Genomic DNA, 126090 nt, shown 5'->3' with positions numbered 1-126090 from the left:
GGCTGGAAAATGGCTGTATGGTTTTCTGTGACTAGGTGCTGACCTAACATAATCGTTTGGTGTGCTTTCGCCGTAAAGCGTATTTGAAATCGGACACTGTGGCTAGATTCACAAGAAGTTTATTTTTTTAAATGGTGTAAAATACTTGTATGTTTGAGGAATTTTAATTATGGGATTTCTGTTTTGAATTTGGCGCCATGCAATTTCACTTATGATCTTAGTGAATATTCATCATTGCCTAAATAGTTCTCCCCTGACGTGGGCATTTTTTTCAATATTCCTTTTGTCATACTGCATTCCATATAAGGCATCAATACCTTATGAAACTTGTACAGTATAACCTTAGTCTTGTAATAAATCAAATCTAGTGATACATAACTTGACATTCCTTCCATTCATTGTGGGAGGATAACCAACCTTCCAATTAATGGCAATACATTTCTTAGCCACTATAAATGCTAGGTTACACATTTTCTTCTGATAACAGTCTCCAGTATCAACATTTCCAAGCAAACAAAAACCGGGAGAAGGGAAATCTGTAGACATGCTGACAGAAGAACATACTCTGTGGCAGAATTCAGCCAGCCTTCACAAGACCATATAATATGCAAATATGTCGCCTTTTGTGTTTTACACCTCCGGCAGAATAATTACATTTCCGTGTGTTTGATATTCAGTTTCACTGGCATATAGTACGTTCTAGTCATTTTTGTCTGAGAATATATGAACATGACTGGGCATTCTACCGTACCTGTATCCATTCATTACCATCAATAGCGTCTCTTGCTTGTCTAGTGTTTGCTGCACAGAAAATAGTGTTGTATCTGCAAAAATTCATCTCAGCTCCATCACAGAGTGATCTTCCCTGGCTGCCTGACCCTGATGAGACCCCTGTCACCATCCGATTCTGCTCAGATGAGGCATGACAAAGAATTACATTGGTGTACACTTATACATTATATCATCCAAGAATAGAATCAATCGTTCAACAATTGAATTTACCATTATTCCCAGATCCCAGAATGTAGCCTACCCATAAATTCAAGATTGGAACTTTGTATCCAATCACTGATGGTTATAATATACTGCAAAATTCACCTGAGCTCCGTAGACTGGTCTTCCCTGGCTGTCTGACCCTGCAGGGACACCTTTCACCATCTGATCCTGCTAAGACACGATGAGCATAGTGTTGTGTACTGACTGTGCACCATGACAGTGAAGCCTGTAGAGCTGTTTATACAGTGTCGGTGTGAAAAGTAGGGAATTAGCGAGTGAAACTGAAAGATCAATAATGTTACATTGCTATACTGACTAATAAAAACATACAATGTGCTAAAATAAAACGTCAGAATATCGGCCTTCAATCGTTTGGCCGCTGGTTTCGTAATTTGATTCAGGTCTAGTGTGATGGAGGTAAAAATAATAGCTAAAGTTCGTGAGCTAGCTAGCTAATGTTAGCCAACTTTTGGCAAGCTCTGCTAGCTAATGGTACATCATCAAATGTACTTCTGTTGACAAGAAAAAGGCTACAAAACATTTTCATACACACAACAGCTGTTAGATACTGCTACCTGACAGATACAATGCCTTCGGAAAGTATTCAGACATTTGACATTTTCCACATTTTGTTACGTTACAGCCATATTCTAAAATTGATTACCTTTGTTTTTTTCCCTGTTTTTTCCCTCATCAATCTACACACAATGTTAACTCAAAATGACACAATGAGAAGGTTCCAGTTTAACAGTGTTTACTCAACCGTATTAGCACAATACATGGTTGCCATTCCACTCAGGCCAGGTTCATCAACAATGAGACTCCTGTGCAGGCGCACTAATAACAGAGTGATAGCACCGTAATAACAGAAATATAGGGATACTTAAAACATGAACTTAACACACAATACTCCATAATGACAAACTAAAAACATTGTATTTTTTTTGCAAATGCATTAAATATAAAAAACTGAAATAACACATTTACATAAGAATTCAGACCCTTTACTCAGTTGTTGAAGCACCGTTGGCAGCGACTATAGCCTTGAGTCTTCTTGGGTATGATGCTACAAGCTTGGCACACCTGTAATTGGGGAGTTTCTCCCATTCTTCTGGAACGTAGCAAAATGTGGAAAAGGTCAAGGGGTCTGAATACTTTCCAAATGCACTTTAGCTAGAGCTGAACTGGCTGTGGTAACTGCTATCTAACTGCTAGTAGTTCATTCATTTCAGTCAAGAGGGTTGAAAAATTTGCTAACGTAAATGTCAGTTACACTACTAGCTCAGCACTGGGAATAAATAGTAGTTTGCCAGCCTAGATTAGTCAACTAAAGAGTAGCCAGTTTCTGCTCTCCTTGCTTTTACAACTTGTTAAAAAAAGTGCAACACAGACAGCAGCTGCCTCTGATCTGTCCTGTGCTGGTCCTATACGCCAGCCTTTCAGAAGCCTTGCCTTCACACAGCCTGTCCAGCACGCTCTGTGGTGTCTGTGTGGTCCTAAAGCACACCGGAGCCGAGTTTTGTATCACAGCGCAATGATAAAACTAGGGGGGGACAAAAATGTTTCAGAATGTGGGGGGGTCATGTCCCCCAGTCCCCAATGAAAGTTGCTCTCCTGTATTAATCCCCCAAAATGTATTCCATGGATCCCTTGGCCAAATCAAATCTATTAGAAATATTGATAAAATACATTTATTTTTTATAAAAAATGATGAGACATGCCTTGCAATAAGAAAAATAAATATATTAGGCGAAATGCTGCAACCTTCTTACCAATGGAAAATGCTTCTCTTATCATTAGGCATATGTTTAAATGTTTTTATTAGCTTACCATTATTAGAATTCCTGTGCATCAAGCACTTCCATTTCTGCCACTTCCATTTCCGCCAAAATAACAATATTCACTTTCCTGTCAAGTTCAACATTGTAAAATACCAACCTTTGCAGAATACTGACACACGCAAGATTTAGAGTCTTTTTTGTGCCCACACACCTTTGATAAATGAGGCCCCTGGTCAAAAGTCATCCAGTATACTGTATAGGGAATAGGGTGCAATTTGGGATGCAGCCCACGCCTCAGTGGCCACCAACATAAGATTTTCAACACAAGGAATAACAGCCTACTTATCTATTAACTATATAAATTCACTGTAGGCCAAATAAATGAAATATTTAACACAGGAAGCAGTCACACTTTATTTGGATACTATATGTTAATAAGCAACTGCTTGCTAAGGTTACGGTAAGGTTTTGAGTAAGGGCTAGGGTAAGGGTTAAGTTTAGGGTTACGGTTACAGCTAGGGTTAGGGTTAGTAAATAGTTTAAATGTTACTGACAGCCTGTAGAGCATGCACAGATGGACTATCCAAATAAAGTGCTGCCCAGAAAGCCTAGTTGATACTGTAGTTAAGTTAGACTATTTCTTTCCTCAGTGAGCAGTTTAGTTAAAAAAAAAAAACAGAAATAAAACATTGACTATCGCTGTGGGGTTCGTTAATGCAATATCCCAGCAAATATTTCCCAGTCTTAAAACAGCAGTTAGGATTCAAACCACAGTATGAAATTACATCCTATTTTAGTCCTATTTTCCAACAACAACATCATGATAAATGAATAAATAACTAGGCCTGCATTCAGTGTCATCTGTGGAACTCTTTCTTAAAGCCAACAGCTGTCACCTTTCTTCACCATCAGTGGGAATAAAGAATGAAGCATTTCCCATCCTTCCCCCTGTATACTGCAATTCAGCATTTAGCTGTGCGTGTGTACAGTACAAGACAGTCTAACTAATAATACAACCTTGATATGATGACCAGCCAATAGATAAAAGGATGGAAGAACACAGCGTCTTGAACTAATTTAACTACTCATCAAACTGTGTGTGTGTCTGTCTGTCATTATGCCATTTTACGGTCACAGCAATTGGGCATTTCCAGAAAGAGTTGGACACTGTGATGAATAATTCAGCTGTTAATCAGTATCACAATAGTTTAAAATGTCTGGCATGGCGATTGTGATGTGATGACACGATTGTGATGACACAATGAGGTGAAACTAGACTCCCAGGCAGGGTCATGCACCAGAGACCTGCCCAGGCATGCTATTATTACAAAGACCTTTCACTGCACATTGGGCAATTGCAGAGAACGAACACCGCGTTCCACTCCTATCAGCTAAAAGCAAGAAGAGCGGCACCAATAGGCACGTGATCACCAACACAGGATTGTGGAGTGCAGAAATGTTGCCTGGTCCAATGAATCCCGGTTCCTGTTGCATCATGCTGATGGCAGAGTCAGGATTTGGCGTAAGCAGCATGAGTCCATGGCCCCATCCAGCCTGGTGTTGATGTGACTTCGGGACATTTTGTTCTGTACCATCTCCTGTTTTTGCTTTCTCATTATGGGGTATTGTGTGTAGATTGATGAGGGAAAACAACCATTTAATCCATTTTAGAATAACATGAAAAGTGTGGAATAAGTCCAGGGGTCTGAATACTTTCCAAATGCACTGTCAATTATTAATGGCTAACGGCATTTCTTCAGCATACAAATGTAATGGTATCTATCAAAGAGTGCAAAGTGCATACATAATATTTTATTGTTTTTTCATCTAAGTTCCACAAATGTTACACCTGCCCTGTCTAATAATTTCCGATCGAGAATGTCTGGGGCAGAGGCTAAGGGTTGATTTGGAATTTACCAGGAGATTGTGGCATTTAGCTCTTACCACAGTTCCACATCTCAACCTCCAGCACCTGAAACAGCGCCTCCTTTAGAGTACTGACACACATCTTCTCAGCTCCCGGGCCTCTTCTGCAGCATTCTTTCTCTCCTCATCCAGTCTTCTCTCTTTCCCTCCATCATTCCTCCTCTGTTCCTTCTGCTGCTGTCCTAGGAAGGGTCTGTGTTTCTGGTAGTCATGGGTCTGGGACAGTGTTACTGCACTGATATTAAATATTATTGCACTGTTGGAGCTTGGAACACAAGCATTTCGCTACACCCGCAATAACATCTGCTAAATATGTGTATGCAGCCAATAACATTTGATTTGATCTGATTTGTGTGAGGATGGGGTTCTGTGTCCCTGTGTTTATAGAGGTCTGTGTGTGTATTTGTGCATGGAGGGGAGTCAGATTGTGGACACCAATAGTTTTGAGCCTGTCCACCTCCTCCACAAGGTTTTTTTCTTATTTTTTACATTTTTATTTCACCTTTATTTAACCAGGTAGGCAAGTTGAGAACAAGTTCTCATTTACAACTGCGACCTGGCCAAGATAAAGCAATGCAGTTCGACACATATAACAACACAGAGTTACACATGAAGTAAAATGAGGTGAGATAAGGGAGGTAAAGGCAATAAATAGCTCATGATGGCAAAGTAAATACAATATAGCAATTAAAACACTGGAATGGTAGATAGTAGATGAGTGTGCAAAGTATAAATACTGGGGTGCAAAGGAGCAAAATAAATAAATACAGTAGGAAGAGGTAGTTGTTTGGGGTATTTATAAATGGGCTATGTACAGGTGCAGTGTTCTGTGAGCTGCTCTGACAGCTGGTGCTTAAAGCTAGTGAGGGAGATATGTGTTTCCAGTTTCAGAGATTTTTGTAGTTCGTTCCAGTCATTGGCAGCAGAGAACTGGAAGGAGAGGCGGCCAAAGGAGGAATTGGCTTTGGGGGTGACAAGTGAGATATACCCGCGTGCTACCGGTGGGTGCAGCTATGGTGACCAGCGAGCAGAGATAAGGTGGGAATTTACCTAGCAAGGTCTTGTAGATGACCTGGAGCCAGTGGGTTTGGCGACGAGTATGAAGCAAGGGCCAGCCAACGAGAGCATACAGGTCGCAGTGGTGGGTAGTATATGGGGCTTTGGTGACAAAACGGATGGCACTGTTGAGTAGGGTGTTGGAGGCTATTTTGTGAATGACATCGCCAAAGTCGAGGATCGGTAAGATGGTCAGTTTTACGAGGGGATGTTTGGCAGCATGAGTGAAGGATGCTTTGTTGCGAAATAGGAAGCCAATTCTAGATTTAACTTTGGATTGGAGATGTTTTATGTGAGTCTGGAAGGAGAGTTTACAGTCTAACCAGACACGTAGGTATTTGTAGTTGTCCACATATTCAGAACCGTCCAGAGTAGTGATGCTGGACGGGCGGGCAGGTGCAGGCAGCGATCGGTTGAAGAGCATGCATTTAGTTTTACTTGTATTTAAGAGCAGTTGGAGGCCACGGAAGGAGAGTTGTATGGCATTGAAGCTCGTCTGGAGGGTTGTTAAAACCTCTTACAGCTACCCCCCCTACTTTTTTCAATTTCCGCCTGAAGACCCAAATCTAACTGCCTGTAGCTCAGGCCCAGGCCCAGGACCAAGGATATGCATATTATTTGAAAGAAAACACTCTGAAGTTTGTGTAAATGTGAATTGCTATGTAGGAGAATATAACACAATAGATCTGGTTTAGATAAAACAATGAAAAAAACATAAGTTTTTTCATTTTTATTGTTGTATCATCATCTTTGAAATGAACAAGACAAAACAAACATTCAGATAGGATGATGGGGGCAATTTCAGTGAAAAACATAAGAGGGCAACAGTACACGCCCCAATTTTTTTTTTTTTTTTTTTTAGAAAAAACATGAAAAAAAATACATTTACAAAATAACACTTTCAATATTTGGAAGACCCTCAGTCCTCTACACCATATTGTGCTGCTGATTCCAGGTGCCATAGCAGTCTCTTTCTGCTGTAAAGCAGAGGGTCACCAAGCATGTGGTGCAGGCGATGGAGGACTTCATTTTGCAAATAACACAGCGACGCCTCCATGCTGTGCCCTTTTGGCCCTGAGGCACATCCATGCATGCAGAAATAAATTTGGGCAGATGAATACCACTTGTGACAGGAGCTGGATGAACCAGCTTCAGTGGGGGATGGACACCTTGGCACTGGGGGCTCCCATTTGGAGTCAGTGTCACTGTGAAAGAAAATGTTCAGTTAGAATAGTTTCACATATGAGCATAGTATCAACAGGTATAATAAACAGATATATATAGAGTACAGGGAACATAAGGTTGAATATATTATTATAGACCAGCTAGATCTACTGTCTCATTTATATTATGACAGACCAGCAATATCTACTGTCTTTATTATATTACAACAGACCAGCTGTATCTACTGTCTCCATTTCACTTTGGCCATTGTTGTGGATCTGCCCTCCCCTCAACAGCCTCAAATAGACTATTTCATTTCACAAATAACATTTTATATTATTAATTTCAAACAACGGCATTAGCATGAGAAGAACTTACCAATCCAAAACGATGTCCTCTCCGTTCAAAAAATATTTCTCCATTTGGGAATCGCTAAATGAATCGTCCTCCAACAATCTCTGTCTCACTTTCCCGATCAATTTCTTCTAAAATTGTGTACATCTGTATATCTAGACTTAGATTTAGCTTTCCCTGACTTAGTCGCCATACTGATTGATATATATACAGCTGAAGATGCGCTTTACCAAAACAATGCTGTGCGTAACAAGCGTGGCTCCTTCCAGTATGAATCTTCAGTGGCGAATTAACCTCTTTACGCCGGAGTTTACTACATGGGTTGGTCTTCCAACACATAAACATTACATATTGTCGTTTACCTCAGCTCATTGGCTATCTACCCAGCTAGATTTCAAGATGATCAGTGGTCATTGGGTTAAAATACAGTCAATCAACGAAACAGCGGTCATATCATTGGTGCACAATGATGTCATTACTTGTTGTCTTCAAATCGGTTTCTTTCAGTCAAATCGTCCCGCGAAAGGACCCATCACGTTTGGTTTCATTGCGAAAAGTCACGTTTAGTGTGTGTATTTACATCGAATGTGTCGTCGAAAATGGAATGAGACGGAATTCACGACACAGGCGGTTCACAAAATGTTTTGTCTTAGGCTATAAAAATGGATTTTATCAAACAAAAGACCATTCATTGTGTAACAATGAGCATTGGGATTGCAAACAGAGGAAGATCGTCAAAGGTAAACAATTTATTTTATTGCAGTTTGTGATTTTGTTGCTCCTATGCTGGTTGAAATAGTTGTTTTTTATGGGGCTCTATCCTCAGATAATTGCATCGTATTCTTTCGCAGTAAATCCTTTTTTAAATCTGACAACGCAGTTGGATTAGCAAGATTCTAGGCTTTCGAAACATGTGAGACACTTGTATTTTCATGAATGTTTAATATTTATGTAGCGATCACGTGCGTAGCGATCACGTGCGATCATTCGGTGCGCAGAGAGGTTAACACAATGTCCAAAGAAGGGCCAGAAGTATACAGAATGGTGTAATCTGTGTAGAGGTGGATCGGAGACTCACCAGCAGCAAGAGCAACATCATTTATATTTACAGAGAAAAGAGTTGGCCCAAGAATTGAACTCTGTGGCACCCCCATAGAGACTGCCAGAGGCCCGGATAACAGGCCCTCAGATTTGACACACTGAACTTTGTCAGAGAAGTAGTTGGTGAACCAGGCGAGGCAATCATTTGAGAAACCAAGGCTGTTATGTCTGCCGATGAGGATGTGGTGATTGACAGTCGAAAGCCTTGGCCAGGTCAATGAATACGGCTGCACAGTATTGTTTCTTATCGATGGCGGTTAAGATATCGTTTAGAACCTTGAGCGTGGCTGAGGTGCACCCATGACCAGCTCTGAAACCAGATTGCATAGCGAAGAAGGTACGGTTGGATTCGAAATGGTCGGTGATCTGTTTGTTAACTTGGCTTTCGAAGACCTTAGAAAGGCAGGGTAGGATAGATATAGGTCTGTAGCAGTTTGGGTAAAGAGTGTCCCCCCCCTTTGAAGAGGGGGATGACCACAGCTGCTTTCCAGTCTTTGGGAATCTCAGACGACACAAAAGAGAGGTTGAACAGGCTAGTAATAGGGGTTGCAACAATTTCGGCAGATAATTTTAGAAAGAAAGGGTCCAGATTGTCTAGCCCGGCTGATTTGTGGTTAACCCTACTGAGGGCCTTCACCCCACTCAGCCTGGCCTTAATGCACAGGTTCTTATCATTACTGTGAACAGACACACAATCACATTAAATCAACATCAAGCAAAGTACTCTCTACAAATGCATTTGACACACAGTGAGACAGAGAGAGTGTGTGTGTGTGTGTGTGTGTGTGCGCCTGACCAGACAGTGTGAGAAGACAGCATGAGAGTCAGCTTGCATAGAGAGAGACAGCCCTTTGCCATTGTGAAATTAAGAAGTGAGTACTACTGATGAACAAGCAGTCTCTCTCTCAAACCCACAAACACCACCATATCATATGAAGAGCTATCTGCAGACACACATGCGCACACACACACACTTGTCCAGCATACATGTATCTGCAGAGGAGAATCAAACAGAGACTGCAGCAATGAGCAGCAGTGAAGGTTATACTGGAGGTGGAGGGAGGAGGGAGGGTGGGACTCACATGCAGAGGATGAGCACTCCCTCTAGGTAGAGACTATGGTACAGCAGGCAGTACAGAAGCACTCTGTCATCATTATTCTCAGTATTTAGTCCATCTGTCAAAGAGCGAGAGAGGACAGGAAACGTGAGTCATGACCTGACCATCACCTCAGCACTGAAGACACAGAAAGGCTTTATTGTCGGCTAAAGTGAACCTGCTAAGTTACTGCTGATATGTAAAATGGAGTTTGGAAGAGCCGCAGAAAGGGTGAGCTTTTACTAGTGTGACTGCTTGTCCTTGAAACAAGTAATTTTGTGACACGGCATGCATTGGGTGGAATATCACTATGCTGCTATTGCCACCTGGTGGCAGTACAGAGGAATTATCATTCAGTTGGTGCCAATGGAGGGAATACATGGGGGTGGGGAGGGGATGTGGGGGCATCAGCAGACAGAGCTGACATAGGGCTGTCATAAGGGACTCATGGCTGCTTTGTAAGGCCTGCTTCATGAACTGGCCCCAGAGGCGAGGTGACTGGGTCTTCAGACAGGTGTAGATGTATTGAACGACAGGTGTGGCCAGGTGGGCTACAGAAGGGTGGAGGGGGAACAGGTCGTTATCCCTTTCAGTCTTGAATTTCAGTCTTGGACCGTTTCCTGACCGATTCCACATTTGGTTAATTATGTTTGTCCCCCATTCACCTATTCAGCCTATTTTACTTCCTCAAAATCCCCAGAAGGAATCTAAGATAATTCATGGAATCTGTAATTAATTTTGACGTTTTTGCCAAGGATGTTTTAGCAGTGGTGTAACTTACTTAAGTAAAAATACTTTAAAGTAATAATTAAGTCGTTTTTTGGGGTGTCTGTACTTTACTTTACTATTTATATTTTTGACAACTTTTACCTCACTACATTCCTAAAGAAAATAATGTACATTTAACTCCATGCATTTTCCACTCATACCCAAAAGTACTTGTTACATTTTGAATGCTTAGCAGAACAGGAAAACAGTCAAATTCATGCACTTATCAAGAGAAAATATCTGGTCATCCCTACTGCCTCTGACCTGGAGGACTCACTAAACACAAATGCTTCATTTGTAAATTATGTCTGAGTGTTGGATTGAGCCCCTGGCTATCCGTAAGAAAATAAATAAGAAAATGGTGCCATCTGGTTGCCTAATAAGGAATTTAAAACTCTTTATACTTTTACTTTTAACACTCATTTATTTTAGCAAATACATTTACTTTTGATACTTAAGTATATTTAAAACCAAATACTTTTAGAATTTTACCCAAGTAGTATTTTACTGGGTGACTTTCACTTTTACTTGAATCATTTTCTATGAAGGTATCTTTACTCAAGTTTGACAATTGGGTACTTTTTCCACCACTGTGTTGAAGTTGCTCAATTTTATATCTAACTAATGTGTTTGGTGCAGTATTTCTCAAGTTAAAAAATGCACAAGGTGTTTAATGTAAACAAAGTCAGAGCTGCTGGGCAGGTCTGTCTCATTGTCTATGCCAGAGTAACTCTTTTTTTGTAAGGGGGCCACTTTGGGTAGAGACAATCATTCAGATCTTTCCTTTTTCTTCCCTTTTCTTTTTCTTTCCTTTTTCATCCAAAATATAATTCCATTATCCTCAAAATAGCTTGACATTAACCATGTTTCCATCCAAATGTCACATCAAGGGAAAGGATGCAGTTTATTAGGCTACCGATTAAATAAATTATGAAGAACTTCACAAGGTGGTGTAAGTGCACAGTGATAAGGTTGTTGCTCCTTTCAATAAATATGGAGGGTCTTATTCTTGTGACTTAATGATAAATTATTTGTCAAATAAAAATTATTTTGCATTTTTGTCATGTACTAGGCTAAACCCGCACTGTATCTGCAAGCTGTTGGCTAGGGCGCACATACCAATACCAGTGTGCACATTCACTATTGGCTACCTAGCAACATTTGTTGTGACTAAACCATCAGTAGGCACAGAGTTGAAAATGCGATAGAAACTCATTTAACTTGTATTTTTTATTCGGCACATGGGAATTTAACCTCAAACTTGATTTTTATATGCACTACATATTTACACACATAACAAGTCAATTGGATGGAAACACAACTCTGCTGCTTAGGAGAGAGCTAGTGACCCTTGGCATAGGCCACTGTTGATTGTGATGATGGATGCGTTTTCATTGAAGTAAAACAAAAGTTAGAGGAAAAAGAATATGCCTATAGTGAAAAGCCTACAAGGGGAAAATATGTTTTAATGTTGTATTGGAAGATGAGAAGAATGTTGGCACTGCCAAATGCAGGCTACTGTGCAACTCCACATTCAGGTGGGATGCAATTTTTTTACTTACATTTATTTATAATATATATTTTTTGTATTATTATTGCTGTATGTCATTGTTATTATTGTAAGCCTATTTATTAATCGAAACCAGATTTTTTTAAATATGCAAAACCTGTTTTGTTTAATTCTGTTGACATTTTCATTGGTTAAGTTAAATTTGATCTGTCTTTTTATTTGTGTGCTCCATATTTAGTTAGGTTATAAGTAGGTCTGTTGTAAAATAAATAACATTAGCCTATTTCTGTCATTTGTTGAGTACGATAGCCACTTGCTTTTGTTGGTAATTGCGGCAATATAGCCTGTTCAGAGCTTTGTAAAGGTTTAAACCATATTCCATTTTGTTGAGTCATTTTCTTTTGCCTAATTAAGTTCAAACCGTAATGTTGTGTTCGCCGTAATATAATAGCCTACTCCTATATTCCCTATAAACAATGGCTTGACTTACTTTTTGATATTACCCTAATAAAGTTTAGAAACATTTGTGAAGGTTTGCTGTGGTGTGGCTATTATTAAGCTTTAGCTACTTTAAGCCTATGATATGAAGGCAGTGCACACCAGCGCTCCGACAGTTGAACTTGATGTGAGGAAGAACGTTTCAGGCCTATCAGATTTATACCTTTAATCTAACAATATAATGCTTATAGATAATGCTTATCTTCATACAAAATATTTTGATAAAAAATGTGCAATTAACCTCTTTCTGTAAGTATATCTGTATAGCAGATGCAGTAGCCATCTGCCATAAAGAAGTGCATGTCGGTGGTATTGCAAGCTGCTGGCATATCTCTCTCGCTCTCTCTCGCTCTATCACTCTAGGGATAGGCCTAAGTTTCTCTTCCTTTATATAGGCTATATTAAAAAATATATACAGTACCAGTCAAAAGTTTGGACACGCCTACTCATTCAAGGGTTTTTTATTTATTTTTACTATTTTCTACATTGTAGAATAATAGTGAAGACATCAGAACTATGAAATAACTTATGGAAACATGTAGTAACTAAAAAAAAGTGTTGAACAAATCAAAATAGATTTTAGATTTTAGATTCTTCAAAGTAGCCACCCTTTTCCTTGATGATAGCTTTGCACACTCTTGGCATTCTTTTACAACAGAAGGAATTCACAAATTCACTCTGTGGTCCAACTCATCCCAAAACATCTCAATTCGGTTGAGGTCGGGTGATTCTGGAGGCCAGGACATCTGATGCAGCACTCTATCACTCTCCTTGGTCAAATAGCCCTTACACAACCTGGAGGTGTGTTGTGTCATTGTCCTGTTGAAAAACAAATGATAGTGACAGTAGGTGCAAACCAGATGGGATGGCGTATCGCTGCAGAATGCTGTGGTAGCCAAGCTGGTTAAAAGTGTGCCTTGAATTCTAAATAAATCACAGACAGTTTCACCAGTAAAGCACCATCACACCTCCTCCTCCATGCTTCATGGTGGGAACCACACATGCAGAGATAATCCGTTCACCTACACTACGTCTTACAAAGACAAGGCAGTTGGAACCAAAAATCAAAAGTTTGGACTCATCAGACCAAATTACAGATTTCCACCTGTCTAATGTCCATTGCTCGTGTTTCTTGGACCAAGCAAGTCTCTTCTTCTCATTGGTGTCCTTTAGTAGTGGTTTCTTTGCAGCAATTCGACCATGAAGGCCTGATTCATGGGTTATCCTCTGAACAGTTGATGTTGATATGTGTCTGTCACTTGAACTCTGAAGAATTTACTTGGGCTGCAATTTCTGAGGTTGGTAACTCTAATTAATTTATCCTCTGCAGCAGAGGTAACTCTGGGTCTTCCTTTCCTGTGGCGGTCCTCATGAGAGAGTCAGTTTCATCATAGCACTTGATAGTTTTTGCGACTGCACTTGAAGCAACTTTCAAAGTTCTTGAAATTTTCCGGATTGACTGTCCTTCATGTCTTAAAGTAATGGACTGTCATTTCTCTTTGCTTATTTGGGTTGTTTTGCAATAATATGGACTTGGTCTTTTACCAAATAGGGCTATCTTCTGTATACCACCCCTATTTAACCTTTATTTAACTAGGCAAGTCAGTTAAGAACAAATTCTTATTTTACAATGGCAGCCTACCCTGGCCAAACCCTCCCCTAAACCGGACTGCGCTGGGCCAATTGTGTGCCGCCCTATGGGACTCCCGATCAGAGCCTGTTATGACACCACCTGGGATCGAACCAGGGTCTGTAGTGATGCCTCTAGCACTGAGATGAGGTGCTCGGGAGCCCGACCCTACCGTGTCACAACACAACTGATTGGCTCAAACGCAATAAGTAAAGAAATTTCACAAATTAACTTTTTACAGGGCACATCTGTTAATTGAAATGCATTCCAGGTGACTACCTCATGAAGCTGGTTGAGAGAATGCCAAGTGTGTGCAAAGTTGTCATCGAGGCAAAGGGTGGCTACTTTAAATCATTTTTTTGACTGGTACTGTATATTTTGACTGGTACTGAATTTTTTTGACTGGTACTGTATATTAATATCACAGGCTGACTACACCGCTTGCGTCACATGCCCGAGTGTTGCAAAATAAATTTAGATATCTATATTATTCAAATATTGCACCCACTGCTTGTGCGTGTCAACGAGCGTCTGCATTGCCAAGGGCTAAAATAGAAGTCAGTTCTATTTGTGATGCACTCGCACTGCAAGTCCTGCCTCTCCCATCTCCTCGTTGGTTTCTAGAAGCAGGTATCCACAGACTATCTCCTCATTGGTTATACCCATGTCGGTGACTGAAAGACGAACAAGGTCAGTGGCGGTAATGCACCTAATTTATGAAAGTTGCAAATCGCAATATAAAGTCAAGAGAAGAAAAATCCTGGAAGGAGATGACTAGAAGCGATTCGGTTGAATGTTTACTAAACAGGTTCTTTCGTCCGACAAAATAACTCCAGTACAGGGTAAATAAACATAAACAAAGCCTTTGACCAAAAGGCCATGGCCAAAAAGGGAGAGCAAAATAAATAAACGGCTACTCCTGTCTTTTAGACTATCATCTAAACATAATAGTAACATTAGGAACCTAAAGCCTGCCTTGGTTAACAGAGAACCAAGGTGCCCCAGTAAACAAAGCTTTCTCTGAGATAGGAAAATCCGACGTCCTTCCAGCTCCCTGTCTCTATTCCCCATTCTCCCCCAGCTGCTCTCCTGGCACACCTATATAGAGGAAGACAAAAAGCAATTAGTGGGCCCAGGTGTGTACTATTTGGCTTTGCACTGAGTACCTATCCCCTGAGGAGGGTGCTGTCGTGTCGTCTTCCTCCGGCTGGTCACTGAACTCACAATATCGATAGATATGGATACCCTAAATACTGTGGCAAGTGCGCTAGTCCAGTGTCACTTTGATTATGCCTGCACATCATGGTTCACCATAAGTCCCATGTATCTAAAGAATAAGATACAGATTAGGGTTGAATATTTTGATTAGAGCTTGGATCGGGGTGAAAAAAATTCAAGTCTGATGCTACCGGAGTCTGATGAGCCATACATTAAAGACATGTTATGATCCCAAGCCCAAAAAAGCCCAAATGATTGGGCCATTATCCAATACATAGCCTATCATAGGCACATTATACATGGAATAAAAAGATGAAAGCCCATACATGTAGCTATGCTCTCTTGGGTAAGTAAATGAAACAAGCTCCAGTAAGCTAATCATTTTGAGTGTGGACTGTATTGCTGTATTGTATTATAATGAACAAAAATATAAATGCAACATACAAGAATTTCAAAGATGTTACTGTAAGTTCAAATAAGGAAATCAGTCAATTTGAAAAAAAATCATTAGGCCCTGATCTATGTATTTCACATGACTGGGCAGGGGTGTAGCCATGGGTGGGACTGGGAGGGCACTTGGCAGCCGGGCACTTGGCAGCCAGGCCCAGCCAATTAGAATGATTTTTTATCACAAAAGGGCATTATTACAGACAGAAATACTCCACAGCAGCCTCCCCACCCATTCAGAGACGATCCCGCAGGTGAAGAAGCCGGATGTGGAGGTCCTGGGCTGGTGTGGTTACACGTGGTCTGTGGTTGTGAGGCCAGTTGGACGTACTGCCAAATTTGCTAAATCGACATTGGTAGAGAAATTAACATTAAATTCTCTGGCAACAGCTTTGGTGAACATTCTTGCATTCAGCATCCCAATTGCACGCTCCCTCAACTTGAGACATCTGTGGCATTGTGTTGTGTGACAAAACGGCACATTTTAGAGTGGCTTTTTATTGTTCCCAGCACAAGGTGCACCTTTGTAATGATCATGCTGTTTTATCAGCTTCTTGATATTCTCACTAACAGGGATACAAACAAATGTGTGCACAACATTTGGGAGAAATACGCTTTTTGTGCATATGAAACATTTCTGGCTTTTTTTTTTCTTAAAACATGGGACCAACACTTTACATTTATATATATGTTTTCAGTGTTTATGGACTGGAATTAAGCACCTGGGACCTGGGAGAGAACATGTGATGCTGGTGCAGTACATGCGGCCTACAAAGTTACAATTATAGGCTAGCGAATTTGATTTACATTTTGAAATATAACAGGGCCTATTTTACAATTGTTATAATTATATATACACTGCTCAAAAAAATAAAGGGAACACTTAAACAACACAATGTAACTCCAAGTCAATCACACTTCTGTGAAATCAAACTGTCCACTTAGGAAGCAACACTGATTGACAATAAATTTCACATGCTGTTGTGCAAATGGAATAGACAACAGGTGGAAATTATAGGCAATTAGCAAGACACCCCCAATAAAGGAGTGGTTCTTGCAGGTGGTAACCACAGACCACTTCTCAGTTCCTATGCTTCCTGGCTGATGTTTTGGTCACTTTTGAATGTTGACGGTGCTTTCACTCTAGTGGTAGCATGAGACAGAGTCTACAACCCACACAAGTGGCTCAGGTAGTGCAGCTCATCCAGGATGGCACATCAATGCGAGCTGTGGCAAGAAGGTTTGCTGTGTCTGTCAGCGTAGTGTCCAGAGCATGGAGGCTCTATCAGGAGACAGGCCAGTACATCAGGAGACGTGGAGGAGGCTGTAGGAGGGCAACAACCCAGCAGCAGGACCGCTACCTCCGTCTTTGTGCAAGGAGGAGCAGGAGGAGCACTGCCAGAGCCCTGCAAAATGACCTCCAGCAGGCCACAAATGTGCATGTGTCTGCTCAAACGGTCAGAAACAGACTCCATGAGGGTGGTATGAGGGCCCGACGTCCACAGGTGGGGGTTGTGCTTACAGCCCAACACCGTGCAGGAGGTTTGTTATTTGCCAGAGAACACCAAGATTGGCAAATTCGCTACTGGCGCCCTGTGCTCTTCACAGATGAAAGCAGGTTCACACTGAGCACATGTGACAGACGTGACAGTCTGGAGACGCCGTGGAGAACGTTCTGATGCCTGCAACATCCTCCAGCATGACCGGTTTGGCAGTGTGTCAGTCATGGTGTGGGGTGGCATTTCTTTGGGGGGCCGCACAGCCCTCCATGTGCTCGCCAGAGGTAGCCTGACTGCCATTAGGTAACGAGATGATATCCTCAGACCCCTTGTGAGACCGTATGCTGGTGCGGTTGGCCCTGGGTTCCTCCTAATGCAAGACAATGCTAGACCTCATGTGGCTGGAGTGTGTCAGCAGTTCCTGCAAGAGGAAGGCATTGATGCTATGGACTGGCCCGCCCGTTCCCCAGACCTGAATCCAATTGAGCACATCTGGGACATCATGTCTCGCTCCATCCACCAACGCCACGTTGCACCACAGACTGTCCAGGAGTTGACGGATGATTTCGTCCAGGTCTGGGAGGAGATCCCTCAGGAGACCATCCACCACCTCATCAGGAGCATGCCCAGGCATTGTAGGGAGGTCATACAGGCACGTGGAGGCCACACACACTACTCTGCCTCATTTTGACTTGTTTTAAGGACATTACATCAAAGTTGGATCAGCCTGTAGTGTGGTTTTCCACTTTAATTTTGAGTGTGACTCCAAATCCAGACCTCCATGGGTTGATAAATTTGATTTCCATTGATAATTTTTGTGTGATTTTGTTGTCAGCACATTCAACTATGTAAAGAAAAAAGTATTTAATAAGAATATTTCATTCATTCAGATCTAGGATGTTTTATTTTAGTGTTCCCTTTATTTTTTTGAGCAGTGTATTTATAATATTTACCCCAATGTTGTACAAAGTGCGTATTAGCCGACCTACCTCTTTCAATTGTTGCTTCATTCCTTCCTTGCTTTCAACAGTTAGATGAAATGTTTCGTTGTCCTGATTTTCATCATTTTAATGACATGCTTGAATAACATCATTGTAATGACCTGCTTGAATAATATAGGACTACAATAAGATGCAGATGACTTTATTTTCTCTTCATGAAGATTTAATGGTTAGGAGTCTGAACAAATAACCACTGTAAACCCCAATACATTTTTAACTCAAATACTTCTAGTAAGTGGTACTCAAAGTCATTTTTACTTAAAATGTTTGTGGTACTGACTCAAAACTAAATGAGAAGTCACATGTACTATTTTTGAATGTTATGATAACACATTTTTCCCCAGCATTCTCTACCGCATGTTGATTTTTTGGTTATTGTTTTTATATCTGTGTTTTTGCATGTACATTGAGGTGATTGATTGATTAAATGTTGTGCTACACAAAGATAAAGACATTATTTCTAAACTAATCCAATCATTGAATTTTTGCACCTTTACTGAAATGGTTGTTCCAGTTTACATGGTTTAGGTAGTTTCCTCCCTTTGTGCTTAACCCTGGTAGTCATTATGAGTGCAGGTTGCGGGTGAATACACATTTCAACTGTTGGATAGCCTAAAGCTGGCTAGATCCCAATAAGAATTACACATCACTTTGCAAGCCAGCATAATGTGATTTACAGTTAGGGTTGCAAAATTCTGGTAAATTTCCCAGAAATCCTTGTTTGTGGAATTTTGTGACTTGCAGGCCTGATGTGGCCTGTAAACTATGAGTTTCAAGCCACTGTATAAGGCCTTATGATATATGTAATGGTTAAATTACAATGTGATGTTCACCTAGGAACTCACTTGTTGAAGGCCACAGGACTGAAAATGAACGAATTCAAGACACACTGGGAAATTATTGGAGGCGTGGCTTAGTGGGGGCATTACATTTAAGTATACCGTACAAAAAAAACTGCATTTGTATTACTCATATGAAGGGAGTACTGCTCACTTCAGCTATTTAAGTTTCTTAACTTTTTTTTTTTTTTAGGTAATCAGTTTCCTCCAAATGTTTGAGTTGGCAGAACTTATCCGGTCTTACAGTGTATAGTCTACTTCCATTCGGTTTTCTCTCGTCTTTCAAACTCCCCAGACTCCCCAGTCCGTGGCCATGGGTTCAGCAAACAAGAGCTTGTATCCCTCTTCCAATAGTCTATTAGTATAACAAATGCTAAAAATAAATTATTCCAGTAAGGTATTCTAGTCTAGCTTTTCCTGGGACTCCAAGAACAAAGGAAACATTTTTAAGGAGAGGCCAGCAGAGAGCATGGTGCATATTGCACAAGCGACAGAGGCGATAAGTTATATGCTTATTTATAGCCCATCATTGAACTAAATATAAGGCTAATAACTTAATTGAATATGTATACAATTGATATACAGTGGGTGGAACAATTATTTGATACACTGCCGATTTTGCAGGTTTTCCTACTTACAAAGCATGTAGAGGTCTGCAATTTTTATCATAGGTACACTTCAACTGTGAGAGAGGGAATCTAAAACAAAAATCCAGAAAATCACGTATGATTTTTAAGTAATTAATTGGCATTTTATTGCATGACATAAGTATTTGATCACCTACCAACCAGTAAGAATTCCGGCTCTCACAGACCTGTTAGTTTTTCTTTAAGAAGCCCTCCTGTTCTCCACTCATTACATGTATTAACTGCACCTGTTTGAACTCGTTACCTGTATAAAAGACACCTGTCAACACACTCAATCAAACAGACTCCAACCTCTCCACAATGGCCAAGACTAGAGAGCTGTGTAAGGACATCAGGGATAAAATGGTAGACCTGCACAAGGCTGGGATGGGTACAGGACAATAGGCAAGCAGCTTGGTGAGAAGGCAACAACTGTTGGCGCAATTATTAGAAAATGGAAGAAGGTCAAGATGACGGTCAATCACCCTCGGTCTGGGGCTCCATGCAAGATCTCACCTCGTGGGGCATCAATGATCATGAGGAAGGTGAGGGATCAGCCCAGAACTACATGGCAGGACCTGGTCAATGACCTGAAGAGAGCTGGGACCACAGTCTGAAAGAAAACCATTAGTAACACACTACGCCATCATGGATTAAAATCCTGCAGCGCACGCAAGGTCCCCCTGCTCAAGCCAGCGCATGTCCAGGCCCGTCTGAAGTTTGCCAATGACCATCTGGATGATCCAGAGGAGGAATGGGAGAAGGTCATGTGGTCTGATGAGACAAAAATAGAGCTTTTTGGTCTAAACTCCACTAGCATTGTTTGAAGGAAGAAGAAGGATGAGTAACAACCCCAAGAACACCATTTCAACCGTGAAGTATGGAGGTGGAAACATCATTCTTTGGGGATGTTTTCTGCAAAGGGGACAGGACGACTGCACCGTATTGAGGGGAGTATGGATGGGGCAATGTATCGCGAGATCTTGGCCAACAACCTCCTTCCCTCAGTAATAGCATTGGAGATGGGTCGTGGCTGGGTCTTCCAGCATGACAATGACCCGAAACACACAGCCAGGGCAACTAAAGAGTGGCTCCCTAAGATGCATCTCAAGGTCCTGGAGTGGCCTAGCCAGTCTCCAGACCTGGACCCAATAGAACATCTTTGGAGGGAGCTGAAAGTCTGTATTGCCCAGCGACAGCCCTGAAACCTGAAGGATCTGGCGAAGGTTTGTATGGAGGAGTGGGCCAAAATCCCTGCTGCAGTGTGTGCAATCCTGGTCAAGAACTACAGGAAACGTATGATCTCTGTAATTGCAAACAAAGGTTTCTGTACCAGATATTAAGTTCAGCTATTCTGATGTGTCAAATACTTATTTCATGCAAATGAATTACTTAAAAATCATACAATGTGATTTTCTGGATTTTTGTTTTAGACTCCTTCTCTCACAGTTGAAGTGTACCTGTGATAAAAATTGCAGACCTCTACATGCTTTGTAGGTAGGAAAACCTGCAAAATCAGCAATGTATCAAATACTTGTTCTCCCCACTGTATATATACACTTAGGTGTGTATATTTATACAAATCAATTTTGAACAGGATTATCTATTTTGGATGCAATTTGAATGGAATTGAGAGAGAGAGAAAAACAATGAAAGTACTCGCATGCACTCTGATTTGAAGCAACAATATTCAAGTGATGTGCTGTTTTAAAACTCTACAACTGAAATAAATACATCTTTAAAATTTAAAAAATAAGTTGACCCATGAAAGCCAGAGCGAGATGTGTAAATTAGACACACATTTATTCCTTATCTTACTGTACAGTGTTTCCCAACCCTGTTCATCAAGTACCACCAACAGTAAACATTTGTATTGTAACCCTGGACAAGCGCACCTGATTAAACTTGTCAACTAATCATCAAGCCCTCAATGAGCTGAATGAGGTGTGTTTTCCCAGGGCTACCAACACAATCTCACGCTCAATTCGTGTGTATATGTGTACAAAACAGCTTTTGTGCGTTTTGTGTGGCTTAATTCGAGTGAAAACACACAGTGTTGTGTGATTTAATTAGTAGGAAAAGAAACATGTTTGCATCTTCATTAATAGGTAAATACATTTTTGGGGGGCAAACTTCGGAACAATCTTTTGAAAGTTATTCGAGCAGTGCATGATGGGCAATGGTGTTCTACACTGCCTTTTTCTGTCCCACATTTTTATTGATATATATATATATATATATATATAAATAATATATATATAAATTATATATATATATATATATATAAATAATATCCTCGTAATATCCTCGTAATCCTCGTGCCAGGATATCCTGCGCCGGCGCTGCGCACTGTGTCTCTGCACAGCCCAGTGCGTTCTGTGCCTGCGCGCCGCACGTGTCGGGCTAGAGTCAGCATCCAGCCAGGACGGGTTGTGCAGGCCATTAGTTCGAGACCTCCAGTGCGCCTCCACGGCCCTATGTATCCTGTGCCTCCTCCATGCACCAGGCCTCCTGTGGCAGCCCCACGCACCAGGCTGTCTCTCCGTCTCCTCCCTCCAGAGTCTCCCGCCTGTCCTGCGCTGCCAGAACCTCACGCCTGTCCGGCGCTGCCAGAGTCACCCGTCTATTCGGGGCCGCTGCAAGAGTCCCCAGTCCGAGGTCGGCGGCGAGTGTCGCCGCTCCAAAGGTGCCACTTAAGTGGGCCGAGACTAAGCTGGAGTGAGGTCCACGTCCCGCGCCAGAGCCGCCACCGCGGACAGATGCCCACCCAGACCCTCCCCTATGGGGTTAGGTTTTGCGGCCGGAGTCTGCACCTTTGGGGGGGGGGGTGTACCTTAGTTCCTTTGTTATGTTTCTTGTTTAGGTTGGTCAGGGCGTGAGTTGGGGTGGGCATTCTATGTGTTCTAGTTTTCTATGTGTTTGGCCTGGTATGGTTCTCAATCAGAGGCAGCTGTCAATCGTTGTCTCTGATTGAGAACCATATTTAGGTAGACTGTTTTTCCCACTTGATTTGAGGGTAGTTGTTTTCTGTTTTGTGTGTTTGCACCTTACAGGACTGTTTCGTTCACTCTCTTTGTTGTTTTGTTATTCAGTGTTCAGTTGATTTATTAAATATTAACATGGACACATATCACGCTGCACATTGGTCCGATCTTGACTACTCTTCCTAAGATGACGAGTAGAACCGTTACATTGTCGAGATTGACATAGTTTATTTATTGTAGTGTTGAAAACCCAGACCATGATAATGAAGTGCCCGAAGTAGGTGTTTTGTTTATTGGTTGTGTGATGCATTTGCACAGAAACCTGTTGGTGGAAAATTTGTTTCATATATTTTATACAATTACAAATGTGGCATCAACATTTTGAAAATCTGTTCCCCCTAGCTGATCATTGTCTGCAACCAGCTCTGGTCGTGAAGTAATGAAAACAGGCAGGGCGAGTGAGCCCATCTGTTGAGGTCGGCTAACTCTGAACCTTCAGGCCGTAGCCCTGCCTGGCATCAATTGTGCCACAATAGCACGTTGCAAAGCTGATATCAACGTTTAAAAACGTAGGGTCGTTACATTTGTTATTTGTGGTCGTAAACATTATATTGAGTTCATTATATGAGGGGGAGGGTGATCAATTCATTTTACAGTACAAGGGGAGGGTCATGTGAAAATATTGTTCAAGTTGGGGAGGGGGGTGATATTGTTTTATGACAGCTTGAGTTGGACAAGCCCCAACTGGTCTTAAACATTATATTGAGTAAATGTTATGAGGGGGAACCTGTTCAATTCATTTTTACAGTACAAGGGGAAGGTCATGTGAAAACATTTTTCAATTGTGGGGAGGGGGGTGATATTGTTTTATGACAGCTTGAGTTGGACAAGCTCCCCCCTAAATGAAAGATTGATTGAGGATGCCTGCTCCCATTTTGTGGGAATCGGCTGTTTGGTGTCTTGTATTTTCCATACCAGACTGAGGTTATTATTTTGCCTCCTGGCGTGAAGCAATACGAATCTACATCTTTAGGGGCCGATGAATAAACGAGATGATGAACGAGAACGAGGAAGTCGCGCTTGTGGGATGGGGAGTTCACAATAACAGCTGAAATGTCCACTCAATCCACGCCGCCTGTCATTGAATGACAGTCACTGAGCGGAAGACAGAGAGGCGTCTCCACCGTGCGGCGCCACGATTGATGCGACACAGTACACCTGAGGAGTGGACTGATACCTGCGGAGAGTAGACTCTTCTCCAAAACCAGCTCGCCAACATGGGATTATCACCTTCTAGTCTCCTAGATGAACATGGATCCAACTACATACGAGGTAAAGGAACACTTTTCCAAAATGATTATATGTGCTCATACTTTGTCTGCTCCAGACGCGGTTGCGTGGTAGCCTGTACCTGCGAGAGTGACAAGATTAGGCAACTCTGATTTCCGCTGACAAATTTTACAAACCAATTGATTGAACTTTTTTTTTATTTCACACCGTCTTCAATATTTTGTTCCACTGTCGCATAGGCTGCTACCCACTGGGCAAAGACATGAGTATAACGTCTAGTTTTGTTTTAGGTTCATTTGGTTGAGTTGTTTTTGGATTTAGGTTAAACTGGGTGTAAAAAAAAAAAAAATCCGAAATTCCCTTATGTTAATGACTTTTGCAAATCCAATCAGTTTTCCACAGGGGGTTGAAATGACTTGGAAACAATGTTGATTAAACCAGTTTTTGCCCAGTAGTTAGCTTGATTTGGTCTTTGTGAGTGGAACTGTTTTTTCTATTCATCATATCTTTTCACCTGATATGCTTGGTCAAGAAAATACAGATACAGTGCCTTCGGAAAGTATTCAAACCCCTTGACTTTTCCCAGATTTTGTTGTTTTACAGCCTTATTCGACGATTGATTAACAAACAAAAAAGCATCACCCATCTACACACAATACCCCATAATGACAAAGCGAAAACAGGTTTTTAGATTTTTTAAAATTAAAAATATAAAACATAAATACCTTATTTACATAAGTATTCAGACCCTTTGCTTTGAGCTCCGAAATTGAGCTCAGGTGCATCCTGTTTCCATTGATCATCCATGAGATGTTTCTACAACTTGATTGGAATCCACCTGTGGTAAATTCAATTGATTGGACATGATTTGGAAAGGCACACACCTGTCTATATAAGGTTGACAGTGCATGTCAGAGCATAAACCAAGCCATGAGGTTGAAGGAATTGTCCGTAGAGCTACGAGGCAGGATTGTGTCGAGGCACAGATCTGGGGAAGGGTAAAAAACATTTCTACTGCATTGAAGGTCCCCAGGAACTCCATCATTCTTAAATGGAACAACAAAGACTCTTCCTAGAGCTGGCCGCCCGGCCAAACTTAGCAATCGGGGGAGAAGGGCTTTGATCAGGGAGGTGACCAAGAACTGATGGTCACTCTGACAGAGCCCTAGAGTTTCTCTGTTGAGATGGGAGAACCTTCCAGAAGGACAACAATCTCTGCAGCACTCCACCAAATCAGGCCTTTATGGTAGAGGGGCCCAGACAGAAGCGACTACTCAGTAAAAGGCACATGACAGCCCGCTTGGAGTTTGCAAAAAAAGGCATCTAAAGAAACAAGATTCTGCTTCAGAGCACTCAGGTCCTCAGACTGGGGCGAAGGTTCACCTTCCAACAGGACAACGACCCTAAGCACACAGCCAAGACAACACAGGAGTGGCTTCGGGACAAGTCTCAATGTCCTTGAGTGGCCAAGCCAGAGCCCGGACTTGAACCCGATCGAACGATCTGGAGACCTAAAAAAAACAACTGTGCAGCAATGCGCCCCATCCAACCTGGGAGAGCTTGAGAGGGTCTGCAGAGAAGAATGGGAAAAACTCCCCAAATACAGGTGTGCCAAGCTTGTAGCGTCATACCCACAAGCAAATTAAGAAGGAAAGTTATTTTAACAAGGCACACTTGTTAATTGAAATGCATGAAGGTGGTTGAGAGAATGCCAAGAGTGTGCAAAGCTGTCATTAAGGCAAAGGGTGGCTACTTTGAAGAATCTAAAATTTAAAATATATTGATTTGTTCAACACTGTTTGATGATTCCATATGTGTTATTTAATAGTTTTGATGTCTTCACTATTATTCTACAGTGTAGAAAATAGTAAAAATAAAGAAAAACCATGGAATGAGTAGGTGTGTCAACTTTTGATTGGTACTGTATGTTTGACTAGCACTTGATGATCCTACTATGTAGAAAGATCAAATCACCAATTGCTTGGTCAATGTCATCTGAGAAAGATCAAAAGTTCAAAATCTGCAGGAGGCGTGGATGGTCACTGGTGTGATGTGATGTGGCTGTAGGACACATCATGCTACATCACTAGCCTGAGACAGACTGGGGATGTGGAGAGAACAGCAAATAAACATACATCGGAGCATAGGAGAATGTCATGGGAATTATAGAGTAGCTTCATGGAACCTTCCTGAAATAACCTTTTGGAGTTTCACCCTAGTCCTGGTTCTGCTGTTTGTCTGTATCTGGCAGGGCTTTATCAAGTCAGGTCACCCCTTCTAGCCGTGCAGGCAGCTGAAAAGTGAGAAGCAGTCAAAAAGGTTCCTGAACCTGTTTTACCTTTCTCTCTTCAGGTTACCATGGTGTCTATTGAGAAACTTATGGGTGGGGACTGTGGACAAAGGATTATTATCTCTCTCATTCATTGTTTGTGTGTGTGTGTGTGTGTTAGCAGGTGCTAATGGACAGTGCTTGTGGATGTTAAGCTTTGACCATGTCATTCTCTACCATAAACAACGATCTGAAATGAATAATGATAGAGATTTGCATAATTGTACATTAATAGTGATGTGCCGATATGACATTTTTGGTCGATACTGATATCCAATATTTTCCTCCCCCCCCCAAAACGATACCGATAACCGATATTTAAAATTTTACCTGCCTTTTAAGCATTCTAGTACAGTTAAATAGTTTGTATGTCCCCATTACCAGTAAAATGTCATCAAAAACTCTTTCTTTCACTAACTTGCTGTGTTTTATTGTGCATTTGTTCAGTCGTTTCATTCTCAACCAGGATTTCATCATACATGTCAAGCAGTGAAGTTTCAGCTCTGTCTGTCCGTGGCCTCCCTTCCTCGGTGTGCATTGTCACTGTGTCCGATTCCATCTTGTCCAGCTGTGTATGTAACATTTCACATAAACCATGTTTCTTGTCTGCATCGAAGTAGAGGCCCTTGTACATAGCATCGAGGATGGTGGCGACACAGTAAAGAGAGAATGCCACCGAATCGCTTGTGCACAGTCTGTTGGCAGTTTTGCTGAGCGATTCAATGCCATGACGGAGGGTATCACGTCGGCTGCAGGCGCAGTTGGTGAGTTTATTTCTCGAGTCAGTTGTTTGAATGGAGCTAGCTAGTGTGTTCATGTTTCAAACATGTTCTCAAATGCCATTGAAATGTCAGCAGCAGTATGACAAGCAGCACATTCATGAGCATGCAATACGACTTTCCTCAGTACGAAATACTCGACGAGCCACTGTGCTGTCAGACTCTGCATGCTCATGGGGCTGATATTGCTGGTCCAAATTGTCAGTCATGAAGCTAATAGCAGTTACTGTGTAACTCCGGTAGGACAACATCTGAAAAATAGCGCACTTGGTAGTGTGTACCGGTGCTCGACCAGTCGGTGAAAGCCAACATCACCCACAACAAAGAACAGTTGATTGTCAAGGGCAATGAATTCCATTATCTTGGCGTTAATGGATTTTGCCTTTGAGTCGTCTCGCTGAAATTTTCTTACTCTTTCAAATGACTGCTCGACTTGTTGACTGCTCAATCCACACAGCAGACATTGTGGGCTAGGTTAGGAATGCTGTGTTGCATGTGTAGAGCCAAATTTTACGTGGCGTCATTATGTCATGTACCTACGTTATATAGGTATACACGTCAGCTTTGACATCGGTTTTGCACATCGGCGTTAAACTAGATCGACATCGGGCCGATTCCGATATGTTAACCGATATATCGTGCATCCCTACAAATTGATGCTAAAGATTCCTTTACATATATGATATGACAAAGAAAAAAGGTCTGATGAAAATATGTGAGTTAAGTCCGTCACGGATCTTTGGATCAGGGTTTCCCAAACTCAGTCATGGGTGAACAGGGAGTACAGGAGGGGGCTGAGCACGCACCCTTGTGGGGCCCCAGTGTTGAGGGTCAGTGAGGTGGAGATGTTGTTTCCTACCTTCTCCACCTGGGGGCTGCCTGTCAGAAAGTCCAGGACCCAATTGCACAGGGCGGGGTTGAGGCCCACGGCCTCCAACTTGATGATGAGCTCGGAGGGTGCTATGGTGTTGAATGCTGAGCTGTAGTCAATGAACAGCATTCTTACATAGGTATTCCTCTTGTCCAGATGGAATAGGGCAGTGTGATGGCAATTGCATCGTCTGTGAACCTGTTAGGGCGATATGCAAACTGAAGTGGGTCTAGGGTGGCCGGTAAGGTGGCGGTGATATGATCCTTGACTAGTCTCTCAAAGCACTTCATGATGACAGAAGTGAGTGCTACGGGGCAGTAGTCATTTAGTTCAGTTATCTTTGCCTTCTTGGGTACAGGAAAAATGGTGGCCATCTTGAAGCATGTGGGAACAGCAGACTGGTGTAGAGAGCGATTGAATATGTCTGTAAACACACCAGCCAGCTGGTCTGCACATGCTCTGAGTACACGGCCAGGGATGCCGTCTGGGGCAGCAGCCTTGCAAGGGTTAACATATTTAAATATTTTACTCACGTCAGCCATGGAAAAGGAGAGGCGCAGTTCTTGTTAGTTTGCCGCGACAGTGGCACTGTGTTATTTTCAAATTGGGCAAAAAGAGTTTAGCTTGTCTGGAAGACGTCGGTGTTCGTGACATGGCTGGTTTTGTTTTAGTAGTCCGTGATTTCCTGTAGACCCTGCCACATACGTCTCGTGTCTGAGCCGTTGAATTGCGACTCCTTTGTCCCTGTACTGGCATTTCGCTTGTTTAATTGCCTTGCTGAGAGAATAACTACACTGTTTATATTCAGCCATATTCCCAGACCTCTTTCCATAGTTAAATGCGGTGGTTCGCGCTTTCAGTTTTGAGCGAATGCCGCAATCCATTCACAGTTTCTGGTTAGGGTAGATTTTAATAGTCACAGTGGGTACAACATCTCCAATGAAATTCCTTATACATTTTCTCAAATTTGCTTTGTTAAAATCCCCAGCTACAATAAATGCAGCCTCGGGATATATGGTTTCCAGGTTACATAGAGTCCAGTGGAGTTCCTTGAGGGCCATTTTGGTGTCTGCTTGAGGGGGAATGTACACAGCTGTGATGATAACTGACGAGAATTCTCTTGGAAGGTTATATGGTTGGCATTTGATTGTGAGGAATTCTGGGTCGGGTGAACAGAAGGACTCGAGTTCCTGTATGTTGTTATGATTACACCATGAGTCGTTAATCATGAAGCATACACCCCCGTACTTCCTCTTCCCAGAGAGGTGTTTATCTCTGTCGGCGCGATGCATGGAGAAGCCCGGTGGCTGTACCGATTCCAACAACATATCCCGAGAGAGCCATGTTTCCGTGAATCAGAGAATGTTACGATCTCTGATGTCTCTCTGGAAGGCAACCTTTGCTTGAATTTTGTCTACCTTGTTGTCAAGAGACTGGACATTGACAAGTAGTATATTCAGGAGCATTTGGCTATGTGTACGTCTACGGAGCCTGACCAGGAGGCCTTTCCGTCTGCCCCTTCTGCAGCGCCATTGTCTTGGGTCTGCTTCTGGGATTAGGTCCATTGTCCTCGGTGGTGGTCCAAACAGAGGATCTGCTTTGGGAAAGTCTTATTCCTGGTCGTACCGTTGGTAAGTTGATGTCGCTCTTATATCCAAAAGTTCTTCCTGGCTGTATGTAATAAGAATTAAGATTTCCTGGGGTAACGATGGAAGAAATAATACATAAAAAACAGTTTCCTATGGACTCGAAGCGAGGCAACCATCTCTGTCGGCACCACCTCACAAGTGACAGGCCAATATCGTCACTCATCAGACTATTTTTGATTTAATCTTGTCTTTACATACACTAAATAATATATGTGTGACATTTATTTTGATTTAGAATGGACCATTATCATGCACCTGTTTCGAAACAGGGGCAGGGGAAAAAAATGCATGTCATCTATTCACTTAAATAGCGAATGGAGGACGCTATCCCCGTGGTTCATTTTCATGCCAGCCAGGTAGGCTAAACTAATGTTATAAAGATAAGCAATGTGCTTAATATTAGGAAAGTTAATAAATATATTATGCCTAGCCTATAGAAAGCTGATGGGATCATTCTCATTTTAATAGAAGCAATCACTTTGTTTTCTCTCGCAATTGCATAGCCTATAGAAATGTTGCGCAACATGAGCTCATGGGCTCTCATTAAGTGTTTGATTCGATTTTTGATTACATTTGCAATGATGTCAGAGTGATTAGAGGGATAATAGAGTGCTGAGTACCAGGCAGTTAGCAAGACTGGTAGGATACCAATGACCATCAGCAACATCAGAGCATAGAGGAGCCTTATTACCACAACTAAATGGTCACGTGGAATTTGACTGCCTTCGTGACCTCCTGTGTGGCGGTTATAAGTAACAGCCCTAGGCACTAGGCAACAGCCCTAGGCACACTACGTCATTTCAACATGGATAATTGGGTAATATATGTTGAAAGAGAAAAACCCTTGAATGAGAAGGTGTGTCCAAACTTTTGACTGGTACTGTACATTTAGGTGCAAGTGACCAAATCCATTTGAGATTCTGCACAGTAGTTTTAAGGGTACAAATTCAACATATTTTATGCAAAGTTTGTCTGTTGAAATTTGGTTACCCTGATGACATAGTCCTGTGTTTGAAATTTCACCCTCAAAACAGGTGATTACTTTTTTTCAAATCCAATGTGTTTTCCAGCAAGATTCCATGTCACAATACGTTGACAAATTACATTGAAACAATGCTGATTCAACCAGTTTGTGCCCCGTAGGTTGTGACCCCTTGAGCAAGAGAGAGAGTGAGAGTCAGAGTGAGAGAGAGCGAGAGCCAAAGAGACAGAGACTGGATGACCTTGGGCTCAATAAAGAGAAAATGTAAAGCTTCCAAAGCTCAGTGAAACCGGGAGCAGTATCACACCCCCAAAAAATGTGAGCTTAGCAGCTCAGGTATGGCTGTGGCTAGGACCAGGTGGTGTTTTTTTAAACCTATTTGTTCTCCACTATCCTGAACTACTATACATTGTCTTGCAGGTTGTAATTCTAAAGTTGTGCTGCATACAGTAGTTGTAAAGAAAAGACACTTCATGTCCACAAAAGCCCTCTTACTCAACATCCCAGGCTTTTCCTCATTGTGAGGACAAAGATGCCTATTATATTATACAGTGCAGAGATATATTTTTCATTGGGGAAATATTAGACTTGCTTCTTTCTGGCTGTCATTCAATATCAATGTTGTTACATTCTTATTACACACATGAATCCCAGCATCCCATGGCACCCTGCTATGTCATATCTACCACTGCTGAAGCCTGCAGTGAAAACATGTCACAGTCAATACATCACTTGAGGTCGCCAGTACAGCAACACTATTGGTGACTGATACTGAGCAGGTCATGACGATTAATAGAACACACCTCATCTGAGCACAGAACCCTTTTTACTGTGACAACACCTACTCCACAGAATTAGGCTGCAGAACCTCCTTTCCATAATGCAATAAATGGGGTTGCGGATGGATGATGTGACGTAGAAGTCCGTCACTGGCCGCGGGCAGCATTTGGTTCTTTAACGCACACACATATTCATCACTCCTCCCTGCGCCATTATACCATAAGTTAACAATGTGGGTCGACACACAATTTAACTTCTGTCTTGGTGCATGCATTTCACACTTGTCAATGTTCATATTTGAGAGATACAATAATTATTATACTTATCAATGTTGTGGATGAGCGCATTGTTTGTTTGTTCTGTTCCTCTCTCTCCATCTCTGTAGCTTCTGGGTATGCTGGAAAAGGACCCAAGCTAAGGGAATTGGGTTGGCTTTATAGTGCCTGTCCCAAATGGCTCATTAATGCATATGGGCATATTGAAAGATATTGTCAGTAATGATGTAATGTTGTAAATGTTATGTTGTGATATTGTTTAAAACCGTGTTGCAATGTATATCCTTTAGTATGTTTAGTTCATGGAAAATGTAGGTTTGTATTGTTAATTGATTAATTAATTAGGGTTAATTGTTCTGAGGGGAGGGGCTAGCCCTACAAAAGGAGCCTCTCTCCAGTCTCTAAGGGGGATTTTTTGGATTGAGCTGTGGATGGGGCAGCATTGTTGTTAAGCTGTCCCATAAGGTAGACGTTGATGGCAGTACTGTTATTTTCTGTTCCGGAATCACTTGTAAATAAACACCTTTGCACAGAAGAACTTTTGCGGTTCCGCCATCTTTTTATTTTTATAGAGGTTAGGTTATCCAGTTTAGCCATCTGGCCTACTCTACGTGACAGATGATGTAATGGTATAGCCGGTTGAGCTTGCCCTCCTTCAACAGAACACTATTTACACACAATTGTAAACTTCCCCCCCTGTGAGCCAGCTCTGGATTGGCCAGCCTGATCGCTGGAAACTTAGTATGTAAAACCACAACTGTTTATCATTATTTTACCTTTCAAAGCTCGGCAGATATGCAAACGCTATGGGACAGGCTGGCAGCCAGCGGGGGAGTGTGTGACTAGTAGGGTTGCACATTGAGGAATATTCAGGTGGAAACTTTCCATGGGAATAAACAGAAATATGCAAATTAGAACCATTTAAATTATTTTTGCATTGGATATATTTCCATATCAAATGGAGACAAACCTACCTTAAGTAGACAATTGCAAATGATTAAATCCTTCCAATAGAAATAAATGTAGTTACGAATTTTACTTTAATGAACATTTAATGAAATCAATCATCACAGGGGATGATTGAATGATCCCTAATGATCCATCGCATCTCCCAAAAACATTTTCAGCATACATCTGTTAAATGATAGTCTATAAACTAAAGCTCTGGTTGTCTTCCTCTCAGGCTTCCATGTCTTCTCCCTGGACCTCAATGTCCACCTCTTGAACATCAGACTGGGGCCTCATCTTCACTGTCACTTTCCAACCTTGTTGAGGATAGATTGTCAGGCTCAAAGCCTCAAATTTTCCCAGATGGCCACCAATTTTTAAACCCTTGTATTGGTCAGCCTATTGCGTGCTTTGGTGTGTGTTCCCAAACAAGGACCAGTTGCGCTCTGAGGCGGCTGATGTTGGGATTTGGAGGATGGAGGCAACAGGGGAAAGAGCTTCAGATCCACAATGTCCCTTCCACCAGGTGGCTGATGAGATATATTGGCACGACTGCCATATTGCATCTCCATCCCAAAGCCCTTGTTATGCACGCCTCTTAGAGAGGGAATGCAACATCCTGCTACACTCACCTCCCCGTGGAGTGAAAGAGGTATGTGACTGTAGGTGCAGGAAAAGATAAGAGGCAGAATATATTACCGTTAACAGGGAATTTATTTCTTCACACAGTAATTTGGGGGAATAGGGGCTACCTAACTAGCACAAACTGGCACACTAGCCAAAATACAGGGGATGGGCCACCCAGGTCTTACCTAGTGTGCATAGACATAGTACATACTAGAGGTATATCTATGCCTGCAGGCCTCTCGCCTAAGCACGCCCAAGGTGCCTTCCCCCCTGGGAACTAATGAAACAGAATAATACAAACATAAAACACAGTCCTATGGCATACACAAACATCAGCAGGACCAGCTACAACATACTTTACAAAAAATTCATACAGACCAACAACAAAACACAGGACATACCAAGAAGCTCTCTCTTCCTTACAAATGAACACTGGCTTTTAAAGCTGCAGATGGAGTCGGTAATTGAAAACAGCTGTATCTCCTGACGAGAGGGTGGGGTCAGAGCTCCAATCATCAATGGGGCCAACCAATCAGCTGCTTAGGACTTCAGGAAGCCATTTCCTGAAATACACACATAAGTACATACAAACCCACAACAACACAGAAACTGGGGAACGTAACACCTTGCTTGGAAGTGTACTTCGCCATCCTGCCAAGAACATTGCCCACATCCAGGTCGAGGTGAAGAGACATGGTAGTGATGACACAATAGGCCTTGTTGATCTCTACACCAGACAGGATGCTCTTTCCAGCATACTTGGGATCCAACATGTACAGTACACTGCGGCGTCTATGGGCTTCAGGCAGAAGTCTATATGCTTTTTGATGTATTTCAGAACTGCAGTTTCCTCTGCTTGGAGCAACAGTGAAGTGGGCAGGGCAGTACAGATTTCTTCTCTTACATCTGCAAGCAGAGTCTGAACATCAGACAGGATAGTATTGTCTCCCTCAATCCGTGCAATGGTTACTGCTATAGGTTTCAGGAGTTTCAGGCTGCTTACCACTCTCTCCCAAAATACATAATCTAGGATGATCCTCTTGATGGGGCTGTCTGTATCAGCAGACTGTGATATGGCCATTTCTTGGAGACTCCTTCCACTCCAGGAGACTGTCAAACATTATGACAACACCACCCCAACGGGTGTTGCTGGGCAGCTTCACTGTGGTGCTCTTATTCTTCTCACTTTGCCCGGTGAGGTAGATTGCTGCTATAACTTGATGACCCTTCACATACCTAACCATTTCCTTGGTTCTCTTGTAGTGTATCCATTGTTTTCAGTGCCATGATGTCCTTGAGGAGCAGATTCAATGCATGAGCAGCACAGCCAATGGGTGTGATGTGAGGGTAGGACTCCTCCGTTTTAGACCAAGCAGCCTTCATGTTCGCAGCATTGTCTGTCACCAATGCAAATACCTTCTGTGGGTCAAGGTCATTGACTGCCTTCAGCTCATCTGCAATGTAGAGACCGGTGTGTCTGTTGTCCCTTGTGTCTGTGCTCTTGTAGAATACTAGTTGAGGGGTGGAGATTATGTAGTTAATTATTCCTTGCCCACGAACATTCGACCACCCATCAGAGATGATTGCAATACCGTCTGCTTTCTCTATGATTTGCTTGACCTTCACTTGAACTCTGTTGAACTCTGCATCCAACAAATGAGTCGATTAAGCATATCTGGTTGGAAGGGTCTATGCTGGGTGAAGTACATTCAGAAATCTCTTCCAATACACATTGCCTGTGAGCATCAGAGGTGAACCAGTTGCATACACAGCTCGAGTATGACATTCATCAGCAATTCTCTGACTACGTTTTTCCATTGAGTCAAAAAAACTTCTGATTCCAGGAGTACCATGAGCTGTTGCTATTGATAAGGTGTGTGATTCATCATAGAAGTAGAGGGACTTTTGTCAGAGGTTGCTTGTTGTGAGTGCTGAGGAAACTTTATGCACTTGGCCAGATGATTCTGCATATGGCACAGTATTTGCAAATGTACACAGCTTTTCCTTCCACATTAACTGCAGTGAAATGTCTCCACACATCAGATAGTGCTGTGGCATTTTCAAATCAAAGTCAAATCAAAGTTTATTTGTCACATGTGCTGAATACAACAGGTGTAGACCTTACAGTGAAATGCTTACTTACAAGTCCTAACCAAGTGCACATTTTAAGTAAAAAATAGGTATTAGGTAAACAATAGATAAGTAAAGAAATACAAAAGAAAAAGAAAACAGTGAAAATAACAGTAGTGAGGCAATATATAGTTGGTACCGGTACAGAGTCAATGTGTGGGGGCACCGGTTAGTTGGGCTAATTGAGGTAGCTGGAGCTGGAATATAGCTGCTCCTCCTGGCCACGCCGCTTGGTCCATTTGTGGTGGGTAGTTCTGTCATGAACTTCGTCAGGGAAATGACCGGACCAAGGTGCAGCGTGGTGAGCGTACATTTTACTTTATTATAAATGTCGCCAACAAAACAAACAACAAAAATGAATGTGAAGCTTACTAGGGCTATACAGGCCACTAACAAAGACAACTACCCACAACTAAGGCAAAACAGGCTGCCTAAGTATGATTCCCAATCAGATACAACAATAGACGGCTGCCTCCACACTCGGCCAAACACACAGAAATACAAAACATAGTATGCCCACCCCACATCACACCCTGACCTAACCAAATAGAGAAATAAAACAGCACTCTAAGGTCAGGGCGTGACACTGCCAATAGGTGCACTTCTTTGTGAGGCAATGGAAAACCTCTGAAAAGTTGAGTAAACTAGAAAAGGCTGTGAAACCAGTTACTTAGTAATAATAATTAGTTGAAACAACTACATTTTTTTTTACAGTGCAGGCTGCCCCAACGCCAACATTATACACACCTGGACAAGGGTGCCTCACACACACGTAGAGAGACACACCACACACACACACACCTGAGAAAACAGCCTCGCACACCTCAAACAGGTTGGCTCGAGGTAGGTCCGGGACATCCAAGTATATCAGGTTGTAAGGTTATCAAATCTAGGTAGTAAGCTTATCATTTGTTTGATACAAACAATCCTTTCATTCAGACACTAATGCTTCCATACGCACGCATACACGCACGCACGCATACACAAACAAGAATCTTGAATGAAATGGAAGCAATAGCATTACAGGTTGGGTAGGATATCCACTCCCGTAGGGGAATTTGTATACCAGAAATGATTTATTTTACTTATGTGTGTGTAAAATGTTACTGTTCTCAGATGTTTTACTAATAGATTTGAGATTTCTTTGCTAATTGCTATATATCATTTTTTTTTTCAGCTGGAATGGAATGTTCATATCCTGTATATTTGACTGATATGTGGTTGTCTCACCTAGCTATCTTAAGATGAATGCACTAACGTTGATGTTGATAAACCTAGCAGTACTACTTGTTTCTGTAAAAGTGAGGCGGGTATATACTGTAGCCTTGTGCAAAAAAAAAACTTGATTATTTGTCTCTCTAAAAGGAAACCATCAAGTGATAGATTTGAACCAAATACGTGTCTGTCATTGAATAACCCCATGTCATGATTAGATAGTGAAAAAACACCAATTTCTTTCATAAGTTTTTTAAACAATAAAATCTAATATGTCAACTTAAAAAAATATATATATATATATATTGATTCATTTGAAGTAAACCTTACGAAGCGGCCCCTTTAGAACTTTTTTCCGCTCAATTACAGTGCTATTCTTAACACGGTTACTATGAATTATCATTGCCATTACCAATTCTTCTACTAGTCACTATATTGTATTACTATTACATCTGCTACTACACACTGTACACTGAGTGTACAAGACGTTAGGAACACCTTCCTAATATTGAGTTACACTCCCCTTTTGCCCTCAGAACAGCCTCAATTCGTTGGGGCATGGACTCTACAGGGTGTCGAAAGCGTTCCACAGGGATGCTGGCCCATGTTGACTCCAATGCTTCCCACAATTGTGTCAAATTGGCTGGATGTCCTTTGGGTGGTGGACCATTCTTGATTCACGTGGGAAACTGTTGAGCATGAAAACCCCGGTAGCGTTGCAGTTCTTGACACAAACCGGTCCACCTAGCACCTACTTCCTTACCCTGTTCAAAGGCTCTTACATTTGTCCCCCCCCAAATACCCTCTGAATGGCTCACATACACAATCCATGTCTCAATTTTCTCAAGGCTTAAAAATCCTCTATTAACCTGTCTCCTCCCCTTCATCTAAACTGATTGAAGTGTATTTAAGAAGTGACATCAATAAGGGACCATAGCTTTCACGTGGATACGCTTGGTCAGTCTATGTCATAGAAAGAGCAGGTGTACTTAATGTTTTGTATATTTAGTGTATAATGCTATTTACTGTATGTTTGGGTGATGTTGTTTGTAGGTTGTGCAGAGGCAGAGTTGAAAGAGTTCGGTCCCCACTACAGGACACAGTACTCTGTGGTCTTCTTCTCCCAAGTCCAGGATGAGCTGGAGCAGCCAAAAGAGAAAATAAAACAGCTCCTCAAACAGAGGGTAAGGTGTGTGTGTTTGTGTGTGTGTTTGTGTGTGTGTTTGCGCGCGAGTGTATGTGTTCAATGGATCTCTCCATTGATTACCGCTGAGGACATGGTATCATGACATACTCTCTGTGTTGATCCAGGGTCCTCCGGAGGCGGGGGAGGTGCTGTATGAGGAACAAGTCCTTCATTTTGAAGCAACCAGGAAGTGGGAAGAGAGGTACGTGGTGGTGCGTGGCAACTACTGTCTGGAGTGCCACAACAGCTTTGAGGTGAGCAGGACACTCTTATGACACTCTTTTTAACAGCCATAAGGAGGACATTGTCATTGGGGAGACATTTTGTCTGAATAGGTGAATGAATATGCAGCATAAGAAAAATGTATACAGTATTTGAGCTAAATAAATAACAGACAAATGGAAATAGACCTCGTGCAGTGACTCCTTTCTTCCAGACCTTTGTGAAGGGTGTGCCCCCGCGCCACAAGCTGCTGCCAACAGGGGGCACAGTGCTCACCACAGAGGAGAAATACATGGCCATGGTGGACAAATGCTTCCCTGTTTCTGAAACCAACAGTGAGTATATCATGTAATAGGATGTCCTTTGTTTGCTCTCCCCAGAGCAATTGAACTTATTCCAGATGCTGACCCAAAACAACACCGGCGGAGACAAGGTACTTGAGGCGGTCTTCCGGTCTGGCTTAGGAAGCATGCTCACCACCCACCACTCCCGAGTATTTTACTCGCTAATGTCCAATCTCTGCATAATAAAACTGATGAGCTCAAGGCGAGAGTTGCTTTTCATAGAGACACCAGGGATTGTAACATACTGTGCTTCACAGAAACATGGCTCTCTAGAGATATACTGTCTTACTCTGTAAACCCAGTTGGATTCTCAGTACATCGCGCCGACAGGAACAAACATCTCTCCGGGAAGCAGAAGGGTGGAGGTATATGTTTTATGATTAATAACTTATGGTGTAACTGTGATAACACACAGGAACTCAAGTCCTTCTGTTCACCCGACCTAGAATATCTCACAATCATTTAAAAAATATATTTGACCTTTTATTTAACTAGACAAGCAAGTTAAGAACAAATTCTTATTTTCAATGACGGCCTAGGAACAGTAGGTTAAATGCCTTGTTCAGGGGCAGAACAGCAGATTTTTACCTTTCAGTTACTAGTTCAATGCTCTAACCACTAGGCTACCTGCCGACCTTACTATCTCACAAGATAATTTTTGTCAATAATAGCCACAGCGGTCTATATCCCCCGACGGCCCTTAACGAACTTCCCTGGACATTATGCAAACTAGAAACCACATATCCTGAGGCTGCATTTATTGTACATGGGGATTTTAACAAAGCAAATTTGAGAACAAGGCTACCTAAATTCTATCAACATATTGATTGTTGTACTCGTGCTGCTAAAACCCTCGACCATTGCTATACTACCTTCCAGAATGCATGTAAGGCCCGCCCAACATTCGGCAAATCGGACCACGATTCAATCTTGCTTCTCCCCCGCTTATAGGCAGAAACACCCGTGGTATGGACTATTCAACCCTGGTCTGACCAATCGGAATCCGAGCTTCAAGATTGTTTTGTTCACATGGACTGGGATATGTTCAGAGTAGCTTCAGAAAAGAATATTGACACATAAACTCATTCATCATATCGGTATATCACGAAGTGCATAGGACATGTTGTATCCACTGTGACAATTCAAACCTACCCAAAACTGAATGTGTGAACCACCGCATTTAACCAGGGCAAGAAGACTAGGAATATGGAAGAATACAAACAGTGTAGTTATTCCCTCCGCAAAGCAATCAAGCAGGCTAAACGTCGGTATAAGGACAAAGTTGAGTCTCAGTGAACACCTTCATCGCTCGCTTTGAGGATAATACAGTGCCACCGACAGAGCCCGCTATCAATGACTGTGGGATGACCACTTCAATTCAAGACATTTGTGGAGTGGTTGAAAAACGAGTTTTAATGACTGCAACCTAAGTGTATGTAAACTTCCGAATTCAACTGTATATACTGTACTGTATTCTATACTACACCACTGACTGTTAAACAGCCATCTCCAGCACATCAGAGGTTACTGCCTAAAGACATACATTAGGAATCACTGGCCACTTTACTGTACTCTATACTATGCCACTGTATCTTAGTCCAATGATGCTCTGACATACATTACTTTTCAAAGCTTTGGATCACTTAGTAATGTCCTAGTAAGGACGAGTAAAATACTCGGGAGTGGTGCGTGGTGTGCACGATTCCTAAGTCAGACCAGCTAGTCGCGATGCTGCCATCTCCGTCTGCACCATCCTCCGATGCAGGTCATCTGATGCAGCACTCCATCACTCTCCTTCTTTGTCAAATAGCCCTTACACAGCCTGGATGTGTGTTTTGAGTTATTGTCCTGTTGAAAAACAAATGATAGTCCCAATAAGCACAAACTAGATGGGATGGCGTATCACTGCAGAATGCTGTTGTAGCCATGCTCGTCAAGTGTGCCTTGAATTCCACATAAATCACCTACAGTGTCAGCAGCAAAGCACCCCAACACCATAACACCTACTCCTCCATGCTTCACGGTGGGAACCACACATGCGGAGATCATCCGTTCACCTTCTCTGTGTCTCACAAAGACACAGCGGTTGGAACCAAAAATCTCAAATTTGTACTCATCAGACCAAAGACCGCTTTCCACCTGTCAAATGTCCATTGCTCTTGTTTCTTGGCCCAAGCAAGTCTCTTCTTATTATTGGTGTCCTTTAGTAGTGGTTTCTTTGCATCAATTTCAACAATGAAGGCCTGGTTCATACAGTCTCCTCTGAACAGTTGATGTTGAGATGTGTCTGTTACTTGAACTCTGTGCAGCATTTATTTGGGCTGCAATCTGGGGTGCAGTTTATTGACGATTTCTGAGGCTGGTAACTCTAATGAACTTATCCTCTGCAGCAGAAGTAACTCTGGTTCTTCCTTTCCTGTGGCGGTCCTCATGAGAGCCAGTTTCATCATAGTGCTTGATGGTTTTTGCGACTTCACTTGAAGAAACTTTCAAAGTTCTTGACATTTTCCGTATTGACTGACCATCATGTCATAATGTAATGATGGACTGTCATTTCTCTTTGCTTATTTGAGCTGCTCTTGCCATAATATGGACTTGGTATCTTACCAAATAGGGACATTTTCCGTATACCAACCCTACCTTGTCACCACACAACTGATTGGCTCAAACGCATTAAGAAGGAAAGAAATTCCACAAATTAACTATTAACAAGGCACACCTGTTAATTGAAATGCATTCCAGGTGACTACCTCATGAAGTTGGTTGAGAGAATGCCAAGAGTGTGCAAAGCTGTCATCAAGGCAAAGGGTGGCTACTTTGAAGAATCTCAAATGTAAAATATATTTGGATTTGTTTAACACTTTTTTGGTTACAACATTCCATATGTGTTATTTCATAGTTTTGATGTCTTCACTATTATTCTACAATGTAGAAAATAGTCAAAATAAAGAAAAACCCTTGAATGAGTAGGTGGGTGTGTGTGTGAGTATGAATGTGTAGGGTGTGTAACTTAAGCCATATCTGTTGCTACACAACATTGCGCACTCACAATGATAATCCCTTCTCGCAGACAGTCTCTATGTAGGGTTTGCTTGGTTTCCTACTTGTCTAGTGAAATGTCAATGCAAATACCCTGGAAACAAACATTCTGGCCTAAAACCTGTTCAATCCTGCCTACAGGGACACAGAAGCGTAGGGAAACCAGTCTTTATATCCGGACTGATAATACCATTCCATCCACTGAGCACTGATACATGCTGTCTCTCTGTGTTGGCAGATTCTTTCATTTAGTTTCTGTTGCCATTCCGAACACTTATTTTGAAAGTTGCCAAATTTCAGTCGAATACTTTGTTGTTCCCAACTCTCACCTCAACTGCTTTTAGATGTGTAGAGAGCACAGTGAGTGGGTGTTCGTTTTTTTTTAGTCCTTGCTACTCTGGGAGAAGCAGCATTACCTTTCCTATTACAGACGGTCATAAATGCAGATCATTGCTGTTGTTTTTATCACACTTGATCATATGTTTTCTCATGAGAGATGAATACTACCTTCAAATAGATACTTGATCATCAAATGTTTCGTCCTTTGCAATAGCCAGTGTGCTCCTCTAGAAAAACCAGGCAGGCTGGTGTGCGTGTGTGTGTGGGTGCGTGTGTCTGGGTGGGTGGGTGTATGTGTGGCCCAGCATGATGTGTGTAATAGTAATAGCCAATGTGGTATGACAAACATGATGATGTGTGTGTGTTTCCATTGCAGATGAGAATGAAAAGTTTGCCCCTCCTATAATCGGCATGCCTGGACAGTTCCCTGTGTACCTCAGGCTTCCGTACCGTAGGGATTACTACTTCTGCTTCCGACAGGATGCTCGCCAAGCTGAATTCCTCTCCATCCTCTCCGACTGCATCCGCCACCAGAACCAAGGTAACTAACCAGCCAGAACGAACGGTTACCATGGTAGCAGGTTCGCCACACCAGCACTGAAGCAAAGATGCATAGGCATAACTTTGAATAACATTTTCATGTAGGGTCTCATGAGGGAGGAGAGCAAACACAAGGCCCAGTCAGAACTAAGGCCAGGGCTGTGCTCCAATTCTCCACCATTCACTCTGAAGTGTGCAGTCACTTACCCCCCCCTCTCTTGTGTGTATGGGACATAGTGGAAACTCCCTCTAGCCCATGTTTTCAACATGTTTTGTTATTGCACACTTTGTGGAGACAAGTAGGCAATTGGAACACAGCCCAGTTCTGACTTCCTTGTTAAGACAGAGAAGCATCACACATTTCTTCCCACTCCTGTCTTCTCTCTACCTTTTCTCTCTCTTTCTTTCTCTCTCTCTCTCTCTCTACCTTTCTTTCTCTCTCTCTTTCTCTCTCTCTCTACCTTTCTCTCTCTCTCTACCTTTCTCTCTCTCTCTCTCTACCTTTCTTTCTCTCTCTACCTTTCTCTCTCTCTCTCTTTATCTTTCCACTTTCTCTCTCCTTCTCTCAGACTTCCTAAAGAAGAAGACAGTTGAGGTGCAGGCCTTCCTCAAAGCAGTCCACCTCTACAGACAGGAGAAGGGCAGCTATGACTCCTGGAAAATGCTGATTGGCAGTGATGTCAGGGTAGGTTACTGGTTCTGCTTCTATGCTTAAAACACTCACATCAGCAGATACTGATTCCCTTGACACTCTTTCTCTCTCTACCCCCCCATCCCCTGTTAGTTGATGGCAGTATAATTGGGCAATTGTGTGGTCACGGAACATTTGTGATACCAGGAAGTTAAGTTAGAGGTGCAGGAAACAACCCCTATTACTGCAAGGAGGCCGCCACTGTCCTACTGCACTCGCACACCTCCGCATTCACTTATTTGTGTGTGTGTGTCTGTTCTCACACCTATCTCATCAATGTTTTCAACGCCAAGTGTAGAGATGTTGCTCCCAGAGAGTTTTGCTCTGTAGTTTCACCATGTGTTTGCAGTATTACTCACCTGCATGTTTTTCAGGGGTAAATCAATCTGCACGTTGTCATATGATTTGGATGTTTGATATGCATGGTTCGTAAGATTTGTACAAATACATTGTATGTTTGTGTTTGTGTGTGTACAGGTACTGGCCAACCTGGTTATGGAGGAGCTGTTGCCCTCTTTGGAGAAGGACATGCTGCCTCATCTAAAAGCCAGGAAGACAGAGAGGAAGAGAGTGTGGTTCGCTGTGAGTCACGCTACCAATACTAAAGTATGATGATAATGATGCGTGTGTTTGTTTCCTTAAACCCTAACCCCTCTCTATTCTGCACCACAGACCGTAGAAGCGGCCTATATCCTGGTGCAGGAGTGTCTATTTGAGGGTATGTCTGCTCTGAAGGAGGAGTGTAGGAAGGCAGCACACCAGCAGGAGGTGCTGATACGCTCTGATATGGACCAGATCCTCAACTCCAGAACCTACCTGGAGGGAAAACTACGAGGTACCGACTAACCCTGGAGAGAGAATCAATCCAAAATCTGCCCTCATACTATACTTGTATACGGTTAGGGGTTAAATTTAGAAATCAGCAAGAGAGTTAGGGCTATGCAGCTCTCAGTCACTACAAGACAAACAGGCTGTACAAATGCAATCTGTTATTGTAATTTGTCACATGATACTGTTTTACATGAATAGATCCATATGAGTGTGAACATGGCAGGTTAACTGCATGTATTTGTGTGTACTTGTGTGTGTGTGTGTGTGTGTATATAACTATTGTCGTGTTTGGCTATGCCGGATTAAGTGATATGACATGCTATTCTATAAAATAATTTCTCCTTAGTTAATATTACCTGATTGAGCTAATCATGTAAATGTAATTAACTAGAGAGTCGGGCACCACAAAATAATATTTATAGAGCTGTTATCTTCTGAATAAACTCTTACAGACCTAGTAATATTTTACCTCAATAGCAGTCAATATTAATCGTCATCTTAATTCAGTCTCATCTGAAAGTTGTACATTCTTGGTTATCTGCACAAACCCTGGCTCACAAGTTGAATCAGCAATACAAAATTGGGTTTAATTATGTATTTACTAAATACCTAACTAATCACACAGAATTACACATAATGACATCATACCTTGATTACAAATTACGTCATAAAGGAAAATGTCCCTAGCGGGTGGAACAGATATGTCAGCTTGTTACACAAAAGAAAAGGGGCTGAGTTTGAGTGAAAGAGCGGGAAGACTGAGGAACAAAGGAAAGAAGCTGTGCTATCGTAAATACAGTATCTTATGTATTCTAAATGACCGGCCATTTAGAAAAGGAAAATGCAATAAATATTTATTCTGAGCTGCACTTCGGTAGGTTAGTGGTAGATGGAAGGCCGTGTTGCCCAACCGAGTCCTTTGAAGAATGTCTCGGGTTGTCAATTGGATACGTTGTAGTAACGTCATTGGGTGATAGACGGGATACTCTGGCTGTTCCTTCCTAACCCTCATTTGCATCTGCTGGTGCTAACTCAACGGCTAGGAGGTATCACTTCTGTAGTGAATAAGAGTTCAAAGTTCATACCATTCGCAACCAAAGCTCATGCTGATTTTGGCTTCGTTCTGTAGTTATTATCTGAACCATTCTGACATAGGACCGTCGTCCTCACGTCCTCGGAACAGGAGGTTATATTGTCGTCAAGGGCTTATATAGGAAGGGAGAGGAGGGCGTGTTTGAAAAGTTTTATAGCCCATGTCCCTTCACAGGGGCGGGCCACTGATTGAGCAGAGCTCTATCTTATGAAAACCCAAATCTCACATTTTAGAAGCTAAAATCACATTTCATCCATCACAAATAATTTCATATTCAAACATTTAAATTGAACAACAATTCCATATGAATCCGATAACTCTGAGTAGAGTTTCCACTGTAGAGTTTATGTCATCTTATCATTGATGAGAATGTCTCAGATGACAACTGAACTGACATCATATTCATTAAGTACCATCGCATATGTTCCATTGGTCGGATTACCAGAATATAGTTCATTTCCCCCCACCTTCTGATGTTCCCAGAATCTCTATGTTCACCAATGGTTTTGCAAATGTAACATCAGTAGGGTAGAGAGAGGAAAAAGGGGGAAAGAGGTATTTATGACTGTCATAAACCTACCCCCCCAGGCCAACGTCATGACACTATACTTGTGGGGACCAAAAGCCCCCACAAGACTAGTGAACAAACAAAAAATTGGACTAACTGGGGACATTTTGTTAGTCCCCACAAGGTCAAATGCTATTTCTAGAGGGTATAAGGTCAAGGTTAGCATTAGGTTTAGGGTTAGTGATAGGAGCTAGGGTTAGTTTTAGGATTAGGAGCTAGGGTTAGGTTTAGGGTTAACGTTAGGTTTTCGGATTAAGGTTAGGGGTTAGGGAAAATAGGATTTTGAATGGGACTGAATTGTGTGTCCCCGCAAAGGTTAGTTATACAAGACTGTGTGCGCACATGTTCGTGCATGTGTGCTTGCGTTTGCGTACGTGTGAGATTGTGTGTGTCTGATTTTAGGGGGCTGGGTAGACCTGTTGGAGATCCAGCAGGGCTTAGGTCAGGGTGTGGTATTGGGGCGTTGGTGTACATTATTCTTTTGTTCTGTTCAGTGTTGTTGACACTGATAGCTAGCTAACTCCCTGGGAGAGTGAATGTCTCTGTGGGGGACAGTAAATGCCACCCAGCAGATTTGATGACTGTACACTAGACTTTATACAATATTCGTGCCCAGGCAGTTTACACACAAGCCCAATACCCTCCGTTCAACAAGTTACAATTATCCATTTTAGTCAGCAGCACTTAAGATAAATAACTTGTTTTATATTCATTAAACACTGTTTTTATTGCATTAATGGAACAGGAGCACTATAGATTAAATCAAGACAGAGCTTAAACTATGATTCAATGTACAGTACTGTATCTTGTTATATTGACCAAGCCCTAGCTTGTGGTCTGATGCATGAATCTACAAATGTATCTGTCCTCCTGTAGCAGGTTTATCAGAGCAGCTAATGAATGTATCTGTCCTCCTGTAGCCAGTTTATCAGAGCAGCTAATGAATGTATTTGTCCTACTGTAGCTAGTGTATTGGAGTCAGCAGAGAAGTTCTGTTCGGAGAGCGTGCAGCCCTACCTGGCCTCCGTACTGGAGGATCTGATGGGACCAATCAGCTCAGGGTTCCAGGAAGCACGGCTCCTGAGTGACAGCCAGATGGACCAACTGTGTCAGGACTTCCAGGAGGGCGGGGTTACCAATGAACTCAAGCAGGTGCAAGCTTCCTCTCCTCGTCTTCTCATAAACAGTCCTGTCTGAGCTATCATTTACTCAAACTATTGACCCCCACTTTGCTGATCCCGCTTGGTCTTTCTTCTCACCTTTTCCCTCTCTCCCTCACCCCTTTTCCCTCTTTCTCATCTATTCCCTTTTTTATCAAACTCCATCACCCGTCCTCCCTTTCTGTTGCTTCCTTTTTCTTCACCCTCTCCCTCCTTCCTCTCATCCCCCCCTCTTCCTCTCTGCCTCTCTCCAGGCCCTAGCTAAACTGAGTAGGCCCAATCTGTTGAGTTGTTACCAGAGGATCAACTCTCTCCACGACCAGCTGCACGACCTGCAGGAACGCTTTGGCTTCTCCAACATCAGCAGCCTGGTCCACAGCACCCAGATAGACCTACAGCAGGTAAACATTACACACACACTAAGTGACTAACTAAGATTTTCCACACTTTAATACTCATCAGACAGTCTCAGTTGTTGTGAATCCAACAGACAGTGTTGACCTGTTGGTGGTGATGAAAAATAATAGAAAAATAACAGAACCAGTCAAAAGTTTGGACACACCAACTCATTCAAGGGTTGTTATATATTTTTACTATTTTTACTATTTCTGCATTGTAGAATAATAGTGAAGACATCAAAACTGTGAAATATGAAATAAACACATATGGAATCATGTAGTGACCAAAAAAAGTGTTAAACAAATCAAACTATATTTTATTTTTGAGATTCTTCAAAGTAGCCACCCTTTGCCTTGATGACAGATTTGCACACTCTTAACATTCTCTCAATCAGCTTCATGAGGTACGTACATACCCCAACCAGAAGCCATGGATTACAGGCAACATCCGCACTGAGCTAAAGGCTAGAGCTGCCACTTTCAAGGAGCAGGACTCTAACCCGGAAGCTTATAAGAAATCCCGCTATGCCCTCCGACGAACCATCAAGCAGGCAATACGTCAATATAGGACTAAGATCGAATGGTACTGCACCGTCTCTGACGCTCATCAGATGTGGCAGGGTTTGCGAACCATTACAGACTACAAATGGAAGCACAGCCGGGAGCTGCCCAGTGACATGAGTCTACCAGACGAGCTAAACTGATTCTATGTTCACTTCAAGGCAAATAACACTGAAACATGCATGAGAGCACCAGCTGTTCCCGGAAGACTGTGCGATCACGCTCTCCGCAGCCGATGTGAGTAAGACCTTTAAACAGATCAACATTCACAAGGCCGCAGGACCAGGCGAATTACCAGGATGTGTACTGCGAGCATGCACTGACCAACTGCGAGCATGCGCTGTGCCCAAGAACACTAAGGTAACCTGTGCCCCCATCCCCAGAATGTGCCCCCATTCTCATCGACACGGCTGCAGTGGAGCATGTTGAGAGCTACAAGTTCCTTGGTGTCCACATCACCAACAAACTAACATGGTCCAAGCACACCAAGACAGTCGTGAAGAGGGCACGACAAAACATATTCCCCCAAGGAGACTGAAAAGATTTGGCATGGGTCCTCAGATCCTCAAAAGGTTCTACAGCTGCACCATCGAGAGCATGCTGACTGGTTGCATCACTGCCTGGTATGGCAACTGCTCTGCCTCCGACCGCAAGGCACTACAGAGGGTAGTGCGAACGGCCCAGTACATCACTGGGGCTAAGCTTCCTGCCATCCAGGACCTCTATACCAGGTGGTGTCAGAGGAAGGCCCTAAAAATTGGCAAAGACTCCAGCCACCATAGTCATAGACTGTTCCCTCTGCTACCCAATGGCAAGCGGTACCGGTCGAGGTCCAAGAGGCTACTAAACAGCTTCTAGCCCCAAGCCATAAGACTCCTGAACATCTCATCAAATGGCTACCCAGTCTATTTGCATTGCCCCACCCATTTTTACACCACTGCTACTCTCTGTTGTTATCATCTCTGCATATTCACTTTAATAATTCTACCTAACTCAGTTTTTCACAATTCCTGACATTTAATCCCAGTAAAAATCTACTGTGTTAGGTCAGTTAGGATCACCACTTTATTTTAAGAATGTGAAATGTCAGAGTAATAGTAGAGAGAATGATTTATTTCAGCATTTCTTTCTTTCATCACATTCCCAGTGGAACGTTTCGGGTTGCCTTCCATAAGCTTCCCACAATAAGATGGATGAATTTTGGCCCATTCTTCCTGACAGAGCTGGTGTAACCGAGTCAGGTTTGTAGGCCTCCTTGCTCACACACACTTTTTCAGTTCTGCCCACAAATTTTCTATAGAATTGAGGTCAGGGCTTTGTGATGGCCACTCCAATACCTTGACTTTGTTGTCCTTAAGCCATCTTGCCACAACTTTGGAAGTATGCTTGGGGTCATTGTCCATTTGGAAGACTCATTTGTGACCAAGCTTTAATTTCCTGACTGATAGTGCTTCAATATATCTACATAATTTTCCTTCGTCATGAAGCCATCTATTTTGTGAAGTGCACCAGTCCCTCCTGCAGCAAAGCACCCCACAACATGATGCTGCTGCCACCCCCGTGCTTCACGGTTGGGACGGTGTTCTTCGGCTTGCAAGTCTCCCCCTTTTTCTTCCAAACACAACGATGGTCATTATGGCCAAACAGTTCTATTTTTGTTTCATCAGACCAGAGGACATTTCTCCAAAAAGTACGATCTTTGTCCCCATGTGCAGTTGCAAACTGTAGTCTGGCTTTTATATGGCGGTTTTGGAGCAGTGGCTTCTTCCTTGCTGAGCAGCCTTTCAGGTTATGTCGATATAGGACTCGTTTTACTGTGGATATAGATACTTTTGTACCTGTTTCCTCCAGCATCTTCACAAGGTCCCTTGCTGTTGTTCTGGGATTGATTTGCACTTTTCTCACCAAAGTACGTTCATCTCTAGGAGACAGAATGCATCTCCTTCCTGAGCGGTATGACGGCTGCGTGGTCCCAAGCTGCTTATACTTGCGTACTATTGTTTGTACAGATGAACGTGGTACCTTCAGGTGTTTGGAAATTGCTCAAAAGGTTGTGGAGGTCTTGGCTGATTTCTTTTGATTTTCGCATGATGTCAAGCAAAGAGGCACTGAATTTGAAGGTAGGCCTTGAAATACATCCACAGGTACACCTCCAATTGACTCACATTATATAATTTAGCCAATCAGAAGCTTCTAAAGCCATGACATCATTTTTGGGAATTTTCCAAGCTGTTTAAAGGCACAGCCAACTTAGTGTATGTGAAATTTTGACCCACTGGAATTGAGATACATTGAATAATAAGTGAAATAATCTGTCTGTAAACAATTGGTGGAAAAAGTATTTGTGTCATGCACAAAGTAGATGTCCAAAGCAACTTGTCAAAACTATAGTTTGGTAAGGATACGGCCCTTTTTTTCAATTTTCGCCTAAAATGACATACACAATTTAAACTGCCTGTAGCTCAGGGCCTGAAGCAAGGATATGCACATTTCTGGTACCATTTGAAAGGAAACACTTTGAACTTTGTGGAAATGTGAAAGGAATGTAGGAGAATATAAAATAATAGATCTGGTAAAAGATAATACAAAGAAAAGACCCACTATTTAAAAAAAAAAAGTGTTGTATCATGTTTGAAATGCAAGGGAAAGGCCATAATGTATTATTCCAGCCCAGGTGCAATTTAGATTTGTCCACTAGATGGCAGCAGTATATGTGCAACGTTTTAGACTGATCCAATGAACCATTGCATTTCTGTTAAAAATGCTTTATCAAGACTTTTCAAATGTGCCTAATATGTTTATTAATAACTTTTCATGTTCAGAATTATGCACTCTCCTCAAACAATAGCATGGTATTATTTCACTGTAATAGCTACTGTAAATTGGATAGTGTAGTTGGATTAACACGAATGTAAGCTTTCTGCCAATATCAGTTATGTCTATGTCCTGGGAAATGTTCTTGTTTCTTACAACCTCATGCTAATCGCATTAGCCTACGTTAGCTCAACCGTCCCGTGGAAGCGACACCGAACCAGGAAGAAGATAACAAGACATTTTTGGAGATGTTGAAAAACAAGTTTTAATGACTCCAACCTAAGTGTATGTAAACATTTTTTTTAAGTGGCTGTCCCGGCCAAGTCTCTCATCGAAGGCATTGAGTTCCTCCAATGTAAGCATTGGCAGTGTAGGTTCTGTACGTACATATTACCTCAACTAACCGGTGCCCTCGCACATTGACTCTGTACCGGTACCCCCCTGTATATAGTATCACTATTGTTATTTTACTGCTGCTCTTTATTGACCTGTTACTTTTATTTCTTATTCTTATCCATATTTTTTTAAACTGCATTGTTGGTTAGGGGCTCGTAAGTAAGCATTTATATTTTTTAATGTGATGAATAAAATTGGATAATTTCATAGTTTTGATGTTTTCACTACATTCTACAATGTAAAAATAAAGAAAAACGGAGTAGATGGGTCCAAACTTTTGACTAGTACTGTATGCACAGTGTGTCATTGATTGACGAGCTCCCAGTTAATTCCTCCACGTCCTGTGTTCAGCTGGTGGAGAATGCAGCGCACACATTTCATCTGCTGCTCTACAAGGACATAGAGGACAACCCAGGCAACGCGTGCTCTGCCATGGAGAAGTCCAGGCACAGGGTGCTCAAGGTACGCTGCTTATTCATTTTTACACATCTGTGTATAAAGTACAGTTACTTCACAGGCATACAGAGGAACTCACTGAGACAAGCACTGATCAAAATGAATGTTTATATGCTGATTAAACTCTATGTGTTGCAGCAATATGACTATGACAGCAGTACGGTGAGGAAAAGGATCTTTCGTGAGGCCTTGGTGGGGATCACTCTCCCTCACATCAAGAAGACCCTGGCCCCCACTTACAAAACAGTGAGTCAATACACACACACTTTACCCTTTAACCGAACACTAGAACAAATACACATAACCTGGCCCCCACCTTGTAGCAACTTACAATATAAAAACTGCCAATTATGTAATAACAGTTAATAATGTAGTAAATGTTGCATTTATAATGTTATAAATGTTGATAATGTAATAGATTGCCAATAATGTAATAAATATGCTCAATGTGTAACAATAGTTTTTCACATAATGTAATAATTAAATTATTATTATTACATTCTGCGTTGATTATAAACTGGTTAAAAAAAGGTGATCAATAGTGTAATAACTCACGTCAACCCCCTTAAGGCAGTGGTCACCAAACCTTTCTGAGCCAAGATCACTCAGGCCGGGATCTACCGCTCAGAATTGGTTAAAAACTATTAAAAACAGTTCTGTAGCAATGAGGTTTGTGCAGTAGGCTATAGTCCCAATACAATATGAATGGATATTGGCTAAGCTTGAATTGCCCTGGCAATGTTGTTCTTCTCAGACCATTTCAATAAATATAATAAAAAACTTCAGGTATATGATCACACTGGTAATAGATCCTATTTTGTTGTATTAGTTGTGAGACACAGTTGAGTGATCATAAATTGAAGTATATCATTTGCTTTCATTATTTTACTGGAGTGACGGTGCCTGCATCTGATGGTCAGTCTCCGCGGAGGGAGAGCATCAGAGGGTCCGCCTCTGCTTCGAACACACCGACTGTGTCATTGCGTTTTGGTACACCAGAAGTACATTCATTTCCAATGGAAACGCTGCGTTTTATCGATTTATCGAACATATGCATCAAATTGTATGCTTAGACTTGACAGAAAGTAGCAACATGTGAATGTTAATTTTTTAATTTTTTTAATTTACATATACAGTAAAAAAAAAAAAGGGGATTACATAATAAAAACAGTTTGATTGCATAATTTCTTTACCTATTTTATTCATTTATTTATTTGCCAAGTAGCATACATATTATTTATTCGATGACATCAAAAAATGTATTGTGAGAGCCTAATTTTGGAGCGAAATGCAATAACAAATAGCCAAGACAGCAGAGAGTAGTCTCTTTCAACAATGAGACAAATGTTGAGGAAGTGGTCTTGATTGCACTGATGGGCCGGGACCAGCCCCGTCGAAGTGCAGGTCTATGTGGGTCCAGATATGGTTGAAGTTTTGAAAGCAAAGTTCCACCATCTCATCCAAGAGCTTCGACTATTGGGAGAGGAATTTCGAAGTTACTTTCGTCTGGAACGAAGCCAGTTCGATCATCTGCTCCAGATGGTTGGAGCCTGGATCGCCCAGATGGACCCCGACTTTTCCACCAATCCATCAGCCCAGTTGAAAGCCTGGCGATTTGTCTCCTGTAAGCTCAATTCTAGTGATTTTTTTTAGTCTTTGATAACATAATTGATTGATATTAGATATATTTTATGTGCAACCTAGCTAGCTAAAGGGCTGTCTAGTTAATAGCCCCTATGTGACATCAGATGTACTTTTACAGAATGTTCATTAGGACTAACTTTTTTTGGTTTAAAATGATTTTTTAATGATGCAATGTTACCAAATGAAAAGAAAGTTGGGGTGCCTTCTGCCTTGATGAAGGTAGGCTAGTCTTCTCCAGGACCACTTGTTGTTCAAGACATTTACAGTCATTCATGACATTCTTATTGGAATCACATACACTCTTAGAAAACAGGGGTTCCTATAAAGTGTCCTTCTGCTTTCCCCATAGGATAAGCTTTTCTGGTTCCAGGTAGAACCCTCTGGGGAAAAGTTTATACGTGGAACCGAATAGGGTTCTACCTGGAACCAAAAAGGGTTCCTCAAAGGGTTCTCCTATGGGGACAGCCAGAGAACCCTTTTAAGTTCTAGATAGCACCTTTTTTTTCTAAGAGTAGAGTTGGCCTGGGCTACAGTTTATTGATACAGTCATAGACTGAATTGTACTGTTTCAAGGCATTGTTAATGAGGGTTGATGACATAATTGACAATATAATTAGTAGAGCATAATAAACTGTAATGAGGTAGGTACACTACTAGTCAAAAGTTTTAAAACACCTGCACAGATTCAGTTAGGTAAAGGAAGCAAACTAGCAATGTCGAAACTGACTACCTATGCTGTGCCTCCTTATTAATACATATACAGTACCAATCAAAAGTTTGAACACCTACTCATTCAAGGATCATTTTTTATTTGTACTATGTTCTACATTGTAGAATAATAGTGAAGACAACAGAAGTATGAAATAAGACATATGGAATCATGTAGTAACCTAAAAGTGTTAAATCAAAATATATTTTATATTTGAGATTCTTTCAAAGTAGCCACCCTAATGCGTTAGAGCCAATCAGTTGTGTTGTGACAAGGTAGGGTTGGTATACAGAACATAGCCCTATTTGGTAAAAAACCAAGTCCATATTATGGCAAGAACAGCTCAAATAAGCGAAGAGAAACAGCAGTCCATCATTTCTTTAAGACATGAACGTCAGTCAATATGGAACATTTCAAGAACTTTGAAGGTTTCTTCAAGTGCAGTCACAAAAACCATCAAGCGCTGTGATGAAACTGGCTCTCATGAGGACTGCCACAGGAATGGAAGACCCAGAGTTACCTCTGCTGCAGAGGATAAGTTCATTAGAGTTACCAGCCTCAGAAATGGTCAATTAACTGCCCCTCAGATTGCAGCCCAAATAAATGCTTCACAGAGGTCAAGTAACAGACACATTTCAACATCAACTGTTCAGAGGAGAATGTGTGAATCAGGCCTTCATGGTCAAATTCTGCAAGTAACCACTACTAAAGATACCAATAAGAGGAAGAGACTTGCTTGGGCCAAGAAACACGAGCAATGGACATTAGACAGGTGGAAATTTGTCCTTTGGTCCGTAGTCCAAATTGGAGATTTTTGGTCCCAACCACCGTGTCTTTGTGAGACACGGTATGGGTGAACGGATAATCTCTACATGTGTTTTTCCCACCGTGAAGCATGGAGGAGGAGGTGTGATGGTGTGGGTGTGCTTTGCTGTTGACAATGTCTGTGATTTATTTAGAATTCAAGGCAAACTTAACCAGCATGGCTACCACAGAATTCTGCAACGATACACGCCATCCCATCTGGTTTGTGCTTAGTGGGACTATCATTTGTTTTTCAACAGGACCAGGCTGTGTAATTTTACATAGAATTAGAGTAATGGAGTGCTGCATCAGATGACCTGGCCTCCACAATCCCCTGACCTCAACCAAATTGAGATGGTTTGGGATGAGTCGGACTACAGACGGAAAGAAAAGGAGCCAACAAGTGCTCAGCATATGTGGGAACACCTTCAAGACTGTTGGAAAAGCTTCCAGGTGAAGCTGATTGAGAGAATACCAAATATCAGTGTGCAAAGCTGTCATCAAGGCAAAGGGTGGCTATTTGAAGAATCTAAAATATATTTTGATTTGTTTAACACTTTTTTGGTTACTACATGATTCCATATGTGTTATTTTACAGTTTTAATGTATTTACTATTATTCTACAATGTAGAAAATACTTTTTTTTAAACAAGGAATGAGTAGGTGTTCTAAAACTTTTTACCGGTATTGTATTTGAGTAGATAGAATATGTGGGTGGAATTTCAAGTTCATCACAATATTGATAATTGTTTTAAATTTTATTTCACATTCTTGGAGACCAACTGTCTGGTTGGTGAATACATGCCTGTCCCCAAGGAGGAAGACTGGAGGGCCATCGCTGCCGAGTTCCTGGAGAGGTGGAATTTCCCCAACTGTCTTGGCTCCATTGACGGGAAACATGTAGTAATCCAGGCTCCACTGTGCTCAGGGTCGCAATTATACAACTACAAGGGTACATATTCAGTTGTACTCTTGGCTGTTGTAGATGCCATCTACTGTTTCCGTGTTGTCGATGTTGGTACTTATGGCAAGGGAAGTGATAACGGGACCCTCCGGGACTCTGCCTTCAGCCAGGCACTTCAGGATGCCACCCTGGAGACTCCACCACCTGCATCACTCCCTGGGGCTGAAGACCTGGGACCCATTCCCCACTTCTTTGTCGGCGATGAGGCCTTCACTTGAGAACTAACCTCATGAGGCCCTATGCTGGATGCCAGCTGCCATTGCCAAAGCCTGTAAGGATCTTTAACAAACAACTATCCAGGGCAAGGTTATATGTTAAATGCGCCTTTGGGATTCTTGACAGCCTGGTGGAGAATGTATTGGAGAGTGCTTGGTCTCAGCCCCTCAAATGTCGATGCCTGCGTGAAGGCCAAGTGTTCTCCACAACTACCTGCGGAGGTCATTCCAGGAGATGGGCACGCCAAATGGTCACCTACCTGATGTCACCAACAACGCCCCCCAGGTGCCAACAACGCCCCCAGACAGGCACTCCAGGTGAGGGAGAAGCTGACCACCTACTCCTCATCGCCAGCAGGTGAAGTCCCATAGCAGTATGCCATGGCTTGAAACAGCTTTTTTTAAGAGCCCCCTAACACCAAGGTTATTTTAAGAACCATCCACCGTTGTCCATGAAATATATATTTTTTCCCAGATTATTTTATGTCTCATTGTCTCTCTTCATTTGAAAGCGAAATTTGGGAGTAAAGACCACACATTAACCCCTTCCCTCTCCCATTAACATCAGTATTATACACACCTGGCATGGTACATCAGGTGAGCAGGAGCTCTAATTAAGGTTATACGACATACAGTTAGTATGATAACAATGGACCCTAGGTGACCTAGGGACAATACAAATAGTAAAGTTTACCACCATCTTCACTGGTCTGACAAAATGCAGGTTAGGAAGAGAGTGTGTTTTTACTTTAATCTGGTCTTAGATCTGCAAAGGTGTAGGGAAGAAATAAGCAGATTAAGTCTAAATGAGATATTAATAAACAAATGAAACAACTGACTATGAAAACATTAGACTTTAATGAGTATTCAAGTGCAGGAAAGAACACGACAGGTATGTGTGTTGTAGAAATGTTACCAAAAATAAAATAACTATTGAAAGAGGTGTGTGTCCATGTATGTGCGTGTAAAAATACAAAAATGTTTGTGTAGCCTGTAATCTGTAAGAGAACAACAAGAGCAAGAGCATGCACAACTGCAGACAGATACAGGGACAATTCATAAAGCCTAGACATAGTAGGGGAACTTCAGACATGGCCATAAAGAGAGAGAGGGCAGGGCTGTCTGTGAATGTGTAGCCACAATACAGGTAAACACACATTTCACCTTCAGTCTTGTAAAAGAACAACAAGAGCATCTGAATTCTCCGGTGTGTCAGTTTCAATTCAGTCAATTTTCATGCAATCTATGTACAACGAATAATGAATGCTGTCCTACAGTAAGTATTGAGAAACTATTTACTTTATGAATTCCATTAATTTTATACTAAAAAGCCTACTAAGAAAGGACATTAGTAAGCGGAATAAGTTAGAAAATCTCAAGTGAGGACCCTTGGAAAATATCAGTTGCATTTCCTTGATTCCTCGCGTCCTCTCCTCACCTCCTGCTCAAAACCCATTGGAGGAGAAGGTCAAAACAACAACCAGACAGCTCACCTCTTCCTGTCCTTCCTGTGAGCTGGTCAGCTAAATTGACTGCATCTCTGGAAGGGAAGAGAAAAACAACACTTACAAGCATTACATAAATTAACACCATAAAAGGTGAGATTTATGTTAACTAAATACTGCTTGTATAGTGTAGTTAGTGGCATAAATATTGGAACAGTATGGTAACATTGGTAATTGTTGCTGTTTACTCATGGAATTTGTATTTCAGATCAAAAGATGAATTTGACAGGCAAATGTTTAGACAACAAACTTGTTTTAGGATATTTTCTAACCCAGAAACAACAGCTACAGTGGGGCGAAAAAGTATTTAGTCAGCCACCAATTGTGCAAGTTCTCCCACTTAAAAAATGAAAGGCCTGTCATTTTCATTATAGGTACACTTCAACTATGACAGACAAAATTAGAAAAAATATCCAGAAAATCACATTGTAGGATTTTTAATGAATTTATTTGCAAATTATGGTGGAAAATAAGTATTTGGTCACCTACAAACAAGCAAGATTTCTGGCTCTCACAGAGCTGTAACTTCTTCTTTAAGAGGCTCCTCTGTCCTCCACCCGTTACCTGTATTAATGGCACCTGTTTGAACTTGTTATCAGTATAAAAGACACCTGTCCACAACCTCAAACAGTCACACTCCAAACTCCACTATGGCCAATACTTATTTTCCACCATAATTTGCAAATAAATTCATAAAAAATCCTACAATGTGATTTTCTGGATTTTTTTTCTTCTCATTTTGAAAAAAATGTAACATTGAACTCGGCATCACAAAAATTAATTTGAACCTTGACTGCTGCTTTTCTTTGCTGAGGCAGCCTCTTTAGGGTTGTCACCAGGCTGATGGCAAAGAGGGTCTCTTCCTCCTCCTTCCTGTGAGCATCAGGTTGGGCTGTATCCCTCTTGACAGCTTGGAGGTGCCTCTGCTGAAATGAGTGGATCTGGGGGCTGGTACCGCCGATGGCGCCTGGTGTGGCTTTGTTCCTCTTCGTGTCTCTCCTCGTTTGTCTCCACGGCCACATCCTGTTCAACAAGGTCCTCAGTGGTCACTTCCGTGAGGGTCATAATAATCTCAGGTGGTCCGAGATCCAGCGGTGCTTCCTCCATTTCATCATCTTCCATGGCTGCACCGGTGGTGGTCATATTTGTGGATGATGTAGACGTTGTAGAGGGTCTCACTGCACCAGTGATGGTCGCACTAGTAGATGACAGAGGGTCTTGCTTGTATGGGTAAAAGAGAGTGTATATTACATTATTTACACATGCAAAAGTTCTTACATTATTAGCTCCTCTTCCATTATTGGTATTTTATTACATTATCAGTTGCTACACACCTGCAAAACAGTGAGTCTCTCAGCTAGCCTTCAAAACCCTCAAGAAAATAGGGGGAAAGCCAGCATAAATTATACTGCCCCAAAATAAGTGTTTTGAGAGCACAGGCCTTTACATATTTTTTGTGTCCTGAAATCTCATTATTGTTTAGAAAATCGCAGGTTGAAATGGTTGTTTCTGTGTCTTTAGGAGCTGCAGGGTCTTAAACAGTTCATCTATGCAGACTATTCCAACTTTGTCCATGTTCACAATATCTATGAGGGCATTTTGCTGCAGAGTCTGGACAAGGAAGTCATCAAAGGTATTGTTTCTGCTAGATATTGGAGTTATTCATTTGTATCGTATTCAATTGTAATACATATTTTAGGTATTACTACAATGTTACTCTCTCTGCTCACCCACACCAATATTATTAGTGCGCGTGCTTTTAAACATGTCTCTGTTTGCTCTACAGTGGTGGAGGAGGCAGCCAGGCTGAAGAAACACAATCTGTTCACAGACACCAGAGACCTCCTGAGCCAGTCCAGCTGCTCCAGCATAATCTCCACCCCAGCAACCCAGCCAGGATGCTAGGCTTCCCCGGACAGCTCCAGACCCAGCCCGAAGCCGAGGTAACAGCCCAGCCCGCCTCTCCTCTTCATGGCAATGGCCCGGTGGTCGGTGGGGGTGCACAAGGGTAGGGCTGTGGCGGTCATGAAATTTTGTCAGCCGGTGATTGTCACGCAAATAACTGCTGTTCTCAGTATTTGACCATTACTTAACATAAACACATTTAGCATCTCCCGGCTTCCACGCACAGCCTACAAGTCACTGATGCAGACCTTTGGAACATCTACATTTGAAAAAGTCTAATAAATCCATGTAATATAGCCTAGATCATCACAATAAATCCATTAGTTATTTTAGACGGGTCTAAAGAAACATGATATCTAGAAAATGTAGTCTATTTCAGAAGAGCAGAATAGCATACTCTGATCTGGCGATGCCATATGGCTGTGGGCTACATTAGTTCATTTAGCAGACAAGATTTGCTTAGAATTTAGTGGCATTATTTTAGATTATTTTATAGAATGAAGAATACAATTGAACATAGCTGAAGAAAATAGAAAGGATATTTTCTCCAAAAGACCTGAGGGAGTGCGCACATGTGGCTATTCTGTGTTGAGCAGTAAACAAAGAAACAGGTACTTCTATATGCATAATTTGTGATTTGATTTTTAGCACATTCTAAGGCTGCATGATACAACTCTAATGATGATTTGAAAAAATGTGCATGAAAGGTATATCAGTCCCTCATTCACAATTTGACAAGCACTTGATAATGCCTCGAATTTCCCGGCTACATCCCCTTTGTGTGGCCATAATGCCCCCTGAAAAAGTCAATTCCTTTTGCGGCCAGGGGCCCGTTATGCCCTTGGGATGAATATTATAATTATAATTCCCTTCTCCCTGCTGCGTGCTGAAGCACCTCTCATTCACACGGCTCTCTGTCACGTGATAGGGTCTTTATTATAGGCTACAAATGAAGACAGACACATCCGGTGAAGACAGACACATCCAGCACGTAACTGCGCGTGTACTTATCCAATTCCGAGGCACATACTGAAGATATTGAAAGAACTGTCCACATTTAATTTTCTACAGCCAACAAGATGTGTAGGCCTAATGAATAGCAAAAGCACTAGCCTGTGTCAATTTACTATTCCAAAAATACAAAAGTTGACCTATTCTGTGCGAGAAATAAATATTCAAAATATAGTCTGGGACGGTTGTGGGATGCGATAGATCCCAAATGAGTACAACCACTAGCATTAAAAAAACGCTTTAAGCAATGAGCCTGACACAACAGATGAGAGCGTTTAACTTACGATGTTGATAAACTGTTAGGCTTTTTCTTACATTATAAGCGCAACAATGTGCACACGGCAGTAGGCTGCAAATGCGATTATGCATTTTTATTATAGGTCTTATTATCAAGGTACATTTTAAGGTGAAAATGATCTTTCCTAAACTTGACACAGGCGCTGTGTGTGTATGCCAGTTAGGCTCTACACCCGTTGTAACGTGGATTAATGTGCTTCATTTTAAGAAGTTATTTGGCCACTTGTTGCGATACAAGCCTATGGGAGTATGGGCTAGGCTACACGAAGTGTGTGACCATGATTTTAAAAAGTTGCACAAAAAAAAGCATGTGCTGTTTCTTTTTTGCCTTAAGCTGGGCATCATTCACAAGTGATAATAAAACAGGGGCAGCAGGAAAAAAATACATGTCACCTATGCAATTAAATAGCAAATGGAGGACGCTTTTCTCCTGGCTCATTTTCATGCCAGCCAGGACGGTACTCTTGTTGTATAGAGAACCAACTGATGGGACTCAATGGGACTCTCCAGTCCCAGCCGAGACAGATAAAGTGGCTAGATCTGCTACAACGGAAACAGCTCAATTGGACATCCCTGTCCTAACTGAGGCAGCTAAAGTGGACATTCCTGCTCTATCTTAGACCACTCATGCTGACACAGGCCCTCCAGTTGAGACAGAGAACGTAGACAATCCAATTGCCCCTGAAATAGTGACGGTAGAAGAGCCAGTCGCTGTTGAAAAGGAGAAAGTAGGGACACCGACCACAGTAGCGCAAAGCTCCTTCCCCCAGTCCGGACTCTGTCCTTGACCCACATCTCCTGTCCCTGTTTGTGTTGTCAACCATGTAGCTGTCATTGACCCGGTAGTTGTTGAAGATTCAGTGGCGTGGCTTCTCTCACGATCACCACTACTGAACCAAAAGCTGATAGAGAGAGTCCTCCTCACAGTGACCCAGCAGTGCCCTCTAGTGGTGAGAAGCCTGTAACGGTGCCACCTGCAGACTCCAGACTTGCTGCAGCAGTAGAGACCAAAGATGTGGAGGAGCCTGTGACAGCCCCATCCATCCCTGATGATGGGAATGAGGACTTGGTTACAGATAGCGAGTTGGCCCCCGTCACACATTGAGACCCCTAATGAAGATGTTACAGTGGAGTCAGGAACAGCAGCCCCGGCCAAGGAGGTCAAAGTGTCACTAAGCAGTAGAGAGGAGATTAGCGTTTCTGTGACCTCTGACCTTGCATTAGAGGTCAGTGTGAGTGAATCACCTGTCAGCATCACCACCGACCCCCTTATCAGAGGGTGGACCCCGTTCTCCCTAACCATGTCGCTGAAGCAACATTTAGCTTCTCCGTTAACGCCTAGTGTTGAAGTCACTGCATGCTCTGATTCAACCATAGCATCAGCAGCCAATGTGAATGTCGTCCCTCCACAGCCCCGGCCACCCTCCCTGCTGAGCCAAAGAGGCCCTCCAGGCTGGGGAGCCTGCCCCCAAGGCCCAGGACTGTGTGAAGGAGATCTGGGACCTGGTGGTGGAGGAGTTGGGAGTGGAGAAGATGGTACAGCGTTACCCAGGTAGTCATAACCTATAAGAGAGTGGTGACAAAGTGAGGGGCCTGATGTCACAGAGAATAAAGGATGACAAGGGCCCCATTTTTTTTTAAATCACTGTAAATGTGAGGAGTATGGAAAGGTGATAGACTATACCCTTGCTATTGTGGAAACCGACTGAGATTGCCATCACTGTAAAAAAAAGTAATTTTTATACAAGCATAAAACTAAGTTTCCATAAAACTGGTAAAATATGAATGTATACAATTGTGTTTGTGAGAAGACCAATGTGGTGAGATATGGCCATAACTGGATTATGAAATTCAGAACCAAGGAAAACATCAAATTGACTATTGCAATTGTGTGGGTTGAACTTCATTTGTGTCATAGATTTTTGTATGTATTTTAGATGATTTGAGAAATGTTTGATATATGCCAGTTTAAGTTGTTCAATATTAAATCAAGAACACTGCCGTATATTGAATCGGTCTGAGTAGCAATGGGAGGGTTCTACATATGGAGGGTTTATGGATTTTCTGTTCTATGTACAGCTATCCCAATAAGAGATACATCCAAAGGCATCATGATTTGAGGAGTATATTATTATACTGTATACACGTAGGCCTACTGCATTGATTCCATGAAGAAGGAGCCATTTCCAATGGACGTGGTTGCTATGGAGACTGGTCTAGTGTCTTTATTTCTGAATAACCTTTAGCTGTGTTGATATGTCAACACCATCCAGTGCCTGCACATAACATTTTACACTGGCAATTTGGAAAGGGGCTGTGCATATTCACTGTATATTTAAGTTAATTGCTAGCTAAATGTAATTAATTGGTTTTCAGCTACTTTTGTGCTCCATAAACTCAGCTATTAACCCTTCAGTGCTAAAGAAAGGCAAACGCATCGTGTTTTATTTGTCTATAAAACAATACAAAGGTTATTTTATTTAAATAACACACAAGCACTGGACGGCTGGCTGGTTTTTCTAGATTTCATACAGTATTTTATAGTTTCTCAGACTCTAAAATTGTTCATGGATAAACAAAATGATTGCCACCCTTGATAAAGACTGTATAAAATAAATAATACAAATACTGAGTGTACAGAACATGAGGAACACCAGCTCTTTCCATGACAGACAGAATCCAGGTGAAAGCTAAGATCCCTTACTGATGTCACTTGTTAAATCCACCTGTGCCGATGAAGGAGACAGGTTATAGAAGGATTTTTAAGCCTCTAGACAATTGAGACATGGATTGTGTGTGTGCGCCATTCAGAGGGCAAGACTAAATAAATATTTATATAAAATATTTAAGTGTGCTTGCTCTATTTCCTCCACGGCATAAGTACCTTATGGTTGAAGACTCTTCTTTGAGTCATAAAAGTGCATTGAAATCACATACTTTGAAGAGGTGTGTGGCCACTTGGAAACACCAGTTAGTCCTCTTACTCAAACCCTTATGTTTTTGTCTTATGTTGCACCTACCCCACATTTTCCAGGAAGTCTTATGTTACTGAATGTATCCAGAGTATTTTCAGATTTCATTATCAACAAATGCAGTGAAAAGTATAGTAAATGTAAAATACACATCAAATCAACAGTGTAATGTTTGGATTCAGTCGTGTCAGGTGAACTGTTGTGTACTCACCTTTGGTCTAATAATTTCCCCATTATCTCCAAACTGTTCCCTTTCAACATTTATTCTGTAAGAAACATTGAAATGTATCCCTATCCATATAGGCCATTTCCGTCGAGTATAAATGGTTGAAATGAGATGAACTTAAAGGCCCAGTGCAGTTCTGTTTAATATATACTTACACTATGAGGTTGGGATAATACTGTGAAATTATGATAATGCCCTTTTGGTGTCAGAGCTGTTTGAAAAGACCACCTGAAATTTCTGCCTGTTTTGGTGGGATGTAGTTTTGGCATTCCATGGTGACATCATATTCAATATGATTTGATATGGAGATAAAAACAGCTGTATTGGACAGTATAATATTTACATTTTAAAGGGTGCCATTAATTTTGACACATCTTTTTGAGAATTGTTTTTATTAGTTGTTAAACAAAATCAATTTCTGAGCAATTGCACAAGTATAAACTAATTTTCAAAACAATGAGCATACAATATAGCTCAGTATTCTAATGATTTATTTTATACCCTTTTCTTTGCTCATCTTTGAGGGTGCCAAGGACGGTACAAGGAATGGTCACCTCAAACATTGTCCATTTTCAACACTTTATTTTAAATATTGCACCACAGAAAAATTTGTTCTGACGAGCACCAGGCACAATGAAGAGGCAACACAACAAATTGTTAATTTATATAAAAGAAAACAGTTAAATAAACATAATTACTGAATGTTTGTACAAAGGCAAAGTAAAACTGTCAGTCTCATGAATGAGGTCACCTATAAAAAGGACCATCACAGTCACTGGACTATTAGAATAAGACTAACACTGTGCAATATACCAACCAACCACCTCTACTTCGGAAATGTAATGTGTAGAAAACATCCTATGGAAACAAAGCAGCGCTCATCCTGTATAAGTTAACTTTAGTCTTAAGTATGCGTTCTTGTATTATGGTACATACTTATAGTGAACACATTGAGATATATGCAAATATATTCCAATTAAAGCTCAAAACAAATTGCCATTTTTTATGACCTTAACTAGAAAAAGATTTGTTTTCCAGAAAAGCGTTTGGGTAGCTTAAAAGATGTAATGTTAGCATTCAATAAAACAGCAACATCATCACTGCTAGAGTTTGGAATAGAGCACTTGAAGCGACTAGCTGTTAAACACACAGTAGTAGTGTTGATACGCTCATCACTACACGGCATAGCGTAGCGAGCTACACGGGAGATAGCTGTTGTCAGTCTGTGCGGTGTATTGAACCCAATTTGATCTGGAGGCCGATTCCAGCCTAGCTGTAGAAGAACTGCTCTTCTGGCCGGAAGCCGGAAGCTGTGGCGGGGCACTGTCCAGAGGTTACCGTCGACTGTCTAAACGTATCGATATTCATACTGAAGGGTTAGAAACACACACACACACACGTCGACATCATGTGAGATGGTTCTAAATACCCCCACTAGGTGGCATTCTGAGACAGTGAAACATACAAGGACACAAACAAAACATGGTAAAAGGCTTCGTAGTATAATTGAACGTTAAGTGAAAGAGCTTTAAAAACTTTACTCAATATTCATCTGCTCTAATACAGGGTTCTGACATAACAATGAAGCTCTGTGACAGGGCACCTGTAGCTGCAGGGGTAAACAGTGGAGGCAGCCAGTGAGCCAACTACATAAAAACAGCTAAATGTCAAAACACAGCTCCGTTAGAGACCAACAGCCAGACCTGTCTAACCTGCATGCCCTCATTCCACCCCTCCAGCAACCCCAGCCTATTTGGGGGATGATAAAGGGGCTGTAGCTACAACCATACAAATCAGTTACTATGGGGATGTGGATACAGAGGAAGCAAGGCTGGACGATTTCACGGTTGGTCGTCTCTCTGCTGTGACCAGCTGGTCTGACCATTCAGCTGTGCAGTGGGGTCAACACGACCGTCTTGTTACCTCGGACTGGGTGAATTAACCAAACAGCGTGATGGATAAACTGCCCCTCGACAAACGACAGCATGTCCCCTTCTCTTGCACTCCACCCTCAATCCTTTTCTCTCGGTCTATACACTGTCAGTTGTTGGTTGGCCGGGCCGACATTCTAAGGCTCATTAAAATACGAGCTGTTTGCTTTGCCCCTGTGAGCTCCCATAATCATGTGTTGTTTTTAGCCCAAATCACTTCCAGTGATCAGTTACACACGCTGTACCACCCCCTCTTCCTCGTGCCCCTTCCCAACCTCTACCTCACTGGGCAGGAATATGTATTTTTCATCTCCGCTCGGCTGTCAGGGGGGATTTGAGAGGCAGGCTAAGAGAAACACTGGAGAAACACCAGCGCTCTGAGTCAGACAACCTGCTTGGATAGCTTGCTGCCTCACAGGCTGCCTTGATAGCACTGTCTGACTGCCTCACAACCTGCCTGGATAGCTTGCTGCCTCACAGGCTGCCTTGATAGCACTGTCTGACTGCCTCACAACCTGCCTGGATAGCTTGCCTGCCTCACAGCCTGTCTTGATAGCACTGTCTGACTGCCTCACAACCTGCCTGGATAGCTTGCCTGCCTCACAGCCTGTCTTGATAGCACTGTCTGACTGCCTGCCTCACAGCCTACCTGGAAATCCTGCCTGCCTCACTGACCATCTGTCTGACTACACCCTGGGCCTGGGAAAAAGAGAGAGACACAACCTGACCTCAGGTCAGGGCCTGCAGTCTGGTTCTGGTGGTGATGAGGAAAGGATTAACACAGTGGTATTCAAATGTCGGGGTCGCGATGGAACTGCAGCAGGGTTTATTGAGTAAATGTAATTATTTTTATTTTGATGAGATGAAAATGCAATGAATTGAAGGTTCTGTTGATGTAAAGATCCAAATGTACAGATTTTAAGATTGTGTCATTAGATTTGGAGTGTAGTGGGGTTTTTCTTTGGGGGAAAAATGGGTTTCCAAAAAAGTTTGAATACCACTGGTTTAAAATGCGCACGTTACGATAAAGAGGGTCAGTTGATCAACAACTCACTCACACACTTCCTCATACGAGACATGTAAAATCAGCTCATCTTTCACCTCCATTCCAGGCATGCGTGTGTGTTGTGACATTTTCAGAGAGGGAGGGTTATGTTAGCAGACAAAGGGCCCTCGTTTTTCCACCCTGGTACTACAGGCCCCCAGTGAACCCGGGGTGAGGTATGGGGACACATTCTACAGAGATCATAGTGCACAGGAAGAGAAGCAGGCCCTTTTTCCTTTTTTTGCTCCCCTGACCCTCTACTCCCTCATACGTCTGTCCCCTCCCACCTCGCCCGGCCCTCTCACCCGAGATGCTTTGATCTCTCCCCTGGCTGTCACTCCTCAGGTTACAGCTACCCACTACACAAGTGCTAAATAACCAGCTCCCCCCTCCCCCTCTTTTTCTGTCTCACCTGATTGCAACGCCGTTCTGTTTTCCTTTAGTTTTACATTCCTTAACACTCTTGACTGTCAATCACTGACAGTCCTTTCAAAGCGCTCATTGATTTGCCTGTCTGCGTGTTGTGGGGTGGGGGGGAATCAGAAACCCTCCAATCTCACGCTGTTGTGCACCTCTAGTAAAACCCAGACACTTCTCTTTCCACACGGGGACACGAACGGCACCCTCGCTTAGCCTCTGTCGCCTGGCCCACTGAGGCTTCTGGGACTTATTTGAACTTTCTTTAAAATAAAGGACCCGCTTCTTCCCACCGACCCGGGACTAGAGACATTTTATATAGTTCATATAAAATAGCTCATTATGATATTTATACAAATAACAGTGATTGTATTAAACCCATTTAAAAGACCCCATTCACACCATGTTTCACACAGTTTTAAATAAGCGCTGGAGCTGGCTTTGATTATTGTGTTAACCTGGACCACTCCAGAGTACACTGGCCAAATTAAAACACTCTTACAGATGCCAATTCCCCCAGCTTGCTCAGTATATTTAAAAGGTATCAGTTACAAAGAAATTTGGGGAAAAAGCCTCCTACTCGCTTGCTCTCTCTCCGTTCCCTTCCCTCGCTCTCTTTGCTATCGGTTTCTCCTTACCTCCCTCCCCTCTCCTTCATCCATTTGAAAGCTGAAATAACTGTTGCATGGATTCAGCGCATTGTCCTGCTATCTGCTCTACACAGCAAGCCTCTCAACAGCAGTCAACACAAACATACTCCGACAGGAAAAAACATTTATGGCACGCAAGATGTTTGATAATAAAAAAGACAAATGACTTTTAAAAAACTCCCCATTTCCTCACTCATTCATCATTTTAACAGCATGTCAAATGACTTCAACTTTACATATTAGGCCTGTTTAAGACGGCAAAAATCAAAGGATAATATTTGTTTTATGATAAATATAAATATTTATTTCATTGCAGACTGTATCTGAGCCTCAACAGTGTAGAGCAGAGTGTGTGTTTATTCTCAAAGCTCCAGTATTGCTGTTGATGGCCTTCTGGGATAGTGGAGGACTGTTGACACAGCCCCTGCCCCTGGTTCAATAACAAAGATCAGCGAATACTGGAGAAGAATAACACCGTTCACCAAGCAGCAGAGACTGAGGCTGAGACGGTTTGCTATGGGGTCATTGTCCTGCTTCAGGACAGCCTGTCAGTCCCATGTGGCTCTGTAGGTAGAGCATGGGTTGTGGGTTCGATTCCCACGGGGGACCAGCACGGAAAAGTATGAAAATGTATGCACTCACTACTGTAGGTTGCTCTGGATAAGAGTGTCTGCTAAATTACTCAAATGTAAATGTTAATGCAGGAGAAAGACAACCAGCCCTGCTGTGGTTCTCCAGTGGATGGTGGGGTAGAGGGGGGAAAGGTGCAGCTCACCGCCAAGAGGAGCCTCTAGGGGATGGGGATAGAGGTGCAGTCCAACCCCTGATCTACTCTGAGCTCACCTGCCTGGGAAGCCTCCAGCCTGGCCCATGTCTCCATTCTGGTAGCCTATGAAGAACTCTGGGCTGATGGTACTGTCTGCTGGGATGATCCCATCTGGGGAGAGACATACAACTCTTAAGTTAGAGACAAGTTTTCTATTGAGTGTCTCAACTCTCGCTCTCTGTACCTGCACTGTGGAAGAGTCTCTCCAGTATCCCGATCTCGCTCTTTACCCCTCTCCCACCCTCCTCCTCTTTCTCTCTGTACCTGCGCTGTAGAAGAGGTCAGGTCTTTGCCCCCCTTTCTCCTTCTCTACCTCCCTCCCTCTGTAGGGGAGCGTGGGGTAAGTTGAGCCAAAGGGGTAAGTAGAGCCACCCTTGTTTCAAGGAAACCATACAGAAAATAACTAATTTGACCAAATATTTAGGAAGAGGTCATCATTTCATGGAGTCTATGAAGGAAAAAGTGGTAAGCAAGTTAGGTCCAAAAAAAACATATTTTTACCAAGTCAAATTAATTTGTGTTAGTGGTTTCATGATGCTTGTATCTAAAGCCAAGTTGATCATTTTTTTTGTTTGTTGTATACATCAGTTGGGTTCTCTATAAGCTTCAATATAAGGTCATAAACCTGTGTGGGTTAATATAGTCAAAATGTTTGCCTTGCGTAAGTTGATCCAATGGTTGAGCCAATGGCAAGTTGAGCAAGTTGTGTGCCAAGTGTTTTCTTCCCAGGCGTAATGCAAGGCCTTATTGCTGGGATAGGAGGTAACAGGACCTAGCCTATGTATGATACGTGTTTAAAAAAGTGTTTGTCAGGTGTTATAAGCCGGTGTTAAAAGATGCTTAAAATGATTAAAATGACAAAAAGCGATTGTGAATGTATTGAATTTTGTTTGGGAACTAAAGATAGACATGGTTAAAACAAGGTAGTGGTAAATATTTCATTCAGTACAGAAATTTGAAGGTGGCTTAACTTTCTGTTGAAGTTGTGCCAAGAGACCACTTTTTTTTTGGGACAAGCTAGGTTTTAAAAAACTAATGTTTACATGACTTCTGATTATTTCCAGGGACACACAACATCCTGAAATGTATGTAGAGATCTTCGTGAGAACAAATACTATATTTCCCTTGACTGAATGTAAAAAAAAAATTAAAAAGTGATGTTGAATGTAAAAAAAAAAATGGTTCAACCCCACTCTCCCCTACCTGCCTCCCGCCGTACCTGCACTGTAGAAGAGGTTGAGTCTCTGCTGAGTGTTTCTGCTTCCCTCAGTACCTGCACTGTAGAAGAGGTTGAGTCTCTGCTGAGTGTTTCTGCTTTCCTCAGTACCTGCACTGTAGAAGAGGTCGGGTCTCTCCAGAATGTCTCCGTTGTGCATGAAAGGTTCCCCGTCGTCTCCGTACATGAATGGTTCTCCGTCGTCTCCCATGGCTCTGTTGTCCACCATCTCTAACCACTGGTAGTTGTGCCAGCGGAACTTCTCACTCTGGATCTTCCTCCCCCACTCTTCATCATACTCCTACAGCAGGAAGAGAGAGCGACAGAGCGCGCGAGAGAGCGACAGAGCGCGCGAGAGAGCGACAGAGCGCGCGAGAGAGCGACAGAGCGCGCGAGAGAGCGACAGAGCGCGCAAGAAGAGAGCGACAGAGCACGCAAGAAGAGAGCGACAGAGCGCGCAAGAGAGCGACAGAGCGCGCAAGAGAGCGACAGAGCACGAGAGAGAGCAACAGAGAGCGCGAGAGAGGAGTATGGGTTACTGGAGGTTCACACACACAGATAAAAACAGACAGAGTCATACACATGAATGCAAGCACACAGGCAGGCATGCACACACACTGAAAGCACTATATGGAAATCCACCATCTTCAATTGATTGAACCCCAGCCTTAGGAGCAAACAGATGCACTCTGTATAAACGGAGAGAGTCCACCGAACTGGACTGGAAGTGTAATTGGCTGTAGAGGAGTGGCTGGCGGGGAGTCAGCTAGGGCTGGGGGACCAGCCGGACCACTGACCACCATATTGGTCCATCTCAGCAGGGAGGGCCAGATCCTCCACAGACTACTACAGCATCCCACAATGCACTGCTCTGTGTGCCTGCACCCTACTGATGCTGTTACTAATAAAAACCTGGCGCGGTGAGATGGATGGGACTGCGATGGGGCTGTGTGTGTGTGTGTAGAGCTTGGCCGAGGAAGGCTGAGGAGGAACACAGATTCTGTTTTCCTTTCTCTGCGTGGGCCATTTGGGAGAAAGACCCTCTTTGAGCCGCTGTGCTCCACTCAGCCAGGCCCTGCAAATTAATCATCCAGATGCAAAGCAGAGCCCCCTGGGCACTGACAGCCACCCAAGGCCCAGGCCTCAAACGGGCCCATTGTCACATCGCAGGGCCTCTCTCCGTCCCCAAAGTGGCAGTGACACTTTTTGTCAAGCTGCAGATTTATCACGTCTAAAGCGGCTTAATGACTACACGGCTGACTTCCCCTGGACCATTAGTCTGTAGTAAGGGTTTTATATGAAGCTTAATCCATCATAACGAGAGAGCTGAGCTAATGACGTCTCAGAGGGAAGGAGCCAGCCGATATAAAACAGTACTCATGGCATTTCCAATGTTCCTCCTCAGAGAAAACCTGAAACTAAGAATTATCCTCATGAATTACCCTTCTGTCTGACCTAGTAGAACCATCTATACGTAGATTTTTCTCTCTCTGTGGGGTGTGTGTGTGGACACAATGATCAGAGAGGAAACATTCAAGAACGTACAATGAGGTAAGGTAGCCTGCAGCTCTGCTAAGGTAGCCTGCAGCTCTGAAAACTAATGATTTTGTGTGTGTGTGTGTGTGCGTAGGGTCTGTTTTTTCGCTCACCAACCGCGTCCTGTTACGACACTCTCCAGAGCCTGTCCTGGTCTTTCATGTGGTTCACATCTTAATAGTTCTCACTGATAATTTCAATGAAACACTTCCTCTCCCCCACGACCAGCTCCACAACCCAGCTGTAATCTATAGCTAATTACACTGATCTCAGGCCTGTGACAGATCACACCATGACTGGGACATAACCACACAGGAATAGAATGTACCAGTCCATTCAATCTAAATGTTACAATTAGAGAGATAAGTAATGCATCTTCGCAAGTACATTGTTGATTATGCCGTTATCTGGAGTTTTTCCTGGCTAGAAAACAGTTTTTCCTGGCCTGCATTAAACAGGGATGGATCAGGACAACATAGAAAATCTGGAAAACCAGAATTCTGGCCAGTTTCAGTTAGAAATGAATGGGAGGAAAATGTCAGAAAGACCATACTTATGTTCTAAATAGTAGGCTTCTTGAGTATGCGAAAATATGTTTTATATTATGTGAAATATCTCAAATGTAGCATGCTTTAAATGCCAGGATTACAGTTGGAAGTTCACATACACTTAGGTTGGAGTCATTAAAACTCGTTTTTCAACCACTCCACAAATTTCTTGTTAACAAACTATAGTTTTGGCAAGTCGGTTAGGACATCTACTTTGTGCATGCCAAGTCATTTGTCCAACAATTGTTTACAGACAGATTATTTCACTTATAATGAATTCACTGTAACACATTTCCAGTTGGTTTACATACACTAAGTTGACTGTGCCTTTAAACAGCTTGGGAAATTCCAGAACATTATGTAATGGATTTAGAAGCTTCTGATAGGATAATTGACATAATTTGAGTCAATTGGAGGTGTACCTGTGGATGTATTTCAAGGTGTACCGTCAAACTCAGTGCCTCTTTGCTTGACATCATGGGAAAATCAAAAGAAATCAGCCAAGACCTCTGAAAAAGAATTGCAGACCTCCACAAGTCTGGTTCATCCTTGGGAGCAATTTCCAAACGCCTGAAGGTACCACGTTCATCTGTACAAACAATAGTACACAAGTATAAACACCATGGGACCACGCAGCCATCATACCGCTCAGGAAGGAGACGCGTTCGGTCTCCTAGAGATGAACATACTTTGGTGCGAAAAGTGCAAACCAGAACAGCAGCAAAAGACCATGTGAAGATGCTGGAGGAAACGGGTACAAAAGTATCTATATCCACAGTAAAACGAGTCCCATATCGACATAACCTGAAAGGTCGCTCAGAAAGGAAGAAGCCACTGCTCCAAAACCGCCATAAAAAAGCCAGACTACAGTTTGCAACTGCACATGGGACAAAGATTGTACTTTTTAGAGAAATGTCCTCTGGTCTGATGAAACAAAAATAGAACTGTTTGGCCATAATGACCATTGCTATGTTTTGGAGGAAAAATGGGGAGGCTTGCAAGTCAAAGAACACCAACACCGTGAAGCACGGGGGTGGCAGCATTATGTTGTGGGGGTGATTTGCTGCAGGAGGGACTGGTGCACTTCACAAAATAGATGGCATCATGAGGAAAGGAAAATTATGTGGATATATTGAAGCAACATCTCAAGACATCAGTCAGGAAGTTAAAGCTTGGTCGCAAATGGGTCTTCCAAATGGACAATGACCCCAAGCATACTTCCAAAGTTGTGGCAAAATGGCTTTAGGACAACCAAGTCAAGGTATTAGAGCGGCCATCACAAAGCCCTAACCTCAATCCCATAGAACATTTGTGGGCAGAACTGAAAAGGTGTGTGCGAGAAAGGAGGGCCTACAAACCTGACTCAGTTACACCAGCTCTGTCAGGAGGAATGGGCCAAAATTCATCCAACTTATTGTGGGAAGCTTGTGGAAGGCAACCCAAAATGTTTGATCCAAGTTAAACAATTTAAAGGCAATGCTACCAAATACTAATTCAGCGTATGTAAACTTCTGACCCATTGGGAATATTATGAAATAAATAATTAGTATTAGGATTAATTGTCAGGAATAATGAAAAAATGAGTTTAAATGTATTTGGCTAAGGTGTATGTAAACTTCCGACTTCAACTGTACATACTCATTTCGGCTTTTCATCTGGTAAAAGTCACTGCACACTATTGAGGAAGAGAATTGTCTGTGTTTGACAACAGCTGATAATCAGAATAGGGGAAGTGTTCTACAAAAATTAACAAAATGGCAGGGAACAAGCACAATTGCTTACTGCATACGTTTTAACTAAACAGATATAGATACTTACAGCGATGATGTCCAGTGTGTTGTCACAGACTTTGCGTATCTCTGCGTTCTTGTCGTGCATCAGGTCAATGAGGTAGGCGGGAGCCTCTGGAGAGAGTGAGTCAAGGAGAGGACAACAGAGAAAGGGAGGGATGCATTCTACACTTTCTGGGGGATCATTTTGCTGTTCCTTCTACTCAAACAGATCATTCAATAGTGTCTCTTTAATCAAGATCACAGTTACGGTATTTGAGGGAGAAAGAAACAAGAGAGAGGAAATACTGCTTTTGCTCTTTAATTTATAGGAAGCAAACATGAGACAGTTGCCCTGTGGCCAAACGAGCAACTATTACATTTCCTGTGATGAGAGAGAGATATGGTAAAGCAGAATAACTCGCCCAAGGCAGACCACTTGGTAGAGATCCCTCTGTAATATTCTCCATAAAATGAAAACATCAAATACAGTATTTCTGCAAGCTATTTGTAATTTAATGCCCGTCACCTCAGATCACGCAGACGGGATATAGGGTGATAAATTGTGTTACCATGGTAATCAATAGTAACAACAGGGTAAATAAATAAGGACTACATTGAAAGCCATTAAGGAAGATATTTGAGGGTTATTTGGGCTGTAATTCTGAGGTCTATATCGAGGTAAATGTAGGTATATTGTGGCATATTGAGGTAAACTGGCGTATACTGTAGTAAACGAGGCCATATTGAGGTAAATTGAGATATATTTATCCCAGTTTATCTCAATATACTGTATGTAAAATTACAGTAGATATATTGATGTATCCTGAGGTATATACAGTTGAAGTCAGAAGTTTACATACACCTTAGACAAATACATTTACACTCAGTTTTTCAAAGTTCCTGACATTTAATCCTAGTAAAAATTCTCTCTTAGGTCAGTTAAGATCCTCACTTTATTTTAAGAATGTGTAATGTCAGAATAATAGTAGAGAATTATTTATTTCAGCTTTTATTTCTTTCATTGGGTAGCCTTCCACAAGCTTTCCACAATAAGTTGGGTGAATTTTGGCCCATTCCTCCTGACAGAGCTGGTGTAACTGAGTCAGGTTTGTAGGCATCCTTGCTCGCACACGTTTTTTTCAGTTCTGCCCACAAATGTTCTATGGGATTGAGGTCAGGGCCTTGTGATGTCCACTCCAATACCTTGACTTTGTTGTCCTTAAGCCATTTTGCCACAACTTTGGAAGTATGCTTGGGGTCATTGTCCATTTGGAAGACCCATTTGCGACAAAGCTGATGTCTTGAGATGTTGCTTCAATATATCCACAATAATTTTCCTACCTCATGATGCCATCTATTTTGTGAAGTGCACCAGTCCCTCCTGCAGCAAACCACCCCCACAACATGATGCTGCCACCCCTGTGCTTCACGGTTGGGATGGTGTTCTTTGGCTTGCAAGCCTCCCCGTTTTTCCTCCAAACATAACGATGGTCATTATGGCCAAACAGTTCTATTTTTGTTTCATCAGACCAGAGGTAATTTCTCCAAAAAGTACGATCTTTATCCCCATGTGCAGTTGCAAACTGTAGTCTGGCTTTTTTTATGGTGGTTTTGGAGCAGTGGCTTCTTCCTTGCTGAGCAACATTTCAGGTTATGCCGATATAGGACTCGTTTTACTGTGGATATAGATACTTTTGTACCCGTTTCCTCCAGCATCTTCACAAGGTCCTTTGCTGTTGTTCTGGGATTGATTTGCACTTTTCGCACCAAAGTACGTTTATCTCTAGGAGACAGAACGTCTCCTTCCTGAGTGGTATGACGGCTGCATGGTCCCATGGTGTTAATACTTGTGTACTATTGTTTGTACAGATGAACGTGATAACTTCAGGCGTTTGAAAATTGTTCCCAATGATGAACCAGACTTGTGCAGGTCTGCAATCTTTTTTCTGAGGTCTTGGCTGATTTCTTTTGATTTTCCCATGATGTCAAACAAAGAGGCACTGAGTTTGAAGGTAGGCCTTGAAATACATCCACAGGTACACCTCCAATTGACTCAAATTATGTCAATTATCCTATCAGAAGTTTCTAAAGCCATGACATAATTTTCTGGAATTTTCCAAGCTGTTTAAAGACACCGTCAACTTGGTGTATGTCAACTTCTGACCCACTGAAATTGTGATACAATTAATTATAAGTGAAATAATCTGTCTATAAACAATTGTTGGAAAAATTACTAGTGTCATGCACAAAGTAAATGTCCTAACTGAAATGCCAAAACTATAGTTTGTTAACAAGAAACTTTTGGAGTGGTTGAAAAACGAGTTTTAATGACTACAACCTAAGTGTATGTAAACTGTATTGAGGTTTACGGTTGTAAGAGGGAGGATACGTGTGTCCTTAATGATGACATCCCTGGTGGCTTGGTGGAACACCATCTGGTAGAACACATAGACGATCTGACACACAAACTCATCGTCCTCCTGTTGGGCTACAGGCAGAGAGAGGTGAAAAAACTGACACACAAACTCATCATCATCCTGTTGGGCTCACGTCCACAGAAAGACTGTATGTCCATACAATCCCTCAACCAGCAAGCTAATACAAGTCGATGTACTGTATATATTGTATCATACATTTCTCTCCATTTCTTCATTACTACTCATATTGTAGCTCACATAGCATGTCAGTTTGATCATAACTTGCAGGCATTTTAGTAGGATAACCCCTCCTTCTAGCATGTGCAGGCCTGGGTCCTATCTACTACCTACAGTTGAGCAGCTCGATGAGGGCAGAGATGATGCCAGACTTGGCCATCATGGCAGCACAGGAGTCGTCCATGGACACCGTCCCTATCATGATTACCACCTCTAGGATCAGGTCATCCTCTGCCGAGCCTGGTGGGGGTGGGGGGCAGAGGTCAGGGGTCACAGAGATCAAAGCTGAGAAGGGAAAAGTCAGTGTGTGATATCACTGTGTGTGTGTAAGATCGCTGACATCATTCAATGATGTAGGATCAGTCAGTGATACTGATAGAGTGATGAAGGTTATGGGTTAGGGATTGGAGAAAGCCATGGGATAGAATTATTTCAAATTGAAAACATGTGGAATGGCCGTACAGTATTTGCTTGTCTCAAGATCTTCAGGCTGAATGCACCTGTAAGTTTTAGCACCAGTCCTCCTTCCCCCCTTTCTCACTCTCCCTCCCTCACCACCTGGTTTGAGGCGGTCTTTGAGGCCTACCTGGTTTGAGGCAGTCTTTGAGACCTACCTGGTTTGAGGAGGTCTTTTTTTTAAAACCTTTAACTAGGCAAGTCAGTTAAGAACAAATTCTTATTTTCAATGACCGCCTAGGAACAGTGAGTTAACTGCCTTGTACAGGGACAGAATAACATATTTTTACCTTGTCAGCTCGGGGATTCGATCTTGCAACCTTTCGGTTACTAGTCCAACGCTCTAACCACTAGGCTACCTGCCGCACCACAAACGCCCCCTTTGAGGCGGTTTCTGAGCCTACCTGGTTTGAGGTGGTCTTTGAGGAAGGGCACCAGGTTGTACTCCTTCAGCACCAGTTCCCAGTCCAGGTCAGGGATGGTGAGGTTAGCCAAGGTCCCCAGACACTCAATCACATACTCTTCCCTCTCCTGCACTCCCGTCTGAGCAGCCAAGTCACCTACGTAGTCCTGAGGGGGGATCAGAGGGAGGTCAGTTACCATAGAGACAGAGGTCAGGGGTTCCCAAACATTTTTGGCCCACGACCCCATTTTGATATAAAATTCTCACGACCCCAACAAAAATGAAAAATGATGGAATTAACAGCCAATGTTTACTTTAAAAATAATAATAATTGGGGCTATGACAGTAAATTGCAAATTAGTCTGACTTCCTTTATCTTATCTCACCATCACACATTCACTGTGGGAATGATTAAAGTGCAACAGTCAAGTATGGCCTTTTACCGCGATTTAAGGGCGCTCTCTGGTTGAAACGTAACTTTTAGATTTGAATCATTTTCATTTAGATTTTTAACCTCTTGAAGATAGGGGGCACTATTTTTATGTTCAGAAAAATAACGTTCCCAAAGTAAACGGCCTATTTCTCAGGACCAGATGCTAGAATATGCATATAATTGACAGATTAGGATAGAAAACACTATAAAGTTTCCAAAAATGTCAAAATATTGTCTGTGAGTATAACAGAACTGATATTGCAGGCAAAACCTTCAGAAAAATCAAAACCAGGAAGTGGCTTCTATTTTGAAAATGCCATGTTCCATAGCCTCCCATTGCTCCATTTAAAGGGATATCAACCAGATTCCTTTTCCCATCGCTTCCTCAAGGTGTCAACAGTCTTCAGACATAGTCTCAGGCTTTTATTTTGAAAAACGAGCCAGAACAATAACATCGCGTCAAGTGGTCACATGAGTTTTGCTCACGCAACAGAATTTGGACAGTTATTGTTATTCCCTCTCCTACTGTGAAAGACATTTGCGGTTGATATATTATCGATTATATATTTTAAAAACAACCTGAGGATTGATTACAAAAAAACGTTTGACATGTTTCTGTGGACATTACGGATATTATTTGGAATTTGTCTGCATTGTCGTGACCGCTCCTTCCTGTGAATTTCTGAACATAATGCGCCAAACAAACGGAGGTATTTTGGATATAAAAATAATCTTTATGGAACAATATGAACATTTGTTGTGTAACTGGGAGTCTCGTGAGTGAAAACATCCGAAGATCATCAAAGGTGAACGATTAATTTGATTGCTTTTCTGATTTTCGTGACCAAGCTACCTGATGCTAAGTGTACTTAATGTTTTGTCATGTGATCGATAAACTTACACAAACGCTTGGATTGCTTTCGCTGTAAAGCATAATTTCAAAATCTGAGACGACAGGTGGATTAACAAAAGGCTAAACTGTGTTTTGCAATATTGCACTTGTGATTTCATGAATATGAATATTTTTAGTAATATTATTTGACTGAGGCGCTATGCTATTCAGCGGTTGCTGATGACAATTATCCTGCTTAAGGGATGGGTAGCGTCAAGAAGTTAAGGTCAACTGCACAATGATTGAGAGACCAAGAGTATTTTTTTTGCCAGGATTTTTGAAATTCTTCCACGACCCCATTTTCATATCAGGTGACCCTGTATGGGGTAGATGGAGCCTAGCTATGGATTCAGCTACTAGTATAAGAACAAGCATAGATATGGAGTCAGTAATCTACAAAACCCAGAACTAAAATCTTGCGTAATTGCTTCCGATGCTCAATTAAGTTCTGGGAGGAGACTAACGCAAATTCTTCACCCAGAGGGAAACTCTCTGAAAGTTCCAAGCAGGGCCAAATGTCCCTTCCCCTTCCAAAATTTGAAAGATCGTGATTTGCAAAATTGTGATTTATCCAAATGGTCAGTGACAAAAAAATCTGCGTACCGGAACAAAGTTATTTGTTAGTCTTACATCCCACAGTCTGTTGACAGTCTCTATTACCATATTACATGCATCTGTCCATGAGAGATTATGGATTCAGTGATACTATTATAAGAACACAGATCATGTTAGCCTGTCTAGCCTTACCTGCCTATATCAGGGATGGAAGCTACAAAAAAAACTGAACGCCTCACGGGCGGCAGCAGTGGCTCATGGGTCTGCATATCCATACCCACACAAATGCAGTCAGAGCCGGCCCTAGCCTTTTGCCCCCCAGCCCCTTTCCACCCTACCTTGCGAGCAAGACATTTTAGTGGCCCTCCTCTTGACAGCAGAGAGAACAAATGTAATTTCGTGCTATTTTACACATTTTGCCATGGGACGTAGAGAAAATGTTGCAATGTCATAACTCATTTTCATGCAATTCTACTCATTTTTCAATGGGGTGGGGAGAAATGTTTGCAGATTTTAGTGATAATTAAGTGTCTGTTTGTGACTTAAGAGAAACTGCTGAAGCAATAACCCATTTTGAAAATGGCACATTGTGTATTCTACTATTCTAACTCGCAAGAGTAAGAACCACGACTGAGTTCCAAAAATATATATATTATGATCCGCAGGCCTACAAAAGGAGGGCCCTATACTGAGCATGATTAAGCTCATCAATGTTAAAGACTGAGTGTGAGTTAGTTTAGTACGCACTATGAAGAGGTTCTTGGTGGGTCCGTCGTGTTGAGACACGTTCCTGATCATCTTCATGGTCAGAACATCCTTTAGCTTCAGACCCCTCTTCATCAGCATCTTCAGACCATTACCTAGGGACGTAAAAACAGGATTAGAAGTGTGTGTGTGTGTGTGTGTGTGTGTGTGTGTGTGTGTGTGTGTGTGTTTTACCTTCACAGATGACCTGTGCATTCCTCTTGTTGGCAGCCAGGTTGATGCAGAAGGAGATGAGCTCAGGGTCCATGGGGCTCTCACCACAATCAAACAGCATCTTCATCAACTGTCAAGCAATCAAATAATACATAAATCAATCAATTCATCAATACCAATTCATCATCAATCATTATAGCTGGCCAGAAGTCAGTCAGTGTGTTATGGGTGTCTCTGTTCCCAAACCTTTCTCTCTATTTGAGGATGGATGCATGCTTGGTGACATCATTGGCTGAATGACATCACCATGTTGATGACACTGGTCTACATATCGTCCATACAGTCATTTAGTGGGTCGCCATGGTGACACACTGGGTTAACCGCAGAGTACGGAAACAGAAAGGCCTTTTCTGAAGTGAGCACATAAGTAGAGGGTATAGGTACAGTCATTTCTGTCTAATCAGGTCTGTGCCAAGACCCTGCAGGGGACTACTGAGAGGGCTTGCAAACAGATGGAGGAGAGAGGTGGACATAGGGAGATGGAAAGAGGACATTCCATGCCTGCTTGCAATTTGTCCATTCCTACACAATCCAAAGGCCTCTGATTCATATAGAGCATCCTACAGTCTCCTTCAATTACGTCAAAAGACAGTAAGCTTCAGGTCCTTAGTGATGATGATGGTGGATGTGTGTGTATTTGTACATGTGTGGAGGGGGCGGTGAGGGGGGAGACATGATGAGTGGAGCAGAAGAGGGGGCTAGGCCACCAGTTAACACCCTGGAAGTCAACTACAGAGAGAGGTGCAGGTCCACAAAGGAGTTGCTCCCAGCCCTTGTCCTCTGCTCCCCCTCTTTCCCTGCCCAGTCTCCCAGCACTCCTGCTCTGATTTAACATTAAACAGGAAAGGCTTTAAGCAGGGGCACTGCAGGTCCGCTCCCTGTGAGGAGTCAGTAGTGTGCAATCCTACTAACACACACACACACACACACACACACACACACACACACACACACACACACACACACACACACACACACACACACACACACATCTCGCATCAGGTATCACATACCAGGGGCCCTGGACCCCAAATCAGCCCCGTCTAGACTGTCTGGCACCTGCCTCTGCTTATTTACCACAGCATAGCCAGAGGAGGCTTAGCGCCACACTACACAGCAGAACCTCCATCACTCCCCTCCAGCCTCCACTCCTTCCTTCCCTTCCCCCCTAACCCTGCACAGCCCTTCCTCTCCCTCATAACCCCATGTCCGGCCTCTCCCTCCCAGCCCGGAACTGACCCCACCAGAAGTGGAAAGGATTGGGTCAGGTCTTGCCCCAGGCCCAGGGGAAGAGGTAGAGAGGTGAAGGGCAGAAAGTAAAGGAGTAGGGGAGGCAGAGAGGAAAAGGTTGAGCTGGCCAAAGGGCAGGGGCAGAGAGGAAAAGGTTGAGCTGGCCAAAGGGCAGGGGCAGAGAGGAAAAGGTTGAGCTGGCCAAAGGGCAGAGGCAGAGCAGAGGTAGCCTGATGAGGAAGCGTGTCCAGTGGGAAATAGGGAGGGAGGATAGAGAGGAGATTGGCTCCAGGTAGGATGGGCGATATGTCCAAATTAATCATCATATTTTCCACATTGGACGGTATGACAGTATTTGAAGGTATTTTATGTTTCTGAATAATAAAAGTTCTAAATGTGCTTTGAGTAGTGCATGACCCTAGGGTGGCAACGCATACATTATAAGTGATTTTGAAGGGGCTTTCTCCATTATAATTGTTGCAGTGTTCAATCCAACTTCAAACAAAAAATGATTATCAGTATTTTCATACATTTCTGCATTTCCTGCAATTTTGTTATCATTTCCACACAGTGACCTGCAGGGCTGCATGATATGGGCAAAATTCTATAGATGGAATATAGTGGGCAGCACCTTGAATATATTGATGTTTGACATGACAGCAAATGAATAAGCCAGGAAATAATTATTGGGTAGGACCCAAAAGTGCTAGTCAGTGTTTCTAGGTGACCCTTAATTAGTAGTGACATGTATTCTTACCTCACGTAGCTAGCAAACATTAAAGACAGTACAGTATGAAGATAGGCAGAAACGGCTTCTCCAATAGAAATCCCTGATCACACTAGTAGGCGATGTCATGGTGACGTTGGCTAGCTAAGCTCATGCACAAAAATACGTCATTGGGTTTAATATTCGCCTCGCGGCAAACTGCGAATGTGCAGACCGTCAAATCAAAGGCTTTCCTTAGATATTTGTTTTGAACAAAAATGAAAACGTGTCAGTTTGTCACATTCACGAGGCTAGAGTAATAACATGTTCAACTACTTAAGACTTTGCTCGAATCTAGGTTCAGATGTTTTTTTAACGAACTACTAAGGAAGAATGTCACTTCTCTCATTGGCTTTCCAAACCGCAAACCCCGGTCTGATCTACTTTGTCTATTTCGCACGCGTTCTCGCAATGATGCGCCTCTGCGTTTAGAAACTCTGTGCTAACACATTCATGCTTCGCCTATTCCTCTGATTCAGAATATACCGTTGCATAAACATGCTTACCTAGGCCTACACCAGCACTGGTACCACGGTTACGTTTGCTCTGATTATTAGTACATTTAGCAAGCTAGCTAGCCATCTAACTAGCGATTAGCATTAGCGGCTAACAATATTTATTTTAGTCATAGCTTTGCTAAGAAAAGACAAACTAGCAGACAGTAAGATACACAAACTAATAGTGTCATTATATAATGCTTGGGGAAAGCAGCATGTCACCAATATCTTGTTGCATCTATCTGACCATGCAGACTGCAGAGCGAACAACAAGAAAGTGCTTGGATGACAGGGGGGCAGGGCTTGGTGTGGGAAGTGGCATGCAACAGGAGGGAGAAAAACAACTCAAGTAGAAAACGGAGTAAACAAAAAAATGTGTTTACATTACACGTGTCAAAGTTGGGTATCATATTTAACAAACCAAACACTGATATACCATTATAGAAGGTAAAAGTAAAAATCCAAACCGTACATCAATACCCATATATAGTAAAATACTGTAAACTGCCCAGCGCTAGCAAAAGGACCATCCTTAGAGACAGAGAAAGAGCAAGAGAAGGAGAGAGAGGCCCTGGGGTCAAAGGCCACTTTCCAGTCATGCTGTTACCCAACATTCCCTCTGACCCCGCAGGGCAGATCTACTGGCGACATGACCCACTAAACAAACAACCCTGTTTATGAGCATCTGGCCCCCATTTACACCCAATCTCACAAGACAAACAAAATAAGCATTTAACTAATCTATCAATGATGAAAGACAGATGCAATCAGACTTAACTCAATCAATATGACATCTCAGTTTCATCCCGACATCACTAACATCATGTACACTTAAAATCTAGATATTCCCTATTAGTGCATTCTACGTACACCAAAAAGGCCTATACTATAGAAAAGATGGAGATAAAGTCCTTTTTCACTGAGGGCTGGTTAGATGAAGGATGCAAGGCTTTCTCCAGCGTTCCAATAAGTGGAAAGACATTTTAAAAAACGTGGACCTGTCATCAATGAGAGTGAAGGCTGAGCAGCCGTCCTTTGGCGATTTGGGTGCAAATGTAGCATGCCTCCCCCATCTCAATTCCTCTCGCTCTCTCTCCATTCCTACCACTCCACCCATTCCTGCCGCTCTCTATTCCTTCCGCTCTCTCCATTTCTCCCACCCTCTCCATCCCTCCCTCTTTCCATCCTTCCCTCGCTACACCCCTTTTTCTCATGCATAATTCCAAGGCTGTTAGCCTCAATGCTAATGCTAGAGTATACACTACCCAGTCTTACCTGTGGTATGCAGTCCGTGTAGGCAAACATGGACTTGAATCTGTCGTCCACACTGATGTGGTACAGAATGCACACACACAGCTGTCTCTGGCTCTCGTCAGCTGAAACATAAACAGAGAGAAGAGAAGCACAGAGAGGGATAAATGGATGAATGAATGAGGAGCTGTACTTACTTTCTGCTTCATGGAGATTCAAATGTCCAAAAGTCTTGGACGAGGCTAGTGCACAACATACAGTCCATTACAATACAGCTTAAATAACATAGTTAACCACCTCTCTAGGAGGATATGGTTTAGGAGAAAATCTAGTCATTTAAAGACAATGCACACATTTTCTTATTACAGGTTTATAAGAGGTTATTTTACAGTAGTCTAAAGAACATGGCTCTGACTATGATTCAGTGCTAATCTGTCAGGGAGCTCTCTGAGTGTTTATGAGTTTGACCCAAACCACTGCAGGGTGACTGCAGGACGCTCCAGATGCAGCTCACCAACATCATGGGGTTAGGTGTTTGAGGGCCTAGGACCTTGTTTCATGAACACTAGTTTCTAGAGGGAGAGTGACTGCAGTGACCGACCACACTGGGTAAGAACTAGGTTGATGAAGGACCACAGATCTGACAGACCAGACCGACCCAGTCCAGTTCGAACTAGTCCCAACCTAACCAGTGGTCAGTGACCATGCAGGGCAAGCAGCTTTATCACATACAGTAGCAGCCTACTGGTACCAGATGTGCTCACCGAACCCCTGGAAACAAGAGAAAATAAACGTCTTGGAGGTTTAATTGGGAAAACAGGAGGAAGCATCAATTTTACTGCCTTTAATAAGTTAAAGGTACACTGCTCAGGCCCTTGCAGTGCTGTGATTGGCCCACACGTGCTTCTCATTAGTGGAGCCCTCAACCTATACCTTAACACATACGCTCACACACTTGTTGCCTCACATGAGCTCTCTCTCTCCCCCCCGCCTGACCTGGAAAAGTCCCTCACTACACCGGTAGGAACATGGAGGATCCTTTATGGGGAAGGAGAGAGACCCCATTAAATGTTCTAAACACCACTAGAACCCCACTGAAAAAAAGATCGGAGAGCCGTTAACAATTAACTTGAGTGTTCTGGGGCAGTTCGTGAAAGAGCTAAACTCCTATTACACCCTGCTCTGATTTAAAACCACCCAACCTTCATAAAATCATACCACCATGCATTAGTGGCGCCTGAGGCAGTTCTGTGGACAGTATACTATTCTGTTAGTGCAATTTACTGAGTAAATAAGAGTACTGGTTCAGTCTTCAAAGAGAAAACCCATAACGCACATCAAATGGCTTCTAAGAAAAGGTCCATTGTGAAATTGTCCAAATGAAATGATTCTGGAGTAAATTGTGAGTTAAACGTGGTACTCTCTGGAGATAAGAGGGAAATCTCTGGACAGTACTTCTACACAGAAAACAGGACAGAGCCAATAGGATGATTAAGAGGACTTCAATTCTGCACAGCTTGAAAACCACACTGACACACATAATGAGAAAAGATTCTTTAAGTTTAAACTGCCATTTGGGGGGGGCGATCCGTGAGAGAAAGATTTTTTTTTTTACTTCCAGTGAACTCACTATGCAGCTGCACTGCTGCCAGCAATGGTTTGGGTCTCATGGTGCATCCCTTTCAGATGGTTAAGCATAACACCTTCACTGTACCTCAATTCCACCTCGCAAAGTTTGCACGTCCTTTACACCCCTAACACATACTGTGAAACTGTAGCCCAACGTTTAAGAGAAATTGGAGAGAGCGAATCATACAAGCGAACACACCGGAACACGCTCTAAATGATATCAAGTTTTATTAGTCACATGCGCCGAATACAACAGGTAGACCTTACAGCCAAATGCTTACTTACGAGCCCCTAACCAACAGTGCATTTTCAGATAAGAACAAGAGATAAAAGTAACAAATGATTAAAGAGCAGCAGTAAAAAATAACAATATATAAAAGGGGGTGCCGGTACAGGGTCAATATTCGGGGGCACCGGTTAGTTGAGGTAGTATGTACATGTAGGTAGAGTTGTTAAAGTAACTATGCATAGATGACAACAGAGAGTGGCAGTGGTGTGGAGGGGGGAAGCAATACAAATAGTCTCGATAGCCATTTGGCTAGATGTTCAGGAGTCTTATGGCTGGGGGCTAGAAGCCTCTTGGACCTAGACTTGGCGCTCCGGTACCGCTTGCCATGTGGTAGCAGAGAGAACAGAATATGACCAGGGTGGCTGGAGTCATTGACAATTTTTAGGGCCTTCCTCTGACACCGCCTGGTATATAGGTCCTGGATTGCAGGTAGCTTGGCCCCAGTGACGTACTGGGCCGTTTGCACTATCCTCTGAGGCGCCTTGTGGTCGGAGGCCGAGCATTTGCCATACCAGGCAGTGATGCAACTAGTCAGGATGCTCTCGATGGTGCAGCTGTAGAACCTTTTGAGGATCTGAGGACCCATGCCAAATCTTTTCAATCTCCTGAGGGGGAATAGGTTTTGTCGTGCCCTCTTCACGACTGTCTTGGTGTGCTTGGACCACGTTAGTTTGCTGGTGATGTGGACACCAAGGAACTAGAAGCTCTCAACCTGCTCCACTGCAGCCCTGTCGATGAGAATGGGGGCATGCTCGGTCCTCTTTTTCCTGTAGTCCACAATCATCTTCTTTGTCTTGATCGCATTGAGGGAGAGGTTGTTGTGCAGGCACCACACAGCCAGGTCTCTGACCTCCTCCCTATAGGGTGTCTCGTCGTTGTCGGTGATCAGGCCTACAACTGTTGTGTCATTGGAAAACTTAATGATGGTGTTATAGTCGTGCCTGGCCATGCAGTCATGAGTGAACAGGGAGTACAGGAGGGGGCTGAGAACGCACCCCTGAGGGGCCCCTATGTTGAGGATCAGCGTGGCGGATGTGTTGTTACCTACCCTTACCACCTGGGAGCGGCCCGTCCAGGATCCAGTTGCAGAGGGAGGTGTTTAGTCCCAGGGTCCTTAGCTTATTGATGAGCTTTGAGGACACTATTGTGTTGAACGCTGAGCTGTAGTCAATGATACGTACACTCCCCTAAGTACGTATACGGACAAGGGTTGCAAAACTACCAAAACTTTACAGGAACTTTCAGTAATTTTGGTAATCAACAGGTAATATATGGTAATGTATACTTGATTAACTTAAAAAGTGTATTAATATACAGTGCCTTCGGGAAAGTATTCAGACACCTGGACTTTTTCCAGATTTCGTTACATTACAGCCTTACTCCTACAATTGGTTTAAAAATATATATATTCTCAGCAATCTAATGACAAAGCAGAAAGTTTATTTTAGCAAATTTGTTAAAAATAGAAAACAGTAATAAATTATTTACAAGTATTCAGACCATTTGCTATGAGACACGAAATCGAGCTCAGGTGCATCCTGTTTCCATTGATCATCCATTGATGTTTCTTAAACTTGACTGGAGTCCACCTGTGGTAAATTCAATTGATTGTACATGATTTGGAAAGGCACACACCTGTCTATATAAGGTCCCACAGTTGACAGTGCATGTCAGAGCAAAATCCGAGCCATGAGGTTGAAGGAATTGTCTGTAGAGCTCCAAGATAGGATTGTGTAAAGGCACAGATCTGGGGAAGGGTACCAAAAACTTTCTGCTGCATCGAAGGTCCCCAAGAACACAGTGGCCACCATCATTCTTAAAATGGAAGAAGTTAGAAACCACCAAGACTCTTCCTAGAGTTGGCCGCCCAGCCAAACTGTGCAATGGTAGGTGACCAAGAACCCAATGGTCACTCTGATAGAGCTCTAGAGTTCCTCTGTAGAGATGGGAGAACCTTCCAGAAGCACAACCATCTCTGCACCACTCCACTAATCAGGCCTTTATGGTAGCGAGACGGAAGCCCCTCAGTAAAAGGCACATGACATCTCACTTGGAGTTTGCCAAAAGGCACCTAAAGACTCTCAGACCATGAGAAATAAGATTTCTCTGGTCTGATGAAACCAAGATTGAACTATTTGGACTGAATGCCAAGCATCACATCTGGAAGAAACCTGGCACCATAGGTGAAGCATGGTGTGAGCAGCATCACGCTGTGGGGATGTTTTTCAGCGGCAGGGACTTGGAGACTAGTCAGGATCGAGGCAAAGACAAACGGAGCAAAGTACAGCGATATCCTTGATGAAAACCTGCTCCAGAGCGCTCAGGACTGGGGCAAAAGTTCACTTTCCAACAGAACAATGACCCTAAGCACACAGCCAAGACAACGCAGGAGTTTCTTCGGGACAAGTCCCTGAATGTCCTTGAGTGGCACAGCCAGAGCCCGGACTTAAACCCGATCAAATGTCTCTGGAGACCTTAAAAATAGCTATGCAGCAACGCTCCCCACCCAACTTGACAGAGCTTGAGAGGATCTGCAGAGAGGAATGGGAGAAACTCCCCAAAAACAGGTGTGCCAAGCTTGTAGCGTCATACCCAAGAAGGCTCGAGGCTGTAATCGCTGCCAAAGGTGCTTCAACAAAGTACTGAGTAAAGGGTCTGAATCAAATCAAATTGTATTTGTCACTGTTACGGATACAGTTATCCTGTGTGTGTATCCTGTGTGTGTGTTTCTTTTCTCTCCTTCTCCCCTCACAGGTGAAAATCATCACTCCCCAATCAGACAACAATCAATCATCAATCAAAAGACACACCTCCTCCTATTTCCTACCCTATCACAGTTCCTTCCCCATGGTTTAAAAACCCCATCATTTGTTTGCTCTAGAGCTCAATCTCTCTGTAAATGCCATGTCTGTAGGTCTCTGTGTTTCACTCTCGCTTTGTGTCTTAACCTCTCTTTTGTTTGAGCACCTCCATAGCACTTTGTCATCCCCTGTGAGTATTGTTTTGGTTATGGTGTTTGTTTGTTGCTGGTGGGAAAAGGGAGAAACAAGATAAGTCGCCCATGGGCATACACTACCCGTAGGTAAACTTTGTTAAATACACTAGTTAGAACTGGGCGGACCACCCACTGTATTTTTTTGGTTAGTTAGTTAGCTGTTGTTAAAGTAGGCTAGTCTAGCTTAGGGGTGTTTTTGTATATTTATTGTTTCATTCCTTGGGTCCAGCTCAGCCCCTTTTCCTGCTGCCCCCCCCCATTACCGTGTGTTTATAAATAAACCTGGAGTTTGACGGTAGATTTCTGTTGTCGTGGTTATTTCGTTCACACTTTTACTTTGTCACAATAATCATTTGCATGAGATATGTTACGGGTCTCATTACCATCCCCCCCTAGACTGTCGGGCCAAAAGGGATTCGTAACAGTCACATGCACCAAATATCGTGAAATGAATACTTACAGGTCCTTAACCAACAATCCAGTTCAAGAAAGAGTTTAAAAAAGATTTACTAAAAAATGTAAAAAACAAAAAGTCGTGGGTGAACAGGGAGTACAGGATGGGACTAAGCATGCACCCCTGAGGGGCCCCAGTGTTGAGGATCAGCGTGGCAGATGTGTTGTTCCCTACCCTTACCACCTGGGGGCGAACCGTCAGGATGTCCAGGATCCAGTTGCAGAGGGAGGTGTTTAGTACCAGGGTCCTTTGTGGGTACTATGGTGTTGAACGCTGAGCTGTAGTCAATGAACAGAATTCTCACACAGGTGTTCCTTTTGTCCAAGTGGGAAAGAGCATGTGATTGAGTGTGATTGAGATTGCGTCATCTGTGGCTCGGTTGGGGCGGTATGTGAATTCGAGTGGGTCTAGGGTTTTCGGCATGATGGTGTTGATGTGAGCCATGACCAGCCTTTCAAAGCACTTCATGGCTCACTTATGTAAATGTTACATTCAGTTTTTTTTATTTGCAAACATTTCTAAAAACCTTTTTTGCTTTGTCATTATGGGGTATTGTGTGTAGATTGATGGGAAAAAAATGATTTAATCCATTTCAGAATAAGGTTAAGGTAACACAATGTTGAACAAGTCAAGGGCTCTGAATACTTTCCGAATGCACTGTATAGTAAGGATGTGCACCTTTCCCTTTCAAGTCGATTCTATATGCATCTAGATACACAGGCTCCGATACGATACAGGAAGATACGGTTTAGTTCGGTACGATTCGGTTTGATTAGAGAATGAATTGATGCGATTCGGCTTGATGCGATAAACTAACATTTGTTGCATAAACACATTCATTTTTCCAAACGAAATTACTACAACTACCTCTTTCGTCCATCTGGTCTGGACCCTTCGTCGACACGGCGCCCCGCCGTACCACAACAACTGGTCCACCGACTTAACGCTCTCAACCGGCCTTCGCCGGCCGTCAGAGCAGACACTTCTACTTACCCCGGCCTGCTAACTGTAAACGCTGTGTCTCCAGTGTGCTAGCATAGTAACGAATACCCGCAGCTTCCCTGTTCACTGGACTACATAGCTGATGCCTGCTGAACTGTTCATTAATCACGGTACTCCATTTTGTTTATTTTTTGTATATCTGTCAGCCGCAACTCAGGCCCTGTATGTAGTTAACCCGACCCTCTCTGCCCATTCATCACCATTTTACCTGTTGTCTTCGCTGATTAGCTGTTGTTGTCTTACCCATTGTTGCCTTAGCTAGCTCTCCCAATCAACACCTGTAATTGCTTTATGGCTCTCTCAAATGTCAATATGCCTTGCACACTGTTGTTTGGGATAGTTATTATTGTCTTAGTTTACTGCGGAGCCCCAAGTAACACTCAACATGCCTCAGATACCTCCTTTGTCCCACACGTGATGACCTCACCCAGCATGAAAATAAAGGAGAGCCTCACACTCTAGGAGCTCAGATGCAAAAATGTAATATCCAACGTTTCGACAGCCAAGCTGTCTTCATCAGGGTATAATACTCACCCAGCATAGGTTAACCCAGGCCCTGCTTGTCCCCAGGCACTCTCATTTGTTGACTTCTGTAACCGAAAAAGCCTTGGTTTCATGCATGTTAACATCAGAAGCCTCCTCCCCAAGTTTGTTTTACTCACTGCTTTAGCACACTCCGCCAACCCTGATGTCCTTGACATGTCTGAATCCTGGCGAAGGAAGGGCCACCAACAATTCCGAGATTTCCATCCCCAACTACAACATTTTCCATCAAGATAGAACTGCCAAAGGGGGAGGAGTTAGCCTGCAAAGTTCTGTCATACTTTCCAGGTCTATGCCCAAACAGTTTGAGCTTCTAATTTTAAAAACGAATCTCCCCAGAAATAAGTCTCTCTCTGTTGCTGCCTGTTATAGACCCCCCTCAGCTCCCAGGTGTGCTCTGGACACCATATGTGAAATGATTGCACCACATCTATCTTCCGAGTTCGTTCTGAAAGCTGACCTAAACTGTGATATGCTTAACACCCCGGCAGTCCTACAATCTAAACTATATGCCCTCAATCTCACACAAATGAAACATGAGCACCCTCATAGATATCACCCTGACCAACTTGCCCTCCAAATACACCTCTGCTTTTTTCAATCAGGATCTCAGCGATCATTGCCTGCATCAGCTATTGGTCCGCGGTCAAATGACAACCCCTCATCACTGTCAAACGCTCCCTAAAACACTTCTGCGAGCAGGCCTTTCTAATCAACCTGGCCCGGGTATCCTGGAAGGATATTGACCTCATCCCGTCAGTCGAGAATGCTTGGTCGTTCTTGAAAAGTAATTTCCTCACCATCTTAAATAAGCTTGCGCCTTTCAAAAAATGTAGAACTAAGAACAGATAAAGCCCTTGGTTCACTCCAGACCTCGACCAGCAGAAAAACATCCTGTGGCGGACTGCACTAAAATCGAACAGTCCCCGCGATATGCAACTTTTCAAGGAAATCAGGAACCAATACACGCAGTCAGTCAGGAAAGCAAAGGCTAGCATTTTCAAAAATAAATTTGCATCCTGTAGCTCCTACCTCCAAAAAGTTTTGGGACAGTAAAGTCCATGGAGAACAAGAGCACCTCCTCCCAGCTGCCCACTGCACTGAGGCTAGGTAACACTGTCACCACTGATGAATCCACGATAATCGAGAATTTCAATAAGCATTTTTCTACAGCTGGCCATGCTTTCCTCCTGGCTACCCCAAATAGAGGTCGACCGATTAGGATTTTCAACGCCGATACCGATTTATTGGAGGACCAAAAACCAATTACAACAATACTGAATGAACACTTATTTTAACTTAATATAATACATCAATAAAATCAATTTAGCCTCAAAGAAATGTGTTCAATTTGGTTTAAATAATGCAAAAACAAAGTGTTGGAGAAGAAAGTAAAAGTGCAATATGTGCCATGTAAGAAAGCTAACGTTTAAGTTCCTTGCTCAGAACATATGAAAGCTGGTGGTTCCTTTTAACATAAGACTTCAATATTCCCAGGTAAGAAGTTTTAGATTGTAGTTATTATAGGACTATTTCTCTCTATACCACTTGTGTTATCCATCATTATCTCCAGTATCTGACTGTGTGGCTATTCTAGTACTTGTGAAAGATGATGCTACAACAATAAAAAACAGAAAACGTAAGCTCTTTCTCTTTTCTTCCACCAGATCTACTGTGTTATAGTCTCCTACATTCAATTAACATTTCCACAAACTTCAGAATGTTTCCATTCAAATGATACCAGGAATATGCATATCCTTGCCTCTGGGGTTGAGCTACAGGCAGTTAGATTAGGGTATGTCTTCAGGCGGAAATTGAGAACAAAGGGATGCAGCCATAACAGGTTAACTAATCTCCAAACGGGCTTCAATGCCATACAACACTCCTTCCGTGGCCTCCAACTGCTCTTAAACGCTAGTAAAACCAAATGCATGCTTTTCAGTCTGGCTAGACTGTAAACTCTCCTTCCAGACGCATATTAAATATCTCCAATCCAAAATTAAATCTAGAATCTGCTTCCTATTTCGCAACAAAGCCTCCTTCACTCACACCGCCAAACATACCCTCGTAAAACTGACTATCCTACCGGTCCTCGACTTCGGCGATGTAATTTACAAAATAGCTTTTAATACACTACTCAGCAAACTGGATGCAGTCTATCACAGTGCCATCCGTTTTGTCACCAAAGCCCCTTATACGACCCACCACCGCAACCTGTATGCTCTAGTCGGCTGGCCCTCGCTACATATTCGTCGCCAGACCAACTGGCTCCAGGTCATCTATAAAAGTCTATGTTAGGGAAAGCTCCGCCTTATCCCAATGCTTCCAATCACTGGTCACAATAACAACATCCACCCGTAGCACGCACTCCAGCAGGTATATCTCACTGGTCGTCCCCAAAGCCAACACCTCCTTTGGCCGCCTTTCCTTCCAGTTTTCTGTTGCCAATGACTGGAAAGAATTGCAAAAATCGCTGAAGCTGGAGACTTATATTTCCCTCACTAACTTTAAACATCAACTATCTGAGCAGCTAACCAATCGCTGCAGCTGTACATAGCCCATCTGTAAATAGCCCACCCAATCTACCTACCTCATCCCCATATTTTTTTAAAATGTACTTTTCTGCTCTTTTGCACACCAGTATTTCTACTTGCACATCTATCACTCCAGTGTTAATTTGCTAAACTGTAATTACTTCGCTACTATGGCCTATTAACTGTCTTACCTCATCCCGCCATTTGCACACGTGGTATATAGACTTTATTTTTTTCTATTGTGTTGACTGTATGCTTGTTTATTCCATGTGTAACTCTGTGTTGTTGTTTGTGTCACACTGCTTTGCTTTATCTTGGCCAGGTCGCAGTTGTAAATGAGAACGTGTTCTCAACTAGCTCATCTAGTTAAATAAAGGTGAAAAAAAAAAAGAATAATTCTCAATTAAAATCTGCTGCTGATGGCACTCATGAGCTGGGGCTCTATGAGCTGTATCCATCTGGGCTGACTTCTGTGCGTGTGCACATTTTGTATGTGTGTGTAAGTGATGTATGTCTATGGCGTATGTACTATCTAGGCACCTGAGCTGAGCAATAAGGAAGACTAGGCATCTACCACCCCACTACCACTATCAGATTAAGGGGGAAATGTAGCCTGTTTTCAGTCCCTTCCACTAGTGTTCTGATCACCATCACCCACTAACTTGTAATTTTTGCAGATTAAGTGTTTGAGCTAGTAATAACATAGTCAATGAATGAGCGTACAAAACATTAAGAACACCTTCCTAATATTGAGTTGCACCCCTCCTTTGGCCCTCAATTCGTCAGACATGGACTTTACAAGGTGTCGAAAGCTTTCCACAGGGATGCTGGTGTAACAGTATAGCTTCCGTCCCTCTCCTCGCCCCTACCTGGGCTCAAACCAGGGACCCTCTGCACACATCGACAACAGCCACCCTCAAAGCATCATTACCCATCGCGCCACAAAAACCAGAGGCCCTTGCAAAGCAAGGGGAACAACTACTTCAAGGTCTCAGAGCGAGTGACGTCACTGATTGAAACGCTATTAGCGCGCACCACCGCTAACAAGCTAGCCATTTCACATCGGTTACCACTGGCCCATGTTGACCCCAATGCGTCCAACAGTTGTATCAAGATGCCTGGATGTCCTTTGGGTGGTGGACCATTCTTGATACACACGGGGAATTGTTGAGTGTGAAAAACCCAGAAGCGTTGCAGTTCTTAACACAAATTGGTACGGATGGCACCTACTACCATACCCCGTTCAAAGGCACTTCAATGTTTTGTCTTGCCCATTCACCCTCTGAATGGCACACATACACAATCCATGTCTCAATTGTCTTAAAGCTTAAAAATCCTTCTTTAGCCTGTCTCCTCCCCTTCATCTACAATGATTGAAGTAGATTTAACAAGTGACATCAATAAGGAATCATAGCATTCACCTGGTCAGTCTAAGGTCATGGAAAGAGCAGGTGTTCAGTGTATAGTACAAGAAAGGATTTCACCCACATCTAAAAATCGAATGGTTATTACGTTTTTACGGAGTGAGCTTATTTTGTGCGCCTTCGCAAAAGTGATTGCTGTCCTCGTTATAAAATGATAAATCAACTTTACCCGGTATATCTAAAAATGACCACAGACCCTGTTTAAAGCAAAACTATTGCTGTACGTGAAAATTAACAATCAAAATAAAATATATTGTAAGCCCCATTCAGCAGGTTCAGCCAGATGAGAGTTGTCTTCGGTAAACCACCATTTTCAACAGCGCATAGATAACAATGACCTAGGAAATTACATAGGTTGTCACTCAACAGGGACTAGCTTCAGGGGGAAGCTTGTTCCAACATTTGTGGTGCCAGGACAGAGAAGAGCATCGACTGGGCCGAGTGGGAGCTGCCCTCCCATATGGGTGGGAGGGCCAAGAGACCAGAGGTAGCAGAACGGAGTGCTCGGGTTGGGGAGTAACATACCCTCTCTTTGCAACCCTAATTTAGACAGTGACTCCAAAATGACATTTTTTTGTGTCACTTTTATTGCAAGTAAGAATAGAAAATGTTTGAACATTCATTACGTGAATGTGGATGCTACCTTAATTCTGGATAATCAGCAATGAATGGTGAATGAGAAAGTTAGAGGGACAAAGAACATACACCCCCCAAAAATGCTAATCTCCCTCATTATTGGTAACAATGCACCTGCATTTGGACCGGCAGGTAGCCTAGTGTTGGGCCAGTAGGTAGCCTAGTGTTGGGCCAGTAACCGAAAGGCTGCTGGATCGCATCCCCAAGCTGACAAGGTAAAAATCTGTCATTCTGCCTCTGAACAAGGAAGTTAACCCACTGTTCCCTGGTAGGCCGTCATTGTAAATAAGAATGTGCTCTTAACTGACTTGCCTAGTTAAATTAAATAAACTTTCTCATCATTAGTCATGATCCATTCATGATTTTTCTTAAAACACTGCATTACTAGGTTTGGTTTAGATGTGTACAGAGACATCTTATATACTCACTTAGAAAGAAAATTACTCCAGTCACCATTCACCACCAAAACAAACTGCAAATGCATCCAACATGTTTGTAGAGTCACGCTTGATTTAGTCATTGCGTGCTAGAATATGTGACCTACACTATTAAGTTAAATTTGTCCAAATACTTATGACATTTTCAAATGCGGGACTAGATGTAGGCTTTAAAGAGCTTTCATTTCTAAACGGTAAATCAGATATGTATGGAAATACCCTCAAATAAGACAACATTCTGTACAGTCACCTCATAGGAAACATCTGATCTCAAGTTTAAAAAATGCTGGAGTAGAGGCAAATCAATAAAAAAAAATGCATCACTGTCCAAATGCATACATTAGGGAATGTATTCGGCTATGTTTAGCTTAAGCGTTGCATGCACCTGCATATCATGTGTGTGTGCATATGCGTGTGCGCTCATGTGAGTGCACAAGTGCGTGTCTCATTCATAAAGTAAAAATCCCCTCAGCCTTTCCGGCCAGCTCCTGCAAGAACATAATTTATGCTGCGGCCCAGCGTATAATTCTAACAAATATATTATATTAATTATGCACATTACCCGACCTCCCTGAAGAGATTTTAAAAAGGCCCATCACAGATGCTCCCAGCCGTGCCACATGACCCCCTGGACGAGCTTACACACCAGTCACACACAGGATCTAGTTTCAGGAGTAGGCCTCGCTGGCTCTGGTTCTGGTGGCAATTATACACATACACAGTTGTGTCATTGACTAGTGTACCTAGCAGTGCGGAGAGTTTGGGGATGAGTCCAGCCTGGACCATCTGGCTGCGGAGGCCTGTGTCAAAGGAGAGGTTGAGGAGCAGGCGCAGCGTAGTGTTCAGTAGGTCTTCATGCTTACAGGGCAGCAGCCTGGCCAGTTTCTCCACAGCATATGTCTCTGCCTGAACACCAGAGAACAGAGAGGAGACAGTGAGGGAGACATTGTCAACAAGTCATTTAGCACAACCCAATAAAATGTGCACCGATACACACACTACTTCAACAACCAATCTCACAATACCCGTTCCTGCAACAGAGAGACCACAATGATACTTTCTTTGACGTCAGACAAATCAAATCACATTTTATTGGTCACATACACATGGTTAGCAGATGTTATTGCGAGTGTATCAAAATGCTTATGCACAGTTTCCTAGGGACTAGAAGCGAAGCTGTCATCTCTATCGGCACCAACTTCAACAACACAGACTTCACCTGTGTTGGGGGTCAATTTCATTTTAACTCCATTCAATGAATTACTTCAAACGAATTCAACTTATTTTATAATTTGGGAAGAATGTTGTCCTGAATGTAAAGAGAAAGCAGTGTTGACAGGTAGGTGCAAGTGTTGAGCAGACGCATCAAGGACCAGTCTATAAGGCACCACGAAGAGTAGCAAACCATATGGCCTGCACACTGGGACTGGAGGTGTGGGTGTGTGTGTCAATTACACTGCTACTGTGTTCAAAAGGAAATCCACTGACACTAACACAAATTGTGTCTGCACAGTAATCAATTACAGTTCTAAAGCCATCTTACAACTGTTATCTGGTGTTGAATACAAACATGTGAATAAGTAGAATGGATGACAAATCGCTAACCAATTATCTTTTTGTAGCTAATCAGCGTGCAACTAAAACCTTCCCCTGAGATAAAGTGATACACTGTGAATAACATGGATGAGAGCACTACTCTTCTGTTCTGCTGGACTCATGTAGACAATGGGCAAGAACCCCGAAGGGTTCTTTTATCAGAGTCAAAGATACACTAAAAGGAAACAAAGAAAAAAAAAACTGTTCCTATCTCAGTCTGGCTTTAATAAAAGGCACACAAACTGGCTGAGATTGGATCCAGGTGGGACTGCAGTAAGACAGGGAAGTAAAAGCAATGATCACTGAAGTCCTACAACTGTACTAGAGAAGGCATCAAAAGTAACTAACTAAATGTAAACTAGTACAAATCTTTAACAAATACCACAAAATAATATTATTATTATACATTCTCAATCTACAGTAAATCAGAGGACCTGAGACTTTGTATGTACAGTGAGCTTCAAAAGTATTGGGACAGCGATACATTTGTTGTTTTTTCCTCTGTACTCCGGCACTGTAGATTTGAAATGATTCAATGACTGGAGGTTAAAGTGCAGACTGTCAGCTTTACATTGAAGGTATTTTCATCCATATGAAAAACCAGCACCCCCCCCATGGGGACCAAAACATTTGGGACTAACACACTTACAGTGCATTCAGAAAGTATCAAGATCACTTGACTTTTTCCACATTTTGTTGTGTTACAGCCTTATTCTAAAATTGATTACATTGTTTTCCCCCTCAATCAATCTACAGGCAATACCCCATAATTACATAGCAAAAACAGGGTATGGGCAGGCATAAGTTATGGACAACATACAGAATTGCATTTTATCGATTGCAGTTTGAATGCACAGAGATACCGTGACAAGATCCTGAGGCCCATTGTCGTGCCATTCATCCGCCGCCATCACCTCATGTTTCAGCATGATAATTCACGGCCCACTGGTTCTTATTTCTGTTTTTTATACATTTGCAAAAATGTACATTATCGGGTATTGTGGATAGATCGATGGGGGAAAAATGTAATTGAATCCATTTTAGAATAAGGTTGTAACGTAACAAAATGTGGAAAAAGGGAAGGGGTCTGAATACTATATGTGTATTAAAGCAGTCCAAACTTTATTTGGTCCTATATTCCTAGCACGCAATGATCACATCAAGTTTGTGACTACAAACTTGTTGGAAGCATTTCCTGTTTGTTTTGGTTGCGTTTGATTATTTGGTGCACAATAGAAATGAATGGTAAATAATGTAGTCACTTTTATTGTAAATTAGAATGTAATATGTTTCTAAACACTTCTACATTAATGTGGATGCTACCATGACTATGGATAGTCCTGAATTAATCGTTAGTAATAATAATAATAATAATAATAATGTGAGATGCACAAATATCACACTAAGACATGCTAACCTCTCACCATTACAACAGGGGGGTTAGCATTTTGGGGAGGGGGTATGATATTTACAATAAAAATGATTCCAAAATGACACAATGCATTTTTACCATTCATTTCTATTGGGCACAAAATAATCTGAAACACAACCAAAACAAGCAACAAATGCATCCAACAAGTTTGTAGTGTCACAAGCTTGATGTTTTTTTATATTTTTTTTAATGTATTTTACCTTTAAATAAAAGGTAAAAGTGAAGTCAGTTAAGAACAAATTCTTATTTTCAATGAGGGCCTAGGAACAGTGGGTTAACTGCCTGTCAGATTTGTACCTTGTCAGCTCAGGGATTGGAACTTGCAACCTTTCGGTTACTAGTCCAAAGCTCTAACCACTAGACTACCCTGCCGCCAATATAATCATTGTGTGCAAGGAATATTGGATAAAATACTAAACATTTGACTACTTTAATACACATAAGTAAACTTGTCCCGATACTGTTTGTCCCCTACAATAGGGGGACTATGTACACTGAACAAAAATATAAAACGCAACATGCAACAATTTAAAAAAATTGGACTGAGTTACAGTTCATACAAAGAAATCAGTCAATTGAAATAAATTCATTAGGCCCTAATAATCTATGGATTTCACATGACGGAATACAGATATGCTTCTGCGGGTCACAGATAAGAATAATAAAAAACATATACAGTGGGGCAAAAAAGTATTTAGTCAGCCACCAATTGTGCAAGTTCTCCCACTTAAAAAGCTGAGAGAGGCCTGTAATTTTCATCATAAGTACACTTCAACTATGACAGACAAAATGAGAAGAAAAAAATCCAGAAAATCACATTGTAGGATTTTTTATGAATTTATTTGCAAATTATGGTGGAAAATAAGAATTTGGGTCAATAACAAAAGTTTATCTCAATACTTTGTTATATACCCTTTGTTGGCAATGACAGAGGTCAAATGTTTTCTGTAAGTCTTCACAAGGTTTTCACACACTGTTGCTGGTATTTTGGCCCATTCCTCCATGCAGATCTCCTCTAGAGCAGTGATGTTTTGGGGCTGTTGCTGGGCAACACGGACTTTCAACTCCCTCCAAAGATTTTCTATGGGGTTGAGATCTGGAGACTGGCTAGGCCACTCCAGGACCTTGAAATGCTTCTTACGAAGCCACTCCTTCGTTGCCCGGGCGGTGTGTGTTTGGGATCATTGTCATGCTGAAAGACCCAGCCATGTTTCATCTTCAATGCCCTTGCTGATGGAAGGAGGTTTTCACTCAAAATCTCACGATACATGGCCCCATTCATTCTTTCCTTTACACGGATCAGTCGTCCTGGTCCCTTTGCAGAAAAACAGCCCCAAAGCATGATGTTTCCACCCCCATGCTTCACAGTAGGTATGGTGTTCTTTGGATGCAACTCAGCATTCTTTGTCCTCCAAACACAACGTGTTGAGTTTTTACCAAAACGTTATATTTTGGTTTCATCTGACCATATGACATTCTCCCAATCTTCTTCTGGATCATCCAAATGCTCTCTAGCAAACTTCAGGCGGGCCTGGACATGTACTGGCTTAAGCAGGGGGACACGTCAGGCACTGCAGGATATGAGTCCCTGGCAGCGTAGTGTGTTACTGATGGTAGGCTGTGTTACTTTGGTCCCAGCTCTCTGCAGGTCATTCACTAGGTCCCCCCGTGTGGTTCTGGTATTTTTGCTCACCGTTCTTGTGATCTTTTTGACCACACAGGGTGAAATCTTGCGTGGGGCCCCAGATCGAGGGAGATTATCAGTGGTCTTGTATGTCTTCCATTTCCTAATAATTGCTCCCACAGTTGATTTCTTCAAACCAAGCGGCTTACCTATTGCAGATTCAGTCTTCCCAGCCTGGTGCAGGTCTACAATTTTGTTTCTGGTGTCCTTTGACAGCTCGTTGGTCTTGGCCATAGTGGAGTTTGGAGTGTGACTGTTTGAGGTTGTGGACAGGTGTCTTTTATACTGATAACAAGTTCAAACAGGTGCCATTAATACAAGTAACGAGTGGAGGACAGAGGAGCCTCTTAAAGAAGAAGTTACAGGTCTGTGAGAGCCAGAAATCTTGCTTGTTTGTAGGTGACCAAATACTTATTTTCCACCATAATTTACAAATAAATTCATAAACATTTTTTTTTTAAATGGGTGTGGATCAGAAAACCAGTCAGTTTCTGGTGTGACCACTATTTGCCTCATGCAGCGCGACACATCTCCTTCGCAAAGAGATGATAAGGCTGTAGGTTGTGACATGTGGAATGTTGTCCCACTCCTCTTCAATGGCTGTGGGAAGTTGCTGGATATTGGCAGGAAGTGGGAAGTTGCAAGATATTGGCAGGAACTGGAACATACCGTCATACAAGTGGATCCAAAACATTCCAAACATGATCATTGGGTGACATGTTTGGTGAGTATGAGGGCCAAGGAAGAACTAGGACATTTTCAGCTTCCAGGAATTGTGTACAGATCTTTGTGACACTGAGCCGTGAATTATCATGCTGAAACATGAGGTGATGGCGGTGGATGAATGGCACGACAATGGGCCTCAGGATCTTGTCACGGTATATCTGTGCATTAAAACTGCAATCGATAAAATGCAATTCTGTTTGTTGTCCGTAACTTATACCTGCCCATACCCTAACCCCACCATGGGGCCCTCTGTTCAAAACATTGACATCAGCAAACCGCTCGCCCACATCTGCCATCTTCCCGGTACAGTTGAAACCGGGATTCATCTGGGAAGAGCACACTACTCTAGCGTGCCAGTAGCCATCGAAGGTGAGCATTTGGCCACTGAAGTCAGTTACGATGTAGAACTCAGGTCAAGACACTGGTGAGGACGACGAGAATGCAGATGAGCTTCCCTGAGACGTTTTCTGACAGTTTGTGCAGAAATTCCCGCAGGTGAAGAAGCCGGATGTGGTGGTCCTGGGCTGGCGTCATTACATGTGGTCTGCGGTTGTACGTACTGCCAAATTTTCGAAAATTACGTTAAAGGCGGTTATGGTAGAGAAATTATCATTAAATTCTCTGGCAACATTCTCTGGTGGACATTCCTGCAGTTAGCATGCCAATTCACGCTCCCTCAACTTGAGACATCTGTGGCATTGTGTTGTGTGACAAAACTGCACATTTCAGAGTGGCCTTTTATTGTCCCCAACACAAGGCACACCTGTATAATGATCATGCTGTTTAATCAACTTAATGATATGCCTCACCTTTCAGGAGGATGAAGTATCTTGGCAAAGGAGAAAAGCTCACTAATAGGGATGTTAAAAAAAATTGCGCACAACATTTTAGAGAAATAAGCTTTTTGTGCCTATGGAACATTTCTGGGATTTGGATGAAAATACCCTGAAATTAAAGCTGACAGTCTGCACTTTAACTGAAGTGCTAGGGTAGAGCCAAAACAACAAAAAAGGGGTCACTGTCCCAATACTTTTGAGCTCACTGTATTTTCCTCACCTTGTTGCAATTCCTCTCCCTCCCTCCCTCCCTCGCTCCCTCCCTCCCTCTTCCCCTCTCACTCCATCACTCACCATGTCTTTCTTGTTCTCCAGAAAGATGCTGAGCTTCTTGAGGAAGGAGACCACCAGCTCCTGTACCCCTCTCCCTATATCCCTCCCTCTTCTCTGGCCCTCTCCCTCCATCTTTCCCTCTCTCACCATGTCATTCTTATTCTCCAGGAAGATACTGAGCTTCTTGAGGAAGGAGACCACTAGCACCAGCAGCTCCTCGTCTTCCCGGTCCAGGGTCTTCACCAGGGTGTGGACGATGTTCTTGTTCCTCATCTTCAGCTCCGTGCGCGTGTCCTCAGCAAGGTTCAACAACAGGTGCAGAGCCACTGTGAAGCAATAGGGAGAGGAGGGGGGACTGTAGAATCAAATAGTGATCCAACTTGATATTACTATGTAATAACCAATGTAGTTTCTACTACTATGTAATTACATCATTGGATTATCAAGCACTAATAGTGCTGTCTGTAACAAACATCACTACCCCTCTGCTAGACATGGTAGTGTGCTACACAGTTACTGTACCTTGTAGAAGCTGCTCCTGCTTGATTAGTAGACCTTGGTACTTCTTGAAGGCTTTCTCATGCTCCTTCTTCACATTCTGGTTCTTATGGTCATTGTCACGTGAGATCAGTCAAGGAAGGAGTGTTGCTGTATTGAACCAATGAACTCACTATATAGTAGTGTTTTATAATCAGTCGGCACTGAGGGCAGAAGGAACCCTGAGGCATTGACCCTCTGTCTATGTTGTTTCCGTTATGTGCCGGACCCCAGTAAGACTAGCTGTCGCCATTGGCGTCGGCTAATGGGTATCCTAATAAAATAAAATAAATAAAATAAAATCAAGCAGCAAGGTGTGTAAACATCATTTAGGTGACCTTTGACTTCAGCTGAAGGATATAGGCTGCCGCTTTCTTCTGCAGTTCGTCCTGCCAGAGGTCGTACCTCTTCAGCTCGTGTTCAATTATGTTCATACAGAGGGCTCCGATCTTATAGTGAGTCACCTGCCCATGGAACTGGGAGAAACTGGGGAAGGGTAGAGAAAAGGTTTACAAGGCTTCCACTTATTCAAAAGTGCATTTCGTTCATCGTTATGCAACACCTATTTTTGTAGCACAGTCGGGTGCTCAGATTGAAATGATCCTATCAGCTGAGAGCTTAGTCCAAAAGTCAACTGCAAAAAAAAAAGGACAAGAAAGATTGAGTAAAACAGTATGTCTCATCTCCTACTCATAATCAGCCAGACACAAACCAAATCATTTCAAAACCAAAACAGCTCTGCCACGGAGCGGGGCCAAGAAGGACTATCAGTTTTCAGAACTACGTAGATCCTCTCACAACTCAAATCGCTCGACAAGTATTTTATTTCCAATTCTATCAAGGGTAATTAGTGTTTCCTCAAAAGTAAGGTTTTGTCATATGTTGTCATAGTTGTGTGATTGCTGTCAGAATGAGAGAGAGCAGAACATGAAAACAAAAGAGGTTCTGGTGTGTGAGAGAGGGAGTTGTATACCTGGAGAAGCAAAAGAACACGTAGATGATGGTGGTTGCCAGGTCAACGCTCTGTTTCCAGTCCTCCCGCAGAACTCTGGCCAGGGCTCCCAGGGCCGTCTCTGATGAGCAGCAGACACCACACAGGTCAGAGAGAAAGCAAGAGAGGTGGGGAGGTGAGAAGAGAGAGAGTGAGGAAAGTGATATATATATATATATATTTATGATGTGTGTGTGTGGGGGGGGGGCAAGGGGAGTGATTGAGGAAAAGGAGGGGGATTATTTGAAGTATGTTAGGATTTGAAAGGGAAGTATGCAGTTGGGGTGGAGGTGGGCAGGTAGTGGAAAGAGTCTAGCATGGAGATGACAGTCAGCTTGGGGTGGGAGTTTAAGGTAAGGAATCTGGGGGAATGTAAAGGGTTCCAGGCTCCCATGGCTTGAGCTATGGGTGATCTTCATTGTAAAGATACATATCACATTGTTCCATTTCCCCTGGCCATCTCCACTTTCCTCACTGACCCGAGGTCTCATGGTTCACATGCACGTTCTACCGTTATCACCGTCTGACCGTGTGATCCTTTACGACAGACAAAGTGAGCCTGTGATGCATAGTGACAGTTACAAAATGAAGCCATGCCATCATTTGACAGCTGTAATGGATGAGGACCCTGTGCTGTTGTGAGAGAAAACAGCTCTGTCGTCAGGGAGGGGAATAGGAAGATCTAGTGCTAGGCTGTGTTTTCTTATGAACGGGATGGGCTGGTGAGAGAGTCTGTGGATTATATCAACCAATGACAATAGAGTTTGTCTAGCCTGGCCTGTACAACTTTTAAACACCCAGCAGAACAGAGAAGATGAACATAGCATGAACGTAGCATTCTCTGGAACGTAGCATTGTGACAGATGGGGAAGATATATACCATTCTGCAAGAGCTCCTCCAGGTTGTCTGGGTTGCGGGCGAGATGGAGGATGAGGGTGGCACCCCTGACCTTCTCTGGGATGTCCTCATACAGCAGCTCCACATAGTGATCTATCCTGTTGATGTTGGCCTCCTCATCCAGCTGAGAACAGAGATATACTATAGGTGAGGAATGGCGAGGGTTAAAAATCATACAGACAACACAGTGATAATCATGCTACAAAACACACAGAAACAGACTTGGACACGAACAGACACACAGTCAGACACGTACACAATTTTGAAGATGCTCTGCTTACCTCCATCCCCTCAAATGGTGCGAGGTCTCTCGGCGAGTGTTTCTCTCGTTTGTCTGTGAGGACAGGACAGCATGTGCACTAGTAAGCATGATAAAGGTGTATTTACACAATGAATCAACTTTTATTGGTCAAGTACACATACTGTATTTTGCGGATATCGCAGGTGCAGCGAAATGCTTATGTTTCTATACTGCACGGATTCCAACAGTCTCCCACACCTACTCATTCAAGGGTTTTTCTTTATTTTTACTATTTTCCACATTGTAGAATAATAGTGAAGACATCAAAACTATGAAATAACACATGGAATCATGTAGAAACAAACAAAAAAAAGTGTTCAATAAATATATTTTACATTTGAGATTCTAGCCACCCTCTGCCTTGATGACAGCTGTGCACACTCTTGGCATTATCTCAACCAGCTTCATGAGGTAGTCACATGGAATGCATTTCAATTAACAGGTGTGCCTTGTTAAAAATTAATTTATGGAATTTCTTTCCTTAATGCATTTAATCAGTTGTGTTGTGACACGGTAGGGCTGGGTGATATGGCCAAAATATTATATCATGGTATTTTAATTATTTTTTTTACTGTATTTTAGTTTTTAATAATAAGTGTTCTACATTTGCTTTATGAGTTGTGAGTGATCCTAGGGTGGCAACACATATATTCTAAGTGATTTCTAAGTCTTTTATACTGTTCAATTCAACCAAAACAAATTTCAGCACTTTTATATTTATGCATTTCCTGCACTCAACTGCAGTGGTGGAAAAAGTACCCAATTGTCATACTTGAGTAGAAGTAAAGATATGTTAATAGAACATGAAAGTCACCCAGTAAAATACTTGAGTAAAAGTCTAAAAGTATTTGGTTTTAAATATACTTAAGTATCAAAAGTAAAAAACAGATAGGACCATTTTCTTCTTTTTGTATTTTATTTACGGCTAGCCAGGGGCACACTCCAACACTCAGACATCATTTACAAACAAGGCATGTGTTTAGTGAGTCCTCCAGATCAGAGGCTGTAGATTACCAGTGATGTTCTCTTGACAAGTGCGTGAAATGGACCATTTTCCTGTCCTGCAAAAAATTCATTATGTAACAAGTATTTTTAGGTGTCAGGAAAAATGTACGTTGTAAAAAGTACAGTATTTTCTTTTGGAATGTAGTGAAGTAAAAGTAGTCAAAAATAAAAAATAGTAAAGTACAGATACATTTTTTTGACATAAGTAGCACTTGAAAGTATTTTTATTTAAGTACTTTACACCACTGTTCAATTGAGGTCATTTCCACAGTGCCACGTAGGGCTGCATGATATGGGCAAATAATCTAGGACTTATTTTTAACCAAATGTTGCAATTGCAATTTGACTTGCGAATAAGAGCAAAACTGTTGGAATCATGGAAATAGATTGACTATTCTAATTCTACAGTTAGAATATAATAGTGGGCATTTTGAATACAGTGTAGTTTGAGATGACAACAAATTAAAATGCCAGGGAGGAGTTATTGTGACAGGGTAGGAACTAAAGTGCTGATAAGTGTTTCCTAGGGGACCCTATAAGCTTGGGTTACTTTGCATGTTCTCTCTTAGCTAGTTCATGTAGCTAACATTCTTGCATTGCATATTCCTCTTTGATTTAGAAGATCCTGTTGCTCAAACAACATGCTGATTTTGGTCTACACCATCACTGGTATTATCAGGCTGTATTAGCTGGCTATGTTTGCGCTTACTGAGTACATAATGCTATTAGCATTAGCGGCTAACAACTAGCGTCTCAAGATTTAGGGTAACTTGCAAGCTAGCTGTTTGCTGATGTAAGAAACAAAAACGAATAGTGTCATTATAGAACGCTAGTGGATTTATATTAAAACAGCATTATTGTCATCAACATTGTTGCATGTGCTGCATTGACCATGCAGACTGAAGGCAAGTGTATCCTGGTTGAGGAACATCAAATGCGCTCCTTGAGTGACAGGGGCGTGGCTAGATCTGTGTGGAAAGTGGCACAGAGAGAAAAAGAGCGTTAAGATATGACTCAAGTAGCGAAGTAAACTATAAAAACAGACTTTACACATGTCGTATCACATTTAACAAACATTCAAATCCCAGTATAGAAATAAAACCCAAACCAGTCCCTGCATCAATACCGGTATACCGCACAGCCCTAGGTGGTAACCGGTCCTCGACTAACCGGTGCCCCCGCACACCGACTCTACCAGTGCCTCCTGTACAGTTGAAGTCGGAAGTTTACATACACTTAGGTTGGAGTCATTAAAAATTGTTTTTCAACCACTCCACAAAGGTCTTGTTAACAAACTATAGTTTTGGCAAGTCGGTTGGGACATCTACTTTGTGCATGACACAAGTCATTTTTCCAACAATTGTTTACAGACAGGTTATTTCACTGTATCACAATTCCAGTGGATCAGAAGTTTACATACACTAAGTTGACTGTGCCTTTAAACAGCTTGGAAAATTCCAGAAAAGTATGTCATAGCTTTAGAAGCTTCTGATAGCCTAATTGACATAATTGACGTATTTCAAGGCCTACCTTCAAACGCAGTGCCTCTTTGCTTGACATCATGGGAAAATCAAAAGAAATCAGCCAAGACCTCAAAACAAATTGTAGATCTCCACAAGTCTGGTTCATCCAAGGGAGCAATTTCCAAACGCCACGTTCATCTGTACCAACAATAGTATGCAAGTATAAACACCATGGGACCATGCAGCTGTCATACCGCTCAGGAAAAAGACCGCGTTTGGTCTCCTAAAGTTAAATGTACTTTGGGACGAAAAGTGCAAATCAATCCCAGAACAATTGCAAAAGACCTTGTGAAGATGCTGGAGGAATCAGGTGGTTGGCTGCAGGAGGGATATGTGCACTTCACAAAATAGATGGCATCACGAGGAAAGGAAAATGATGTGAATGTTTTGAAGCAACATCTCAAGACATCAGTCAGGAAGTCAAAACTTGGTCGCAAATGGGTCTTCCAAATGGACAATGATCCAAGCACACTTCCAAAGTTGTGGCAAAATGGCTTAAGGACAACAAAGTCAAGGTATTAGAGTGGCCATCACAAAACCCTGACCTCAATCCTGTAGAAAATGTGTGTGCAGAACTGAAAAAACATGTGCAAGCAAGGAGGCCTACAAATCTGACTCCGTTACACCAGCTCTGTCAGGAGGAATGGACCAAAATTCACCCAACTTATTGTGGGAAGCTTGTGGAAGGCTACCCGAACATTTGACCCAAGTTGAATAATTTAAAGGCAAAACACTACATTTGTATTTGGTAGCATGTAAACTTCTGACCCACTGTGAATTTGATGAAAGAAATTAAAGTTGAAATAAATCACTCTACTATTATTTTTGACATTTCACATTCTTAAAATAAAGTGGTGATCCTAACTCACCCAAGACAGGGAATTGTTACTAGGATTTAATGTCAGGAATTGTGAAAAACTGAGTTTAAATGTATTTGGCTAAGGTGTATGTAAACTTCCGACTTCAACTGTATATAGCCTCGCTATTGTTATTTTACTGCTGCTGTTTAATTATGTTACTTTTATTTCACATTTTTTTAACTTTTTTTTGTTCTTAAAACTTCTTACAGAATTGAAGGTTAAGGGCTTGTGAGTAAGCATTTCACTGTAATTCTACACCTGTTGTATTCGGCACAAATATTTGATATATACAAGATAGCTCTGGTATCTTGGTAAAAGACCAAGTCCATATTATGGCAAAAACAGCTCAAATAAGCAAAGAGAAACGAGAGCCCACCATTACTTTAAGACATGAAGGTCAGTCAATCCGGAAAATGTCAACAACTTTGGTTTTTGCGACTGCACTTCAACATCAAGCACAATGATGAAACTGGCTCTCATGAGGACCACCACAGGAAAGGAAGACCCAGAGTTACCTCTGCTGCAGAGGATACGTTCATTAGAGTTAACAGCCTCAGAAATTGCAGCCCAAATAAATGCTTCAGAGTTCAAGTAACAGACACATGTAAACATCAACTGTTCAGATGACACGGCGTGAATCAGGCCTTAATGGTCGAATTGCTGCAAAGAATGAGATTTTTGGTCCCAACCGCCATGTCTGCGTGAGACGCAGAATAGGTGAACGGATGATCTCCACATGTATGGTCCCCACCGTGAAGCATGGAGGAGGTGTGATGGTATGGGGGTGCTTTGCTGGTGACACTGTCAGTGACTTGTTTAGAATTCAATGCACACTTAACCAGCATGGTTACCACAGCATTCTGGAGCGATATGCCATCCCATCTCATTTGCGCTTAGAGGGACTATCATTTGTTTTTCCAACAGGAAAATGACACAACACACCTCCAGGCTGTGTAAGGGCTATTTGACCAAGAAGGAGAGTGAAGGAGTGCTGCATCAGATGACCTGACCTCCACAATCACCCGACCTCAACCCAATTGAGATGTTTTGGGATGAGTTGGACCGCAGAGTGAAGGAAAAGAAGCCAACAAGTGCTCAGCATATGTAGGAACTCCTTCAAGACTGTTGGAAAAGTATTACAGGTGAACCTGGTTGAGAGAATGCTAAGAGTGTGCAAAGCTCTCAAGGCAAAGGGCGGCTACTTTGAAGAATCTCATATATAAAACATATTTTGATTTATTTAACACTTTAGTTACTTTATGATTCCATATGTGTTATTTCATAGGTTTTGATGTCTTCACTATTATTCTACAATGTAGAAAATAGTTTTTAAAAATAAAGAAAAACTCTGGAATGAGTAGGTGTGTCCAAACCTTTGACTGGTACTGTATGTCAGATGTCAATACGGGCCAGGAGGTTGTCTTCTCTCAAATGAGCCATTGATTATATTTTTGCAATATTCCTACCTGAGGTCGACCAGCATGGCTGATTAATTAGGGCCGATTTCAAGTTTCATAACAATCGGCAGACAGCATTTTTTGACGCTGAATATGGCCGATTACATTGCACTCCACGAGGAGACTGCGTGGCAGGCTGACCACCTGACCACGAGAGAGCAGCAATGAGCCAAGTTAAATTTAATGTTAGCTAGCAACTTATCTGATAAAAACAACTCTTAACATAATCACTAGTTAACTACACATGGTTGATAATATTATTAGTTTAACTAGCTTGTCCTGCGGTGCAAATAATCATTGCGGTGCCTGTTAATTTATCATCGAATAACAGCCTACTTCGCCAAAACGGGTGATGATTTAACAAGCACATTCACGAAAAAGCACTGTTGTTGCACCAATGTACCTAACCATAAACATCAATGCCTTTCTTAAAATAAATACACAAGTATATATTTTTAAACCTCCATATTTTGTTAAAAGAAATTCATGTTAGCAGGCGATATAAATAGGGAAATTGTGTCACTACTCTTGCGTTCTGTGCAAGCAGTCAGGGTATATGCAGCAGTTTGGGCCGCCTGGCTCGTTGCAAACTGTTTGAAGACCATTTCTTCCTAAACAAGACCGTAATTAATTTTGCCAGAATTTGACATAATTATGACATAACATTGAAGGTTGTGCAAGGTAACAGCAATATTTAGACTGAGGGATGACACCCAGTTCCCTATTTCACTGAGAGAATAAACGTTTTGTTTTCGAAATGATAGTTTCCGGATTTGACCATATTAATGACCTAAGGCCCGTATTTCTGTGTGTTTATTATTTTATAATTAAGCTGGTGTGTGGGATTACTGACGACAGGATACAAATATGCTTGTTATCAGAGCCTAATCTCGTGTTTGAGAATACACTCAAACTGGCTCAGGTCATGGAGTCCGTGAATAGAAATGCACTGGATTTGCAGGCAAGGGGTGCAACTGCATGCCGTACAGTAAAAGAGAGCAGCTCTGAGCTCGCAGAGTTTCAAAGAAGGGAAAGCCGCGGGGCAGCCCCTCCGGTTAATAGAGAATGTTATAGTTGCAAAGGCAAACACAAAGCGTTTGATTGTAAATTCAAACATGAAAAGTTTTATGCATTAGAAAAAGCTACGGGCTACAGAAAATAAAATGAACAGAAGAAAACCGCTCAAATTAAGTAATAGAAAGTGATTGCGCAGACGCAAAGAGCAAGCGCTCTCAATGTACAGTGTACAGGGGGCGAATATGAAAAAGGTGAAGCCTTTTATTGTGGAAATGGGAACAAATGGATTTAAGGTACCGTTTGAAGTAGACACGGGATGTAGCGTCACACTGATGAACGAGTCCCAATTCAATGAGAAGTAGAAAAAGGTGAAGTTGACAAACAGAAAGAACATCCCCATTAAACTCAAAACGTACACAGGGAGGGGGGAAAAAACTGGGATTGGAGTTGCTGATGTGCAGGTGGAATATCAAGGACAAAATAAAAGTCTGCCTCTCAATAGCGGAAGGTACTGGCCCCAGCTTAATAGGGAGATGGTGGTTGGAGGAAATAAAATTGAACTGGGATGAAATCAAACATGTCACCACAGAGACATTGACACCGCAGCAGGTGCTTTCAAAGCATGACTGTTTTTTCAAAGCGCTAGGGACATTGAAAAAGGTCCAAGCTACCATTCATGTTGCTCCAGATGCTGCTCCCAGATTCTATTGGCCAAGATCAGTTCCATATGCCATGTTGTTGCCAGCGGACAAAAAGTACTCTCAGCTGGCTATCATATTCGGAATACAGAGATTCCACAAGTACTTATACGGGGTAACATTCACTATTGTGACCGACCATAAGCCTCTGATCTCTCTGTTCCATGAACAAAAGCCAGTACCACAAATGGTCTCTCCAAGAGTTCAACGTTGGGCTGTGTGGCCCAGGGCCATCGAGTACAGAAGCCAGGTAGATACCATGAGAATGCTGATGCTCTGAGTATGCTACCGTTCCAGAAATCATCGACTCAGGAAGGAAAAAGGACCAAGTCTTGACGATCAATGTGTCGGATGATGCACCAGTGAACACAGCACAAAATCAGGCAATGGACTTCAAAGGATGTGACGCTATTACAAGTGCATGAATTTATCCTGAAAGGATGCGCTACAGTGACAGAGCCTCAGATCATGCCTTACTACGCTCGCCGCTTGGTTTTGAGTGTTTGAGATGGGTGTGTTCTGTGGGATTCAAGAGTAGTTATCTCAGTAGCGGGGAATGCTACTGAAGTTGTTGCACCAGTCACATCCAGATACATCTGGTGGCCAAAGATGGACCAGGATGTGGAAAATGAGGTTAGCCTGTGTACAGATTGTCAGAGTAACAGGAAGTCACCCCCCTCACCGTGCCATTACATACATGGGAATGGACAGGAAAACCATGGACACGACTACATGTGGACTACACTGGACCCTTCCTAGGGAAAATGTTCCTCGTGCAGATTGATTCTCAACCGAGCTCAAATTCCAGTTCCATCCGTTGACTTGGATCAATGCTTAAACGAGCAGGACAGGACATTGGAACGTTCACCAGAGCTGCAGTTGGACAAACAACCAGAGACCAATGAGGCTCAACTTCCTGAGAGCACCAGTCCGGGACAACCACCTCCTGTGAAGTCTGCACAAAAGTACTTTGTTTCACCATGAAGTGGTGAAGTGCTGGTAGCACCAGCTACACTACCTCTGAGACACTATTAGAGAGAGACGTCCGCCAGACTATTTCAGATCCTATTTATTTTATTCAACTAGGCAAGTCAGTAAAGAACTAATTGTTATTTACAGTTTGATGGCCTGGAGATAAAAGCTGTTTTTCAGTCTCTCGGTCCCAGCTTTGATGCATATGTGCGGTCTCCGCCTTCTGTATGGTAGCGGGGTGAACAGGCAGTGGCTCGGGTGGCTGAGGTCCTTGATCTACTTGGCCTTTCTGTGACACCAGATGCTGTAGATGTCCTAGGGGCCAGGCAGTGTGCCCCTGGTGATGCCATGGGCTGAATGCGCCACCCTCTGGAGTGGTATTCATTGATGTACACGTCAAGAAACTTGAAGTTTTGTTTTGTTGACAATTGAGAGAGAGGTTGTTTTCCTGGCACCACTCTGCCAGGGCCCCTCACCTCCTCCCTGTAGGCTGTCTTGTCGTTAGCAAACTTGATGATTGAGTTGGAGACGTGTTTGGCCACGCAGTCATGGGTGAACAGGGAGTACAAGAATGGGCTGAGCACGTACCCTTATGTGGCCCCGGTGTTGAGGATCAGCATGGTGGAGGTGTTGTTGACTACCTTCACCACCTGGGGTCAGCCCGTCAGGAAGTCCAGGACCCAGTTGCAAAGGGCGGGGTTCAGACCCAGGGCCCCGAGCTTAGTGATGAGCTTGGAGGGCAATATGTTGTTGAAGGCTGAGCTTTCATCGATGAACAGCATTCTTACATACTTATTCCTCTTGTCCAGATGGGATAGGGCAGTGTGCAGTGCAATGGCAATTGAGTCTTCCGTGGGTCTGTTGGGGAGATATGCAAATTGTAGTGGGTCTATGTTGTTGTCGGGTAAGGTGGAGGTGATATGATCTTTAACTAGCCTATCAAAGCACTTCATGATGACAGAAGTGAGTGCTACAGGGAGATAGTCATTTCATTCAGTTACCTTCGCTTTCTTGGATACAGGAACAATGGTGGACATCTTGAAGCAAGTGGGGACAACAGACTGGGATAGTGAGAGATCGGATATGTCCGTAAACACTCCAGCCAACTGGTCTACACATGCTCTGAGGGCGCAGCTTGGAATTTGGTCTGCTATAGCCCATAGAAACTCACTGAATAACACAATCAGAAATGGCAAAACAGACCGTCCAAAAATGCATAATAAATATTAAGGTTGTGAAGTGTCTGTCCTATATCTAGGAGATATTAACACATATTTCACCCCTTTTTTGGGGGCACAAAACTACTTCCATCCTTCCATTAATTTTTTAAAACCGGTACGGGGTTAACTTCAGATGAGTCCCATGACACTTGTGGGGGTCGTAGAACAAAACAGAGAACACCATCATGTTCGTTTCAGGATGTCTCCTGGTCTGACAAACAGCGCTGTAGCTCTGCCGCTTTACACCGCAGATCCAGAAGGCCGACATAGGTGGATGCAGTGGATTGAGACGCAGGCCATGCAATTTTGATGGGGAAAAGGTGTTTAGCTGGTCCTAATTTGCCGAAGAGGGCAGGGGAAGGCCTGAGGTCCAGAGTTCTCGATGTGCACAGGAGATGTGTTGATAGAAAGTTGGTAGCGTTTTCCTCAAATTTCCTTTATTAAAGTCACCAGCTACAATAAATGCGGCCTCAGGATATTTGCAGTTTCCAGTTTGCACAAAGTCCAGAGTAGTAGTCGTAGTGTTGGCTTGGGGGGAGATATACACGGCCGTGAAGATGACAGAAGAAAATTATCTTGGGAGGTAATGTGGTCGGCATTTGATGGTGAGGTATTGAAGATCATGAAAACAAAAGGATTTGAGTTCCTGTATGTTCCCACAATCACACCATGAATAGTTAATCATGAAACATACACCTCTGCCTTTCTTTTTCTCAGAGTTGTTTCTTCCTGTCCGCATGATGGATGGATGGAGAACCCCGCTGGCTGAATGTACAGGGACAGTATATCTGGAAAGAGACATGATTCTATAAAACAGAGTATGTTACAGTCCCTGATGTCTCTGTGGAAGGAAATTCTCACCCTGAGCACGTCTACTTTATTGTCCAGGGACTGAGCGTTAGCGAGTAATATACTCAGAAGTGGTGCATGGTTTGCACGCCTCCTGAGTCTGACTAGGAGCGCACTCATTACTCCTCTTCCCCAGCGACGGAGTCTTCAAGCAGCCCCCGGTATGAATTAAATTGCTCCGGGGAGTTCAAACAAAGGATCCAATTCAGGAAAGTCAAATTGAGTGACCGCCGATCTAATATCCCAAAGTTATTTTCGGCTATAGGTAATAATGCAATAAATATTCTGAGCAAATAATATAAGAAATAACTAAATTCGCAAAATACGAAGTATACACGCTGTGGACACTTTTAGGGACCATAATGAAATTCTTCAGGAAATGGGCGTGGCTTCACAATGTTTTCAGATTTGAAGACAATTGCGGAAAATACGCAGTTGAAGTCCGACGAGACCGGATACAAAATGAATTGCTTTAAAACCTCTACGGGATTGGTGTCCCCCCCCCACGGGACAGTTGAGCTAACGTAGGCTAATGTGATTAGCATGAGGTTGTAAGTAACAAGAAAAAATCCCAGGACATAAGCTTTCTGCCCATATCAGATATGTCTAAATTAGGCACATTTGGGCAGTCTTGATTTTGAACAGATATGCAATGGTTCATTGGATCAGTCTAAAACTTTGCACATACACTGCTGCCATCTAGAGGCCAAAATCTACAGAATCAACTTCCGGTAGACAGGCGTAGCACCAATATGCTCAACTGAAAGGATACTGTTTGTTTACAGTATACTAAAATTAACTAAAAGTATGTAGTATGTACTCATTAAGTATGTAGTATTAGTATGGGTATTCGAAAACAGCTTATGTCTGTCGGCACCATCTTGCAGGGCCAGGCATTACCATGATGTAACCATTACCTGACTTCTTGCGGTTCAGCAGGTAGAAGAGCAATTGCTCCACCTCGGGTAGTTTAGATGGATGAATGAGCCTGCATTCTTCCACCACCTTCCGAGCTAGAGTGGCAATGTCCGTGTTGGCGTTCAAGCTTTTTAGGCGGATGCTGTAAATAGAAAATACACATGCAACATAATTTTGAGACATTTTCTAAGAAACATTGCTAGTTCCAATAACTCTTCAATGTGATGGGGAAGGAACAATAGTTTTGGTCTGTTTTTCACCTGGGACCCTACTTAGTGGTGAACATGTAAAATGGTATAAAAGCACCCCTTTTCAGGTGAGTGACTGAAAAACAGCATTAATCTCATTCCTAGTTGTTTAGTAACATTAAATTACGTTAGGTTAGCCTCTTTTAGAATCCTAGAGTGAAATACTTACTCTCGTCTCTAACATGTAGGCTCAGCATTCCTGAACAGTCCTGTTACAAGTCAGAATGTTGAACAAACTTCATTTCAACTTACTCTACCTGTTGTCTGCTGATTTTGGCCCTATGTCAGAGGTAATCTGAGACAAAATATCCACAGGGAAGTGTTATCAACCCGACCTTCAGTACACTGGTCTGTATATTGGTTTTTCGCACGTGACAAACACTTGCCCAATATGGCCAAGCCTAACCAAACCACAGCCCGAACATTGTCCGAGGCCATCTGCTGACCAACACTTCCAGCTGATTGTGAAGAAACGTGATTTGGTCGACTATGTTCGGTTACATTCGGCTATTGTTTACATATATTGCATCATGAGCAATCTAAGTAATTGAAAATACAAGTGACAGAACCTACCAGCACCGCAAAAAGCACCACAAAAAAAAATGAGTAACCAACAATTTCTTGTGGATACCCTATATCCATCTCCAATCGTCAAAATGACCAACAACACGGAAAACCAGTAAAGTGTAAATTCAACATTCTGGCTCGTAGTGACTCTTGCTTCTTTTTTGGGCAGACTCTTTCATACTGAATAGCCATGGGGTACCCATGGTTACAGTCTGATGTTTAAGCAAACATCAGGCATGTGTGTAGCTAGACCCATGCTTACATTTTCTGACACTCCTTGCGTTCCCCAACCATCGGGTCTCCCATCTCACCGAGGATAGTTGCCTCCAACTCATACTGAACGATGAGGGCTTTCTCTGTCGGGTGGACATCCAAACTCCCCCCTTTCACTTTCCTATGGAATTAGATAAATGGCCAAGTGTCACATGAAGGAAAATCGGATGATAAACCGGTTTTGATTTACAACATTTAGTTTCAACCACTAAATTGTTAGCAAGACAGTAAGTTTGAAGCCTATACTTAAATATATGTATTTTTTAAAATTATTTTAAGACAATTGTCACGTTGTTAAATTTCAATAACAGCTGATTGCTAGCCATAGTTTGGGTGTACTCATTATTCCAAACAGTTGCATTTTCAACAAAAACAAGAGTTTCTATTGGAAAAATGTAGGTAGGTGCAGCAATGGCTAGAAGGGATTCAGCTTCTGTCAAATTTGACTTACACAGCAGGTTTACGATAATAACGTAACCGGTTAGGAAAAGGGTTAGAATTAGCTAAAATGTCCGCCCAAAATTGAATTGAGTTAATTTAACAAAAGCTGCATCCCTACTTGCCATGACCGGTAGGCCCCTCCCCATTTTTCGTTCCGTTTCGCTACAGAATAGGCGTAATGAATACGCCCCTGGCTAGCTAACGTTAGCTGCTAGTTAGTTGCTTTCAACCGTTACCTTCTCAAATACCGTGCATCTTCTGCTTGCAATTTTTCCATTTCGGAAATAATGGAAAACTCATATAAAATGTTCTTTCACAGTAATTTCAACAGAACGACTGGATTTGTTAGCTAAATGTAGAGTTCTCATCGTTTATGTTTTTGCTTTGTGTTGCTAGGGTGAGACTGTCATCCCAGCATGCAAAGCAGAAAATTAGAGAAAAAGCATAGAACGTTGAAATGCGGACAAGAGAGCAACTTATCGCCATCTGTAGGTATGGAAGAGAACATGTACAGCTGGAAAGGGATACAGTTACATACAGGTGGGTGACTTCAGGTTTGTTTATCCGTTGATTGGGTTTATCAGATACTGTATGTTATCCATTGTCCAATGTCCACATATGTTGTTCCAGCCAGGGACCTCATGCAGGAACAACATGCATTATGTTGTCTCTGGTATGACATAGTCAGGTAATGGATTCTTCAATTTCACACTTTTGTTGGATCTGATTTGTTCAGTTTTTATAATCAGTGAAATTTAGTGCTTTTCCTTTATTCTAAGGAAACATCTTCTATTTGTAGACCATTTCCTTTGTAACCAGCTGGTGATCTATTTGAATCCTTTTTTATTAAGTTCAAGGCTGTGTTTGATTGTTTTTTTAGCGTAGTTTTTTTAGCGTAGCTAACATGATGGACGTACCAACAGAAGGTTCTGGTCACTGAGGTCACAGGGTTAGGTGACATTGACAATGGACCGTACAGTTCAGGATGTAAATATGTGAACTTAGTGGCTAAATGTTATGTAACAGCTCAGAGCTAGGGAAAATGAATTATTCAAATCCATTTTCATATCTGACTATTACACTGGAATGGACTCTGATTAAGATACATTGTGTATAACAATTCAACAGTCTGAATGAATGAAGTCCATAAATAATGATTGCACATATGAAGGGTACAGAAAATGAGATATAGTTGAGTTATACTGTAAACCCTTTATCATCTTAACAGTCTGAACAGTCTAGTCAACAAGCCATTAATATTGACAGCACGTGTTAAAGGGACAGAACATGTGATTGCACAACTTGTGCTAGCTGATTTTAGCCTTTTGAAGTGACAGGTGATGTCATCACTCTGAAATTTGAATCCGTCGGCGAGAATGCTACACTGGTATTTACTTTCTGGTTGAAACAGAATTTACTGGGCGTTGGACAACATGTGAATTCTATGGGCAACACATTGCCTTTTACTATAAAGTCAACTGAAGTGAGTGAAAGGATGGGCGATGTTTACAGTTTGCCAATGTACATACGGTTATGTGCTGGCCAAGACTAGCTTACTGTAAAATATATGTAGGAGTGTTTAAGGAGGAGTGTTTGATACTATTTACCATAAAGGAATTTGCATAGGATTGGCCATGCAGACTTGTTCTTTTTCTGATTTCCTCTGCAGATCATGGTGCATCAACATCCAAGTCATTATTAAAGGCTATGTACAGTATGTTGACACTCACGAGGGACGATAGTGCTTCTTTTTGGGATCTGAAATGTTGATTGAGCATGGTGACACGTACACATTGGGGATTTCCCTGGAGACATGAAGTCAGACTAACTGACACATATCTGGACCAGAAGTTCAGAGACAACAAAAACTGAGAGGCTAGGGCGATGCTTCAGCATCTGACTATAGGCAGAAAAGAAATGTCAAACAGTTTGAGTTTTGGACCGGGTGTGCCTTATCATGTGTTAAGTCCAAATGTCTCTATTCAAAGCTTTAAATATAAATAAATATTGACATGTTGTTGAGTGAGTGCATGCATGGTCTAACATACATTTAAATGACTTATCACTCAATGTGTAAATTAGGCTTCTTGAGACAAGAACACTGCATATGCAGTGCATGCTATGGCTATGTATAGATACAAACATGAGAAGACATTGCTAAAAATAACTGCTACATTATACGGCTGTAAGTGCCGGGTGAATGTAGGGTCAGTCTTGTGCGCTTCTGGTATTTGTGGGTTGAAAGCTCAAATACCACTCGGCATGCCTGCTCTTCTTGAGGGAGGAGGCATCTTCTAATACAGATAGCTAGCACCCCTCCTTCCATCCCTGGCTCCTCTCTCACCCCTCCCAAGCCAAATGCTAGAGCAGGTGACCCGTTAAGCCGGGGTCAGTTTTCAGCACCACCTCAAAACATGATCCTAGCCTATCCCTTTTGTCCACGCTGCCTGAGGCTACCACCTGACACCAGGATCCACAGACATAGCAGCACCACAGAAGCAACAACACTCTCACACTCGGTTCATACACACTACTCGCTCGCTAGACTGGACACACACAGAGTAGGGACACTGCCACAGGCACACTAGGTCACACACACAGACTGTTGGTTCACACATAGCTTGCTCGCTGTGCTGGACACAGACATAGGGCAGGGATGTCTCCGAGCCTGGAAGACGACACACAAAGAGCAGGGATGTCTTCCAGCCCTCGGCGGCCTAACATGGGGTTCCAAGCTCTCCACCAGGCCCGTCGGAACCGCTGTAAGAACACAGATGCGTCCATGTGTCGCCACAGCCTGTCCTTCCATTTGCACCACACACTGAGGACTGAACTATTTGCCTGCTTCCTGTACCTGCTGGAGTAGATCCCTCTGGTTAAGGACAGAGGCGACACCAACCCCACTCATAGGGCTCTGGGCAAAGTGAGGGGGGATTGGGTGTGTTTGAGCATGATGTTTGCACTTGAAAGGGTAAACGAACAGTAGTCTTACCTCACAGGCAGAGATGTAGGATGTGAATGATAATGATATATGTGGGTATATAATATATGAGACAATCTGTCTTAATGGGACTTCTCTGCATTAATAAATGTTTGTTTTTTAAAATATATCCAAGTACAGTGTGTGCTTGCTGGCTGTCTGATATTGCACCATACTGTCCAGCTCCTATAAAGGAGATAATGTGCACCTGATCTAATTTATAGCCCTCTAATTTATAACCCTGATTCAGGTCCTATAATCAGTTGAAAATGTCTCCACCATCTAACCATACTGACCATCCCACCATTATTATGATCAAACAAGAGATGGAACATATGCCTCTAAATGACTGATAATATGCAAAAAAGATAGTAGCACTCTGTAATGGGATACTACTACTGTACTTACAGTGGCCTTGCTTAATGAAAACTTGATTTCTCCAATGAGTGTTCAGTTGGTAAAACCAACCTGTCCAAAACAATCCCTATCAATGGCATGGTATGTGTCGTGTGTAAGCATTACCTCTGCCCTGTCATGAAGTGTGTAATTCACAACAGTCAGTTTCATAGTCATATTATTTACACATGGCAGCCAGGAATTTTATGGGTTGAATAATGGCCTGTTTTAATGTCTTCATAAATGTTACATTTACACAGGCAGACAAATTCTGATCTTTTTTTCTTCTTTTTTTTTTTTACAAATTGGTCTTTTGACCAATCAGATCCCCTCTGAAAAATAGCTTATGTGGAAAGACCTGATGTGATTGGTCAAAATACCAATAAGTGGAAAAAATATCATAATTTGCCTGCCTGTGTTTGAGACGATTCCATATTTTCTTGAAGGAGAACAGGTAACCAATAGTTGTCATATCCATCTTGTTATCAGACAGAGGTACAGATAGCAAGAAGATGTATTCCGTACAGCTCTGTAGTCTCATAGTAGATTGATCGTTGTGATTGTTTCAACAAGATGAAGAGGGCAAATTCAGAACAACAATGAAATGACAAATCTGCATGTAGAAACAGTTGGTGACCTTTTGTACAGTACAGTATGTGGTGAAATTCTGGCCTTTGGTAAGAGAAGACATATACAATGTGTTTGTCCAAACAGATGGAGGTACACAAAGGCTAGTAAACAGAAACACTATCCTTCCACCAATGAGATGAAATAATTATGGGTGATGATAGGGGAAGGTAGCCGTAAAATGGCAGCTGACTGGCAGAACAACACCTTTAACACACACATCTCTTTCACACTCTCTCTTTCTTCCCCTCCCCTGAGACGTCTTGTCCTTGTAACTATACTTAACCCTCTTTCCTCAAGGTGTCCCTATAAGGTGAGATGACTGAGTGTGCACACCAGTATTGTATCAGAATACAGTCTCTGTGCCAAACCTGATGCGTTGTGATCCTGAAACATTTCTCGGATAAAATGGTCTGCCAAGTGAACACCTGATTCCAGAGGTCTTGAATGTGCTTGGCATCCCTCTGGGCACACATTGGTTGTTTCAACGTACTGTGAAGTGGAATCAATGTGGAAAATAAGTCATAAATCAGTACTGTTTTCATCCAATTTCAACCAGCGTTGTAAAAATTGAAATAAGGGTCAAACTTAACCTTAAATACATTGACTTACCCTGACTAAGAGGTAGTTACATTTATCTAATTTCAACATAATCATCAGAACTACTCTATGTACAAGTTGAAATTGTTAAATTACACATAGAAATGTTAAACATATTTTTCATCAAATATTCAATATATGTATATTGGGTGGTTGAAATAGTTTCATTTGAGATTTGATTAGATATATTTTAGAAGACCTTGTTTCAATATTGATAGTAAAATGGTATGTTTGAATCAACATCATGGTTTCAACGTCATATCAATTTAAACAAAAAGGGGTACAAATGGAAGTTGGAAATTTACATACACAAATACATTTGAACTCAATTCCTGACATGTAATCCTAGTAAAAATTACCTGTCTTAGGCCAGTTAGGATCACCACTTTATTTTAAGAATGTGAAATGTCAGAAAAATAGTAGAGAGAATGATTTATTTCAGCTTTTATTTCTTTCATCACATTCCCAGTGGGTCAGAAGTTTACATACACTCAATTAGTAATTGGTAGCATTTCCTTTAAATTGTTTAACTTGGGTCAAACATTTTGTGTAGCCTTCTACAAGCTTCCCACAATAAGTTGGGTGAATTTTGGCCCATTCCTCCTGACAGAGCAGGTGTAACTGAGTCAGGTTTGTAGGCATCCTTGCTCGCACATGCTTTTTCAGTTCTGCCCACAAATTTTCTATGGGATTGAGGTCAGGGCTTTGTGATGGCCACTCCAATACCTTGACTTTGTTGTCCTTAAGCTATTTTGCCACAACTTTGGAAGTATGCTTGGGGTCATTGTCCGTTTGGAAGACCCATTTGCGACCAAGCTTTAACTTCCTGACTGTTGTCTTGAGATGTTGCTTCAATATATCCACATAATTCTCCTACCTCATGATGCCATCTATTTTGTGAAGTGCACCAGTCCCTCCTGCAGCAAATCACCCCCACAACATAATGCTGCCACCCCCGTGCTTTACGGTTGGGATGGTGTTCTTTGGCTTGCAAGCCTCCCCATTTTTCCTCCAAAACATAACGATGGTCATTATTGCCAAACAGTTCTATTTTTGTTTCATCAGACAAGAGGACATTTCTCCAAAAAGTACAATCTTTCTCCCCATGTGCAGTTGCAAACCATAGTCTTGCTTTTTTATGGCGGTTTTGGAGCAGTGGCTTCTTCCTTGCTGAGCGGCCTTTCAGGTTATGTCGATATAGGACTTGTTTTACTGTGGATATAGATACCTGTTTTCTCCAGTATCTTCATAAGGTACTTTGCTGTTGTTCTGGGATTGATTTGCACTTTTCACACCAAACTACATTCATCTCTAGGAGACAGAACACGTCTCCTTCCTGAGCGGTATGACGGCTGCGTGGTCCCATGCTGTTTATACTTGCGTACTATTGTTTGTACAGATGAACGTGGTACCTTCAGGCATTTGGAAATTGCTCCCAAGGATGAACCAGACTTGTGGAGGTCTACGATTCTTTTTCCTAGGTTTTGGCTGATTTCTTTGGATTTTTCCATGATGTCAAGCAAAGATGCGCTGAGTTCACCTGTTCACCTGATTTAGAATTCCTCACAATCAAATGTAGACCGCATTATCTACCAAGAGAATTCTCTTCGATTATAATCACAGCCGTATATACCCCCCACCCCCAAGCAGACACATCGTTGGCTCTGAACAAACTTTATTTAACTCTCTGCAAACTGGAAACGATTTATCCGGAGGCAGCATTCATTGTAGCTGGGGATTTTAACAAGGCTAATCTGAAAACAAGACTCCCTAAATTTTATCAGCATATCGATTGCGCAACCAGGGGTGGAAAGACCTTGGATCATTGTTACTCTAACTTCCGCGACGCATATAAGGCCCTGCCCCGCCCTCCTTTCGGAAAAGCTGACCACGACTCCATTTTGTTGATCCCTGCCTACAGACAGAAACTAAAACAAGAGGCTCCCACGCTGAGGTCTGTCCAACGCTGGTCCGACCAAGCTGACTCCACACTCTAAGACTGCTTCCATCACGTGGACTGGGAGATGTTTCGTATTGCGTCAGACAACAACATTGACGAATACGCTGATTCGGTGTGCGAGTTCATTAGAACGTGCGTTGAAGATGTCGTTCCCATAGCAACGATTAAAACATTCCCTAACCAGAAACCGTGGATTGATGGCAGCATTCGTGTGAAACTGAAAGCGCGAACCACTGCTTTTAATCAGGGCAAGGTGTCTGGTGACATGACTGAATACAAACAGTGCAGCTATTCCCTCCGCAAGGCTATTAAACAAGCTAAGCGTCAGTACAGAGACAAAGTAGAATCTCAATTCAACGGCTCAGACACAAGAGGCATGTGGCAGGGTCTACAGTCAATCACGGACTACAGGAAGAAATTCAGCCCAGTCACGGACCAGGATGTCTTGCTCCCAGGCAGACTAAATAACTTTTTGCCCGCTTTGAGGACAATACAGTGCCACTGACACGGCCTGCAATGAAAACATGCGGTCTCTCCTTCACTGCAGCCGAGGTGAGTAAGACATTTAAACGTGTTAACCCTCGCAAGGCTGCAGGCCCAGACGGCATCCCCAGCCGCCCCCTCAGAGCATGCGCAGACCAGCTGGCCGGTGTGTTTACGGACATATTCAATCAATCCCTATACCAGTCTGCTGTTCCCACATGCTTCAAGAGGGCCACCATTGTTCCTGTTCCCAAGAAAGCTAAGGTAACTGAGCTAAACGACTACCGCCCCGTAGCACTCACATCCGTCATCATGAAGTGCTTTGAGAGACTAGTCAAGGACCATATCACCTCCACCCTACCTGACACCCTAGACCCACTCCAATTTGCTTACCGCCCAAATAGGTCCACAGACGATGCAATCTCAACCACACTGCACACTGCCCTAACCCATCTGGACAAGAGGAATACCTATGTGAGAATGCTGTTCATCGACTACAGCTCGGCATTCAACACCATAGTACCCTCCAAGCTCGTCATCAAGCTCGAGACCCTGGGTCTCGACCCTGCCCTGTGCAACTGGGTACTGGACTTCCTGACGGGCCGCCCCCAGGTGGTGAGGGTAGGCAACAACATCTCCTCCCCGCTGATCCTCAACACTGGGGCCCCACAAGGGTGTGTTCTGAGCCCTCTCCTGTACTCCCTGTTCACCCACGACTGCGTGGCCACGCACGCCTCCAACTAAATCATCAAGTTTGCGGACGACACAACAGTGGTAGGCTTGATTACCAACAACGACGAGATGGCCTACAGGGAGGAGGTGAGGGCCCTCGGAGTGTGGTGTCAGGAAAATAACCTCACACTCAACGTCAACAAAACTAAGGAGATGATTGTGGACTTCAGGAAACAGCAGAGGGAACACCCCCCTATCCACATCGATGGAACAGTAGTGGAGAGGGTAGCAAGTTTTAAGTTCCTCGGCATACACATCACAGACAAACTGAATTGGTCCACTCACACAGACAGCATCGTGAAGAAGGCGCAGCAGCGCCTCTTCAACCTCAGGAGGCTGAAGAAATTCGGCTTGTCACCAAAAGCACTCACAAACTTCTACAGATGCACAATCGAGAGCATCCTGGCGGGCTGTATCACCGCCTGGTACGGCAACTGCTCCGCCCTCAACCGTAAGGCTCTCCAGAGGGTAGTGAGGTCTGCACAACGCATCACCAGGGGCAAACTACCTGCCCTCCAGGACACCTACACCACCCGATGTTACAGGAAGGCCATAAAGATCATCAAGGACATCAACCACCCGAGCCACTGCCTGTTCACCCCGCTATCATCCAGAAGGCGAGGTCAGTACAGGTGCATCAAAGCTGGGACCGAGAGACTGAAAAACAGCTTCTATCTCAAGGCCATCAGACTGTTAAACAGCCACCACTAACATTGAGTGGCTGCTGCCAACACACTGACACTGACACTGACTCAACTCCAGCCACTTTAATAATGGGAATTGATGGGAAATGATGTAAATATATCACTAGCCACTTTAAACAATGCTACCTTATATAATGTTTACATAACCTACATTATTCATCTCATATGCATACGTATATACTGTACTCTATATCATCGACTGCATCCTTATGTAATACATGTATCACTAGCCACTTTAACTATGCCACTTTGTTTACATACTCATCTCATATGTATATACTGTACTCGATATCAGCTACTGTATCTTGCCTATGCTGCTCTGTACCATCACTCATTCATATATCCTTATGTACATATTCTTTATCCCCTTACACTGTGTATAAGACAGTAGTTTTGGAATTGTTAGTTAGATTACTTGTTGGTTATTACTGCATTGTCGGAACTAGAAGCACAAGCATTTCGCTACACTCGCATTAACATCTGCTAACCATGTGTATGTGACAAATAAAATTTGATTTGATTTGATTTGGTTAGTTTGAAGGTAGGCCTCGAAATACATCCACACCTCCAATTGACACAAATTATGTAAATTAGAAGCTTCTAAAGCCATGACATATTTTTCAAGCTGTTTAAAGACACAGTCAACTTATTGTACGTAAACTTCTGACCCACTGGAATTGTGATACAGTGAAATAACCTTGTCTGTAAACAATTGTTGGAAAAATGACTTGTGTCATGCACAAAGTAGTTTGTTAACAAGAAACTTGTGGAGTGGTTGAAAAACGAGTTTTATTGACTCCAACCTAAGTGTATGTAAACTTCCGACTTCAACTGTATATTGAAATATAATGTGAAGTCACAGTCCAACGAAGTCACAGTCCAACGATTTCTGAAAAGTGACTCCTACTGGTATATGAGCTTTGGAAACAAGCTGTGGTCGTTTGAGCTGAGATATCATGTCAACACATTTAGACATAATGATCAGGTTCCATAGTTGTTTGCGAAGAATAGATTGTCTGTTATATGT

General features: G+C 42.5%; 2 protein-coding genes across 5 annotated transcripts; one reads left to right on the top strand and one right to left on the bottom strand.

The window, feature by feature from the left end:
- Positions 1–23555: 23555 nt before the first annotated feature.
- LOC112250921 (protein Niban 1) lies at positions 23556–102096 on the top strand. Of its 2 annotated transcripts, none has more exons than XM_024421490.2 (15): positions 23556–23827; positions 37424–37554; positions 37682–37810; positions 37993–38113; positions 41877–42041; positions 42610–42725; positions 43209–43313; positions 43404–43566; positions 46188–46375; positions 46638–46784; positions 50904–51014; positions 51147–51254; positions 58371–58482; positions 58636–58792; positions 101975–102096. In XM_024421490.2, exons 1-14 carry the CDS (start codon positions 23773–23775, stop codon positions 58752–58754), a joined length of 1770 nt encoding a protein of 589 aa, XP_024277258.1. In that variant the 5' UTR covers positions 23556–23772; the 3' UTR covers positions 58755–58792; positions 101975–102096. The 2 variants fall into 2 exon arrangements, with proteins under 2 accessions (XP_024277258.1, XP_024277247.1); XM_024421479.1 differs by lacking the exon at positions 101975–102096 and adding an exon at positions 61475–62067 and having other exon boundaries at positions 23558–23827.
- On the bottom strand, positions 63826–116956 carry LOC112250912 (kinesin-associated protein 3). 3 transcript variants are annotated; one of them, XM_024421456.2, is made up of 20 exons: positions 116818–116956; positions 116130–116261; positions 115052–115194; positions 104514–104566; positions 104215–104356; positions 103317–103416; positions 102705–102829; positions 102329–102427; positions 101954–102132; positions 96003–96165; positions 83341–83441; positions 79534–79642; positions 79342–79454; positions 76716–76881; positions 75970–76095; positions 75591–75689; positions 73248–73333; positions 69457–69646; positions 68147–68240; positions 63826–64629 (listed from the first exon to the last, which is right to left on the bottom strand). In XM_024421456.2, the coding sequence occupies exons 1-20, from the start codon at positions 116856–116858 to the stop codon at positions 64530–64532; spliced, it is 2361 nt and encodes a 786-aa protein (XP_024277224.1). In that variant the 5' UTR covers positions 116859–116956; the 3' UTR covers positions 63826–64529. The 3 variants fall into 3 exon arrangements, with proteins under 3 accessions (XP_024277224.1, XP_024277234.1, XP_042177585.1); XM_024421466.2 differs by lacking the exon at positions 116818–116956 and adding an exon at positions 116592–116668; XM_042321651.1 differs by lacking the exons at positions 63826–64629; positions 68147–68240; positions 69457–69646 and adding an exon at positions 73002–73104.
- Positions 116957–126090: the final 9134 nt, after the last annotated feature.

The sequence above is a fragment of the Oncorhynchus tshawytscha genome, linkage group LG01 (assembly GCF_018296145.1).
Source record: "Oncorhynchus tshawytscha isolate Ot180627B linkage group LG01, Otsh_v2.0, whole genome shotgun sequence".
Lineage (NCBI taxonomy): Eukaryota > Metazoa > Chordata > Actinopteri > Salmoniformes > Salmonidae > Oncorhynchus > Oncorhynchus tshawytscha.
The sequence above is the reverse complement of the archived record's forward strand: the minus strand, read 5'-3'. Positions and strand labels throughout refer to the sequence as shown.

Bases quoted from the DNA above. Each gene is read 5' to 3' on its own strand.
- LOC112250921 (XM_024421490.2), top strand. From the start codon at position 23,773: ATGGGATTATCACCTTCTAGTCTCCTAGATGAACATGGATCCAACTAC. The intron at 37,555-37,681 runs GTAAGGTGTGTG...GTGTTGATCCAG, and splicing joins AACAGCTCCTCAAACAGAGG to GGTCCTCCGGAGGCGGGGGA. The intron at 38,114-41,876 runs GTGAGTATATCA...TTTCCATTGCAG, and splicing joins CCCTGTTTCTGAAACCAACA to ATGAGAATGAAAAGTTTGCC.
- LOC112250912 (XM_024421456.2), bottom strand. From the start codon at position 116,858: ATGGAAAAATTGCAAGCAGAAGATGCACGGTATTTGAGAAG. The intron at 96,166-101,953 runs GTGAGAGAGGGA...TCTGGTGTTCAG, and splicing joins TGGAGAATAAGAATGACATG to GCAGAGACATATGCTGTGGA. The intron at 68,241-69,456 runs GTACTGAGGAAA...GTCTCTCCCCAG, and splicing joins CGACCTCTTCTACAGTGCAG to ATGGGATCATCCCAGCAGAC.